The sequence below is a fragment of the Furipterus horrens genome, unplaced genomic scaffold (genome assembly GCF_987537825.1).
Source record: "Furipterus horrens unplaced genomic scaffold, mFurHor1.1.pri manual_scaffold_3, whole genome shotgun sequence".
Taxonomy (NCBI): domain Eukaryota; kingdom Metazoa; phylum Chordata; class Mammalia; order Chiroptera; family Furipteridae; genus Furipterus; species Furipterus horrens.
The window spans coordinates 45,558,939-45,703,117 of NW_028327173.1; the positions used below are offsets into that span (position 1 = coordinate 45,558,939).

The window sequence follows — 144,179 nt, forward strand, 5'->3', positions numbered from 1 at the left end:
CTACGTAGCAGGTAGAACAAGGAACTCTGTTTCCTATATAACTCAAGAAAAAAGTTAATTTGTTCAGCTAATGTAAGCAAAATAATATTTGGAAATATTTACACCTCCATGATTTTCTTGATTCTATTTTTTACTGTGCTCCACCTGATATGCTTTCCTCTGATGATTTTCATTGGCAAAACCTTCGGATAGCCTGAAGTTATACTTCAGGTCTCTAGAGAATCAGGCTATGAGTTGACTGGCTCACTCCCTTTCATATAATTAAAGCATCTCTATTAGTTTCCTATGGTGCTGCAAACAAAAAATACCACAAACTTGATTACTTAATTTGGTGGCTTAAATGTATTTTCCCACAACTCTGGAGACCAGAAATCCAAAATCAAATCACTGATATGCTTTATAGTAGGAGATTCCAAAAATGAATTCTAAGGTGCTGTCAGGGTTGTGCTCTCTGCAGAGGTTCCAGAGGATGATGCATTTCTTGCCTCTCCCAGGTTTTGGTTGCTACTGGCATTCCTTGGTTTGTGGCCGCATCACTCCAATCTCTGTCACTAAGGTCATATTGTCTATAGTCGAATTTCCTTCTGACCCCTTCTCACAAGGACACTTGTGATTGCATTTAGAGATCACCGGAATAATCCAGAATAAGCTCGCTTCTCGAGATCCTTATTTATATCTGCAAAGTCCCTTTTTTGCCATATAAAATGACATTCATAGGTTCTAGGGTTTAGGACATGGATATCTTTGGTGGAGCTATTATTTAGCATAATCAAGAACATTGATGAAATGGGATAACAGAAGACATTCATTATTTCTTTAAAAATGTCCTTCCTAATCTGTATATTAAAAAATCTTATCTTTTTTCTATTTAAAATATTAATATTTGCATATAAAATATTCATACAAATTAATTTAGACTGATAACCTTTACAGTAGATTCCGAAAATGAATTCTAAGAGAAAAGGCCCAACTTATCATATATCAATATTTTAAAATATAGCTTCATGAATAACCATTTGACACTGAAACATGAGTTCAGAAACTATTATTATTTTGGCACAGGAACAAACTTAATTTCAAAATGACAGACTCCAGATATCCATTAACTTTCATTCAAATAAAAGTTTTAAGCACCTGGATAACTTATGGATACAAATAGAATAGATATTAAATGGTTTCATATTGCTTCCATATGTAGAAACTAGTCATTTAAGCAAACTACAAATAGATCAAAATTTCACATAATGAGCTAAATCTGCAGCCTCAAAGAACCTATGATTTAGGTTTAACAAATGAACTAAAATGACACTTGCCGAATTATTCAGAATTGATGTGTATATGTTCATATGGAATCATCAATTAGTTATTTGCCAGCTACAAACAATTGAAAATTCTCATAGGAGATTATCTACAACTTCCCATTCCTTCAGAATTCTCTTATTTGAGAAACTGTGTTTCAGGCTTAGTAGAACTCTTGGGTAGCAGAAAGATTGGGGTGACCATTCTAGGCCTAAATCAAGAATACCTTAATATTCTTCAACATGGGTTGTTCCACCATCACTTATACCACCAGACAGAAATTTGAATGCACACAAATACAGGTATGTTTTTAACAATAATGTAATACATGCTTTTATTGTATGCCATATAGGTGCTTTATAAGGATTTGTCTACATGTTGTTATGAATTACTTTTCAGTATTTTTATTTTGATAATTGGTTTATGAGCCATATAATAACTGTTAGATGGCTCATGCCACTAGATCATCCACTTCACCATCCAGTGGTTCCAGGTAAATTCCATACCTATCTTTTTCATTATAAATTCCACATGCCTACCATTTGTTATTTGTTGTAGTCATCAAAGTTTGATATCCTACGGTAAACACATTTCTTGAAATCATTATGGTTGGAATGCAAATGATGCTTTGTGAAGAGTGAAGATAAAGTTGTCTTTAATGAACACTGTATTTGGAAATGGGATTTCACCAACTATTATACATTGATCTGGCCAGAATTTAATCTACATCCCAATTATACACATATGTATATTTAGGCAGAGCAATCATTCGAGACACCAAATTGCCAATTGCTTGTTCCTTGACCTAGATCAAATCTAACAAAATTCTGAATAATTTGGCTTGTAGGAAGGCTCCTTAGTGGCATATTAATAACTTGCTTAAGAAGTGAATCTGAGTCCTAGCTGCTGTGGCTCAGTGGATTGAGCATCGCCCTGCGAATCAAGTCTCGCTGCTTCGATTCCCAGTCAGGGCACATGACTAGGTTGCATGTCAGGTCTCCAGTTGGGGGTGCGAGTGAGAGGCAACCGCACAGTGATGTTTCTCTTCCTCTCTTTCTCCTTTCCCCTCTCTCTAAAAATAAATAAATAAATAAACAAATTAATTAATTTAAAAAAAAATGAATCTTTCTTGCCTTTGAGTGTAACCTATAGATTTAAACTTGGGTTTACAGAAGGCTGGGTGACATACAGAAGAAACATATCTAAATTTTTTTTGTGTGCTGGATTGATGTTTCTAAACAAATTCTCTCTCAAGGTAGAAAAGCCTAACTTTTTCACATTGTAGCTCCTGGACTTTAAATGTTGGGGCTTCTCAGAACTTGGTGTTAACTTTCCCCCCCTGTATTGTGTATGTTCCCACTAAGTGGGTGATCTCATTCACTTTCAGGTTTTCAAATGCTAGCTATATGCTAATGGATTATAAATCCATATGACCAGCTCTGTTTTTAAACTCTAGACTTCTATGTCTAACACCTCATTCTGTACCTCCACTTGGACGCATGCCAGGCACCTCAAACTTTACATGTCAAAAAACTCATGGCTCATATCGCACTACCCTCCATCTCCATACTTTTTACCATAGTTCCAGTCCCAGACTGCTAGGACACACAACTCCTTCTCACTCACCCTATACATGTAACCTATCGGCGAGTCTTGTTGACTCTGCTTTCTGAAAATATCTTGAGTCTGTTCACTTCTATGCATCTCCATTGACTTCAACCTACTACAACACCAGTTCTCTGCCTGCCTACCTGGTTTCACTTCATCCACTTTTCCCTCTTTTGTTTGTTCACACAGCAGCCAGAGGGATCTCTTAAAAATGCTATTATGATCACAGTAGTCCTCTGCTTAAAACACTTGTAGCGGGCTACAACAGGTCTGAAACTTAAAGACATGTATGCTAAGTGAAATAAGCCAGACACAAAAGGACGCATATTGTATGATTCCATTTATATGAGAATAGAATAGTCAAATTCATAAAGTGGAATGGTGGTTACCAGGGGCTGAGGAAGGGAGGGATGGGGGGGAGTTAGTGTTTAGTGGGTACAAAGTTTCAGTTCGTGATGATAAAAAAGTTCTGAAGATAGTGGTAAGGGTTGCACAACAATGTGAATGTACTTAATGCCACTGAATGTACCTTTGAAATGGTTGACATGGTAATTTTTATATTATATATATTTTACCACAATAAAAAAACCCGTTGGTTGTCCATTGCTGTTATGATAAAGATTGCAGTGCTTGACACCATCCAGAAGGCTTGACATGATCAGTTACACTGGCTGCCTTTTCAATCTTTGATGCCACTAAATTTCCCTCTTATTTCAAACTTTCCCTCCAGTGTTCCCTCCCCTGGAATGAAATGCTCTTGCTCCCTTTTCACTGGCCAGCTCCTCCACCACTTTCCAGTCCTTGGCTCATCTGTCACTTCCTCCACACTATTTCCCCTGACTCCCTCCAATGATAGCCCCTATTCACAGTCTTATAGCATCTACACTTCCTTGCATCACTGTCACAATTATGCCTTATTACTCATTACCTATCTCCTCCGACATATAGCAAGCTCTGTGAGGCCAAAGACCATTCTGACTTATTAATCTAACACTTTTTCTAAAAAGATTTGATTTATTTATTTTTCAGAGAGAGGGAAAGGGAGGGAGAAAGAAAGGGAGAGAAACACCAATTGGTTGCCTCTCATACGCCCTCAACTAGGGACCTGGCCACAACCCAGGCATGTGCCCTGACTAGAATCAAACCAGCGACCTTCTGGTTCACAGGCTGGTGCTCAATCCACTGAGCCACACCAGCCAGGGCTAATCTTTTTAAAAGAGCTGGTGCTTTGTAGAAGTTCAAAACATATCTGTAGAGTAAATGTGAATGAGTCAATACATGAATGCATGAATAGCATCTAAAAGATAAAGGATAACTTAATGAAATTAGAATTACCACTTAAAAGAAGTACTAAAAAGAAAAAATAATGCATTTTTATTTAATAGAAGAATACACACTCCCTATAGAAAACAGAAAAATCCAGAAAAAAACATAAAGGCAGAAATAAAAATTACCCTATTCCACAAACCAGAGGTGATCATTGTTATATATGTTGATCTCTTTCCTTCCAGTCCTTTGTGTGTGTGTGTTTCATAAAGAAATAAAACACTCAAATGGGGTAATACTATATATACAATTTTGGTGTTTTGTTTAGGTTATACTATTTAGTTAAGCCCATGTTATAAGTAATTCTAAGAGTATCTTTTGATAAATCTTTGACTGCATCTTGGATTTTTATTAGGATTAATTAAAGTAAACTATATGAACATGAAAAAAATATGAAATCAGGTAACAGATGAAAGGATTACACATTTTACCATAATTAACTGTGCATGAAATACAACTTACTCTGTTAATAACCACTTAATGTTTTGAGGGCCTACTATCTGCCCTGGCTGGTTTAGCTCAGTGGATTGAGCGTCGGCCTGCGAGCTAAGTGTCGCTGGTTCGATCTTCCAGTCAGGGTACATCAGAGAAGGAAAACTCTGACTCCAAAAAACCTCCACTGCCTTGCGGCATATCTCTTCAGGGGAAAGGCTAAGGGAGTAAACCCCGACAGAAAATCTGGAGCCGGAGTCCCTAAGGCGGTTTGACGTTGTAGTCAACACCGGCAACTCCTGTGGCGCACCTGAAGCCAAGCTGTATCGACTCCGTCTTTCCCTTGGATCCTTCAGCTGCGAAGAGAGGGGGGGTCTGCTGCATGGGCAACAGCAGACCCTCCATATCACCCTGCCCAGGCTCTGTAGCTTCAGCGTCATCGCAAGATGTCGATTCAACACAGGAGGAGACAGATACCATGTCACTCCCGAGTCGGACTGCACAGCCATTCTCGGCGGTGCAGATAGACTCTTGAGAAGCTACACCATCGTCTCTCGAGACGGACGGCTGCCGACGACGAATGTTTTCAAAATGCTCTTCTGCTTCGGTGGCAGAGACTTAGATTTCTATGAGCAGGTATACATCTCAGTCCACAGTTATATATTCAGGAAATAATATTTATTTTTCTAATATTCATCTTGATTTCTGTTTCATTTGGCTGAGATAGCCATGTGCGACTATCATTAGGTATAGTCAGTTGGTTCACATAGTGCCAAAGGATTGGAGAAAAAGAATGGAAGAATGGCCCTTGGTACGAAATGTCTAGGGAGGCACACAATCCTCCAGTCTTATTTTTCATCTATACTGTCAAGAATTCTCATTTCTCTTTCTAAGCGCTCTTCAGGTCCAGTGGCTTCTTTCCTACTTCAGTGTCACCCATGAGGCAACAGGACTCATTCTGCTGCTTTTTTTTGTTAACACTACAACTTGGAAATTTCTGAAGTCAATTTTAAGTGCAGGTAGAACCCGTGAATATGATGAGATCTCACTCCCATAATTGTTATATTACGTGGCAAAAGGGAAAGTTTCCGGCTCTGTCCAATCTAATTCCACAAGAGTTTTCTCTGTCTGATGGCCGAAAAGGGAGTCAGAGATTGCAGTCATAAGAAGGATTTGATGCAAGTGGCCTCTAAGAGCAGAGAGTGGATCCTAGTTGATAGCCAGCAAGGAAACAAGGACCTCTGACCTACAATGGCAAGGAAATGAATCCTGCCAACAAACTGGATGAGCTTAGGAGCAGATGGTTCCCAGAGCCCAGCTTAGCTGACACCTTGATTGCAGCTTTGTTATACACACACACACACACACACACACACTCAACCCAGCCAAACACACCCAGACTTCTGACTTACAGAACTGTAATAATGAGGGTGTTATTTTAAGCCACTGAGTCTGTGGTAATTTGTTACACAGCAAGATAAGTAATACAAGAAGATTGCATAAAGGTATGGTTGCCAAAAGGGGAGGATCAAGGGGACAGCTTGCCCAGCCAAGATCAGTAGTCTAGTTCAGATCAGCAGACCCGTCCAGTTAACTCATTAAATCATGAACAATAATAATAATAATAATGATAAATGGTGATTGCCTGAAGCTTCTAAATTTGAGCGGTTTATTATATAGTTAAAGCTAATTGTTACAACTTCTGAGGTGAGAGAAGAATGGAATAATTTCTCTTAAATGAAAAGCCCCATCCTAGTTCCAAGGGTAGAGAATAATATAGAAAAAGCATGGGATCTGAATTTGAGCCCACCACTCTATAATAATAAATTATTGCCCTGGCCCGTGTGGCTCAGTTGGTTGGAGTGTCATCTGATAGCCAAAGGGTTGTGTGTTCGATTTCCGCTCAGGACACATGCCCAGGTTGCAGTCCGATCCCCAAATCAGGTGTGTACAGGAAACAACCAATCAATGTTTCTCTCACATGGACGTTTCTTTTTCTTCTTCTCTCTCTTCCTCTCTCTCTAAAAGGGATGAAAAAAACGTCCTCAGGTAAAGATTAAAAGATAATGAGTTACCACTTAGTGAGTACTTACTAGTACTGTCTTAGGAGCTCTATATTCAGTAGCTAATTTCTAGGTATTTCTTAGAATCACTGAGTCTTAGGTATTCTAATAAATACCTAAGACTCAGTGATTCAATGCTATATTTTCATTTTGTCGAGTTAGGTAACTTGGATTACATTCACCATTTTATCAATTCTTGAGCCTATAAAATGGGGTGATTATAGTACTTAATTCACAGATGATACTCTATAAGCTCTGTGAATTTCTGTGTAAATATTGGAAACCCTTACCAGCAGTCCAGGATTCAGTTTTCACATGTTATCTGTCTTGGGACTCATCTATCATGACTATGTCAAAACATAACTATATTGACATAACACCTATATTGACATATATATCAACACTTGATTTCTGAGTCAGCGATAAGTTCTGGTTTTGGAACTGAGGTAGGGGAGTTAATATTTTTTGAGGGCCTCTGTGTTTCATGTACCATGCCAGCTGACTTACTTACATCAGCTGATAATGACTGAATCTCTTTGGAATGGAGTATGGGTAGTTTATAAAGTGTATCATGTGATTCTACCATGTATCCATGATTGAGAACCACTGACATACAGAAGCCCCATGATTCTTGCAGAAATCCTCTCCTCTCAGATAGGTTGTGTGTGCTTTTTATAGTAAAGAAGTGGATGCCCGCAGATATTAACTGGTCACACATCTTGTAAGTAGGAGGAAAGAGTCAGTTTTTTCCCCACTTCACCAAAATGACACACGTCTCCAGCAGAGAACAACCACTGTCACCAAATCAAGGGAGATGCTGAACTCAAGATTCCTACTAAACACTGGAGTCTCTTTCCTTGACACCATATCTCCTATGAATCCTTTCTGGCCGACTTTGTCCTCCCTGATCTCTTCACCAAATTTCTATTACATGAATAACTGGTGTGTTTCGATGGTAACAGTCATACTCAGCCTTACCTCATATTTGCACACACATTTATCAAGGCCTCCCTTGATAAATTAGTTCCTAGTTGTCAAATCTGATGACAACTGCAGGCAAATCATAGTAAGAGCCCTGGTTTTGGAGCCACACCCACGAGAGTTGGCCTCCTGCATGTACTTTTATCTCTAAGGCCTTGACAAGTCATTCTATTTTTTGAATCTCAGTTTTGCAAGCATAAAACGGGTGGAGAAACCCTGTATTTTTGCAAGGATTTGAAACATGATATCCAGTAAACTTTAGTTATTAGTATTCCCATCCTAACCAGTGGAAGAAAAGTGACATGGACGGTAGTAGGATGAATTAGACCTTTAGAACTGACTCATTTTTCTAACACAAATACTTGGAGAGAGAATGAAAAGAATGAGGAGTCAAAATCTAGCTTAGACTGGCACTTTTGTCTCTTAGGTTTCCAGAAAATTATTTACATATGATACTCTAGCCAAACCACAGGTTTGTGGTTTTGTCACTCTGCCTCAAGTTGTCCTATGACCTGTCCCTACTCCAAGCTCTGCCCTTCCATTTAGGGGATGAGTTGATTTCATTTTGTAGTGGTTTGGTTGGGGTGGAGTAGAGGTGTTAGGGTCAATCAGAGAGGCTCCACCCATCTCTAAAGAGGCCTGGAGGTGGGCGGGTGGCGGAGGGAGGGCCCTGTCCCCTGTCCCTTTAAGAAGGGCCGAGCGAGGCCAGGAGAGCCTGCGTTGCCCCGACCCCGCCCGCACTCTCACCCCAGAACAGCTGCAGCCAGTGTTCCAGCCGCCCCTGGGTTAGCAGAGTCCGTTCCGGCTCCAGGAAGCAAGTCGCCAACATGGTGAAGATCCTGACAGTTAAGACCCAGGCGTATCCGGACCAGAAACCGGGCACGAGCGGGCTGCGGAAGCGGGTGAAGGTGTTCCAGAGCAGCGCCAACTACGCGGAGAATTTCATCCAGAGTATCATCTCCACGGTGGAGCCGGCGCAGCGGCAGGAGGCCACCCTGGTGGTGGGCGGGGACGGCAGGTTCTACATGAAGGAGGCCGTCCAGCTCATCGTCCGCATCGCCGCAGCCAACGGGGTAAGGGACGCGCCGGCCCCTCCGCAGCGCGCCCCCGGGCGCGGAGCCGTGCGCTACGTGCGGCCGCTGCCTCCCGCCCGCCTCCTTGTGGGCTTCGTCCCGGCCTCTTCCGTGCGGCCGCCCGGGTTTCCACCCCTAGCACCTCGGCGCCCGCTCCTACGGGCCTGGAGGCCCCGACGGAGTCGCCGCGTGTGGGAAAGTGGCCACTGTCCCACCGAGCTGCTTTCCCGACACCCTGCGGGCAGGGAGGTGCCGGCTGGGGAGCAGGGCTCCACCGTGGGGAGCCCGCCTCCGCCTCGCGCCCCTCCCTTCTCTCCTCCTTCCCTCCACCTCCCCTCCTGGGGCCTCTGACATTTACATGAACCTTTCCCGGCTGAAGATACAGTTACAGAGCGGAGTGCAGGCGCCTTAAGCCCAGAAAGGTTAGAGGCCGCCGCCTTGCTCAGAACCCCCTCGCATGCATCCCAGGCTGCCTTCTATTCTGGTCTGGGACTGGCGCTTCGCTCTGGCTCCAAGCCCGACGCGGTGGGGCCGGGGTGACGGGAGTGTCCGCCCCTGGTGTGTCAGGCCAGCGGAGCGGAGGAGGTGGTTGCGACGCCTCATTCTCCACCCCTCAGTTTGCGTCGGGACAGAGCTCTTGCCCTTGTGAAGCCTGGTTGCTGGGCGCAGGGTTTTGAAAAGGGTAGTCTTTGCCCAGCGGGGCTTCTGGACCTGTTCCACCGAGGGGGCTGGAGCTGAATCTCATTGGACAGAACTGCGTAGCCCACGGCGCTCTTGGGCAAGCAGCGGTGGCAGGCCAGGAAATTAATGCAACACTTTGTGTCCCTTCTCCGCCTAAGGAACGGTAACTGACTTAATTGGGCAGATTCACTCGGATAGGCGAAACTTTAAAATAGATTTTGCAGTAAACCTAATATACGGAAAAAATACATTTATAAAATAGGCAAATCGGAGCTGATTAACTCACTTTTATAAAACGTTTTCTAACGAGTTTTTTTTCTAAAGAACAAGTTTTCTTTCTATATTTAAAATAAGATTTGACCTTTACCCAACTCTCACTCAAGAGCGCCATGGGCTATGTAGTTTCATTTCCAATGAAAATTCATTCCCTTAAAAAATATTTTTATTCATTCTGATAGTACTTTATTTATCTTATTAACATTGAGTGCCATCTTGCTAAGCACCCTGAGAAGCCCTTCACTTGTGGAATCTCACTTATCCTCCTGCGGCGCTGGGAGGTAGATGCTATTATGGGCATCTTCAAGTTGCCAAGAAGAATAGGAAGCTTAGGCAGAATAGGTAATTTGCAGGAACTGTCATGACAACACTAAGAATGCAGTACAGTACTTGAACAGCTTCTGGGAATGAAGAGACCCTTAAATCTAAAGATCTGTTTTCCAGTAGTTTCCAAAATCTAAACTGGACCTAATCTACGTTGCCTCCCTGCATCAAACATTGTTTGGATTTGTTTTCTTCTTGCTCCTGAGTGTTCAGACAGCCTCAAATTCTCTTGAAAGAACAAACTATCTATATCCCAGTAGATCCTTTCATTTCCTTATCACTTGCATTGAATTTGCATTTTATTCATTCGTTCAAGAAACATTGAGCCCTGCACTGGGACATGTATGGGACAAAAAGACAATTCAAACACAAGACTTGTCCTTAAGAAGCTTAGAACATAGTAAGAATTTTAGGATCCAAAGGAAAATTGTCTATTTGGCAGTAGTGTGGGGTGGGAAGGAAAGAGTAAAGACAATAAAATTTGTTCTTGAACCTGTTAGCTACTGTTCCATTGCTTTACCTGCTGTAGGCCAATCTTTGTAAAACTTGTCTGCGTTCGCCATCATTGATTTCTCACCTCCTGTTGTCTCCTGACCCCACCGCGCTCTGGCCTCTGCTTCCTCCACCACTCCACTAAAATTTGTCTCGCCACGGTTACCACTGATTTTCTGCTTGCTAAATCCATTGAACACTGTTTAGGGCTTATCCTCTTTGACCTTCCTGTTCCATTTGTCACTGCTGACCTTGTATGCTTATAACGTTCTCATTCCCTTTTCTTAATCACTGTCTCCTGATTGCCCTCACACTTTTTGAGTTTCTTCCTGGACTGCTTTCCCTACCTACACCCTAGCTATTATCTAGGTTTCTGTCCTCAGCTTGCTGCTCTCTCTCTGTCTGTCTCTCATCTCTCTTTCTCTATTCTTACCAGTGACTTAAATATGCGATTCCTTCTCTTCTGGTGTGATTAAATTCAGATAGCATCTTCAGAAACCCATTCCCCAACAACCCCTCTGTGCCCTCTCCTCCCATTAAATGATTTTTTCCCTTAGGCACATAACTAGAATAGACTAATCAAACCCAGTAACATTATCTGTTTGTGCGTGACACCACCCCCACCCCCCACTGAAGAGTAAGCTTCTTCAAGATAGATCTGTGTTTTTTCTGTATCTGCAGTACCTAGGACCATGTAGCATTCAATGAATCCTTGTACAGTTGCCTTGAATTGTGAAGTGTGTGGAACACACTTGAAATTAAGTGTGTTCCAGCACTTAAGTTTATTCTCATTAAATATTTATTATGTGCTGACTTCATATCAGACATTGTGCTAAGTACTTGGCATACAAAAATCTTCTCGCCCTCAGCAAATGCATAGTCTAGATGGGAAGGTAGACAAGAAAAAGCAGACTGCACAGTGTGTTCAGGATTACGATGGAGGTATGTGCCTGGTAGTGAAGGGGCAGGAGCATGGAGGGCTGTACCTGGGAGAGGATGGTCCAGTGAGGGAGGCTTCGCAGAAGGCTGGTAGCTGAACTGAGGCTTAGAGGGTTTATTGGAGCTCCCAAGGCAGAGAGATTCTAGGCAGAATAAAAATCAGGAGTTGAGGACTGTTCTCTTGGGCAAGGTTGGAAGTGTTAGTACATACCCAGAGAGGGTCTTGTCAGGATCAAATGAAACAGTACATTTAAAAGAACGTGGCAGCCCCTTCTCACTTGCAAGCTGTTTGATTAACACTTGTGAGGAAACCTCAGGTTGGGTGTCAAATACACAACCCAGAGAGTAAGGGTCTCAGGTTCTCAGACCAAACCAGTGGGGCTTTGAGAGCTTCCCTAAGTGGAAGAACTCCACTATGTCCCATGTGGGGTGAATCACTCTCTTCTGAACTTTCATGAGGCCCAGCTGCCAGCACAGGAGAAAAGATAGGTTGCTGGGTATAGTTCTGAGAAGGAAATGAAAGAACACTGAGCAGGAGGGAGAATGTTTTGGGACTCTGAGGTAATTGGTGTTAGATGGAAGCCCCTTGTTTTTTATACTTAAAGGCTGATATCCTTAGGGCAGGGATGACTTGGCAGAGAAACATCTTTGGATCCCTTTTTAATATGTTGTAACTCCCATGTTTGAAAAAAGAAAGTTATTTAATTATGATGGGCTTATGAATGGTTGTTCTCCCCTGTGTATACTTTCTGATTTTCATCAATAGCAGGATGAATAAGATACTGTCTTTTTCCATCCAGGAATGTGCAATCTTTTGGGGGAGATAAAACACAAGAAATGCATAAACATGTGAAGAGCAGAATTAGAAAAAGTGCAAATAAGGGAGAGAACATTCTGGACTGGAGAAAGAAGAGACAGATATTGACTTGTGTTTTGAAGAGTAGAAAGTGTGCTAACAGAAAAGAGTGGCTACCATACAGAAGGGGGAAATGGCAGGAAAGTAAAGTGGAAGAATGGACAAGGCTGTTATTTAGAGCTTGGCACTTAGCCACTAAACAATCTTTGTTATATGAAATATTTAAGTAAAATTGAAAGTTTCTCTTCCTTGGCTTCATTAATGCTCTTGCTAAAAAATTGGTTTTCTTTTCTTTATTTTTTAAACATTTAAAAAACTCCTCACCTGAGGACATTTTTCATTGCTTTGAGAGAGAGAGAGAGAGAGAGAGAGAAGAAACCATCCAAGTGAGAGAGAAGCATTGATTGGTTGCCTCTGGTGTGCGCACGGCCTGGGGATTGATCATATGCTCCAACCAATTGAGCCACACCGGCCAGAGCTCCTTTTCTTTCTTTCTTTCTTAACTAAATTTGATGGCCATTGATCATTAAAGACTAAAAAGAACATTCTCTCTTTTCACAGTAAAGCTTCTCTTGGTAAACAAGATTAGATAGGAAAGAGTGATTCATTCAGTAAATACTTATTGAGCACCTATTGTGTTCCAGGACCTGTTTTAGGAACTAGGGACACAGCAGTGAACTGAACAGTTTCTACTGTCACAGAGCCGTGGGGTTCTAATGGAAGGAGAGATGCTAAATAAATATATGTATCAGAAAATGGTAAGTGCTCTGAGGAAAAATAAAACATGGTAAAGGAGAGAACATTATAGTGTGGGCTGCTCTTTTTAGTGGGCTGATTGGGAAAACCTCTGATAAACCTCATGTGAGCAGACAGCTGAAGGAACTGAAGGAGTGAGCCATGCGGATGTCTCTCTGAAGACTTCCAGGTAAAGGAAGAGTTCAAAGTAAAGGATAAACACATTTAATCATTTTACATTGTAGTTATGTTCCAAATAAACAAGTGAACACAAATTTCCGTTGTACAAAGGGCCCCAGTAATACACACAGTTGATTATATGTTTTATATATAGTATATTACAAATGTATTATAAATTTATCTTGACACAATAAAAGGTTTTAAGCAACATTGATCAAATTTAAAAAATAAATTTGTTAGCTCTCTTGGATTTGAGGAGGAAAAACTTTTTCTCTAACCTTATCGTCGTCGTCGGCATCCGTCCGTCTCGAGAGACGATGGTGTAGCTTCTACTGAAGCTACAGAGCCTGGGCAGGGTGATATGGAGGGTCTGCTGTTGCCCATGCAGCAGACCCCCCCTCTCTTCGCAGCTGAAGGGTCCAAGGGAAAGACGGAGTCAATACAGCTTGGCTTCAGGTGCGCCGCAGGAGTTGCCGGTGTTGACTACAACGTCAAACCGCCTTAGGGACTCCGGCTCCGGATTTTCTGTCGGGGTTTACTCCCTTAGCCTTTCCCCTGAAGAGGTATGCCGCAAGGCAGCGGAGGTTTTTTGGAGTCAGAGTTTTCCTTCTCTAACCTTATGGAGCCTACTAATTAAACTGACAGGAGACAGGTCAATAACAAGAGATGCGTTTTTATCACCTACTTATGATATTTGTAGTTTACTGAAAACAGAGACTCAAGGAAGCAATTAGGATTTGGGGCTTATATATCATTTTAATACGTGGAGGGGAGGGAGAAAGGGGCACTTACGGAAAAACAAATGACTTTCAGGAAAAATAAGACCTTAAGAAAATGAATGAAGAAGATAGGATATTTTAGTGAAAAAACTTATTTAGGTGTGGTGCGGAAATCAGTCAATCTTCCCCGGTTTCTAGAAACTGTCTCCAGGAGGAGATTTATGACAACCGAGGAGACTGCTTTTAGGCAGATAAAGGAGTTCAGAAAAATGCTTTTTCTCAAATGCCTTCAGCTCAGAATAATTTTTATGCTGCAATGGCATATTCTGACTCCCTTCATATTTTCAAAGAGCTTTCAGGAGAATGATTTGAGTAGGCTACACCTTTAAGAAAGTTGAGTAGGAAAGTTTGAACTGATTAGTCATTTTCTGTTAAATTCCCTTGAAGTCCACACAGACATATCCAGTCATTTTGTTGCCTTTCAAGCTGTGCTCAGAGTTGAGAACCACCTTTTAAGGATGGCTACTGAGTGCCTTAAGTAACTGAAGACCCACCAAGGGCTTTAGTTGGAGACTTTTCTCCCTGGTATAAAGGTGAAAATCTCAAAGGGGCGGCCTAGGGGCATTGTTGGAGGTGGGTGAAAAGAATGTGCCTTTCTCTTGGGTTAGGAAGATGGATATAAATTTTTTCTTTAACTTTAATTATTGGATGTCCCCCTTCCCAGTGCTTCTCCCAGTCATTACCTATTGGAGTCCCTGAGGCATAAGATAGAAATGGTGAGTCAAGCCCTGAATAAGCATCGTGGGGACTGCCAATCAAGTCATACCAATAAAGATTTAATCATGAATGTTAAACACTTTGAACGTTACGTTTTCATAGTGAGAACATGTTCTTTTCTTTATCCGCTTCATGGGTACCCCAGTGTTTCTGGAAAGATGTAACGTGACAGACAAGTGGTAGGACAGAAAGACTGGTCGATTGGTCCAACCTGACTGTAAACGTGGAGTTGGAACTGGGGCCCCAGTCTTCTCATAGTTCATCCATTTGATCTTTTCCATAAATAAGTATATGCTAAAGCAGGTAGTTCTGGGGATTGTTATAATATGCAGGTTAAAAGTTTGGAAAAGTGTTAAGTTGGACTTTGGAGCTTTTAATATACAAATGAGTCTGGTAAGTTTGCCAGAGGACCCCCGCAATGATGTTGCAATCTTTCCTCTACAGCAAAGATTTCAGGTGTCACAGGTCACAGAGTCAGGGCAAGAGACTGGGAACTGCCCACTCTGTTCCTAGAGTGTGAGAGATGTGACAGTAGAAAACAGACACACTGGGACTGTGCTCCTAACACCATGTCCCCTCTGGGGGTGGCTGAGGACACTGCCAGGTGAGGGGAAGTCTTAAGTAAGTGAGCATTTGGCGAGGACGAGTGTGGAGAGCTTGCTACTTGGGTTGAAGCCACTTTCTCACTCTTAGATTGAATTGAAACCAGTTGATGGAGTCGCAAGGTAAAGGCAGAAGCAAAATCTACATCAAGACATGATTTTTTGATCCTTTGATCATTCATATAAAAAATAAAGACTGAACCAGTAGAATATAATTCTAGGACCAGCTGGCCTCCCTGGAATCAGTGGATGCAAATCATTAACTGTTGTCTAATTAATACCGCAAAGTCACATTTTCCCGTGGGATAGAGGGAGTCTCAAGTTAGAGCGGAAGGTGAAACTATAGTATAGTCAAAATGATCCTTAACATTTCTCAGGAAAGCACTACATTGGAAAACAAAGCATATAATACAATACGTCTTTAAATACCAGGGGCAACTAGAAATTTTTGCCATGGGCCACCTCTTTTGCTATGCAGTGAGGGAAGCTAGGAAATATCAGTGTTATTCTGGGTGCTATGTGTCAAGCTAAACATTGGGGGTATCAAGCTAAATGAAAGGGAGCCTTGATGTTGAAAAACACCCAACAGTCCTCACTCTCTTAAATATGTTTTCCAAATTTGGTGAAAACCACTCAGTCATTTTCAAGTGATACAGAGATAAAACAGAAACTTAATTTTCCATACATAAGTAGATTTTTGGAAGAGACCTTGACTATCATTTATTCTAACTTCCATTTTAGAAAGCACCCAAGGCACAAATATTCCCATTGTGGAGGACTTTAAAAATAAACTACTTAATTGAGATACATTTCACACAGCACAGACACTTCACCCATTTAAAGTGTACAATTCAATATTTTTTAGTATATTTGCAGTTTTATGCAACCATGAGCACAATCTAATTTTAGAATATTTCTATGACCCTAAAAGAAGCCCAGTGTCTTAGCAGTTTATCCCTCTTGCTCCCCTATGCCTTCAAACCTAAGTAAACAACCACTAATCTACCTTAGGTGTCTATAAATTCATGTGGATGGATTTTACATGGACTAAATGTTCAGTTCTGGTTGCCAGGCAGAGGAAGTTCACTTAGCAAGTGAAGCTCCCAGAAGCACAAGAAGCAAAGGCAGAAGGTTTGTGTCTAGAACAGGCTACTGAGCATGGTGTTCTGCACACTGGAGACACACAGTGGAAAATGACCCCATTCTCAAGACCAGTTGAATGGGAGAATGTTGACACACACATGAAGGCGGTCACCATTATCTATTATGAGAACTAAAACCTAAAGGAGAAGAGGTGGCTGTGGGAGTGCAGGGCAGGAGCACTTGCCCCAGCCTGTGGTGGGGTAGTGTGGCTGGTGAAGGCTTTCTGTGTGAGGTGAGTCTGTTTTTCTCAGCAGACTTACCTGTTCAAAGCAGACCAGGCTGTCAAGAAAAGGAGGAGAAATTTCTCCAGGAGAGTAGCTTCTTTTTCATGAGTGTAAGCAATCAGATTTCCTTTTTTTTTTTTTTTTTTTACAAACATATTTGAACTTATATATCCAAATTAGTATTGTATCCTGCCAAATCACCACTCTGGGAATGGTACACTTACTCCAGCGATGCGTCTCGGGCTCAGAGCATTTTGAAACTCCTCTATGGGAATTATTTCTCAGCCAGTCAGTTTATGGGTCACTTAGGAAAACCAGTCACATTATTTTATAGTCATGCCTCATTTTTCACCTAAAACGATGTAACAAGATTTGATCACCCACTTTATTCATTAGACATGACTCCAACCAATTTTTGTCTCTTTCCAAAGTTCAAATCTATTCTCAAAGGATGACATTTGTTATGACTGAAGTCTTTCAGAGAAAGTGCCACAGACTGTAAAGACAGTTGCCCAAAAAAGAGTTCAAGAAATGTTAGTGCGATATCAGCATTGTTTGAATAAGTGTGTTGCTTCCCCAGGTGATTGTTTTGAAGGAGGTAACATTAATTTAGATGAAAATACTCTGTATAACTTTAAAATGAATTATTGTATTTTATACTGTTCAAGCCCACTGCCCTGTCAAGAGGGTCTTAGAAGACAGTTCGTGCTGAGGGAGATTCTGGCCTCTGCTTTCCTCTGCGATCTCCCATGGTGGCCTGGGGACAGAGTGCTTTTCTATTCCGGTAAACATCTAAACATGCTCTGGTTAGGTATTTAGAAATTGTACACAATGGGGAGGTTTGCTGAAACACAAGTAGACAAAGTGGCCCTGACCCAAGATGAGAGTCCTGTCACCTCTAAGCCACAGAACCAGAAATGGAGAGGTTAAGCCTGCACCCACCTGATTCCATGAGATTGTCCCATGGTTGCAAAGAAGCTAGAAAATGGAGCTGGGATGGCATAACTGGGTGGAGATGGGGAAAGATCTTTTGCTTTGGTAGGAAAATTGTTGTTACACCACCTCTGCAGGACTTTGAGAAATGCATTCTGTGGAGCAAATTGAAATCCATTAAAAAAATCCCAAGACAGAAGGGAAATTAGTGTAGAAAGCTCAGGTGGAATTGGAGTAAGGTTGACACTTGTCATGAAAGACAAACTGTCCCTAAGCTGAGCTGCACAGTTGGTGCCAAGCCTTCTGTAGTTGAATCCATGAGAAAAACACTTACCACACAGTTTAGCCAGTTCCCCATGTGTAGATTTGGTATAAAAAGACTAATAATAATATCTACCTTGAAAGATTCATGTGAGGATGAATTAAACTTTGTGAGGCACTTATAGAGCCTGACATTGTGTTTAGTAAACAAAAGATTATGATGGTTCTAGCGATTATTATGATTACTCCAAATGCTGATGCTATCGGAGGGCAGAGGGAGGTCTTCTGTGTCTGCCACCACCCCCACCACCTACTCTGTCTTGGTTCATACAGTATCTCTAGAATTTGTCCAGGGAGCTAGAGATTCACAGTTGCTGTAAGTCTCAGTCACAGGCCCATTGATATCAGACCTTCACCTTGTTGAAGTCATGAGCTAGCAGTAGAAAGTTGAAGATGGATATTTTAGCATGAGCCCAGACCAATGTCATGTTCCAGATGGGAAGCTATAGGAAACGTCTGCTGGCATTGCTGGACTGCATGGATTTGTTCAGGCAAAAAGCATTGTTGAGCACTCTTTATGCACCAGGCATGTGTGAGATGGTTGGGGATGCGAAGATGAATAAGACAAAGTCTTAGGATGCTCATGCGAGTAGAGGAGCGTCTGTGGGTAGTTACAACAACATGGTATGAATACTGGAGTATTAGTTACTTCTGGCTGCTGACAAACGACTACCAACTGGGTGACTGAAAATCACAGAAATATATTTTCTTGCCATTCTGGAGACCAGAATCTAAAATGAAAATGTTTGCCTCTAAAGACTCTACAGGAGAAATCTTCCTTGCCCCTTCCAGCTTTGGTTGGCTCCAGGTGTTCTTGGCTTTGTGGCTGCCTAACTCCAATCTCTGCCTCCACCTTCACATGGCCTTCTCTGCGCGTCTTCTCTTCTGTCTCTTTTAAGGACACTTGTTATTGGATTCAGGGCCCTCTTCGTTACTGCATGTTGGTCTCATTGCAAGATCCTTAACTTAATTACATCTACGAAGACCCTTTTATCAAATAAGGTCACATTATCAAGTTCTAGGTGGAGATATCTGTGGGGATGTGGGTGGGAGTGGCTACTATTAAGCCTACTGACAACTGAATGAGAAGAGGTATTCAGCAAATCATGGGAACACAGAGGAGAGCCACCCAACCCCACCTTGATGGGGAAGAGAACAAGGATGTTTTCCCAGACCAGGTGATTTTTGAGGCAAATGCAGAATGATAAAGAGGAATCAGGGAAACTCTAGTGAAGAGAGAAGTGAGAGCGGAGGCAAGGCACAGTCACAGGTTTAGTGCATATAGCTAATACCTTTGTTGTCCTACTTAAAATTATACTAATGGCAATAATTGATGAGAAGATTCCAGAACTCCACGATCCACAGTGCTTCTGTAGACTCTTGACATAATGCCAGATGGAAGACATGCCACTTGGTGTCTCCCTGAATCTTACCAAATAACTTGAGTTCACAGTGATGCATTGGAATTGAAGGGTTCAAACTTCAGTCGTACAATTTACTGTGTAGTATCATGTATTCTGCTTAACTAATCTAAAACCCAGTTTTCTCACTTGTAAAATGGGATTAATTCTAATATCTGCCATACCCGAGAGTTTTATGAAAATTAAATAATGGGCGTGTGAAGGTTTTGGGAACTTGAAGGTACAACCCAAAGGTGAGTTGTTAGGGATGTTTTGAAATTGCTTCAGGAAAGTCACCCCACTGGACTAATGTCAGCCCCCTGCCAAAACAAATCTCAGCATGCAGTTTTATCTCGCATCTCTCAAAGTCCAAAGCACATATGGCTAAAGAATAACCAAAAAGTAAAGCTACCATGCCATTTTGAGGTTAGTGGGATGTCAAAATCACTTCTTTTACAATAGAATTTTATTGCAGTATAACTCTGGTGTCTGACAGACTTGAATTTGGTTACTGGATATGCTGTGTATTAGCTGTTTCATCTCAGGCAAACTTCTTGAACTCTTTTTCTTTTTCTTTATTACTGGTAAAATTAAAATAATATGTCATAGAGGTGTGTTTAGGAAATAATATGTCAGAGGTGTGTTTAGGAAGTAATAAGATAATGCATAGCCTAATGCCTCACACATAGCCATAGTGAGCGGCTGCTACACGGGACAGTGGGGAATTTGATGGGAAATACAGACACTTTAAACACCTCTTTGCTGATAGTCCCCCTGCCACCTAGCACCTTCTCAGTTTCACTTCTCTTCTCAGCTGTGTCATGGCCTGTCAGGATGCTCCACACCTGTTAGCCTCTAAAATTCAGGACAGAGATGTCTTTTGTATAGAGTGTTTCCTGCCCAGGGCCTGGGGTGGGGGACCTGTTCTGCATAACTTTAGGTTCTCAGTAGTATGTTATCAGCCCGATAGTTGTTTCCTCTCAAAAGAACATAGCGGCCAGCCCCCAAATCAGGAGAATTGCTCCTGAGTAGCTTAAGTACTAGTCAGAGTGCCTGGTGTTTACATACCATGTCTACCCATGAGGGTTTTAGGGTGAGGGTTGCTTGAGTCTGCTTGCTTCAGCAGCTTCTTCTGAACACTATTTGAGGGGGTACTTCCCATCCCTCAAACATGTACTGACCATTTTCTCAGTGCTCTGCATTTGGGGCGTACACAATGCATACAGTGGCCAGCTCCTGTGAAGCTCCCCGTTCAGCGGGCGTTGCAACCTAGTGTGACAGGTGCCACCTTGGGTGTTGTTGGGAGCCCCGGGTGGTCAGAGGAAGCTTTCAGGGGAGATGAATTCGAGCCTTGTCCTGAAGGATAATGAAAAGGAAGCCAGGAAGAGTGGAGACATTCTAGGTAAAGGAAGCTGCACAGGCAAAACAAAGAGGCCATTGTGGAAAGTAAGCCCACAAGCTGAGACTTTAAAACAGAGCTGTCCCAGCTCCTGCATGACAGGAAGGGAGGAGGGGGAAGGGCAGCCAGTAGGGAATTATCACCACACAGGTCCTTAACCCCTGAAGCTCTCTTTTATACAGAGGCCAACCTGAGACCCAGTCTGGCCCCAAGGGAAGGGAGACTAAGGTTAACAAGCCTAAAAAGCTATTTATAAGGGGAACTGGGTCATAATATTTGTCCAGTAACACAGTAAGGCTTTATCAGTGTGCTGAGACTTAAAAAAAAAAATTTTTTTTTAAAGATTTTATTTATTTACTTTTAAAGAGAGGGCAAGGGAGGGAGAATGACAGAGAGAAACAGCAATGCGAGAGGAATACATTGATTTGTTGCCTCTTGCATGCCCCCAGCTGGGGACCTGGCCCACAACCCAGGCATGTGTCCTGACTGGGAATCAAACCAGTGAGTGACCCTTTGGTTCACAGGTTGACGCTCAGTCCACTGAGCCACACCAGCCAGGGTGAGACTGTCTTTTTTTTTTTAAGTTTTTAAATTAAATATATTGAAATAACATTGGTTAATAACATTATATAAATTTCAGGTGTACAACTTTATAATGCGGCATCTATATACTCTATTGCGTGCTCACCACCAGAATTCTAATCTTCTGTCACCACACACTTGACCACCCCTACCCTCTTCGTCCCCCCACGCCCTTCCCCCCCGCTAACCACCACTCTTCTGGCTGTACCTGTGAGTTTGTCTGATAGAGGGCCAATGACTGTCTGCCACAAAACTCTAGGGAGCATGCTTTGCCTTGCATTCCAGGAGAATGGGGCCCCCCCTAGGGTGTTGCAATGCCGCTGGAGCCCGTTAGTGGGCCAGGCTGTGGGAACGCTTGCTTGTTTTTCTATTTTCTACCACAAGAGGGAAACATATAACCATGAATGCTCTGAAAATCAATTCCTTAGATAGACCCACTTTTTACCAGGGCATTTTAATACATAGTTCCTGGTATTAGCCAGAAGACAGAAAATATTCTGTTAGCTCCACATGAGTATTCTCATTTGGATTTAAATGAAAATTTGTTTGAGGTTCTTCCAAAAAGAAATAAGATAAAAGATGTATATATATATGAATTTTATATGAACAGTATCAATAGCTATTTTTATAGGTGAAAGTGGTTGAATATTGGTAATTTCTAATAAAACAGGAGTCCTCCTCACATGTGCATTATGTGTGAAAGAGATTAATAAGCCCTAATAGGATGATATATGTGGATTATTCTTTATTGTTAACAATAAGTTAGCGAGATTGTTTCTAGATTGAACCACACAAATCCAGAATGGCATTTATGGAGGTGGAGAGTACCTTCCATAACTTCTCTCTTCTGAGAACTCATAGGTCACTTGCAAGCTCACAGGTTAGCACCTTTTACACCATTTTTAAATGATTTGTTGGCTCACCTGACTCTTCTTTTAGATCAAAAGTTTCTTGACAACTTGAGTCTGTCAACTTCCCATGGTGCACAGCGCCTGGTGATATGTATGCAGTAACTGTTGGGTACTTGGATGGATAAACAGATGAACAACATACTGACGGATGCTGAAGGATGTAATACTCTGAGGCAGCTGTGTTGTTTTCAAGTTCAAAATATGCTTCAGTAGTCTTTTTGAACCTGGGTTTCTGTACAGCTCCAAGCCATCTGGCCCTTGTAATTCTTCTGGCCTCGTACCTTCCTTATAGTTTAATGTATTTTCTTCTCTAAAGAACATTTCTCAACTCTATTAAGATGCACATACCTGTAAATAGGTATGAAACACAGCTATACATTTTTCAGGTTGATTCAGGGCAATAATAAAAGCCAAGGCTTAACACAGGGACAGTGACAGAAACCCAATCAGACTCCAGTGAGCCACCAGGAGGACTGTATCATAAAGCTCAATGGGTGTCTCCTGAGAGCCAAGTGCGGGGTGCGTAATTGGGCCCCATCAGAGCCTGAGATCAGAGGAACCTGTCTCTCCTGTCTGTTTATTTCAGCACAACTACTTCATTTTCCTCTCTCTGCTGACATGCTTGTCAGTATAAGTTGGTGGTGGTCATGGTGTGTGTGTGAGAGAGAGAGATCTTGGTTACAAACCCATTTACTCAAACTCCAGTGATTATTTTGAGCTTATAAAGCAAATATGTTTATTTACTTTTTTAAGTTTTTTTGTCTAACAAGCAAAACTTTGAAAGTATTCTAGCTGTTCTCATACAGTCTAATAATGATAACAGTAGATACTTGTGTAGGGCATCCTATACCAGCCCTGGATTTAGAACTTTCTGAATATTACCTCATTCAATCATGACTGCACCAAGTGAGGCGGTGGGGTGGTGGTGGTGGTGGTACTGTTATTCCCCTCATTTTCCTAGATGAGGCATTAGAAGTACAGAAGGGTTAAATAACTTGTCAAGATCACACAGCTAGTGACTGGCTGAGCTGGGCTTCCATGCCTGTCACTCTGGTTTAGAGCCCATTCCCCAAAATATTACAACAAACTGTGTGCATCTGATGATTTAAACTTATAAATATAGTACATTCAAAGTTTTCTTGAATGTTCCAAAAATGTTTATAATTTTGATAAAATCCTCTTATCAGCTTAAACTTAAAATCATAAGTCAAAATAAGTTACTCAACTACACATTATAAATTGGATTCACAAGGCTGATCTGTCAAACTAATATTCCAGATATACCAAATATATTTAGATTTTCTTCTGAACTTATTGCAAAAATATTAATACTGTAAGTTTGAGTTATTTTTTCTATCTCCTATGAGTTTGATTTACTTTATCTGGTCTGTATTTATTCTAAATCTTTCTGTGTTTAAAAATGCCCACTTCAAAACCATTCTCTCACCCCAGCAATTAGGAGTTACCTTTCCAATTGGATTGGGGGTGACATTGTCAGCTGGCTGAGGTGCATGTTGGTGGGAGATTTGGATATGGAACGACCCGGGTCTAGAACGGCTGTGCCAATTTGGAGTCTTAAGTGGCTTGTGTTCAACCATGTTCCCTAATTCTTAATTCTTATGTCTCATGAATCTGCAAACCCTACCCTCTTGTGGAGATTCATCTAACCTATTTCCTGCTTGATCCTATTCTGAATTTTCTTCCAATTCTTCCCATCCAGGAGGCCCAGAACTCTTCAGAGGTGACTAAATGATCCAGAGTTGGATCCCGCACAGCTCACGTGTATTCTCATGTGCTGTCCGGCTGTCAGTCACAGTTCCGTAGAGATTCTCATGACATGACTGTCCCTGCCCCACAGCTCCTGGGTTTTCTTGTCTTCCTAATATAAGGACTAACTGAATCTGACTAGTTAGTAAACTTTTGTGTCCTAATTCTAGATTGCTAGGAGAGAAACCACGACTCATCCAGCTTTGGTTAGGCGCCCACCCCTGGTGATCAGGGTCTGGCAGCAGGATCCTGTAGTAGCAACGTGGGCCCAGGAATATACTCTTGTGAAGTGGGGTGGGAGCAGTTTTCAGAGAAGAGAAGGAGTGAGTGGAAGACATTATGTGGAGAAAGAGTCAGAAGAAGGAGAGATGTTTGGGTAGGGTCTTCATATTGGAGCAAAAGAAAGCCCAGCAGGGCTCAACTGGCCCCAAGACTCAAAGTTCAGGTCATGTGTAGGAGGCAAGCAGAGGAGCATCTCTGGGCAGGGTCACACTGGCCAGGTGAGGAAGGAATCCTTTTTGCAAGCTGTGGTTAATCTTTTCCTGTCTCTGCTTCTCCAGGCTATTCAGTGCACCACCAGAGCCACTCAACTTTCCAAAAAAGTGTATGAGTTTATATTCCTCTTGCTTAAAAATGTCCGTGGCTTCCGGTGCCTACAAATTAATCTTCAGTGTGGTTCATGAGACTCCATGACCTTAGCCCAGTCTCACTGCAACCTCTCAACAGCCAGAACTCCGTCCACGCACCTCTGGGACAGCACCACCCCTGTGCTATGATGGTTTCTCTGGTATGAGCTTGTTAAGAACAAAGGTCTGTCACCTTTTTTCCTATCCCTGCAAAATTTCTGTGAAAAGAATTTTCATATTATTACATCATTTTGTAGTTTGCAGAGGCTTTCATAGACATTCCGTGAGGTCATTTTTACAAAAACCTTGGGAGACAGGTATTATTATCCCACTTTAGAGGTGAGAATCGGTAACGTGAGGGCCCTCACACTTAATGACAATTTTCTACATGCCAGACATAGTACTGAGTGTTTTCACGTATGTTACCTGATTCAATTCTCAGAACAACCTTGAGAGCTATCCCCATGTTATAGATTCAGTGCAGTTGAATGACTTGCTCAAGATTGTACCTCTTATGCATTGTAGAATCAAAGAGTTGAGCCCTGGCTGTGTGACTCCTAAACCTTGTGGTTTTTGCACTATCCTGCAGTGCCTACCCTGGGGCTGGCATTTAACAGCACATACTTGTTTACTGGAGAAATGAATGACTGTTTCCCAGCTTGTCTGTCCTGCCCCAAGCAGTCAGGGGCAGGCACCTGCAGCCAGTCACAGGCTCAGGGCTCTGGCTGGGGGTCTGATGTCCCGGCTGTTTGTAGCTCAATTAGTAGCTTTGTTTCCAATGCTTGCACCTAGAGACAGGGTTAGCAATTCCATCCTCTATGCCCATTCCTATGGCATTTGCTAAAGGAGGACTCGGTATGAAGAGGTGAATCTATTTAGGCCCCGAGTCCAGCATTCACATGAGCCCTGGGACATAATAGTTAGCTGCCCAATAAATATTTATTGACAGAAAGAAAGATAGAATGAATGAATAGTCTTGGCAAGTCTACAGTTTCTGCTGTGTTCTACTAGGAAGGCATCATTGATAAGCAGAATAGGAACTTGAGTCTTTGCAAGGCCGGGAGAGAAGGGGTTCATAACTCTGCCATTGTGAAATTGATCGGACCCAAGACCAGTATGAAAGTTCCTTGTCTGAAGGGAGTAATCCTTAAATCCCCCATATGGTTTAAATGTAATTTGTGTCATTGTGAAGGAGTACTGGCAATGCAGGCGAATTCATTAGGCCAAATTGGGTTCGCTATGCTCGACAGTAACGTTCCTGAAGATGAAGTTCAACCTTTGCTGGAGAGCTAAAACAAATGAGTTTCTTAATAGCTGCCCCACTTAGGCTGGGAGTCTGAGGAAGCTTAATGTTTTTAATGCCTCTCCTTTTTTACCACACTTCACAGTCCATCTAACATTGCTGCTTCTGGTAATATTTTTATATGGGGTTGAGTACTTTAGTGTCCATAAAATTATGACTCAGGCCCATTTTTAGAATAGAAGCTTTTCTAGGGCAAGGATTATGTCTTTTTCGTCCTGGTTCTGCATATTGACAAACACCATGAAAGACATATGTAGTTGCTTGAAACCATTACTCTCTGTTTGGGGGTACAGAACTCTTTCCTTAGAATCTTAGATTTGGCGTGCACTTAAATCACTGGGTGCTCATCAACATGTGCAAGAACCACAAGAAATGGGAACCTTCCCCAGTCCGTGCCTGGCTGTAAAGCTGGCTTACCTGCAGGGAAGTAACAATGCACATGTGCCCGCACAGGCGTTCCCATCCAGCAGGCGGACGCTGGGTTTGCCTAGTGAGCTCCTTCTGTAGACAGGCAGGACCTCTCAGTGCTCGAACACTGCTCTCTATTTCCACTTGTGTTAAATAATTTTTTAAATATGAAGATGACCAACTGGGGAGGTTCATTTAAAAGTCTTGAAATGAAGAGGCAAACAAGTAATGATTCCGAGGTGGCGTATCAGTATTTGGAAAGTTAAGACTGCAATAGCACCAGCATTATTAAGCTTGCAATAACTACTTTAGAAATATTTTTGTAACCTTTAAAAATTAGAATAATTGCCTTTGGAAGACTTTCTGGATCAGCCACTTTAGTTAAAAACTGGCACTAGGTCCGAGAGGAGGCTTAATTCTAGAAAAGTGTAGCTTTCCAACAGTTACAATGTGAAAAAATATTTTTAGAAACAAGTTTTGGTTCAAATGAACTCACACTGATAAGCTGAGGTGTCCCAGTGTCTGATGAGGACACTATCTTCAAGAAAAAAAACACAATCATTTGCCATCCTTTGAAACAAGATCTATTGTTGGACCCCAGGCTGCTAATGAACCCACTTTTCTGCGTATATTTTTTGTGTTGAATATCTATTTGGAATTTGCATACTTATGCCTTGGTTCCTCATCATTTCTCATTTTATGAAACCAATTAACCACAAACTATAAATAAAATAAATAAATGTGTGGAAAAAGACCAACAAAACCTTATTCTTCTAGTTTCAGAAAGAGCTTCACCAGGACAGTGGCAGACCACCAGCAGAGAGCATGCGGGGAGTGTGTGGGCTGAAGGGCGCTGGTTGGTTGGTGTTGGAGCGCTCTTGTGACCAAGTAACCCTGAATCTACCCTGGGGTTTCAAGATCTCATTAAGAAAACTAGCAATTACGTGGTTGGTTGCTCTGTTATTCCCAATGAAAAGATTATTGGGTTGATATTTCATGAATCTGGATCTATTATTAAATATGTCAGGATGCATGTGCGGGGCTAATTTGCAAGCCTCTCTAAAACCAGAGGAAACCTGGCACCGAACTTAAAACGTATGAATTGAAAAAAATGCATCATAGGATATGTTGAAAACAGTGGGTATGTAAACTATTATTAATGAAGCAAGCTTACTTCGTAAATTAATTTTAAAGAATTTTTGTTTTAAAAAAAATAGGAAGCAAAAATAAGCTATAGAAAGTAATTGTCTTGTGGCCAACTGGTTTACTTTGTAAGCATCCCTAATAAGTCCACCAAAAGCTTGACAATGGAGCTTAATTAACAACTTCTGCTGAACCAGATAAAGAATACGCCTGTATGCATTTAAGTAGGTTTTTAATAAAATCTCAGAGATCAAATGGGGTTGCATATCAAATTTATTCAGGTAGTATGTTTTAAAACATTTTAGGTTCTTCAAATCAAAGGACTTAAACTGCTTCACTAAAAATGTTTTCTTAAAAGTTAATTCTATTTAAAACTCAGAAAATTAAAACACAAAATTTAATCTTATGTTCATAGTATTTTTCTAAATAATAAATTGGTTGAAACTAATGCACTCAGAAAAATATACTTACCCATCTTCTACTCCCCCCAGCCCCTGTCCCCTACTTCTCTGCTTACATTTTCAAGGTTTTGGTGCATCTTCATCCACACTTTTACATAAATTCAAGGGAATGACCAAGCTATTGGTTGTTCATGGCATATTTGTAGGTATCTATTCTTCTAGAACTGAATAATATTCTGTTAAACCCTTGGTGGTCAATGAATAAAATCTTTTCTGTTAAATGATTTTTTTTTTCCTTCTAACTAACTGGAATTGCATTGAGAAGTACGAAATCACTTGGGTATCAAAATGATGGTGATGTAAGAAAACCAGAGGTAACTGAGATCCCTCACTTCCATTTTAAGATTGACCTTTAACTTGCTTGATGGCATGGAATAGCTTTAGCTTCAGATGGCCTTCTCAGTGATGAATGCCCAGAGAGGCTCTAGTTTAAGGGGTGTCTGGAGCAGCGGGAGCCACACCGGGGTGTCTTATTCATGAACCTGCTTCTTGGGTCTGCACTTGCTCTGTCTTTGCCTGGGCTCTGAGAGCTGAATCTGGCAGTCGTCTGGTGTTTGTAACCGAAGTCTGCTGCATGCAGCACCTTCACAGCGCTCTCCACCCTAACGGGACATGAGACAAAAATAATTGAAGGGTGTTTGGCTTGGTTATGTGGGCAGAAGTGTCCTCATCAAAACAACTTTGAAGATCTGCTTTGTGTATGAGTGTGGGTGGGTGTGTGCCCTTAACTTTTTCACAAAGGAGGACGACAACAAGGAATTAACCCAGCTTCTGCCTTGAGAGTGATCGTGCAGACAAGACCTCTGTTTTAGTTACTCAGACGACACCGCTGCAGCTTAAGGTCGGACAGACTATTCTGGGGACTCTTGACTGCTTGCTGGATACCCTCGCTGAGCCGAGTGGTGGAAATGAAAGATGAGTGACTTTGATGAATGGATTTCTGGGAAATATAGAAAAATGGAAGAAGGTCCTGTCCCTCTGTTGACTTTTGCTACAGCTCCCTACTATGACCAGAAACCAGGAACTAGTGGATTACGGAAGAAAACCTATTGTTTTGAGGCAAAGCCATGCTACCTGGAAAATTTTATCCAGAGTATATTCTTTTCCATAGACCTAAAAGATCGCCAGGGATCCTCACTGGTGGTTGGTGGAGATGGGCGGTATTTTAATAAATCGGCAGTAGAAACAATAGTGCAGATGGCAGCTGCCAATGGGGTCGGTATATGATAAGTATTGCTATGTTTCTGGTTCTCCACATAACTTCTTAATTTTGTAGAAATATACGAAAGTACAAAGATTTGTTTGTGGTATACATCTCAATTTTACTAACATCCAGTTAAGCTTCGTTATGACTTCAGAGGTTGACTATTGTGAAATTACTGCTGAAATTACATGTCACATTGGGATATAGGAATGTTTTAAGTTCTGCTTATGTGTTGTCTTCTGGACCTATTGCTTGGACAAGTACCTGTTGCTTTTTAGACATTTAAAGCGCACCCTCAGCCTTAAGCTGTCTTATCTACATTTTAACTAGTTTTGAGGGGCACTCTATCCTTTATAAGACGGCTCTAATGAGTAGTGGAGAGGGGAGGATTTGGTTTTCCTTCAATGGCATCCTTGTTGAAGTTCAGTCACTTGTCAAACAGGAAAACAAAAGCCAGGGCTTGCTATTGTTTATGAATTAGTAATGCAGAAAGACTAGGAGGGACTTGGAAAATGTTAGGTGTGAGCCTCCCAAGAGGACCTGTTACAGGGGAACCTTCCTATAATGACCTTGGACACAAAGAAGTTCTGTGTGCGGTGAATTTGTGCACTGGGATAGAGATAATAACTGTGAGACTATAATATAAGGAGGCTCTGCTAACTCTGCATCGTGAAAAACTGTTGGCTGAATTAACCAAATTAGAAGGAGTCTTGCACCAGAAAGCATTGATCTTGATAATCTAACAATTTGCACAGTCTTGCTGATTTATAGGAAGGTGGGTATCAGGACATTGCTGTTTTTGCTCTGCAAATCCCTCTGTGAGACCAAAACATATATTTTTAGCGTTTTAGATTAGACCTAGCAATAATTTGGAGCACACAGTCTTTTAGTACTTATAAATTTTAAACATCTTTGTATTTCTTTTCTGGAAACGCTTCTGTTTCTAGGATCATAAAGCCTAGTATTGCCATCAAATGTGTTCATTTTCAATCTGTTTTAATCATATGCCAGCAGGTTTTAATCATATGATTGCAAAAGCCAAATTAAAAAAAAATACACTGCCAAATTAAATTTTAACATGTTTGTAGATCCTGTTGCCTATAATGTGAAGTTGCCTTTATATCTAGTTTCAGAATCTGAATGCCTTTCATGTAAAAATCGCTGATAAAGCACTCAAATATGAAATTATTATGACACATACACATTTTTAAGATAAAATGTGACATGCTGTAAATTTCACCTTTGAGGAGAGCTGCAAAGGGAATGGTATTAAGATGCTTTTAATCTTTTGAGAGAGAATGAATGGAACATTATTTCGGCGCATATATCTGGATTGTTGAGTGCATCTGGTACACTGTCCCCTTTGCTGTGATATATTTGGCTTCATTTCATTTTTGTGTGGAGCTGAAGGATGTGCAAGGGGTGGTAGGAATGTGTAATTCAGGCAGACCCTACAGACTTTCTCCATTTTACAATCCAAAGGTTTGCTAGATTACACATTTAAGTGATAATAATTGGTTAAATATGGTAACTGCCTATTTGTTAGAGTTGTTAAAGCTCAAGCAATATTTTTAATCTTTTAAAGGGCATTCTTTACTAAAAACAGTGTTGACTTTAAAGCAGTCATGCCACCAACTGCATTACTTAGAACATTTAGTGAACCAGGAAGGCACTTTCATCTGCTAAGACCTGTAAAAGCCTACATAGTTTGATTTCTTCTTTTTTCTAACATAGCCTAAACTCTGACTCTTTTACCATCTCTTGATGGTGGGCAGAACTCTAGGGAGGAAGATAATCTTCTGCCACAGATTTTGGTAGAAGTCAATGCTCCTTCCTCACCTTTGTCAATACCCACTCCACCCATGACCCAGTTCTTGGGAGGACTCTTCAGCCTAGTGAGCTAAATGGAGATCATTTCATTTTCTTCTCTGTAGTACACTTTTATCTGGTTCGTTTATTCAGTGTAGAATATGATTGACCTTTTTAGGAGTTTCCCTTTGTTTACATAGAGATGTATGCAGTTACAGGAAACTTTAATGTACGAAATAAAATATTGATGGAGCGCCGTTTATAGTGCTAATTTCTCCTACCCTCCTCAGAGCTGTAAACTTAGAGATACGTTTAGAAATGAGACTAAAACCCATGTATCTGACTAGCAGGGCAAAGGAAATGGATCTTGTTTTTTTTTTGGTGAAACATAAGAAAATACCAGGCCCTATTTTCAATTAAAAGGAAATTTAAGTTTCTCCCTGTCATATTTGACTATTAAATATTGAGCAAATAGTGAGGTATCCAGCTTGGTGGTGTGACGTGAGTGATGCAGAAGGGAGCAGCAGGAGGGGAGGGAGGGCAGGAAAGGCTGTTGGATGAGGGATTCTCAGTACCAGGCCAAGGGAGTTATCTCTAAGTTGGTAGACACTGGGGAGCCACAGAAAGATTCTTCTTTCTCCAAAAATTTTAATTTCTTGTGAGAAAGTTTACATAACAAAATTTAACATTTTAACCATTTTTAAGAGCACAGTTCAGTGGTATTATTTATATTCATGATGTTCTGCAACCAACATCATTACCCCTTTCCAGAACTGTTTTTTATCAATCCATGTAAAACTCTATACCCCCTGGACAATATCTCCCCATTCTCCCTTCCTTCAGCCCCTGGCAACCTCTGCTCTACTTTCTGTCTTTGAATTGGCCTATTCTTAGGTACCTCACATAAGTGGAATCATACAATAACTGTCCTTGTGTGTCTGGCTTACTTTACTTTATATAATATTTTCAAGGTTCATCCATGTTGGAGCATGTATCAGAATTTCATTCCTTAGGGCTGAGTACTATTTCATTGTGTGTATATACTGCATTTTGTTTATCCATCATCTGTTGCTAGACCTTTGGGTTGTTTCCACCTTTGGCTGTTGTATATAATGCTGTCGTGAACATGAGTGCATAAGTTATTTGTTTGAGTCTCTGCTTTCTTTCGTGTCTGTACCTAGAAGTGAATTTTTTTTGAGTAGCAGAAGGACACAGAATTATAGTTTAGAAAGATGAACTAGGTGGACCTGAAGAAGTAGGATCGATCGATTCAGACAGGGCAGGGCAACAGAGGTACAGGAGGGACAGAAGCAGGGGAGATTAGAGTCAGGAGCTGTTACAATGCTTCAGACGTCCATAAAGGAATAGGATAATATCTCCCCAGTATCGAGTTGAGGATTACTATTCCTGAGGGTGATTCATGGGAAAGAGTCTGCTCTGGGAGGGGATATTTTGGCCAGCTCTACCTCTTCTTGGGCCCAAGAGAAAGAAGCTGCTGAGGACTTTCCTTGCTTCTATCTCTCAACTTTCCTCTTTACTCTTACCCCCTGGTATATTCCCCTCAGTCTCGGACCGTTACCGACTACATATATCACCATAAGGATTGATAGAATTAAGGGGTGATTTGGGTGACATAGCTTAATATTCATTTATCAGTCTCCCCTCCCATACCAAATACATACAACATCTAAGTTAAAGTCAGTGTGTTTGATGTGCAAATCCAATGTCCAGAAGCTCCACTAGCCACTTTGGCAGATTAACTTGCCATTTCTAAGCCTCTTCTATTGAAGTTATGGAACTCCTCAACCATAGGCTTTTTTTTTTTTTTTTTTTTTTTTTATGGTATTGATTTGAGAGAGAGAGAGAGAGAGAGAGAGGGAAAGGGAAAGAGAGAAACATCAATGTGTTGTTCCATTTATTTATGCATTTACTGGTTGCTTCTTGTATGTGCCCTTACCAGAGATTCGATTGAACACGCTTTTATTCTCATCAGAACCGCACCTGGAAACTGCTGGAAGTGTCAGATGTTACCATTCCTACTGTATTGAGTCAGGAAGTTTCAGTGCTTTCCCAGCTATTGCCACTAGATGCCATGTGACCTTGTCATGTCATCTATCTCGATGTCGGCCTTAGCACCTTTCCATAACTGCTTGTTTTTACTGCTGTTAGATGGGTATAAGAATGAACTAATGGGCAGGATTGTGACGACTCTTGACCTCATCTTCTTCATCTACACAGTGGGAGGAGCAATGGGGAGAATGGCTTGAAAGTGCATGGGCTGTAGAAAGCACTCTGCACGCGATAATAATCAATGTTAATTTCATACCATCTGCAGGGTTCTCTGGTTTATAAAGGAGCCTATTTATAGCTCCTGCCTGGTCGTTACCAGTTCCCGAGGGAGGGAGGATATAACAAAAATATTAGTAGAGCACAGTTTGTTCAGAGTTAGACATAGGAGAGCCAAGAGGTGACTGAAATGGACTCAGCTGCTTCCTGGGAGGTGGTTGGTAGTACAGGGTTGGAATTATGGGAGGTGACCTACGGGAGAGTGACAACGGTAACAGTCCCAGAAAAGTCCAGGTATCTCATTGGCATGTTCACCATTAGAAACACATTTTCTACTATCAAGTCATTTCTTTAATTATATTTATCTCTGGTGGGACAAAAGGAAATAGAAAATGGAAAATTTAAGAACATTCCTATCCCTTTCTCTTCTCACAGGCAGGAATGGAGGGAGGGCGCAAACCCCTCACTTTATTTATTTTTTAATAATTTGTTTGTTTGTTTATTTATTTATTTTTAGAGAGAGGGGAAAGGAGAAAGAGAGGGAGAGAAACATCACTGTGTGGTTGCCTCTCACTCGCGCCCCCAACTGGGGACCTGACGTGCAACCTAGTCATGTGCCCTGACTGGGAATAGAACCAGCGACACTTGGCTCGCAGGCTGACGCTCAATCCACTGAGCGACACCAGCCAGGGTTTGCAAACCCCTCACTTTATAAATCTTTTTATGTAGCAGTCACAACTTCCCTAAGTATGTCAGAGAAACTGACAGAACTTTTTTTTTTGTCCAGTTTGGGTCATGTTGAAACTGGTATAAATTACTATAATTTTAGTAGAAGGAAGATTTAGGGGCTGTGCTGATACCATCTTTGAGAGTTATGGGAAGGTGAGGTAGGGTCGCAATAGAAGTACTACTTGTAGCCCTTTCCTGTGGGCAGTTGTGACTGGTTTACCCAGTAGTGACTCCCAGCATTCCATTGCCTTAGGCCTAGAGGTGACTCAGGTACACCCTAATATGCTACTATATTAAAATACAAGCTTGACTAGAAATGTAAATTGTGAGATACATTTTGCAATAGTCTTCGTATAAAGTTAGCCCTTTTTACTTTCCCAAATATTTTAATTTATAGTCTTTTCTTGGGTTAGAATTCCTTTAGCTGAATTTATATTCTTCCCCCAATGTGGATTGAAAGTATGATTGAACTGGATAAAAATGTGGGTTTTCTCATACTCTTTTCAGTGTATCCAAATTATGAACCTGGTCTGGAAAGACTTTGTTTTGAATATTCTTATGTTTTTTTTTTTTTGCCAGTCTTACAGTACCCCGAAATCATATACTATTCTAAAACTGCAAAGTCCCAAAAAACTTGCTGAAGGAATGACTTTGATTCTACTTCAATAACAACATTATTCAACAACAATAATAATACTCTACATCAAAATAATAATAACCACCCAAGCTGTACATATTCGTTAAAGGACATCTTGTCTGGTTCAATAGGATATTTCTTTGTTCATCTGCCTCTTGTACCAGTGTTTCAGTACTGTAGCTCTATAGTTATTGATGTTAAAGTGTGTGTTCTGCATTTCTTCTCCTAGATTGGTCGCTTGGTTATTGGACAGAATGGCATCCTCTCCACCCCTGCTGTATCCTGCATCATCAGAAAGATCAAAGCCATTGGTGGGATCATTCTGACAGCCAGCCACAACCCTGGAGGTCCCAATGGAGATTTTGGAATCAAATTCAATATTTCCAATGGAGGTGAGCTTGCTGTCATTTTGAGAATGGTCAGTTGTATGTTTGGTAGGATAAACCAATAATTAATGCCTTGGAAGGCTAGGGTTGGGTTCTGGTACTTAGCAAGGGGGTATTTTGTTTCCTTTTGGTGGAAATGAAATGCTTCTCATTTTGCTATACCTGAATGTGAGGAGCCATGCGTGAATGGTCATTAGCATGGTATTTTCTTTTAGAAAGCCCTGATACTTTGCTGCCTAAATGATGAAATGAGTGTGCTAGTGAAGAGGAATTGATGAATTTTGTGTTTTTTGTATTTATGTGTCAGCTGCACAAAATGACCCACTGTTTGCTGTTTTATTTCCAGGTCCTGCTCCCGAAGCAGTAACTGATAAGATTTTCCAAATCAGTAAGACAATCGAAGAATATGCAATTTGCCCTGACCTCAAAGTAGACCTTGGAGTTCTGGGAAAGCAGCAGTTTGATCTGGAAAACAAGTTTAAACCCTTCACAGGCACGTTTACCCCGCTCCCCTGCCCCACCCATTTCTAGTTCCAACTTGAGGGATTTACCTTTTAATAACATGGGTCTTCAGCTGCGGAAAGCTTGTGGTCACTAAGCTTTGCATGCATTAATTAGAAGGTCTGGAATTGGGTCTGGGAGTCTAAAGACCTGGGCTGTCTGGGCCCTGCCAGTGCCCAGCAGCGTGATCCTGGGTAAGTCATTTCCAAATCTCAGGACCCCAGTTTCCACACCTATAAAATGAATTTAGCACAAAGACCTGTAAGATTACTTTTATGGAGCTTTTATTATGTGTAAGTTCTTACCATTTATCATCCCATTTTATTCTTTTAGTAGCCCTGTGAGGGCAGTCATCAGAGAAGGAAAACTCTGACTCCAAAAAACCTCCGCTGCCTTGCGGCATACCTCTTCAGGGGAAAGGCTAGGGGAGTAAACCCCGACAGAAAATCCGGAGCCGGAGTCCCTAAGGCGGTTTGACGTTGTAGTCAACACCGGCAACTCCTGCGGCGCACCTGAAGCCAAGCTGTATTGACTCCGTCTTTCCCTTGGACCCTTCAGCTGCGAAGAGAGGGGGGGTCTGCTGCATGGGCAACAGCAGACCCTCCATATCACCCTGCCCAGGCTCTGTAGCTTCAGCTTCACTGGAGAGGACACTCCAGCGTCATCGCAAGATGTCGATTCAACACGGGAGGAGACAGATACCGTGTCACTCCCGAGTCGGACTGCACAACCATTCTCGGCGGTGCAGATAGACTCTTAAGAAGCTACACCATCGTCTCTCGAGATGGACGGCTGCCGATGACGATGAGAGCAGTACTGTTGGTATTCACTTTTTCCAGAGGAGGAAACAAAGGCTGAGAGAGCTTAAGTAACAGGCTGAAGGTCACACAGGGAATGAGTGGTAAACCAGGATTTAAGGTCAGGTGTGAATGATTCCAAAGCCTGGATTTTGATTTTTTTTTTTTCTCTAATATTCAATAAAATAAAATTAGGCTATTTGGGGGGCTAAGTTGAAACTCCCTGTGTAGGCAGTAGCAGTAAACATTTTGTTGTTAAATGCCAAGGTATTAGAATTATGGATGGAATAAATGTTTATGAAATTATTCATATTAGTCAGATGAGGATGAGATGGTTGGCAATGAGACTTGCATTTTGACTTTGCTTTCCATGTATTCTTTCCTCTGGATTGCAATTCATGGAATGAGTTTTTTATTTGAATCTCCCCATTGACAGCTGACAGTTGCATCCTAACAAAGAGAAGATGGTGCTTTGCTGCATCCTGAAGACATACTTAGGTTTTAGAAAACAAGTGGAGCATTTCTTAAATTCTTCATGTTTAGGAAATGTTCAGACCCCTGAAATGTAACAAAAAGAACAGCAATACTAAGTTCTTGTATTTTCTTTTTTCTTTAGCAGTGTATGTGAAAATTATTCATTCAAGTTTTTTTTCCTGCTTTTTACCATTAAGTCTTGACTGCAATGGGCCTGGAAGAAGGAAAGGGAAGTAGGTGTCACATCTTCTGTTGTTTATGGCACCAAGATACACTTCTCATAGAGACGGATAGGGAATCAATGTGGCAGCAAGGTACAATTTACCATCAGGCAGACCTCTGTCAACAATTCCCCATGTGCCCCATTCCAGCTGTGCCGACAAGTGACTTAACCTTACAGACCTTTAGTTTCCTTGTCTACAAAACGGGAAAATTGTTCGTATTGAATAAGAGATCACGTAACAGTGCCAGCATCTTGGGGCTGCTCAAAAATTGGCTTTTAAAAATAGCTATGGCATGTTTACAGCTATAATTTCAGAGGATAATATTTCTAAATATGCTTAGCTCCTTCATTTTTCAATATTGCCTTCTCCCACAGTGGAAATTGTGGATTCGGTGGAAGCCTACGCTACGATGCTGAGAAACATCTTTGATTTCAACGCACTGAAAGAACTGCTTTCTGGTCCAAACCGACTAAAGATCCGCATAGATGCCATGCATGGAGGTATGGAGCCACTCCTCTTTTACTTCCTTCTCTCAGAGATGAAGGTGCTTTCTGCTATGTGCGTCATGATGCTTTAACAAGCCTTTTCTTAAGACTCTCTGCTACCCACCCCCTACCATTTTTAATTTAAATTTGTTGGGATAAACTTAGTTAATAACAACATATATTTCAAGTGTACAACTTTATAATACATCACCTGTATATTGCATTAGGTGCTCATCATCCAAACAAAGTCTAGTCTCCTTCCGTCACCCTATGTTTGGCCCCCACCCTTCTTTCCCTTTGGTAACCACCATGTTGTTACCTATGTCTATGAGTTTGTTTGTTGCTTTTTGTTTTATATCCCACATATGAGTGAAATCTTATGGTTCTTGTCCTTTTCCCTCTCTGTCCTAAACAATTATTTTCCAGCCATTCCAGCAATATTCACGCAGATAAAAATCTAATTGTATGCAGAAAAAATAGTTGAGACAGTCCCCATGGTAAGGTAGCGTGCAGGGCAGTGTTTCCACATTAGGCATCAGATTTTGTTTCACATGCAGCTGTTTTTGTGAACTCTTCCTCCCCTCAGAAGATACCTTACATTCTTCCTAAACATCTCCTCTATTTCCAAGAGGGCGTTTTGTCATTTACTAGATGCGGTAAACGTGTTCCGGGCCCCACAGCCCCACTCGCCTGCCCCCACATGCTCCTTTTCTTAGAAGAGGACAAGAGCAAGCCCAGGATTAAATTCAGGAACAACAGGATGTGCGTCTGTCCCTCTTGTTCCTCTGTGGGTTGTGTGGCCAGGTCAGTAGAGACAGCAGCTGTCATTATGAGCCAGAACCCTGAGGTTTTCTTGCATGGAGGAAGATGGGAATTCCTGAGCACTTAGGTTGTTTATTTGTTTTGTAATAATTTAGAATTTTGGAATCTTTGAGTGGCAGGATTTTCCCTGGGGTTTGAATCCAGCTGCTTGCCTGGTTGGGAAAGACTTTTTAATTTGTGTTTGAACAGTTTTGATGATACTGTTCAGAGCCTTCTGTTAACACTGTATAACCGCGGTTAGAAAACCTTCTCCTGGAGGGCTGAAATCTCCCATCCCTGGACTCTTCCCCTTGGGTCCTAACTCAGCTCTGGAGTCCCACAGAATGGGTCTACTTTATTCAGACAAAAGCTGTCCTGTTTTTTCAAACCATGCAACAGACATGTATTGAGTACCTACTACATGTACGCTTGGTGGGTAGGCAGGGACTTGGCAGGTGACATCCTTCAGAGCCTGCAGTGCTTGGGGATATGAGGTGGGTAAAAAACTAACACTGCCAGGCCAACAAAATGAGTGTTAGAGAGGCTTTCAGGTGTTCTCTTTGGGCTGTAGAAGAAGGCATAGTTTGATGAGGGGGTATTAAGAAAGGTTTCTTGGAAGAAATGGCAACAAATTTAGCTTTTATGAAAGAAAGATCGAGGGTGGTGGAAAATCAAGTGATGGCCATTCTCAGCTGAGGCAATGGCTGTAGCAAATGCATGAAGTCTTAAAAATAGAAAACTAGGTGCCATGTGGGAGGAATGAGAAGAAGCCTGGGTTGACTCCGGAATGGGACCCATGGTGGAGTGTTTGCTAGGAGAAGCTGGTCACGAAGCAGACTTCTTTCTCCAGGCCTTTCAGTTGTCCCTCTAAAGCCTCAGTTTCTGTCTCCTTTACAGCCCTGGCTGCCTAGACCTCATTCTGTGTTGTGTTAATGGCCTCCTTAACATGTGACCCCTAATGGGAGACACATATTCTATTCTGTCCTGATCTCTGTGACTGTATTGGTGTCAGCACCTTCCATGATGAAAACACATTCTCAGTATCTTAGTGATGAATGTTCTTGGTAGTTGTACTAGATGTCACCATAAAGTATATGATGAATGAGTGTTTTTTCCGTTCTTTGTTGCTGTTACTGTTTTTTATTTGTTTGCATTTTAAAAATAAATCTGTCAGCTTGATAGAGTAGAAAGGTTAGGGTTCTGAATCGCAGCTCTCACTCCTACTAGCTCTGTAAATTTAGGCGAGTAGCTTCATCTCAGAACCTCAGTTTTCTTATCTATAAATTGAAGGTGATAATCGTAATGCAAAAATTTATAACATGTGCCAGTACTCTTTTCAGTGCTTCGTATTTATTGTCATTTAACCCTGTTAGGTAGCTACTATTATTATCCTAATTTTGCAGCTAGGGTAGACAAAAGACACAGAGAGATTAAATAACTTTTCCAGAATTGTATAGCCAGTGATTGGCAGAGCTGGGATTTGAACCCAGGCACTCTGATTCCAGAGTCCAAGGTCTTAAATGCTAAGCTGTACCACCATGTGGGCCTTTTTGAAGAACTGAGTGAGAAAATGGTTGAGAAGCATCCAGCACTGGTGTGTAGCAGGGCCTTCATAATGGTCAGCTCCCTTCCCTTTCTCCCACCCTTTCCTTCATCAGCTGTCCCCACCCTTTCCAACCTAATCTTCCATGACTCTTTTTATAGAACCTTCTACTCCAGTGAGGCTTCTCTCTCCTCTGGCCCTGAATACAGTTCTCATTGTTGTTCATGCCACTTTCCCTAGAATGCTTCCCCCTCCTCCCCCAATCTTCACAGACTTTAGTAAGTTCTATTTTCTGATTCTTCACTTCATGCTTTACCTAGTCGTGGGACCGTATGTAAAGAAGATCCTCTGCGAAGAACTTGGTTCTCCCGCAAACTCGGCTGTCAACTGCATTCCTCTGGAGGACTTTGGAGGCCACCACCCTGACCCCAACCTCACCTATGCAGCTGACCTGGTGGAGACCATGAAGACAGGAGAGCATGATTTTGGGGCTGCCTTTGACGGAGATGGGGTAGGGACAAGTGCATTTACATGAACTTGGATATAGGCCAGGCCTGACCCTGCAGAGAGGTAGCAGTGGGCTGCATCTGCCAGACCTGTGGGCCTAGTGAGTGAGAGTCAAGGATCTATCATGGCACCTGGGTTCAGGAATAAATTATTAGAAGACCCTCTCAAACAGAAATAAGAGTCCTTGAAATAAATCCATATTTTAAATTTTAGACATTCATGTTTGCTAAGAGTGGCAGAGTAATCAGAGCCTGGTTATGACCTAATGATCACTGATTCCTGAGCTGGTTGGGTCCTAGATACCCATCCTAAAGTATATTTCTACTCTTAACTAGAGTTAGCTTCTTCTTCAATCTCTGGAAAGGATTTTGGAAATATACCCATTCATTCATTCACATTAGCTGAATGATGGAACTCTAATGAGAGAACTAACTATTAATTCCTTCTCTATAATTAATTTTTTTTAATACATGCTGTTTTATTTACATTGGTTAACATATGCCAGACAAGGAGGAAATGTGTTTTAGCTTTGTATCCTTGGTGTCTCAGAAATAGTAGTCAGTACTCATGTTTACTTCATTGAAAATATACTTTTGTTGTTGCTATTTCCTAAAAAATAAATTTTCCCATATCAAACTTTGAGCAAATTAAAGGGGTTCATAACAAACACTATTTTGTAATGCATCTTTCTAAGGCAGTGCCTGAGGGGAATGTCTCTCATCTATACTTGAGTACTTGCTGTGTACCAGGCACCAAGGATGCAGGGGAGGTAGCAGCATCTTTTGTGTTGGGTCTGGCAACAAATGGACTGGCCATGATTTAGTAGCCCTTCCTCGAAGAAGTCTGCTACGTTCCTCAAAGGATGCACGATGGACCTACCAAACTGTATAACAGTCAACATTTCCATGTTTGTTTCTATCTCTCCTGTCCTCTGGGAGGGAGGTGATTGGTTTCAGATTTTGGAAAAGGTCTGGAAGGATAAAGTCAGCTGGCCTCTGGAGGGAGAACAGAGTATTTGGTTGAAAGGAGTTTGTGTTTGCACTTTAACCAAAAACAGTTTTTGGCCCAGTGGTGCTGTGCAGATCCATTAGAAACAAAATCAGTGTTTAGAACCCTCTATGAATAAAGGTATCCATTTTAAGTTTTATCATTTAAAATGTTATCCCCCCAACGCCCATGTAAGATAGAGTAGTTTGGTTTCTTCCATAGTTTGACTAAAAGATCTTCCTTTGAATCCTCCCCTTCTCAAAGGATCGAAACATGATTCTGGGCAAGCATGGGTTCTTTGTGAACCCTTCAGACTCCGTGGCTGTCATTGCTGCCAACATCTTCAGCATTCCGTATTTCCAGCAAACTGGGGTCCGCGGCTTTGCCCGCAGCATGCCCACCAGTGGAGCCCTGGACAGGTAGGCATCTCCATTCCTTTGGCCCTCAGTAGGCCCTTTTCTATGCTTGGAACACTCCTCCTCCCCTTTCAGCCAGGACACCTGATGCATAGTATGTGCTAAATAAGTGTTTATTTTAGGAAGGGATGGGTGGTTTTTTCTGGAATACAAGTCCCTTCACTGTGGCCGTTTAGCACCCTTCGCTTCTTCCGTCCCAGCATGTACCACACTGTGTTCTGATAGCCCATGTACGTGACTGTCTGCCCTGCTAGAGTATAAACGTCTACAGAGAAAAGACTGACTTATTCACCACCCTAAACTCTGCCTGACCATAGTGTGCCTAGCTCATAGATAACAGGGGACATACATGCACAGTTTAAAAAACAAATGATTGAATGTTCATAAAGAAATGAATGGATGGCACCTCCACTGTAGCCAAGGCATCATTCCTGAGAACCACTGTCCTGTAGCAGTGTGCAGAGTTTGGGTGAAAGAGCACTTTGAAGTGAGGTCAGTATGTCAAGAGAACTTTCAAAGAAACATCCCTTATCCATCCCTCATAGGATACTCATGAACTTACAAACACAGTCAATGTTCATTTATCCAAAAATCTAAATAAAATGAAAGCTCAAATAGTTAAAGAAAACCACATTTAGTTTTTATGAGAAAGAAAGGATCCAATGACAATAAAAAGTTGATATCTCTGATACGCTATTTGTTTATTTATTATATATAACCTCATTTACAAAGGCTTTAAGGTGGCTTATAAGTTCACATCTAAAACAATTGAAAAATATCAGTAATAACTAACAACCAGAGAGAACACTGTAGTTGTCCATTATATGTTTGCTGAATGAGTGAATAAAGAATAAGTGAAGACCAGGTAGGAAAGCAGAATGTACATATCTAGGCTCTTATAATAATAAGTAGACACTAAGTACTTGATATGTTTAAGTTATCAATTCTCAGACCAATTCAATGGGGTAAATGCTATATAAACCGTACTTTACAGATGGGAAAACAAGAGGATCAAAGAAATTAAGTATGTTGCCCAAGGTCATTCAGCTAGTAAGTGGGTGAGTCAGGATTTGAACCTGGAATCTTTGCTTCTAACACTGGGCCATGTAGTAGTTTTCTATTCCGTGTGCGTGTGTGTGTGTTACAGAATAGAGCTGACTTCAGCTAACAAGAAAATAATGTCCAATATTCATACAGTGGTTTGTAGTTTACACAGTGCTTTTTTACATTCACCACTGCAATGGGTCCTCACAGCAATCCTTATTTTCAAGAAGAGGACACCAAAAGCAAAGTTAGCCATCTTGTCTAGGACCCCGCAGCTAAATCAGAGCCAGAATCAGAACCCGGGGCTTCTGCCTCTGCGTCCTCCACCCAAAGCTGGTTTGTGGCCTCACTATCGTACATTAGACCTGTCAGGTCCTGAAACACCTTCTGTGTCATCCAACAATGGTTTAATTCCACCTTCTGGGAAAATTGATAATCCACATATAGAATCCCAGTGGAAATACCTCATTATCCAGATTAAAGTTTATTGTACTTTCACAATTTTCAAAATCGTAGATTTATTTTTCCTCAAATGTTAGAAACAAAGCATGACAGTGTTTTGCTAGTAATAAGGCAGGCATTCTGGAAAGCAGGTCTCACTAAAACAGTGAAGGAAATATAGAAACCTGTCCTGTTCAAAGGAAAAGACATCTAAAAACAGCCACTTAGAGAAGGTTTTAAACAATCTAAAGATATATAGGGAGAAGTAAGAGATGTGTTGCAGGAGCCAGGGGACCATGGTCAGTGTGGAGGAAGCTGGTGCAGATGGCAGAGCCCATGGGGCGGTGTCCTTGCTGGGCCTGCTGGTGAAACAAAAGAATATTAACGGGGCAGCTGAGTAGCAGGCAGCTGGCTGTGTGACCCTGGGCTGGTCACTAACATTCTGCGCCTTGTTTCCTTTTCTGTAAAATACTGACCTCCTAGGCCCCATGTTCTATTATTTTGTGATTGTAAGTACATCAAAACATCCTTCTTTTGTTCTTTATGGAATGGTTATTGATGCTGACTGTATCCAAAACACTTGGTTTAAATAGCCCCCCAAACAGCCTTGTACATTTTGTACTGTTGCTTCTTCTAAGATATTAAAGTCAGTGAGCTGAATTAATTCTTTCTTCTTCCTCTTCTGCCCCTTCTTCTGAGTCCCACATATAATGGCCCATTGTGCACTAGTTTTCTCTTACGATTTTCCACCAATCTTAGAATTGTCTATACCTCTGAGCAATGCTAAATGGGCCCCTTGATTACAATAATGGTTGCTATTTTCCATCCCTCACATGGCTGTGCTAACAGTCCTGCTGTGATGTAACTTTGATTTCATGCCTTTGAAGGGTGGCTAATGCTACAAAGATCGCTTTGTATGAGACCCCCACTGGTTGGAAGTTTTTTGGGAATTTGATGGATGCAGGCAAACTGTCCCTTTGTGGGGAGGAGAGCTTCGGCACCGGTAAGTGCACAGCAGCCCTGCGCTCCCATTTTTCCTGTAAACACTACCTGCAGTGAAAGCTTAGACTGCTGGGGCCGCCCTGAAATAGCAACGGTAGCTGATGTGCCCTAAATCAAGATACCATTTATTTATAACAACCCTGATGAAGTGTACACATTTGAAAAGCAGTGAGCCTGTTCAGCCAAGGAGGGCTAATTTTACTTTCAGGAGGATCACATCTACCGAGACAGGAAGTTCGGGGGCCTTCTCGGCAGCCAGGCTATTGAGTCTGTGGGGATTAAACAGAGTGATAAACATATTTTTCTCCTCTCAGTGGTCAAGGAAACCTTTATAAATGTTTTCATTTCTGGGAAGAAATATGGTGGAGCGAGTCAGTTTTTCATTTTTATTGAAGAGAAGGTTTCAACATGGCATTAAATCATTCTCTTTAATAGGTCTAGGTTTTCTATAGCAAAGCGTTGTGATTGATTGAGGTTAAATGAAGGGAGACCATTAGGGTAGAACTAAGTTGCTAGATGATCAAGAAATTAAAACTACGTTCTTGACCATGAAGATCTATGTGTAAATTGTGGCACAATGAAAGAGTACAACGCAATATGCTTGGGGAATGTCCCAACACCCTTAGACCCCACTTTCTGTGCTCTCCCTCCTGTTTGCCTGCCCATTATTGACCTAAATTCCCACCTCTATGGCCTTCCCTACCACCCCATCCTACCTACATCAATCTCTCTTTCTTTCCATTAGGCATGTGGCCCTTTCCCATGTGTTAGTTTCCAGCTGGGTTGCAAGGTACTTCAGTGGCTATATTTCTTCTCCTATTCTCTCTACCCAATATTTTGAAGTAAAAGGACCGATCTCCTTGGTCCTTCAGTACGCTACTTCCATTCTTTAGCACAAAAAAGGATCAAAATCTAGCATTCTGTGAGTGTTGCCATTGAGTTGATGTTTATGTGAGGTTAAACAGAATAGAATGCTGGTTTCATTTCTTTTCCTACAAGTCCTGAGGTAGGGTGGAAAGTTTGAGACATCTATTTTCAAAGTTCAAAGCAAACTAATATCCTTCAAGGAGTGACAATACTTCTTAGTAATGAATTGGCTTGATAGAATTAGAGCGTATTAAGAAAGATGAATGAGTTGTGGCACTGAACAGTGTCCACAAAGAAGGCTAGATGATTTCCCAAGATTCTAGGTCTTTGGTCAGAGAATACAAGGGCACTGCTTAGCCTTTCCTACCTCATGAAATATGGATGGTGCTACATCACTCCACAGGACACTAGATGAATACCCAACGAACCTGAGAGGAGGTCTTCTCCTGTGAAATTCCCCCTAGTGTTACCCAGTGCAAGCTTGGTGCCAGTCATTCTTCTTCATGCATGAAGCTGTCTTTGAAAGCAGACACCGTGTCTAAATCTTTGGTTTTCTAATCCCATGTACCTATTTCAAACGCTAAGGCTAGTGAAAGAGAAAAGTCTAGAACAAGGTTTCCCAGGGCATTTGGAAGGATACTAGTTAGAGAGGATTCTGAGTTCAGTGAAGATCGGGAAACTTGGATACACCTCTCTGTATTCGCATTTCACAATGATGTTAGCACTTGAAATTTCCAAAACATTCTACTGTAAGAAATCCTGTTTGTGCAGTTTTCTCTAAACACAGTTAACTGTTTATCTCTTTTTTGTGGTATATCAAGTAACATCTTGGTCCTATGTGGGAATTACTGGTCAAGGTAGGTCAGAGCCCTGGAGCCAACTAGGCATCCCTGTATTGACTGGCTGGGAATAGGCCTGAAGACATGACGGCACACGCTGCTCCTCTCCCGTGTGACATGCCTTCAAATGCTGGAAGGCAGCCCTCCGGTTCTCTCCGCTCCAGGCCACCTCACCTCACATTATTTATATACCCAGCACCAGTGTCTAGATGCTTCCAAGTTCACCAGTGCTCCTCTTAGAAAATCATGTCCAGAACCGAGCCCAAATCCTCCAGGGTTGACCTGACAGGTAATGAATAGAGTGGGATGATTGTTTCTAGAGAACTGGATTCTGTACTTTGCTTGATGTAACTTTCATTTACGTTAGCTTTTAGGACATTTTATAATACTCATTGGCCCATATAATGTTACAGATAATTAAACTCCTTTATGTTTTTATTCGGGAGCATTAGCCAACAAAATTCCCCCATCTTACATTTGTGGGTTGATTTCTTTAAACCCAAGTATTAGACTTTAAATTATTCCTTGTTAAAAATTTGTTCTTGTTCATTTATTTGTTAACACACTAAATAAATACTAAGTGCCAACCATCATTCTATCTTCCCTTAGATATCTTTTATTTTTATCCACAGAGTGAATGCATCATGAGAAGAATACACAAACACTTTTTCTCTCTTTTCGAAAAAAAGAAAATTGTCCTATAATACTTCTGAGATAAACAGTTTAGAAACCAGACTGGATAGCCACAGGTCTCCACTGCCATGAATGAGTGCAACTTGAATTTACTCAAATTTAACTTCTGACCTCCTAACTTAAGAGAGGTGTTAATTTCTACCTGCTAGGTCCCTTGATGGCAAATGTTTCTTTAAAAAAAAAAAAAAAAAAAAAATATATATATATATATATATATATATATATATTTATTTATTTATTTATTTATTTTCAGAGAGAGAGAAAAGGAGGATTTTCAGAGAGAAGGGAAGGAAAGGAGAAAGAGGAGAGGGACATTGATGAGTTGCCTTTCACACGCCCCTAAACTGGGGACTGCAGCCCAGGCATGTGCCCTGACCAGGAATTGAATTGGCGACCTTTCGGTTAGCAGGCCAGCACTCAATCCACTGAGCCACACCAGCCAGGACGTCTAGCAGTTCCTTTACAGAGTTTCTCAGGGTTGACATTGGTGATTGTACAAGCTTTGAAATATTTGAATTCTATAGTTTAATTGAGTATGGGGTCAGTTATTTCTGTAATTTTTCAAGTGAGAGTAGAGGCAATTTCTGAGGACAGCCTCCCTGACCTTCCAGAGTGGGTCAAATCCCCTGATTTTTGGCTCTTATGGCATCACACAATTCTTTTTTGTCGCATGTATCGCAGCTGTAATTTTACAATTGTTTATGACTAATTAATCTTTACTCCACTAAACTGTCATTTCCATGAGGGCAGGAGTCACGTGTGTCTTATTCTCCACCATATTCCCGGAGCTCCCTATAAAGCCCAACATATAATAGGCGCTCAGCAAACACTTGTTGAATGAATGAGAGAACACACTGTTTACTTGGCACCCTCCATTTAGACAAAGAGAATCCTGCCTGGTGTCAGAAAGGAAAGGACATAAAAAGTCACCCAATGTAATTTCCTCTGTGGTGCTAGAATCATAAGTGACCAACCAGTGCTCTTCTGCTTAAACACCGCCTCAGTGGAGAATCCCCACCTCACCTCTTGCAGCAGTTTGCAACTTCTATGGGGACTCACCATCACTCACACTCCGTAGTTCAAAGTTGGGGACCTAAGGCCTCTGTGAGAAGAGATGAGCTTTTATAAAAGAAAAAGGAAAGTTTACTTGCGAAGAGGTGCAAAAGAGTCAGTCTTTAGAAGAACTGACTCACCATATAAAACAAACCACTAGCATTTAAAAGCTCAAGGCACTATATTTCTAATGTTACCAACTATACACTAGTCTGTTTATGTTGGAGAAACAGAAACTATCTCACTTGATTATCATAGCCACAGAGGCTGGGACACTTCCTCTGACATCAGCGTTACAAACATGAGGCATGAAGGTGTGTTTTTGTTAAGGACTCAGAAATGTGCACTAGAACTAGACAGAGTGAACCTGTTATTTTTGGTTGATGTCATGGTACAAAGTTATTTTTTCTCTTAACTGTGGATGATGATGTCCATGTTTATACACAGTGGCAGAGGTCAGAGTGATCAGTTCTGTCTTACCTTGAACTTACAGGGAAATTGAGAAGGAAACAAAATGAAGTCATAGAATAGAATAGAATAGAATAGAATAGAATAGAATATCACTGCTTTTGAAACTCTTCTTCAGGAAAATGGGGCCTTGGGAAAAAAGGATAGGAAACTAGGTTGAAGATGAACTTGCTATCATACGGACATATACCAGTAAATTATGGTCTGGTCAGGCCTAGAGGTTAGACACATTTTTTTCCTTGCCCCATCTTTAAGAGGTTCCAGTGATGGTGCATAATACAGGAGCGGTAACTTGGAGAAGTACAGCATTCATGCTTTGCCAATTTCTTTTAATTTTAACTTCTATGAAAAGACCTTTGTGCTTGTACCTGTTTTCATCAATTCAGTGCTCAAATGTTTATTGAGCTTTGACTGTATTCTTGGTGCTGAGTTATTCTCTGGGGACACAAGGTTGCCTGGTGGAGGGCTCTGTAGAGTCCACATTTGGGGAGCGAAGTCAGATACTAGCCAGGTTATTACAAGTGGGCAAAGTACAGGGTGCTCGGGGAGCTTTATACTCAGGGCACCTAACTTGTTTCTGTGGATCAGATTTTCTGCCTAGTTCTCTGCCCATTCTAATTAGCATATCTCTTAAGTACATTTGGGTTAAGACACACTTCCTGCTCATCAGATGCGTACTACCTTTCTTCAAAGGAAACAAAGTTCCAGGGGCAGTTCGAGGCAGTGCAGGATTGCAGGATTCATTACTGAGTGGAAAGTCTGGGGGCCGCTGGGGTAGAGCTCCTGAGGGCCGGTATGATCTGGAAAGCGCTTCCTGAGGAGCTTACCTGGCCTTTCAGCGTGAAAAGTCCCTCATGCAGTGGAAACCAAGGACAGGACTGTGGGCCCAGCAGGTCTACGGAGTCTCCCGGCCAGTCAACTGGGATCTGAGCCTTCTTTGGGTAAAACCTTATTGAGAGCTGACTGTATGTCAGGCACCAGCCAGGGACACAATTCATGGTCTAGGGTGGGGTAAGGAGACCCAGGCTGTGATAGAACACGGGTAAGCACACAGGGCGAGAAGGAAGGCATCCTGCATTAAGAGTGAAGTTTAAAGTAATTGCGGAAAATGTTAGCCAGGTATATGCAGAGTGGAAATTTCCAGGCAGAGACAATGACACGTGTAGGAGACTGCAGGAGAGAGAAAAATGGACTGAGAAAGAGAGTGACAGAGAGAAAGACAGAAAGACACTACAGTTTTCAGAGAACTCCATGGAGCTCCTTTTCAGCTGCCACATCCCCTCCGCAGGCCTGTTGCCTGGAGGGGGCAAGGGCTGGGTCCCTCCTGAGATGCCCAGACTTGTCAATGGAACCTAATCCCCAAACCCTTAGGTCTTGGCTCCCTCAGCAAGGATTGACATTTTTCTTGGCTGGGACCCAGAGTATGCCCTGACTGAGCCGAGTTTATACTTATCACAAGGTGCTGATTAGGCCGAAGTAAAGTGACAGGTGGTTGAAGATGCTGAGAGAGCAGAATTCCCGTGTTCCCAGTTGGTCCCTGAGCTGGACCAAGCATGAAGAGAACGCTGTGAAACCTGCAGCCACCTTTGCGTCAGCTGGGACCAGCGGTGCCACTGGCGGTGCGCCCCCTTGTCCCCTGTTAAGTGAGCCTGGCCTGTTTACTTTTCTTTTAATTAAAAAAAAAAAGTGTATCAGTAATTCACTTACAATAGGAAAATTAGATAAGAGAGAAGAGAAAATCATTGTAATCCCACTGCCCAGAGAAAAGAGCATATTGGATTGTATTCTTTCATTTTCTTCCCCAATATGTACAGTTAAAGAACATATTTTTGAAAATTTAATAAGGTAGTGGAAAACTTAAAATTTTCCTAAAAGCATTTTTTATTTGTTCCCTTATTTATAATGGTATCTTGCATTTATGTAGTACTTAATAGTTACAAATATTTCCACTCTATCAGAGTAATGTCTTACAATTGTGTGAGAAAGGTGGCTTTATCCCTATTGTATAGTTGAAGAAACTGAGGCTCAGAGAAGTTAAGTGACTTGTTCAGATATCAACAGCTTCTAGAGAACAGCTTCTCAGATTTAGTTTTTCTGACTCTTAAGTATAAAGCATCTCCCATTGAGCCACAAATGCCACCTTTGTAAAAATAACAATAGCTTTAGAAACATACATCTCATTGCCTTTTTTTTCAGTAGTAACTTGTCATCATTCATGTGAACCCTAAAAAAAAGGAAATTTGCCCAGACTTCCTATTAGTCAGAGTTAGAATTTTGCTACATCCAAAGTGATTAGTGAGATTAATCAGAATTTCCAAGAAACTGAGGATTAGGCAAATGGATAGAATATTTGTTTATGTTATCCAAGGCAGATATTTTGTTTAGAATATTAGGTTTGTGATTGAATTGTCTTCAAGTAACTTGATCAGAGTTGGGTATGGTTTTTAGATTTTATTTTCATATTCACGTAAAAGAAAGCTAAATTCTTTATTTAGAGCAGGAAGTGTACAAAGGAATATTACCCCTATACTTTCAGACTAGCCTAAAACAAAACAAAGGGAAAAAAGAAGGAATGAAGGAAGAAAAAAAGCCTCCAGAGTGTACAGACAAATAATTTCAGCCTATATGCTTCTGTGGTGCATTCTCAGGGCGGTGGGGAATCTGCCAGAGTCTTGCTTCCCAGGATGAACTATTGCCAAAACATATCATCATTTTCAAAATCTTGAAGAGTCAGAGCTAACATTTTGTTCCTTAAAATAGCAAGAAAGGCAAATAAAAATCCATAGAAAAAATTAAACATTTCCAAAATATGTTATATAAATCATTACAAGTCTTGTCTAATATGACTAGTTTTGCCAGCATCCAGGTTTTAAGAACTGTTATTTCTAAAAGCAATAACTTATTAAAGAGAAAATCCTTTAAAAGAAAATGTGTATTTTTATGAAGCCAAAGAGAGAAAAAATGTTGAAGCAGATTAATTAATTGATTAGCTTATTCATGCACTTCTTCACAATTAGCTATTTATACCATATTCCACGTGCTATCTTAATCAGCAGACTTAGTTACAAGGATAAAAATAAGAGATGCTTCAAAGAAATATATGGTTGGTGGGGTGAAAGGCTCATAAAAAAATGCCTGACGCTCAAGGAGGATAGAGCTTTATCACATAGTTTTAGCAGGTCACAATAAGAGAAGAGAGAGAAAGTAGCTCATAACTGCCTAAGGAAGCTGGGAGATAGTCTCAGAGATGAGAGGATACCTGAGCTGGGTGTAAAAGGATGAAGAGTGGAAGGATGCCTACTACCTAGCCAGCATTGTGCTAAATACTTTGACAGTTCTAAGAGAAATAAGAGCCAGTGGGGAGTCAAGAAAGGCAGACTGACACATAAATAATTCAAGGCATGATAACATGCAAAGCGCTGTTAGAGAGAGATTGTATGGAGTCCTATTCAAAATCAGAAAGTAGAGCTCAACATTGTCTATTTCTTTAGATTAAGGAAGTTAAAGGCACAAAGTGAGAGTTCTGTTCCACATCAGGCTCTTGGTAAAGGGTCTCCATGCATACAGACACACCTAAAGGAGTCAATTGATTATTTTGGGTAAAGATTTTAGCAAGGAACTTAACAGGAGACAGCTGTGCCATAGCTTATTTGACAAAATTCCTATTGGTTGAATGAAGATGTCTTAAAATTGGAGTAGCTGGATCCACAAGTAGATCCATTTTTAAAAGGCTCTGATATTTTTGCCAAATTGCTCTCCCGAAGGACTGCACCCCTCCCAGCAGTGCGTGTGGGAATTCCATTTCCCGTACCCCTCTACTGATACTAGGAGTTCTCATTTTTAAATCTGTGGCCATTCGTCAAGCAAGTAGCAGTTTCTTACTGTGGTTTTAACTTTATCTTTCAAAAACGATGCCCACTTTTTATTATATTAATTGAGAACCCTGCATTTTTTCTTTAGTGAATTGCATATTTTTATCCTTGGCCTGTTTTTATGTTGAGGTTTCGGTATTTTCTATTTAATATTTAAGAATATTTTTCTGTACTGAGTATATTAAACATCTACTATGTATTGTAAATGTTTTTTTTTAAGTTTGCAAATGGCCTTTTAATTTTATCTATAGAGTTTTGCTGATAGAAATGCTAATTTTAAAGAAGAAAATTAAATTTTTTCTTTTATGAATTCTGAATTTACATGTATTAATCACACCCAAGATCTTAAAAAAGCATTTATATATATTTTTAGTATTTACAGGTTTCCAATTTTTACATTTGAATATGTCATCTATCTAAATTTTTTATGGTGGTTTATAGAGAAAAAAACCTGAATTTTTTTTCCAACTATTTAACTAGTTAACCAAATACTATTTAAAAAGTAATCCATTCTTTTCCTACAGCCTTGAAGTGGCATCTTTTTCATATATTCAAGTTTCATATAGGTTTAGGTCTCTTTATAGGTGCTTCTTTTATTCCATTATGCTACCAGATTATTTTAATTATTAAAATTTATAATGGTCATATTCTCTGCTGTTTGTTTATTTACGATTTATTTTTCCCCACTCATATTAATTCTTTATCATTGATATATCAAGTTGAACCAAATTATTTCACTGACATTAATTGGGATTTGCCTTAAAATTTTAAATTACTTTGGGAAGCATCAACTTTTTTTCAATATTATGTGCTTTATTCCATGTGTGATTCCGTCCGTGTACTCAAGTTCCTCAGTAAAGTGTTATGACTTTTTGGCTGGATCTACATGTTTACTGTTGAGTTTATTCCCAAGTAGTTTGGAGAAATCACATTTCTCACAGCTGCTTGCTCTTCCCCCACCAGGTTCTGATCACATTCGTGAGAAAGACGGGCTCTGGGCTGTCCTTGCTTGGCTCTCCATTCTAGCCACCCGCAAACAGAGTGTGGAGGACATTCTCAAAGATCACTGGCAAAAATATGGCCGGAATTTCTTTACCAGGTAAGCCCCAGCCTGGCTGGGGTATGAGGTGGGGTGGGGAAGTGGGCAGAGAGAATTCTCATGCATACAAATTCTTTCCTGTCTTAACTGACAATAAAACTAGTTCATCCAGCCTCTGCCAAGTGGGGATTTTTAAAATAATTGAGTCGGTGTCCACAGGAAGACAGCATTTATGTCATCCATAAAGAACGAAGAATGAGGCTTACAAAATTTAATGTTATTCAAAAGAATAAATTTTTTTAAGCCCTTTAAATGTACCTATCAGGTGGATATGATAACAGTGTTGGATTTAGATTTTTAAAAATGGATTCAAATTTTATTTCTGCCCCTTAGTAGATTGGGAAGTCATTTAACCTCTCCCTATACTCAGTTTTCTCATTTGTAGAAAAGGAAATAACAGTCCAGCTAGTGAGTGAATTGAGTGAAATATGAACCTGAAAATGTTTTATAAACTCTGGGGCACTAATATTATGGAAACTTTTTTTCTGAAATTATGGAAATGACTATGCTTAGTCCAAATTAACTTTTCTGATTCCTTAAAATAGGTCCCCAAAGGCTGTGTACTTGTCAATACTTCTTTCATTGATTCAACAAATATTGACTGTGTACCTGTTTTCCGCCAGGCACTGGGGATTCAGCAGTGAACAAAATACTCTGAATATTTAGTAATTCTTCTTTACCATGCATACTTCTATTTTTTTAAAGCATTCTCTTCCTTCCTTCCTTCCTTCCTTCCTTCCTTCCTTCCTTCCTTCCTTCCTTCCTTCCTTCCTTCCTTTCTTTCTTTCTTCCAGTAGTGGTTTTCATTAATTTCAATTTGCCTTTTCCCCAATAAGTGTAAAAATCTAACAAAATTTCTACTGGACCTTGGTATTCGAATTAAGGAAAAGAAATATGAGAAAAAAGATATTAGATAAATAATTTATCTGTAAAAACCGTGCCGTTGTAATTTCTCTCTAATTTCTGTAAAATAGGTGGGTTAAACTAGGGAATTGAAAAAATATGCCACAGATTTAATAGGCTGTGATCTCTGGATAGTCAAAAAAGAATTCAACCTTAAGTAGGTTGGCCTCCTTCATCAGAATTCTTTCTTTGACTTTGGACAAGTTCATTGTTCTCTTCCTCCTTCGAGTTATTCTTTTGTGGAAGGTATAAGTAATAACTGCCACATGGTAGCCCTGGGAACCAAGGCAAGAATCTCTACTCTCTAAGAACCAGAAAAACCTGGTAATTCAGAACAGCAGGCATGAGCTCTCTAGAGCATAGAATATCATGAAAGCAGAACTACTTCTGTTTTTGTGCTCAGTGGTATCACCAACACCTAACCCATAGCTGACACTGTAAATATGGTTTGAATAGACAAATGAATGAGCTAACAAGGAAACAGTAGCCAAGGTGGAGTAATGTTAGGAAAGGTTGTTCAGAGAAAGGGGTCACTCTTGAATGAGTTAAAAGTCTCCACCTGAAAACTATTTTACCATTTTTTATTAATTTCAAATAACTGCTAACTAAGTATTGCAATAAATGCCGCAAATAAATTCTTTGAACCTGTATTTATCGTTAGTTAAGACTCCATTGTACCCTCTGTTGAGTGAACAGAAGTGCAAGGCACGTTTGCACACATTGCTTCATGTCAGCCTCACAACAGTTATTAATAAGGCAACTGAAATTCTGAGAGATGAAGCAACTTGCCCATAGTCAGTCACACAGTTCATAACCGATAGAGGCTGGATTCATAGCTCGTTCTGTCTGATTCCAAAGCCCAGATTCTTTCCATTATACCCCTCTGTGCCTAGGATTTATAGAACATTTCCCCTGAACACCCAAAGGTCACAGATGTAAAGCACAAACACCTGGTTGTAATTTCTGGCTGTTTATCATTTTAACTGGAGGAAAGAACTGACTTCAAGATTAAGGGGACTGCTGTCCTTGATTCATAGAATCCTGGAGCCAGAAGGGGTTGGCCTCCATTCCCTGGTATTTCTCATGTCTCAGAGGTGTCATGTTGCACATATCATATTTGTTCCACTATTACAAATAAATACAGACTCTGCTATCCTGAGCCTCTACTAAAAACACCCAAAAAACCAACTCTCTCAAGAGGGTGTTTTCCACTAGGTCAAGAAAATCATCCTGGAAGAGTCTTTAACCTCCTGAGAAAGAAATCAAGAATAATTCTTGGAAGAATCGTAGTCATAGTTTCATTTCTGATGCACTTTTTTTTGTGTGTGTGTTCCTTTTGCAACTACACCAGGTCACTTCTGTCAGGGTGAACCCAAAGCAGTTTGGATTAAAATTGCCTGTCACCGAAAGGACAGAGGTATTTCAGATGTAAAGAGTTAGGTTTTGGCTCCTTCATCTGGTCAGTGACAACTTGGCCTTACTTTAAGAAGCTCCTGTGGAGACTGGGACTCTGCTCAGCCAAAAGCTCAGCCGCCTCAGGCCGGTCCCTGCCTGGGAGCGGTGCCAGCACTTAGCCCACAGAAGCTCCAGGAGTCTGAAAGAGAAGTTGCCCGAGTCATGTGCTCCTTTATGCAGAGTTCCCAAGAGATAAACACTGCTTTTAATTCTACCTCCTCAGGATGTGATGGTTAAATGTTAGATCGTATCTCTCAAAAGCCTTTGAAGCTTCTTAGAGCTTTATTCTGTAAAAAAGCCAAGATGGGATTTTTCTGCTAATTCAGAATCTCCTAACCTTTCCCTGAAATCCTCCAATCCCTTCCTTTCATCCCTGGCCTGCCCCATCCCCAGGGACTGACAGGCTCATCTTTTTGCCAGCTTCTTCTGAAGTTAGCTGGTTTTGGGAGAGGGCCAAACAAATGATGAAGGAAGTGCTGATATGCGTTGGTGGGATCTGAAGTCAGCCCGTGGGTCTCAGCTTCGTGACTTCTTCCAGGTATGATTATGAGGAGGTGGAGGCCGAGGGGGCAAACAAAATGATGAAAGACTTGGAGGCCCTGACATCTGACCGCTCCTTCGTGGGGAAACAGTTCTCAGTGGGTGACAAGGTTTACACCGTGGAGAAGGTTGATAACTTTGAATACAGTGATCCGGTGGACGGAAGCATTTCAAGAAATCAGGTAGGAACAGATTTATGTGTGTGCATGTGGGAGAGACTCCTCAGAGCTTCATCTCTAAGTTCATAAGGGAGAAAAAGAAAAAGGCCTTATGGCCATTTCTCACTTGCTGCCCTGTTTTTCTAGGGTAGCTGTTTTCAGCTGGCTTTCTGCCGAATCACACGTGACTTGCACATGTACTCGTAGGGAAAATGGTTTATGCCCTCGTTCTTTGCACTCCCCTGCACCCTCACTCAGTCTAGACTCCAGAGGGATTTTTATACCTTCAAGAATCATATGCAAAATGTTGTGTTTGAATGTGTTTCCATAAAGGAGCCCCAGAATCTAAAAAAAAAAAAAAAACCTGCTGCTTTATGTATCAACCTCCCTCTTTTCTCTCAAAAGATTGTAACAGAAGGCCAGTGTGAGAGTCATTATTATAGACTAATAGATTCTAATTTAAAAAAAAAAAAAAAAAGAAGGAAAGAAAAAATAGCCCTGGCCAGGTGGCTCACTTGGTTGGAGCACTGTCCCATACACTGAAAGGTTGTGGGTTCCGCTCCCAGTCAGGGCACACACTTAGGTTGCAGGTTCCATCCCCGCTCGGGGCGTGGACAGGAGGCAACCAGTCAGTGTTTCTCTGTCTCTCACTGTCTCTCTGTATCCCTCCTTCCCCCTCCCCTTACTCAGTAACTGTATCCTCAGGTGAGGATTGAAGAAAAAGAAGAAACAGAAATAGATAAGCCATCCACAGGAACATTAACTGTTATTATCTGCAGCACGTGACTTGCAGCCAACCCTAACATCAGGCTGAAGACCTGGACTGCGTCTGGATGGAGCTGCACTGTTAGGGTTTCCCTCACTGGGTGCCGGGTCCAAGGCTGCAGGCTGGGTTAGCCTTCCCCCAGCTTCTCACAGACATGCAGCACCCACGGTCCTCTCTCCTCTGGTTCTGTTGTTATCACAGAATAGACTCATCTGTAATAATTTAGAAACAGATAATAAAGAGGAAGTTGCAGATTCTGTTACAGATTTCCAGTTTGCTTTTTCCTGATAGACCCAGATTTTTGGACTGGTCCTTCTTAAGGCATCTGACAGGCTTTGGAGAAACTGGGATGCGGGGTTTACATATTTAAAATCTCTCTGAAGAGCAGGTAGTGGATGAAGCATTGTCACAATGGCCATCAGTGTTTCCCTTTCTCAAAATTATAACACAATGGCTTTTCTTCCTTATGCCTTTTCACCATCTGTGAGAACTTTGGGTCCAATATAGGCGATTGTAAATTATGTCTGAGATAATTAGAAAAAGAGAGGCCTTGGGTGAAGGAAGGGGGTGGTGGTAGAAAATGGGGGTGCAGGGGATGGCAGAGCAGAACAGAGCAGAATTTTCTGTAGTAAGGCCTACAGAGAGAGAGAGCAGACATTTAGGAAAAGGAACCTCCAACCCTGCCCTGCCTCCAGCAGCTGCTAGAAGGGAGGAGGGCAGTGGAGGGGTGCTGGAGCGGTTCACCATAAGCTTGGGCCAGTGTCTGCACTCTGTGAGGAGGAGGTCAGCAGCTCCATGTTCTATAATAAGAAAGTCTGAGTATTGTTTGATTGATTGATGGATTTTAGAGAGAGAAGGGAAGAGACAGAGAGAGAGAGAGGGAAACACTGATTTGTTGTTCCACTTATTTATGTATTCATCAGTTGATTCTTGTATGTGCCCTGACTGGGGATTGAACCCACAACCTTGGTGTTGGGATGATGCTCTAACCAACTGAGCTACCTGGCCAGGGCCAGAAAGTCCGAGTATCTAGATAGAAGACCAAGTAGGAGGGAAGATCTTCTGAAGTAGATTTAGCATCTGCTATCAAGTGCAAAGAATTTCAAAACTTCAAGTAGAAGCATGGGAGAAGAAGACCAGTCCTGGTGTGCTTCCAGAAAGCAGGACACGGTGGATGGGAATTAACTGTATCTTGCCACAATTACTCACTTGGGAAGGTCCTGCTTGTATTTCATCTGCTGCCTCCACTGCTGAACGGCAAACACTAGGTGGGGTTTGGTGACGAATAGCAGATGTGAACTGGTGTCTTCCCTTCTGGCTAGCCTTTGGCTTTGTACCAAACTTTTCTCTTCATGGAAGAATTTACAAAGACTGATGGGTCCTCAGATAACTGTCTACCCGGGAGTCCCCAACCTTTTCCTCTGAAGCAAGATTATTGCGGATGAGAGATGTGGCCAGGGAGGAAAAGGAGAGGGCTGCAGAGAGAGGGCTGGGCTTGGCATCGTGCCCAAATGGACCCACTTTTGGTCCTCAGGCACTGGTGGGGACTAGCTGGTCTCTGCCATTTGGGGCATGTGGCATCCTATTCTCTTTTGGAGGCTCTCTACCAGTGTTCTGCAAAGAGTTATTCCTCTTATCTGCCTGAAACCTCTTCTGCTCTGGTTTCAGCCCTTTCTCTCCATGTTTCCCTCCTGGTCTAGGGATTGAATGTCTGCATCTGATGTCTTATTTGTTTATTAACTTATTTATTTACTTTAGTAAGCTTTAAACTGGAATGGTTAGTCCATAAATCACAGTGAAGCAGGGCGTAAAGCGGGCCTAGTGTGACCCAGCCTCCCTAGGATCCAGTCTCCCTCCTGACCCTGCAAATGCGTCTTCCCCATGAGCTCAGCCCCCATTGCTTGGATGTGTTGACAGGTTGACTGAGGACAGACTTACAGGCTCAACTGCTGCCATTTGTCGAGGATCTAAGCTCCTGACTGATCAAGTATAGATGAAATTAGATCTCCAAATGGACCCCTTGTAATTTGCTAGCTTTCAATCTCCCTTCCAGCGTATGGGGGGAAAAAATCCCTGCTTATCTTTCCCAGGGCTTGCGGCTCATTTTTGCAGACGGTTCCCGCATCATCTTTCGACTGAGTGGCACTGGGAGCGCAGGGGCCACCATTCGGCTCTATATCGACAGCTATGAGAAGGACCTCGCCAAGATCTACCAGGACCCCCAGGTAATTCCCAGCCCTGTACCCTGACTCATTCTTTCTGTTGGAGGGAATGATAGTGGTTCCATCAAACCTGCGTGATTATGGCCCGTTTCTTAAATCATCAAGCAGGTGTGCTCACTTTCCTGCGTGTCTCCTTCACTACGTCATAACAACGCTAATAGCTAACAATTATCTGAGCATTTTCTCTTTGCCAAGTTCCGTTCTAAATCCATTATGTGGATATACTCATTTCGGTCACAAATGAAGTGGACTCTTTTATCCCTACTGCAGGTAAGGAAACTGAGGCACAGAAATGTTAAGCAGCTGTTAGATTCAGGATAGCTAATCTTTAAATCGGCCCCTCAGCTGGTGTTCAGGTCTGTCTCTGATCATTTGCCACTTTGCTTGGTCTGATTGCCTGCCCTGCAGAACACATGCTAGTTGTAGATTTGGTGGTGACAGAGTTTCATGACCCAGCAAGAAGTGCCTTTACGGAAAAGTCAGTGGATTTGTAGCCTTGTGGTTTGGGGTCCCAGTCCCACTGAAAGCGTCTCCAGTATGGAGGGGTTCTGGGAGCCAGGGACAGGGCAGAGACCTTGGCGGTGTCCCCAGCGGAGGAAGCTGTGACACACAGGGCTGAGTTTTCCCGTGTGTGCTCCTTGTCTTGGCGGGTGCGCCCCAACCAGAGCGCCATAGAAAAAATCTTCAGCAGGTGTTGTACATTAATTAGCCCCTTCTTGGCAACTCACAGCGCACACTGCATCTGAGAGGTTCCGGGGAGACTTGCAGTAGAGACACCCAGTTAAATAGCATTCACCATGCTTCTTTTTGCACACAGCTTTTTTTCTTCTAACACCTAATTCAAATCCTATGAAACTCGCTTGAAAACCCCAGGCACAGTGGTTTCGAGCATACATCTTGGAGTTAGAGAGATCTTGTTTTTAATTCAGTTTTTGCCACTTAGCTGTAGTCATTTCACTGTTCTGAGCCTGGTTTCCTGGCCTGTGAAATGCCAGAATACTACCTACGTCACAGAGTTTTACAGAGATTTCAGGGGACAATGGATGCTAAGTTCTAAACACTGAGCCTAGCGTATAGGATTAACTTTTGAGAAAGAGTGGCTCTTATAGTTGCTTTCATTACAAAAACAGAGAGGTGAGAGGATACTCCCTTTTACATTTTTCCAGGGGCCAGGCTCCAGCTTCAGTCATGGCCGGTCTCTGTTGTGCTGCAGGCATCGCTAAAACTTAAATGAAAGGCATAACAGAGAAAGAGAAGGAAGGAATTATGTTTCTTTGCCTTAATGCCTGGAACACGGCAGATACAAGGAATGAATGATTGATAAGTTTCTTCTGGACCATGGTCCTGAGGCGGTGGGAGGGCCCTGGAGGGTGCAGGGTGCCCAGAATGCCCAGGTGTGCCACTGTTCCGGCACCGGCAGGGGCGATGCCTCCTCTCACTCTGGAGCTGCTGGGCCGCAGCCTCAGCGCTTTGTTGGACTGTTGGAGCCCCGGGGGGAGATGGCAAGTGGTGTGGTCAGCACGTGGAGCTGGTTCTCTGGTTTTTACCTAGATATAATCAGTTGGTGGAGGTTTTGATGAGGGAAAGCAACAGCGAGCAGTAGAAAATGTACTACTCTTGGCTCAGCCCTTGAGTCACTTGGTCATATCACCTCTTTGGGTATCCGTTTCTTCATCTGTAAAATGGGCTGTTCAACTGGATAAATAGTTTTCATTTTTTTAAATATTAAAAACATTTATTTATTGAAGCAACAGGAGCATATTTTTTTCCCCTCAAGTGAGAGGGGGATGAGAGGGGGCTGTTGTTGCATTTTGAAAAGACCTCTTTGTGTTCAGTGTGGGAAAAAAATTGGAGGATGCAGAAGTGGATCTGGAAGCACCAGTTTTCCAGGTTAGAGAGAGAACATTGATTTAGCAAGAGCTATGGCACTGGGATGGAGAGAAATGGGAGCCATAGACAGACATTTAGAAAAAACCAAACCAAACCAAAACCAAAATGCTTGCCAGTAGATCGGAAAGTGGTGTGTGGGAGAGGAGAGATGAAGAATACTCTTAGTTGTTTCTTTGCTTTATGTGATAGATCATGGTGTTTATTCACTGCAATCGGGAATGCTGCTGGGGAAAGGACATACATGTCTTGTTTTTAGGCTGGGAGAGTTTGAGGAGCCTTTGGGATTTGGGGTAGGCAGTCAGGTAGGTCGGGAGCTCTGAGGCCAAGTTAAGACCTACTTTATATGTGTCCAGAGAAAGTGACGGAAAAGGTTCTTCTCTTTGTGTCTCTCTCAGGTCATGTTGGGCCCCCTTGTTTCCATTGCTCTGAAGGTCTCCCAACTCCAGGAAAGGACAGGACGCACTGCACCTACTGTTATCACCTAAGAAGACAGGCTGGAAGCAGTACGTCTTTCCATCTCAGGACCCTGGAAGTCATCTGATTGAAGAGCATGGATAGAAATAACATGTGTTCACCCAGGCTTTTTAGGACTTGGTTTTTCCACTAACCAGTTTTTGATGAATGGTACGTTTGCAAAGCACTGCCAGTTGAGATGCCCATGGGAGCCACGTGGGAAAGCGGAGGCTTATGCTAATGTCAGTGCCTTTTCGTGCCCTTTCCCACTGCTGCTGTGTGGGTGTTTGTCTCCTTAGTGCCAAGTTCTTTTTATACTGCAATGTAACCTGGAGGTTGAGCATCAGCTAATGCGGCCACTTTTCATCCTTAGGATGGGCCAGTGAAATGACAGTGCACCTTTTTTCCTCTTTGGTGACCCTTTTCCCCCTTTTATTGTTTACATGGAACCCAGCAAATGCAATTTCTGGTGCCTTCTCTCTGACCAGCTCTTTCCTCAGAGTGAGACGTACTTGTCTACAGATTCCTGCCTGTTTTGCAACATAGTCCCATTCACACAAATACTTTGGGTTATTAAAGCAAAATAAGCTACTATTTCCTGATGTCTTTTTTTCTTAACTATAAAATGCTCGTTTTATTTCAAGAAAAAATCAGCTTGGTTTTTGAGAGGGAGGAGGGTACTGTGTTTTGTTTGGATGTCCTAGCTAGAAAGAAAACCCAATCCTTACACTCAAGACTAGAACTGCAGATCTTAGCAGGGTCAACCAAGGCCTAGATCCTTCTGAGGAGAATAAAGTAAGCTTGACACCATTAACTTGGAATGAGGGAAAGGAAGATGGTTTTCAGGAGGTCTTAAATAGCAGGGCGCTGCCACGTGTCTCACGGGGCCGAGATGTCGTGATGACTATTACGAGGATGGAGACAGAACTCTCAGAATCCGAGAGCAGGGTTGCTGGCGTTTGTCTGGATGCCTTGAGCCTATTGGCATCTTATTCATCATAGAACATTCAATTCAAGAGTGTATTATAAGTGGTTAAAAGCGTAGGCTTTGGGTCCAACAGGCTTGAGTTTGAATCCCACTTGAGTCACCTTTGAATATCACCCTCCTCCTCGTTCAAATGGGAGTGAAAATAGTTCCAATTCTACAGGGTCATTGAGAACCTTAAGTGAGTGGACAGAGGGCTCAGGATCTAATTCAGGGTAGATTGTCAAATAAGTATCTAGTTCATAGTAGGTTGGAAAAACAAAAACTATAACACTGATTTTTGCAATGTATTTTATGGTTTCCGTATGAGCTATTCCAGAAAGACAGTTCAGCTCTGTACCCCTCTGCCACCCAAAGTGGAATCCTTGTTCTAGGTGACAGGGTCTTCATCTGGGGTGAGATTTCCAGCGTGGCCATGGAACAATGGCCCAGCGAACTCACCTGAGCTCCGCAATGATGAGATGAAGATGAATATGTACTGAGCATTCAACGCCAGGCATTGTTGTAAGGGCTTTCTCTGTGCTCTTCAAATGCTCCCAATTGCTCCGAGGTAGGTACTTTGAATACTTGACAGGTAAAGTATAATTTCTTGCCCAAGGCACGCCGCGGGAGCATGGCAGCCCTGCACAGCTTACCAGTTCTTTGCATTGCCTCTTCTACTGACTGGATATGAATACACCTGTAATTTTACTTATTAAAGGGTGATGCCGTATGCCTTGGGTGCCAGGGACTCTTAGTTTTATCATTCTTGTCTGTGCCCTCCCTAGGATCTTGGTATGTGGGTGTATCAGTCAGCCAGGAAACATGTACGGACCCACATTAAGTGTGAGATGCTGTGGGAGCAAAAGGATGCTGCCTGCAAGACTAGCTGGGGAATGAAGTCCAGCACAAGCCAGAGACTGCAGGGAAAGTGCCGCATAAGTTGTGTGGGTAATACCCGCAGTTGAAATCCAAATTTCCCGAACGTCTGTTCTGTTTCAGATATTGGGCTATGTGCTTTCCAGCAACCCGCTAAGCGAGGCATTATTGTTCTCATTTTAGAGTTGAGGCAACTGAAGCTGAACAGAATTAAGTAATTTGCTCTAGGTCCGCAGCTACCATGTGGTGGAAGGAGAATTTTGACGTGACTCTCACTCACTTTCCATGACCCTTCCCTGCCGCCCCATCTGCTGAATCAGCTGCAGACAGTCCCGGGTCTGTAGCCCCTGGAATGGCTTCACCAAGTTCCTTCTTGTCCCCGATCATAATTCAGCTGCTTTCCCTGATCTCACTTGGCTGCAGATTTGGGAGATAAAAGCTCAGGGGGAGGAAGAAGGAGGTGGCTGGAGCCATAGCAGAGTGGGGATGGGCATGACTAAGGGCCACCTCCCCTCCCTTTGCGGCCTCCGGAGAGATATCCCAACACGTGTGCCAGGAGACAGAGCCCTGAGAGGCTGGCCAGCGGCACGCAGCGTGCTTCCCCGCTCCCTGCCTCTGTGCGTCAGGCCTGATTCCTTCGGGGTGTGGTCAGGATTGCACTGAGAAAAGTGGTTTGGAATTATGTGGGGCCCAGCTCTGAAACTTCACTTTTCTCCTCCCTCTTGACATTCAGCTCTCATTCTGGAGAGGCAGACTCCTGTTCGGGGGTGTTGCCCACACCCAGAAAACGGCCAGGTTCCCAGGGGATGAGCCGTGCCTCAGAGGACCAAGCAAAGACCCAGTTCACTGCACAGCGAGGAGGCCGGCTTCTTCGGGGCCTGTGTCCTCTGTCCCCTCCGCCCCGAGTCCTTCCAAGCTGCTTTCTGCCGCACTTCTTGTTGACTCGTTAGACAGAAATTGGCCTTGCTGTTAGAAGTCGCCCAGAAAACATACTCCTGCGTGTAAGAGACACTGCCCTTGTGTTTTCACATTCCAACCCCCCAGCAGAAGAGGTCGGACGTGAGTGAGAGCAGCCGTCATGCACGGAGTCACTGCACCTCACCTGGGTTACAACAGAGTCTCCCTCAAGGCCTCTGGCCTTTGTCCTGTCCCCTTGATCCATTTCCCACATCGCTGGCTAAGTGCCGTTTCAAACGCCGAAGTCCAGATGCCTTTGTGTAGCCTGCAAGGTCATGCAAGCTGCCTGCTGCCTGCCCCCGCAACTCCTCTCCCTCTCTTTCTGCCTGTGGCCCGTGTTTCGGCCACGTGGACCCACCTGCAGTTCTCTGGAAATCCCATGCTCTTGTCTCCAGGCCTTCGTTCCTGCTCTTCCATCTGCCTGCCTCAGCTTCCCCCAGCAGCCCACCCTCCGCCCTGTTCCCCAGCTCCTACTCATTCCTCAGGTCTCAACTGAAACATCATCTTCTTCAAGGAGCTTTTCCTGGGCCTCCAATGTCTTCTTGGGAGCTTTTCTCAGGTATTCCTATAGCATCCTATTTATGGCCCTTACCACACTACATGAATAGCCTGTTTATTTTCCATCTCCCCTATTGCCCCGGGAACTCCGAGAAGGCAGGGATTGCCTTTTTCATTAACTTTTATCCGGCATCTAGCCTTGTGCCCAGCACATAGTGAAAGTTTAATAAACACTTTTAGGAAAAAGCGAATGAAATCTGGTTGCATGGCAGAGTGTTTTCTAATGCTGTGAACTCCCCAGGCAGCTGATGTATGATGATCTTCATGTTATAGGTGGTAAGTGAGCTGACCAGCTTCCACAGCTGGGGAATGCCTAACTCTGAACTCTCTCTCATCAAACTTTAGAGGCTGGAGGTGAGAAAGCACCCGGGAGAGTTGGGCTGGATCCTAGCGGCAGATGGGAAGTCACTTTGAATAAAACTTGATTTAAATATTAAAAAGTATTTTATCTCCCATTGCTACAAAAGTTAATTGGGTGTGTAGCCAGCTTGGGAAGGTTTCACAAATTAGCGTGAATACAGAAAGAAGTGATTTTTCTTTAGGAAATAGAGTCAACAAAACCACTAAGCCCTGAACTGCTCCCCACCCCCCACTGCCTGGCACTGAGCACATTCATAGAAGGGAAGCTGTGATGGGGCCTGGTGGGGAGCCTGGTCCTGGGCCTCACACGGGCAGGGCATAGAGCATATACTTCCAGAAAGCTCAGAGCTCTTCTGTGTCCCTATTATCAGAGCCTGGAGCATTCCCACAGAAGTGGTTTATTATTATACAGAAGAAATGAGGTCATTGCCAGCAAGAGCATGTCTCATGTCTGTCTCTGTGACCTATGGGAACTTTTCAATGTTTTGGTTTGGTTTCCATCAAATGTGAAAGCTCTACCTACAATTTGTGGGTGTGAGCTAATGACTGTCTTCCAAAAAGCATGTCTTCTGAGATACAGAGTGCTGCTCTCCAGGTGACGGAAAGGCTAGTTAAGAGGAGCAATCTACTTGCTTTTCATGACCACTGTTGCGTGAAAGCTTTGTCTCCACTGGTTTCTGACCACATTTTTATGCTGTGATAGGAGGGCTATTATTATCCCAGCTAAAGAAAGGGAAACTTAGAGGGTCTTGTGGCCCGTTAAGAGTCTCACAACCATGATGAAGGACAAAGCAGACCCACCAACTTCAACTGTTCTTGGTGTTTGTGTTTGAGATTCTTTTTCTGGTTTAGCATTACGGTATAAGAAAGCATCCCAAAATCTAGTAGTGCTGCACTTTTGCATGATTATAAGATTGTGCAAAATACTTGCAGATTCTTAGGTCAGGAAATCAGATGGGGCACAGAGCAGATAGCTTGTGTCTGCTCCACAGTGTCTGAGCCCTCACCTGAGAACACTGGAACAGTTGGGAATGACAAATGCCCAGGGGCTAGAATCCTCTGGAGGCCCCCGGACTCCAAGGCAGGGCTCGGCTGGGCCTGTCCACCGCTGTGCCTGCGCATGACGTCTCCATGGAGCTTGAGTTTCTCACAGCATGGTGCTAGCTTCCAAGAACAAGTGTGCCAAGAGAGCCAGACAGAGGTGTGTTTTTCTTTCCTATCTAGCTTCAAAAGTCATGTGGTACTGCTTCTGCCATATCTAATTGGTCATGGTCAACTCAGACCAGTCCACGTTCAAGGGAAGGGGTACTGCACTCTGCCTCTTCCTGGGGGGAGGGAGCAGCAAGGTAACATTGTAGAAGAGCATGCAAGATGGGAGCTCCTGTAGCCATCTTTGGAAAATACTATCTGTCACAATCCTCAAATTAATATTTTCCCCCAGTAAATGTACCATTCTGGGTCATGTGTGTATGAGAATGAATTTAATATAGAAATTCTTTTCACCAAGAGCATTCATTTGTTACTTATGTAAATATGGGCATGTGCTATCATCTCATAGTCCTGTGCCCACAACAGACAAAACCAATCAATTGTAGCTCCAAAGACCTCAAGATAATGCCCTGAACAAGGAATATTAATCAATGGTGGTGGGGTGTGAATGAAATCTTATTTGCTACATCTATGGAATATTTCTGCTATCTTACTTTCACAAATGTTTAACATTTGTGGGTGTGAAAGCCTATTTGAAAATATACGAGTTAATTTGTAAATTGATGAAAAATATGTGTCCAGTGATTTTACTGATATTTTTAAATTCAGAAGTGAATGAAAGGGTGACTTTACTATTTTAAGGTCATGACCCCAGCTTTTTTTCTTCACTTGGACCCTTTCCCGTCTCCCACTTTGCAGTCTCTGCTGTAATAGTCCCCCATATATGACTTCACAGTTCCTCAAGCCAATATAGCACTTTTCAAAGGACTTCAATTCTCATTCTTTTATTTAATCTTCTCAACTGTGTTATGAAATAGGTAAATTTGCAGGAAACATGACATTTAATAATCAGATTATTTGCCCCAAATCATACAAGTCACTAATGATGTATATTGATCACCTTTTAGGTACCTGACACCATTTAATCACTTTACCAGTTAATTTCACCCTTAACATCACTGTAAAGGGGGGTATTATTAGCGCCATCTTTCAGATGAGGAAATGAAGACTGTAAGAAATTAAGTAACTTGCCTAGCGTTGAAATTAACCAGTGGTGGAACTGAGATTTGAAACTGAGTTGATTGAACTATAAAAGCCAAGTAAAATCTAGAACTGGAATCAAGGCCTTAGTTACTGTCTTTGAAAAATAAAATTTTACTCATATCTCCTTTTTAATGTTGATTTTAGCAAGATGAACTAATAAAATATTTTGATGTAAATTTGATAATACGTTTTTGACTAATGGGTAGTGGTAGCAGGGAGACTATGTAACTGATACTTGGGGAGAGGTCAAGTCTAGTTTAAAATAGAAGCCCAAGCTCAGGGCTCCCAAGTGTCATCAGTAGATAACCCCTTGCAATGTGGCTGGTTTGTGGGAGGGAGGAGAGACTTGGGGGTCTGCCCCACATGCGCAGTTTTCCTGACCCAGTCGTCCTGCCTGTCCTGCTGGGGAAGTGCTTGGCGTCATAGGAGCAGGTCATCCCAGGACCCCCAAGTACATGTGTGTGTTTCCATCTCCTTGCTTAAGGGAGATTTTCTTCTCTGTCATGTATAATTTCCAGAGAATTACATTCAAAGTGTCTTTTTTGTGGGGTGAGTGGAAAGGGGACCTCTAACAACAATACCAGGGATCCCCATTTCAGCTCCTGTTCTGGTCCCTGACCCAGAGTGGGCCCATAATGAGCATTTGTGGGATAATGACTCTCTCATGTTTCTTCTGCCCTTATTTCATTCACATTTAATTTATCCACACCTTAGCTGAGAATTTCCTGCAGTGTGGTAATTCAAGCTACCAATGAGTATTTTCCTTGTGCCAGGTACTGTTCCAGGGACTGTGGAGAAAAAAATGATTAAATATAGTTGAGAATTATATATTTTGAAATATTAATTCAAGTTACTGTTAGTTCAAGAAAGGATTTGTTTTTGAAACTCAGATACTTCTCTCCTTTTGAAAAACTTAACTTTGGAGGGAAATTTTGCAGCCTGTCAAGTCAAGCCCTTACACACTTCCCATTGGAAGTTAGAGCTTAAGTCATAAAGTGGTATAAGTTCCATATAGCTGGGATATTTTCTGTAGATCATGTGAAGTGCGATGTGAAAAAGCTTGAATGGTATGTTTATGAAAGTGTTTTAAAGGGCTGTTACTCTTAACAGACTCTGTTTGGTAATTTGAAATTATTTTGTGATCCTGCAAATTAAAATCACACTGGTCAGGTCAGCCTGTTGAGTGAGTGAGCTGCTTTCCTCAGTGCTCCATGAGATGATTGTTGTTATCCCCACTTTATTGATGAGGAAACTGAGGCCCAGAGAGGCTGTAACCTATCCAAGGTTGCAGAGCTGTAAGTGGCAGGCAGTTAGATTCTAGAGTCTTTAAAAAAAATTTAGCTATAACTCACATACCAAGAAAGTCACCCTTTTGAAAGTGTACAAAACCCTAAAAACAACCCGGTACCCATTAACAGTCACTCCCCATTTCCCTTCCCTCCAGCCCCTGGCAACCACAGATCTGCCTTCTGTCTCTATGAATTTGTCTGATCTGGGTAGTTCATATAAATGGGATTGTAAGATGTGTGACCATTTGTGTCTGTGGATCTTATTTTAACACAGAGCTCATGCCCCTGGACTATGAGCTCCTCCGGCATGAAGTCTGTTCTGTTCATCTTTGCCGTCACAGTGCTCTGTGTCCACTGTGCTTATGAATGAATGTCTGAACGTGCAAGTGAATTATGAAGCCAAAACCCATAGAAACCAAATAAACTCAGAGGCTGACACCTCCTGAGCACCCACCCCAGGATGACATGGTGCTAAGTGCTTTGCCAAGGTGACCTGACTGCACCCTCATAACACCCGGCATGAGACGAGTACTGGAAGATGCCCACTTTATAGATGGGCAGCATGGTGAAGCGAAATAACTTGCTGCAAATCCTAGAGAGAAGTGGTGGAGCCGGACTTTGAACTCCTGTTCCTGGTCTCTGTGTCTAAATCATAGGCACCAGAAAGCCCTTTAGAAATAGGGTCTAATCTCTTCTGTCTGCAGCAGGAAAGTGGAGGTCTAGAATGCATTTGCAGTTATTTTTCGAGCCCATATTATGAGCCAGCCACAAAACTAGGGTGGAGGCCACCCTCTAGTCAAGAACAAAGACAATGAAACCACGGGTGGCAATTCCCTAGGACAGGCACTGGAGTGGAGGTAAGTTTGCATCAAGAGCTGTGGGAATGGTGGCTCCAAGGCACTTGCCCTGGGCACACAGCCAAGGGCCTGAGCCAACCGTTCTATCCTCCGCTGTTAGCAAAACACAGCTCCGTGAGTGAGCTCATGGGTCTCACTGTCACCCTCCTCAACCCTGAGGGGCTGCCTGGGAAGGATGCCTCCCCTTGGGGATTTTCCTGGCCTGTCAGGGCACAGGCTGTGAGGAAAGCAGGCTGGCCTCTCTTCCCTGCTGCAGGGCAGGGCGGAGCTGCCAACCGACTGCCTTAGTACTTCTGGCCTGCTAGTGGCTTTTCTCTTCTCACAAAGACTGCTGTGTTCGGTCTGTTTTTCCAAGTCACAGAGTTATTTGGTTTTCACCTCGATGCTGGCATTGCATGTTGCCAGCCTCACCACACAGGCTGTGGTGCGACGAGGGATTTGGGTGCCTGATGCCCGGTCAGAAACTGCACTCTATCCAGGTGGGTGGAGCCTGGACAGGTTTCTCGCACCCACTGCCTGGCCTGTGCCAGGCTTGGACTGGTCAGCAAGAAGACAAAGGGGCTCTGCTATGGGGAAGAGCCAGGCTCCACTGGGCCATACCACCATCACGAGATGCCACAGACCAGGATAAAAACCAACCTAGAGCTTCCCCTGGTCCCCTTCTTCCTTTTCCCCGTTCCCTCTGTCTTGGTCCAGCATTCATGGTCAAGGCAAACTGAAAGGGGCATCCTGCGTGTGGGGTCAGGCCTAAGAGGTGGAGAAAATTTGCCATGGGGGCAGCCAGGGGCCACATAACTAAAGGAAATCCCAAACTAAGTTGAAAGGGAGGGAGAAGTTCCAAGCCAGAGAAAATGATGCAAATATCAGAGCTATCACTGGCTCAGCTCTGACCGTGGGCAGGGAGAGGATTTGTGAGGACAGAAACCAGGAAGGTCAGAGACAGGTTTGGAAGAGTTAGGAATGCCCCGGTGGCCAGTGACCAGTTAAAGAGCTATGTGGCCATCACAAGAGATGGCTGAAAACCCCAGCATGGGATTGAGAACATATGCTCAGTGGATTTTTCTCTGGGTGCATCCCAGATGGAGGGGGTCTCCAGAAAAGTTTTGTGTTTGTTTCTCCCAGGCACACCAGGGTATTACTAGTCTGGAATGCTTTTTAAAATTGAAGATTTCAGGACCGTACAAGTGGAGTACATTTCAACCCCAAATGCATGAGAAAACTCATGTTTGTAAAGTCTCAAAGGAGAGGTTTTCTTCCACCCAGAGCCCGGGTCTAGACACAAATGTTTTCTTATTTTCTCTTCATGGAGATAGGCGCATAATTTTTTGTGTGTCCGTTATTTTATCATTCGCTGAAGTGCCCAGCTTTCTGTGTGGTGTGGGCAGGGAGAGAAAGGTTCTCAGCTCTAATACTTGTCTCATTTAGGCCTAAGATCTTCTCTCTTTTTTTTTTTCATGTAGCTGTTAAAATGTAAGTCTCTTGGTTATCTATGATTAGAAGAACTTTCCAAGCGTCAGCTACTCACTTGACTCTCTGGTTTTCAGTTTCCTATTTGACTTTGCTCCATGAGAATTTCTCATACTTTCTTGCAAGTTATACTGTGCATTTAAAAATATCTTCACAATGGTTTATTGAGCATTTCTAGATATTTTTTGGTAGTTGGGAGGTGTTTCAGCTTGCCCAGAATCTGAAGTCCTTTCTGCTTCCACTGTTTCCCCTTCCATTCCATTGTTAGAAGAGCCAGTGTGCTCTTTTTAAAAAAAGTAAACCACATCTTGTTTTCTCTTGCATCACAACCCTGTAGGGGTTTCACATAGCTCTCTGCTAATTATGATACTTTGTCAATGTTTTTCTGTATCTTATAAACTTTCCCATTTCTCTTTTATAATCAGCACCATTTTTCCTTGGGGGAAACTCCTCCCATATTCCACATTGTCCTATGGCTGTCAGTCACAGTGCCTCCCCTTCTCTTTTCTTCATACTCTACCCTCAATCTAGCTGTGGCATGAGGAACAAGGCCCGGGTTAGGCTAATCATTGTACCACATCCAGGTGGACATAGTGATTGGTTCATAGGATAGGCAGAGTCTTGCCCTGACTTTTTTTATTTTCCTAAATGGAGATAGAGGGGTATCTTTCTCTTACCTTCAGATTGTAGGTTCTAAAGCTATATGTCTAGTATAAGTCAGTTACTGTTTTCCTGCCAGATTGACAGAATCTGTTAGTGCAGGAGAAAACGAGGCCAACTAATAAGAAATGCAGAAACAAGCAGAAACAATTAATTAGTTGAAAAAAAAGTCTCTAAATTTTTTTTTATTAAGCCCTGGCTGGTGTGGCTCAGTGGACTGAGTGCTACCCTGTGAACCAAAGGGTTGCCGGTTCGATTCCCAGTCAGGGCACGTGCCTGGGTTTGGAGCCAGGTCCCTGGTTGGGGGCGTGCAAGAGGCAACAACACATTGCTGTTTCTCTTCCCTTCTTTCTCCCTCCCTTCCCCTCTCTAAAAATAAATAAATAAAATATTTTAAAAAATTGTTATTGAGTTTATTGGGGTGATATTGGTTGATAAAATTATATTACTTGTGTATTGTATTGTGTGTTCACCACCCAAAGCCAAGTCTCCTTCTGTTACTATTTATCCCCCATTCATCCTCTTCTCCCCCCGCTCCCCTTTCCCTCTTGTAATCACCATACCGTTGTCTGTGTCTACGAGTTTTATTTTTTCTTAGTCCCTGCAACTTTTTCACCCAGCTCCGCATCCCCTCTCCCCTTTGACAGCTGTCAGTGTGTATCCTCTGTATCTATGAGTCTGTTTCCGTTTTGCTTGTTAGTTTATTTTGTTCATTAGATTCCACATATAAGTGAAATCATATATTTGTCTTTCTCTGACTGACTTATTTCACTTAGCATTATACTCTCCAGGTCCATTCATGGTGTTGCAAAAGGTAGGATTTCCTTTTTTTTTTTTTTTACAGCTGAGTAGTACTCCATTGTGAAAATGTACCACAGCTTTTTCATCCACTCATCTACTGATGGGCACTTGGGCTGCTTCCAAATCTTGACAATGTAAATAACACTGCTAGGAACATAGGGGTGCTTATGCTCTTTCAAATCAGTGTTTTGAGTTTCTTTGAATATATTCCCAGAAGTGGAATTGCTGGGTCATAAGGGAATTTCATTTTTAATTTTTTTGAGAAAACTCCATATCGTTTTTCACAGTGGCTGCACCAATCTGCATTCCCACCAACAGTGCACAAGGGTTCCCTTTTCTCCACCTCCTTACCAACCCTTGTCTGTTGATTTATTGATGATACCCATTCTCACAGGTGTGAGGTGATATCTCATTTGCATTTCACTGATGATTAGTGATGCTGAGCATATCTTCATATGTCTGTTGGCCATCTGTATGTCCTCTTTGGAGAAGTGTCTATTCAGGCCCTTGTCCATTTTTTAATTGAATTGTTTGCTTTTTTTTTTTTTTCCCTGCAAAAGGCTTTACTGTTTCCATTTGGTCCCATGCATGGAAGAAGGCTCCAGGGTGGTTAAGAAGATGCCTAGTGGTTTCAGGGAGAAGCTCAGGCAGAAGCCAGATACCAGGGGAATGCAGAGGGGCCCTCAAAGGCCACTGGGCTCCAAAGACTCCTAGTGACACTTGAGGGTGAGGCTTTCAAAGAGATAGTTGCCCAGTCCAGTGTGGGGGCCAACCAGCCTCAGAAGTTAGTCAAATGGTCCCCATCTTCTTGATGAATTTCACCTCCTAATCCAGGAAGTGGTTCTCCAGAAAGTCGCAGAGATGAGGGTCTGTGCAGGTAGAACTCAGGACCTGCATATCCAAAAGGGCCTGCTTCAGGTTCTTCTCCAAGGCCATGGAGGCTTCCATGGCACTCTGGGTCCCACCCCATTCCTCATGGGAAGGCTTCTTCTTGTCCTGGAAGAGGACATGGCCACCGTGCTGGTTTGGCAGCTTTAAGAGATGTTCTGTGCCCTCAGGCTTCTACTCAGCCAGCTCCTGAAAAAAGTGGCCCACACCCTCCAAAGCCACATCATCCTGGTGGAAACAGAAGCCCAGAGAAAGGTAGGTGTAGGAGGCCTGCAGATGCAGGCTGACTAGGAATTTGACAGAGGCCTCCACCAGTGGAATAATTCTGACGAACTTGGGAGCTCATGGTTCTTCAGCAATAAGGAGTTCAGGTCAAAACCGAGTTAGCTGGTCTCATAGGCTGAGGAAGGCTGAGGCACTTCCAAAGGCAGTAATTGGAAGAGAGGTTGGAGGGTGGTCAGAGGTTGGAAGAAATGGTGTCCCTGGGTCTGTTCCATCCAGACACTGTTGAAGTGAGAGACAGATCTGGGGGACCACCAAGGGCACTGCTGATTGTTTGTTTTCTTCATGTTGAGTTGTATGAATTCTTTATAAATTTTGGATATTAACCGGTTATCAAGTGTATCATTGCTGAATGTGTTCTCCCACTCAGTGGGTTTTCTTTTTATTTTGTTGATGGTTTCCTTTGCTGGGAAAAACATTTTAGTTTGATGTAGTCACATTTGTTTATTTTTTCTTTTGTTTCCTTCATCCAAGGAGTTACTGGGTTGGCCAAAAAGTCCATTTAGTTTTTTCTGTAACATAAAAGACATGTTTTAGATTTTCACAAATAACTTTATTGACTTAGATATTTTGAATATGTGGGCTATCTCCCACTATTGGCTTCTAGTGGGTAGAGGCTGCGCTGCTGCTAAACATCTTCCAATGCATAAGACAACCCCACAGCAAAGAATTGTTTGGTAAAAATGTCAATAATTTTACCAAGAAATTTTGCAAGCCACTTTTGACATTTTTGGTGAGTCACAGCACCTTCTCTACACATTGCACAAATATTTCTTTGTGTGTTTCAGTTGTGTTTTTACCTTTCTTGAAATAATGAAGCATAATATGCCAAAATGTTACATATTTTCTTCCACCTTCAATATTAAAATGGCTGCACAAAAATTCACCAATTTTGATACTTTTTTTTAATGCATGCTTATATGACAGATGTCACAATACAATCTAAAAAAATTGTTTTGAATGAAATTAAAGACAACTAAGCACTACTAGAGCCATCATACAGAAAAATTATAATGGACTTTTTGACCAACCCAGTACATCAGAAAAAATATTGCTATGAGAGATGTCAGAGATTTTACTGCCTATGTTTTCTGCTGGAATTTTTATGGTTTTTAGTGCAATGTTTAAGTCTCTTGATTAAGTTTGAGTTTATTTTCTTCTTGTGTATGGTTTAAGAAGGTGTCTAGTTTTTTTTTTTTTGCACATATCTGTTCAATTTTCCCAACACCATTTATTGAATCAACTATTTTTACCCCATTGTATGCTTTTGCTTCCTTTGTTGAATATTAATTGGCCATAAAGGTGAGGATTTATTCCTGGGCTTTTTATTCTGTTCCATTAATCTATACTTGTATGTCTGTTTTATGCCTGTACCATGCTGTTTTGATATGAGGTGGCATGATTCCTACTACTTCATTTTTCTTTCTCAAGATTGCTGTGTCTGTTTTGGGTCTTTTGTGGTTCTGTCTAAATTTTTGAAATATTTGTTCTAGTTCTGTGAAATATGCCATTGGTATCTTGATAGGAATTGCATTCAATTTATAGACTGCTTTGCTTGATGATGATAATTCTTTCAACCCATGAACATGGTATATGCTTCCACTTATTTGTATCTTCTTTAATTTCTTTCTTCAGTGGCTTATAATTTTCTTAGTACAAGTCTTTCACATTCTTGGCTACATTTATTCCAACGCATTTTTTTGATGCAATTGTAAATGGGATTGTTTTCTTTGTTTCCCTTACCAGTAGTTCATTATTGGTACATAAAAATGCAACTGATTTCTGGCCCTGGCCTGGTAGCTCGGTTGGTTAGAGCATCATCCTGATATGGCAAGGTTGTGGGTTTGCTTCCCAGTCAGGGCATGTACAAGAATCAACTAATGACTGCAGTAAATATATAAAAATCAAATCAATATCTCTCTCTCTCTCTTCCTCTCTCTCTAAAAAATATCAATAAATAAAATTTAAAAATTAAAAAAAATTTTAAATGTGACTAATTTCTGGATATCTGTTCTGTATTCTGCCACTTTACTGATGTTATTTATCAGTTCTAGTAGTTTTTTGGTGGAATCTTTGGGGTTCTTTATATACAGTATCAGAAAAGAAAGTCTTGATGATACTATTTGAGATCCTAGATCCAGTCATACCTGAAGCTTTAACTCCAGATTTTCCAGTTACATGAACTAATAAATTGCTTTTTCACTTAAACTAGTTTGCATTAGGTCTTTGTCATATGTAACAAAAAAAAAAAAAGATGACTAAATATGGGGCCAAATCCTTAGCATGGCACTCTAATGCCTATGTGATCTGGTTGCTACCTATTTCTCCGCTCTCACCTCACACCTCTCTTTTTCCCTCTTGATGCTTTATTAATATAGAACTTATTTCATGTCTTCAAATATGCCAGGCTTTCCCTGACTGGTATGGCTCAGTGGGTAGAGCATTGTCCCACAGACTGAAAGGTTGCTGGTTCAATTCCCAGTCAGTGTTTGACTTGGGAGCCCATGCTTTCAATCTCCATGAGCTTTGTTAACTAAAAAACAAACACCGGCAGTCCTGATTCGTAATGTTAGTACAGAAGGCTCCCTGGGGGAAGCAGAGAACCTGTGTCATTTAGTCAGGTATTCTGAGCTAGATTTATGCCTGGCCAGAAGATGGCAGTGTTGTACAGTTTCTGACTTTCCAAGGCTCCCAACCTCATTTTCTGAGGCCCTGGAAGCTAGTAGGCTGGACCTTGACCCCTCTGCCCAGGAAGCCAAAATCCACACACTTTGAAAGAGCTGTGTGTTCAAAGCAGCTCAGAAGCAGAGCCGTTGTTTCAGAGACTGGCAGTCCCTCCATCCAAGATAAACAAACCCCAGATTGATAGATTGACTGATCTGGTTTGGTCCTCCGTTCAAGAATTTCATCTTTCTTAGGGTGACTCCAAGGCTGCCTGTCAGCCTTTATGCTCTGCAGTCTCCTAGGAGAGAAGACTCCTCAAGCCAGAGTCGGTACCTCCTGGGACTATGGAAGATTCTTCCTACTCATAATTTCTTTCAGATCCAGAGGCTGCTACTGAAGGTGCAAAATAGCACAGCCCTTAACACAGATCCACTGTTCAAATCCTGGCTCTACCACTTATTGGGTGACTAAGGATAAACACCTTACTTTCTCGCAATAAAAGAATAGTAGTATTTAGTTTTCGGTCTTGTGCTGAGTGATAGAGCCAACAGTTTGGGGGCCATCAGGTGTCAGGCCTAGAGCATAGTAGGTGCTTAGTAAACATCAGTCCCTTTCCCCTTCCCTCTCCCTCCCCTCCCCACCCCCCGCCACCCCCAGCACTGTGGGACCACATGTGCAGGGAGAAAACATGAGAAAGCCTGCTCAGTAGGTTTTTACTGGCAACTGTCTAAAAACAACAACCATCTTCACTTCCCCCAAGCACCTTTCTGTCCCTATTGTGACTATAAAGCCAGATTTAAAAGTGCCCATGGTCATTGGAACATGCCCCAGTCAGATCATCCACATCCCGGTCCCATCCCTGTGAGCCTTGCTCCTGCTGCTCCCCGCTGTGGGGAACCAGGTGCTCCTGGGAATCCTGAGATCTGCCCTGGCCCAGAGGCCTTGGCTCCTTTTCAGTTCGTTTCTTTCTTTTGTGGTGGAGCATCTGGGCTGTAGAGCTGGAAGTGTTTTGGCCCTGGTGCGGGGGCCCTTATCTCCGGGCTGTGTGAGCCCCATTCCTGCCATGTCAGAACCCATTAGAGGCCACTCTGCTGAGGCTTTTGAAGGAGTAATCGGTTTGTAGAGGGAAGGGGCCGTGCCAAGCCAGGCCAGATGGAGTAAGTAATGAAGGCCCCAGATTAATCTCACTTGTCTCTTTTTTCCAATATGAAGGCTCAACCCAAGGGCTTGGCAGTCTCAAGACAAATTATACTTGTCAGCTTCAAAGCACAAGTTCCCTTCCAAGTCAGCGTGTTTGTGCTTTCTCTTTCTCTCTCCCTGTCTCCTTCTCCTTCTCTCTTGAAATAAAAAACTGGAGTAAAGAATGGGGTGCATTTGAAATGTTGTGACATTTTTGCATCATCGTAATAATAAGGTCTTCCATCAGGCATTTACTATGTACCCGGCAACATACTGAGTCCTCTACATGCATTCAACTAATTTATTTCTCACCATAACACTACAACACAGGAATATTCCAGGATCCCCATTTCACAGATTAGGAAACCAAGGTTCAGAGAGGACGACTAACTCAAGGTCATGCAGTTAGTAAACAGCAGAGCAAGGGTTCAAACTCAGGTTTATGTTACTCCAACCACCACATTGTCCACATTCTTTAGTTTTCAGAGCTGTTGATCTCTCTGACTTGAGTTTTGGCCCGAAGGAAGAATCCAGCTCTGAAGCCAAGAACAGTTTCTTGCTTCTTCCCTTTAAAATTCCCCCTGGACTCTCAGGCTGAAAGTAAGGAAGGGGTAAGGATTGGGTTCCCAGAAAAGGGTTTCCCAGGGTGTACCTCATAAAATTCTAGTCTTTGAGATATAATGTGAACAAAGATCCTGTGGTTAAATAAAGTTTAGGAAGTGCTACATATAATGGATCCCTCTAGTGTCACGAGGCATGTGAACAGGCAAGAAGCCCTGAAGGTAAAAAACCAAACCAAACCCATGAGCTTAATTTTATCCACTGTTTCCCTAAATTTTGACCCCAGTTATGTTTGTCAAGGCACACCTAGAAACATCCATGGGACTGAGTCCTCAGAAACCAATTGGCTCCAGAGCCCTGCTGCTTAAAGTCCTGTGCTCAGACCAGCAAAGCAGCATACCTGCGTGCTCGCTGGACATGCAGAATCTCAGGCCATGCCCCAGACCCACAAACTCCCCGAGTATGTGAAGGTCCTAACATCTGGGAAGCTCTGCTCTGGATCAGAGTAGCCAAACCAAAGTCAATAGACTAGGTAGCCCACTAGGTAGATAGGTCTCATCTAGCCCCCCCAGTTTTTGAATGACATTGACATGAGTGTTGTACATTTGTAAAACTGAATTAGAAAGAACTAGTTTCCACCTTGTCCAAACAGCCCCAGCCCCACAACTAAACAGGGGAGGGACACAAAGTCAGTTTATAGCAGTTACCTTATTTGGACAAAGGACTTTGCAGACAGGATTAGATTAAGGATCTACAGATGGGGAGATTACTCTGGACTATCCAGTTGAGCCCTAAATGCAATTACAAGTGTCTTTAATGGGAGAGAGAAGGATATTTGACACAGAGGAGAAAGCAATGTGACCAAGAAGGCAGAGTTTAGAATGAGGCCACCACAAGCCGAGGAAAGCTGGCAGCCGCCAGAAGATGGAAGAGGCAAGAAAGGATTCTTCCCTGGAGCCTCTAAAGGGAGTGCGGCCCTAAAGACACCATGATTTCAGATTTCTTCTCTGTGACTATGAGGAAGTAGATTTTTGTTGTTTTAAGCCACCAAGTTTGTGATCATTTGTTACAGCAGCCACAGGAAACCAATACAAGGTATGATTCATTATCCACGGCTCTCCCCCAAGTAGGTCCCAGTCCTGTGCACATCTGCTCTGTTTTTTCACCCTTCTCTTCCTCTGGTATATCTTTTCTCCACCTCATAGCCTCTGTTTCTTCACAGTTTCTGCTCTGTCATAATATTGGCTTACACTTAGCCTGTCCACGTCCTGTCCCACTTCTTTCTGTAGCAGAACCTTTTAGCTTAGGTAGGTAGCCATTGCTTTTAATTGTTTGTATTTTGCCCCAGGCCACATCAGTTTGCTAGTCAGCATATAGGTTGGCTGCCTTTGTCAAGTGCCTATCTGTGGTCCAGTTGCCCCTGGCAGACTGAGATTTGAGGTTAAATGAGGACATACGGGTGAGGTCCTAATCAGACAGGATTGGTGGCCTTAGAAAAAGAAGAGAGAATGCTCTCCACAGGCATGCACTAAAAAAAACCCATGAAAGGACACAGAGAGAAGGCATCTGTCTGCAAGCAGAACTCTCATCAGGAATGAAGTCAACCAGCACCTTGATCTTGGACTCCCCAGCCTCTAGAACTGTGAGAAATAAATTTCTATTGTTTAAACCAGCCAGTTATGGCAGCCTGAGCTGACTAATACAGTAATGCTTTCAGGTCCTATTAGGATGGGATATCTTTGGGGGTCACTATCCAGCTCACTGCTTACCTCAAGTCCAGGATCCTTGCCTTAGATCTACAATGGCTTCTCAGTGTCTGCTCATGCTGGAGCCTGGGGTCAGCTCTTCTTGTTTTCTTTTCGTGTTCTCATTAGAGACTTGGAGCAAGTTTCTGTTCTTTGCAATCCAAAGTCCAGCTGACTCAAAACACTTCCACAAACTTACCCGATGTGTTGTAAGAGACCCATTGTCCTCAATCTCACCTCTCCTCTAAAGTAAAATTCCAGTGTTTCATTCCTCCATGATACACATTGCCCTCAGCCTATATTTTTCTTTGAAAATGAACATACCCCTGGGAAAGATAACAGGTTAAGCCTATGTTAGTCAGAGTCCAGTGAGAAAATAGAGATGATTTAATTCAGGGCATTTGTTACAGAGGTGTGTGAAGGGCAGGAAGTGCAACCAGAGGAAGGTGAGGTGACCCAGATATGAATTTAGAAGGATATGGTATTACCAGCATCGAGGACCAGAGCTGCCCTGTGGGAGCTGAAACCTTGGAGGAGGGGCTGCCTGAGGGGCCACATGGCCTGGGACATCAGGTAAGAGCCCACAGCAGGAGCTGCCTGATAAGAGCCAAGACCACAGAGAGGAGGGTGCTCAGTGGGATGTGAAACCACAAAGGAGATGCAGCTAGGGCTGGAGGTGCTGCCTGGAGCTGAGCAAAGGATGAAACACCCTTGCTTCTCCCCAGCCTGTGCCCTCCATTTCCCACTAGTGCCTCTCACTGTCTGGACCTGGCCAGGATCCTGTAGACCAAGAAGCCTAAGAGGCGTTTGCAAAGATGGCAATGAGATTCAGGATAGAGCAGGAGAGCAGTGGGAATGGATCATAGAGCCAGTATAAGTGTCCCCAGCATCTAGGAGAGTGACTGACATAGAGCAGGTGCATGAGAAATAATGTCAAATTGGAATAACCATTTGTATTCTCCCTATATCAATTATCTCTTTACTTCCCTATCCAATGATATTGGAGTTTACTTCCAATGTCATGAGCATGTGAAACTAAAATTGAAATAACTATGCTAGGATTTAGGCGGGAGACAGATTTATTGATCTTTCTTACCTTGTGCCAGGCACTGTGTTAAGCACTTTCTGTGGATAATTTCACTTAATCCTAAAAACAAGTATTAGGTTGAACCATATGGAATTGTTATTTCTATAGGTCAAAATGGTTAAATAGTGAAAACTTCATATGCTTCTAGCCTATACATAGGTTAGCTCTTATTATTGTTATTCTCATTATACATATGAAAAATCTGAGACTCAAGAAGGTAACTTAACCATGGTCTCACAGACCTGTGCTGCTCAAGCTGTAGTGTGCGGAGGAATCACTGGGGGCCTTGTGAAAGTGCAGGTGCAGACTCCGCACATCTGGGGAGGGGCCGAGACTCTGCATTTCTACATATTCCCAGGTGGTTCCTGCTGGCCTGTGGACCGCACACTCTGAGTAGCGAAAAATAGTAGGTGATTTGAGTTTACCTGACCCCTAAGGGACCCCTATAACTGAAATGGGGATCGGTTAAAAGACTACCAAACAAGTTTGTACAATATTAATATTTTAGAATGGGACTTTTTTGTTGTTTCATTCAGCGTGCCTACTATGCATTGAGCATATGCTAGGCACCCATTTGCTAAACAGAAGAAGACCCCTCCCCTTCCCTCTTCTTCTTTCCCCCTCCCTCTCTCCTCTCTCCATTCTTCCCTCCTCCTCATCCTCTTCCTTCTTCTCTTTCTTATTCTCTATCTCTCTGTCTCTCTCCCTCTCTTTTTTCTTTTCCCTTTGGTTGCTATTGTAGGAGTTAAATTTTTTCAGATGCAAGTAATAGACTCTGGTTTCATTGAGTCAGAAGAGGAACTGATCAGAAGATTATGCAGGCTCACAGAATTTCCAGAATGTCTGGAGGACCACATTTGAGACAGATGCTAGAACCAAGACAGCTTCAGAAGGCCAAGAAGCCAGAGCCCAACCCCTGTTGTCTAGAGGGATCTATGGTCAAGACACAGCCTCCCGATGCAGACTTGGCCACTCCAGCCAAAGATACCCCTTTGTTCCCCTCAATAGCTGCTAGTATAAAATAATTTTAATCACTGTTCACTTTTCCACCATCCCATAAGGAGACCAAGTCCAAGGCAAGAGGGTTCAACTGACTGATCTTGGGTTCTATGCCAGAACTGTGTCTGCCATGGGACGGGGAGGCAGGGCACTGCCATTGCCAGGCTGCACACAGCGGGCATGGCTCTAATAGAAAGGGGGGTTTATGCTGGGTAACCCAACCTGCGAATAACCACCATAGCTGTGCAGGGCTAGCCTCCTTTACTATGCCTTCTAGAATAGAGAAAATATCTCAGCTGCCCTGCAGTGACTGAGAACCTCAAGGGCAAAAAATGACAAGTACAGCCTGTGTGGCTGAGAGCCTAATGACCGCAATTTAAACAACACTGAGTTTTTTTAAATCTGCTCAGCTGTAGGAGAAAGGGAGGAAGGAAGAAAAGTTTTTGCCCTGATTTCAGAATCTGTTGATGAAAGTTTTGAAGCACTTGCTGATGACTAAATGGTTCTGTATACCAAATGTGGCTCTCTGTAGTCCATCACGAGCAGAGGGGCTCATAGAAACTGTCTGTACTGCTCTGGCTGGGTGGCTCCGTTGGTTGAAGTGTCATCCCATATCCCAAAGGGTTATGGGTTTGATTCTCAGTCAGGGCACATACCTAGATTGTAGGTTCCATCCTTGGTTGAGTATGAATGGGAGGCAACCAATTGATGTTTCTCACATTGATGTTTCTCTCTCTCTTTCTCTTCCTCTCTCTCTAAAACCAGTAAACATATTCTCTGCTGAAGATTAAAAAAAGAAAGAGAAAATGTATGTCCTTCCTTTCTCTGCTCTCCCTCCTTCTTTTACTTAATGCTTTCATTAATTTATGCATACATGTATTTAATCCCTGGCTGGTTTAGCTCAGTGGATTGAGCGTCGGCCTGCGAGCTGTGTCGCTGGTTCGATCTTCCAGTCAGGGCACATCAGAGAAGGAAAACTCTGACTCCAAAAAACCTCCGCTGCCTTGCGGCATACCTCTTCAGGGGAAAGGCTAAGGGAGTAAACCCCGACAGAAAATCCGGAGCCGGAGTCCCTAAGGCGGTTCGACGTTGTAGTCAACACCGGCAACTCCTGTGGCGCACCTGAAGCCAAGCTGTATCGACTCCGTCTTTCCCTTGGACCCTTCAGCTGCGAAGAGAGGGGGGGTCTTCTTCATGGGCAACAGCAGACCCTCCATATTACCCTGCCCAGGCTCTGTAGCTTCAGCGTCATCACAAGATGTCGATTCAACACGGGAGGAGACAGATACTGTCACTCCCGAGTCGGACTGCACAGCCATTCTCGGCGGTGCAGATAGACTCTTAAGAAGCTACACCATTGTCTCTCGAGACGGACGGCTGCCGACGACGACATGTATTTAACAAAATTTTATTTAGTACTTACTATTTCTCAAAACCTGTGCGAGGTGCAAAGTAAAGAGAGATGAACAGAACAGAATTCCTAAGGAGGAGCTCTGAGAGAATGAGATGGTAGGATATGATTGTGATTAAATGAAACTGTTACACAGTTAGTCCTGGAAGGTTCCTGGAAATAAGGGAATTTTTTATGTAGATGAGTAAAACATGTTTACCTCCGGTAGGCAGATTCACTATTGAAAACAAAGCATTCTTAGCTGCAAAGGTGTCAGGATGTTTTCAAGGCAAGAAGCTCCCAGCCTTAACCTTACAGAGCAAGTCACCTGTTATTTGTCACCAGTAGGGGACGACAGCACAATAGGTTAAACAGGTCCTTGGAGAAGAAAACCTACAGGAAACATTTAACCTCCTCGTGTAGGAGCTGGGAACATAAAGGCTGGCAGTAAAACATAATTATATCTTTTCTTGTAGAAAGCTGTTTCAAAACTTTACAGTCTGTTCTCGGGGAGTAGGCCCTTATGTTAGTGAGGGAGGAAATTCACATAAAGAAATCAGGTCCGGTATAAAATCAGTGGAATTTAGGTTCTAATTACAAGAGCCTGGGGGACCAAAAACCTAACAAAAATATTTCTCAGTGTTAAAATATAATCTGTCTTTATGGACCAATTGATTAGAAGTATTTACAGAGCAATTACTTGGTGGCAACCTACCTTCAAGAGAAACATAAATTTACTTTTTAAAAACTGAGCACATAACAATAAGATTAACGTTTTTGTTCTGGGGTCTACTTTATACTGTACTGAAAAGCAAATGGAGCGCTCAGTGTAACTTTGGGTTGCTGGCTTCCACAAACCTCTCTGTACTCAAGAAAATGTAAGAGTATCTCCACAGTTGTCTCATTAATCAATCAATTAATCAACAGTGCATGCGCACCCCTGTGTTGGAAAACAGAGAGATACTGAGGTCTCAAAGGCATATTGTCTGTCCAGAAGGTACTTGTAATCCAGTTAGAGAAGTAAAACATGGGAACAAACAAGCTATTTAATAACAAGGGAAAGGACCAGATGGTGGTTTGGATGGACAGTGGTGATGGGAGACTGGTACAGGGGATGAAGTGTTCACTTCCGATCAGCTGGCATTCTGACTGCCGGTGGTGGTGGTGGTGGTGGTGGTGTGTGTGTGTGTGTGTGTGTGTGTGTGTGTGTGTGTGTGTGGTGGGGCTGGGCAAGTCCTCACCTTCACCAGGAAGTCGTGGGGGCTCTAGGGACAGAATACTGGGTTTGATTCTGGAACCAGACCCTTATCTCTGGGAACCTGAGCAAGTTCACCTCTCTGAGCCTCAGTTTTCTTATCAGTCAAGGACCATTATAGGAAGAGGGCCACCTTGATGGAATGGTTGTGTGGATAATGCAGGTAACCCATGAAAAGTATTTAGTTCACTATCTGGTGCATTATTAGATTTTATTATATTGATGGTGCCTCAGTTTCCTCTTCTGTAAATGGGTGATAACAATGGTCTGTATTTCATATGGTCATTGCAAGGATTAAGTGTAATGAAGAATGTGTATTACTGAGCACAGTTCTTGGCACATAATAAATATTCAAGAACTCCTGTGAGTGAAAGAGAAAGTCACTTCATGCCAGGGGAGTCAGGGAAGGCTCCTGGAGGAAGAGTCCTGAGGATGGATGATTTTGGAAAGAACACAGAAGGAGAAATTCTAGGTAAGGACACACACATTGGGCAAGGCATGGTGATGGAAAGAAGGGCACGCTCCACGGAGGGCAGGGTGCCTGAATGGAGTACTTGATCAAAACAGTATCTTAGACAGGCTATTAGATCCAAGGATTAGATTCCATATTGGCAGCAGCCAAACTCGTTACTAGGTCATGAGGCAAATCACTTCAACAAGCCACTTCCCTCTCTGGGCCTCTGCTTCTGGGCTGGAAGGGCTGGACAGGAATGATTCCTCATCCGGGTCTCTTTCAGAGCTTACAGTCTCTACCTAGGTCCAAGATTGTTCCACAGTGGACTAAAATAAATATGTGAGCGTACATGTTTACACAGCTCCAGAGGACTTTGAAATTCACATGCAAATGTCTCAGTGCTTGTACCAGGGGGCAAAGTTTCCTTGAGGTTGTTCATTCGTATTTTTAATTCCTCCATCAAATGTTTACTGAGCACCCACTATGTGCAAAATACTGTCCTAGACGCTAAGGCTTTCTTGCTAAAACCAAGATCTGGCCATGTCACTGCCTTGCTTAGATGCTTTCAATGACTTCCCATTGCCAAGTGCAAACCCCAGGTCACACACCTCTATGTACGTGCCCACCTGTATGCTTTTGTTTATGCAGTTTCTCCTCTCTGGATCGTCTCTCCTAGTGATTCAGATGCTTTTGAAGTGTCCCTTCTTCTCCAGAGCTGTCAGCAAACCTGCCTCGGTTCCCATCCCTACCCCACACTTGTATAATGCTATCTTTTCTGTGCATATACCACACTCTATAGCACCTCTTACTGCTCTTGTAGCTTTTTATTTTAATTCATTATTTATGTATATTTTTCTTCTGCTAGATTTTGAATTCAATAATGCTAGATTTTAAATTCAATAAAGTTTTATTCATCTTAGTAACCTCAGCACCTAGCATCCTGCTTGGCACATGAGAGATAATTAAATATTTGATAAATTCACTTGTTGAAATTTTTGGAAGTAGATGAGAATGGTTAATATGAATAATGACAACAACAGTAAATACTTTATAGCATATATTTATTATATGCTGAACTCTGAGCCAAGAGCTTTACATCAGTGATCTGTTTAGTTTTCAACCTCATGTCACCTGTGAGGTGGGGGAAGAGGGATGCAGGGGGTCTCTGGAGTCAGAGAACCAGGATTTTAATTCAGAAGTATGTTGTATACTTCTGCTCTGTGCGCTTCATACGGGGGTGTAACTAAGAGGGCAAGTGGAGTTAAATGCCCCCTCTGCTTGCAAAGCCAATGAGGTGCATCTGCCTAGCAAAGGGGGCACCTTTTCAAAATGCAGTAGAAAAGCACCCTATGGGAGGCTCTTGCCTCATCTGGCCCCACCTGTGACCAGCTATGGCCTCGTGCAAGTTTCTCTACTCTGCTTTTTGCCTTGACTTCCTCAACTGCACAATGCAGTGCTAGCACCGCCGCCCTCCGAGGGTTCTTGTGAGGGTGAGGTGGGATTTCATGTGTGCTATGCTTGGACCCATCCAACATATGCATCCAATAAATGTGAATGTTATTGTTAGTGGTACGAGTGCTATTTGCCAAACGAGAGAATTTCAGGATAAAAGAGCTGGCAGAGGGCAGAACATGGCGGCATTCCTTCGTTCGGGAGCACGAGAAGGAGAGAGGAGGGCTGACAACAACATGGGGCAAGAGCGAGTTTGAGGAGAGGCTGGTTAGGTGTCTTGTGCTTCTGAGAGACTGAGCTGGAAGAGCCAGAGAAAAGTCCCCTGGACTTGACAGTTAGAGGTCATAATTACCTGTGAATGAAAAGTCTCAGGATAGCAGTGGGAGAGGATACCAGATTGCTGTGTGTCAAGAAATCAATGAGTGATAAGGTAGCAATAGTAGCTCTGGCCTATTCATCAGAAATGAGGTGGAGAATGATCAGAACCAAACAGGTTTGTTGCTGTAAAAGAATGCAGCACGGATAACAGCTCATTCCCACATACTTTATTTAGAGAGATAGTGTTCTTTTCCAAGGGCCAGATCAATGGAGCTCTTGGGGAACATTGACACTGCTTGCCCCACCTGGCCTTTAAAAGTGTTTAGAGAATCGGGCCATTTCTCCAGACTCCTGGGATGCCAGGGAAGATGCCTGGCCTCAACTACTCAGCTTCTAGATGGGACTCTTTAATTTAAAGAGAGGAGAGTTGAGTCTTTTATTTACTTTGGCAGAGGACAGTCAAGAGAACGGAAGTGGAAAATAGACATGGGAATGGGATTGAGAACCCAGGTGAATGGATTCATCCTGGGGCGGAGTGAAGGGTAAGGCAAAAACAGGGGAAGACACATAGGCAAGCCAAGGATGTAGCAGAAGGAAGCTGAAGGTCTTCTTGGAACAGAAAGAGGCAAGTTCTGCTGAGAATGTGATGAGTAAAAGGTGAAGGGCCTTTGAATGAAAATACAGTGTTCCCTCACTTATTGCGGGTATGTCATTCTAGACCCTCTGCAATAGGTGAAAATCCACGAAGTAGGAACCTTACATTTATTTTAGTATTTATATATATATTTAAGGCTTTATAAACCATTCTCAGTCCTTTATTAACCTTTCCCACTCCCTTATTAACCTCTTCCACACTTTCATAAACACTACTTATGTTCTTAAACATATTCTACACTCTTAAACCTACGTAACTTTAACAACATACGTATACAGTACCACAAAACCCCACAATAGAGCGAAAAATCCATGATAAATAATTAAATATAATATTTTAAAAAATCCTGTGATACGGTGAGGCCACGATAAGTGAACCGTGATATAGAGAGGGACCACTGTACTGTCTTGTCTGCACCTTTATCAGTCAGAATAGGTTAAATGCTGCAACAAACAACTCCTGAGTTTTAGTGGCTTAATACAATTTAGGTTTATTTTTCCTCACATGAAGTCTGGTTATCATGGGTTCACAGAGGTCTCTGTTCTGCACTGTTCTCAGAGACCCAGACTCTCTCCATTCTATGGCTCCTGTGGGATCTCAGAGTCCTGTCTGGACCTTCTGCACCTGCTGGCAAACACCGGACAAGAGGAAGACTGCGGAGGATTGTGTAGGAGCCTTTGTAGGCCACTCTTGGAAGTGCTGCATGTCACTTTTGCCCACATTCCACCGGCCAAACCGCAGTCACCTGGGCAATCCCAACTGCAAGAGAGTCTCAGAAACATCATCAAACAGTAGGTACTACATTGTCTTGTCTGCACCCTCCGTGCCTAGCACAGTGTCTGGAGGAGAGTGGATGCTGGGTAAGCATCTTTGTATGAATGCACAGATGCATATTACCTCATGCCTTTCTCCCCTCTCTTCTCTCTCCCTGTCCTCTGCTTGAGGTTCAGATATAACATAGACCTGATGTCCTGGATATCAGCTAAAGGTTGGACTTGTGCTTGGAGCTGTTCTTCCTGTGATGCTAATGAGCTGCAGGGACCCATCCATACCGACTTCACTTGTAGGCTTGCCACCGGGGTTGGCCTGCAGTCTGTGTTAGTAACGCTGGTGGAGTGTTGCTGACCTGCTCCCAGGGAGATAAAGATCAGGGTCTTTTTCCAATGCTCAGTGCTATAATGAGTTGAGCTTATTAGCCAGGAAAATACATTAACTGATACCTGAGCTACAATTTCCAGTTCAAATATGACCTAACCAGCCTATCATTTTGCTAACCAGCTCCCCCCTGAGCTATCCAGCCCTTTGCTAAACTAGCCAGTCCCAAGATGGAAAAACGAGCCACTGACTGAGCTAAACTCCCCTCAGTTAAGTTCACTAGTTCTGAATCAAACTGTTGGCCACAAGTTACCTCCCAGGACTGGGATTAATCTTCCCCATAACCTTTATAATGGCCCTTTTTTGGATAACATGAGCTATAGAAAGGGAAGGAACACTGGTGTTATGAGTCATAACTTCCCTAAAGGGCAAATAAAGGGCTCCTTATCGGGCTGGCAAAACTCGCCGGCAGGCAGAGCATGATGCAGAACCATGTCGCGCAGGGAATGCCAGCGATATTTTTATAAACAACTCCAGAGATATCAACAATGTGGGGCCGGTGCAGAGATTCCCATATTTGCAGATGATATTTCATGAACAAGGGTGCCCGCGAATGAGAGCGAGTGCCAACGAGCCCAAGAAGGAAGAAGGAAGCAGAGGCGGACGGTTATAAACACGTCACTGTTTCAGACTTGGGGAGACACAGAGGTCAGAGCCGACATCTCCAACTCGGCCAGCCCAGTGCGGGGCCGCCGAGGCAAGTCTGGGTGGCCTGCGCCAGAAGCCCTGCCCAGATCGAGGGGACCACAAAGATTAGGTCCCCAGTTGGTGAGGAGATGGACATCCCCTTTAAAGGGATAGATCCGTGGAGCCCTCAGGGAACATGATCCCCTCTCCCCCTCCTGAACCCCAGATCTGCCTGGGGAATTTAGCCATCTCCCCAGACTCCTGAGATGGCAAGAGGCTGACTTACTTCAACTACCCAACCCCAGTCGGGACTGTGTTGAACTGCTCATGATGGAGGAGCCCATTTCAAAGCAGCAGTCACGATGTCAGGGAAGGAGGCCAGGCACTGTTTAGTGAGTTTTAATCCCTCCAATTACCTCTTAGAGGTAGGTGGCCTCAAGAAATTTGTTCAGCCTCTTTGTGCCTCAGTTTCCTCTTCTTAAGAGCAGAATTTTGCAGGTTAGTGGGGATTTAATGAGACTATGCATGAAAAGAGCCTAACCCTCTGCCTAGAAAGCAGTACATGTTTCTTATAAATGAGGACAGACTTGTAGATGGAGAGCAGATGACAGATATTTGGGGCAGAGGGAGGTTAGGGGATGGAGGGACTGAGCAAAAAGGAAAAAGAACTCATGGATGTGGACAACAGTGTGGGGACTGCAGGGGTGGGGGGTATAAGGGGACTAAAAGGTAATGAAAAAAATACAATAAAGATTAAATTTTTTAAAAACTTGAAAAAATAATAATAAGTGTTCCCTTCCCTCCCCTACAAGCCCTACTCAGTGCTCTCCTGGCTAGGTTTAAGCCTTTCCTCACCTCGCATCATTTCTACAGTGACCACCCTGACCGGCCTGCCCTGGCCCGCAGGGGTCTGTGATGCCTGGCAGAACTTGCAACTATTCCCAGGATGTGATCAAGACCGAGGCCCAACATACTTATTCTCCTCAGATTCTGGGAAAGGACAGGTAGGCAAAGTACCGGCACGTAAGGAATCAATCGCAGAATGGAGGCTAGGAACCCGAGTCAGATCTCACATAAAGAACAACAGCCTGCCTCATGCTGGGCTGCCTATCCTTCATGCCTCTATCTAACAATGTCCAAATTAATGTTCAGTTCTGCAGATGAAATATTCTAAAACACAGTGACTTGACCCGAAAAGGGGGCTAAAATTCAGGCACATTTATACCATGTAATTGACACGAGCTGAGCTGGTATGAATGGTAGCTAGTTCATGGGCAACCAGGGAGCATTCTGCATTCTCGAGTCAGGTGGGGATGGTGTTGATTGTGGGTCTAGGAATCCTTTAGCACATGCAAAACCCCAAGCTACTGTTTCTTATGGAGGTGGCAGGGCGGGGAATCTCTGGACTACCTTTCTGGCACCTCCAGGGATGCTTATGCATGTTAGATGATCCCATCTCCTGTCCCTCTTCACTCTCTCACTCTGCTCCAGGCACCCTGTTCTTCCTATCTGAACTCTTTAGGCATCACCACTCTTTCTCCTGCCTGCTCTTCCCTCGCCTCCTTCAAGACTCGCCCTATCAACGTGCCTCTGATTGACTGCCTTTTATAAAACGGCAGCCCATTTCCATCGTCCTCTATTTCCTTATTATGATGTTTTTTCTTCTTAGAACTTAGCATCAGGCCTATTATTTATATCTTTTTTTTTTTTTTAGATCATTTGGCTGTCCTGACTAGAATACAAGCTCCACGAAGCTGGGATTTTATTTTGTTCATTTCTCTCTTCTCATTCCTATAACAGCCAGGCTCCTGGTGGGCCTTTCATAAATACTTGGTGGATAGATATTGGAATTGACTTTCAATTTGGTCTGTTGTTGATTTAGTGAATTAGGTAGAAAGTTATCATTAGTTGCATTATATAGATGAGAAAACTGAAGTTCACAGAGGTTCAGTGACCTGCTCAGGGTTACCAACTAGTTAGAGACAAGGTCAGAACCAGAACACAGGTACCCCGAGTCTCAATCTGGTGCATGTGCTGAGAGCCACTGTGTCTCTTTAATTCTTTAGCCCATTTCCCAATGGAGAGCATGTTGCATCGCCTTAAAGACCATCCTTAAATGGAGCATTGACTCCATTTTAGCTTGATTGATTTTGCTCATGGACTTGTCAGAAATTGGAGTCTAGAGGTAATAGGCAGACTAGGGCTTTTTAGTAAAAACCACTTTTCAGTTCACCCAGCCCCTACTCTGAACTCTGTTTATTTCAGGTCTCATGCAGAAAATATACGCACTAAAAAACAAATTTAAAATAAACAATAAGTGAGTTAGAAACTGCCCAGGGCTGTCATGAACTTATGTTCCATGCTATGTGGGTTTTGAGTAAATATTTGCTTTACAAGCCAAGAAGCAAAATGTATTTACTGAGGCAATCTCCAGCTGAAGGGCACATATGCTACTTCTGGGATTTGGCACGATTTCTCCAGAGCAGTGTGTCTAAGCACCATAGAGTTCTGAAAAGAGGAGGCAACTTGGCATCAGGAGACCTGGGTTCCCATTTGTGCTCTGCCCCTCTCTTGTTGAGAAAATTGTGGCAACTACTGCCCTCTGGATCCTTTCACCCTTAGCAGAATCCTATGAGGTCAAGAAAGAATGTCAATAGTTTCCTAATTAGCAAATGATTCAGATGATAGAGAAAGAGAAAGAGAGACAGAGAGAGAATTTTTCTCTTTCTTCTGTCTTTTCCCCTGAGTCAACTCTTTTTCTCTCTTCATTTTACTCAACTCAAGCATCTCTTTTCTCCAAGAGTTTGTAACCAATGCTAGGATCCTGTAAGAGTTTTTGCTCTGTTCTTCAACAAGAGCTAGCACCTGTGCCCAGGGTCTTCTGGGCTTGTGGGGTAAGTGGTTGAGTATGTGGCACCTCTGTCTAATAACGTAATCATCAGATCTCACAATGGAAAAATGCTCATCGAACACATTCATTCAGTGACCGTTTATTAACTGTCTGTCACAAGGTTACACTAGGGAACAAAACTCAGTCTCCACCCTCATGAAGCTTGAGGTCTGCTGATGGAGAGATAGTTAAGGGTCAGGTACATTTCATGCTCCCATGAAAAATCCGCAGGAAGCTACATCTACAGGAGGCTCAACAAACTTGTTTCTTGATCTTGAGGAGGAAGGTTCTGGCAAAACCTTTCCAAATTAAATGAGATGTAAGCCAATATGTGAAATTGGGAGGGTAGAAGTTATTCAGGTAAAAGTGAGCAGAAAGTGTTTGAGGATGAGGGTGTAAATGTGTGTAAATGCACAGGTCAGGCTGGGAGTGGAGTGAGGGGTTGTATTCAAACAAGGCAGAAAGCCCAGTATGGAGTAGGGGTGGGGTGGGGTGGGGGGGGCGGGCAGGAGATGTGGGCTGAGAGGAAATGGGTGGCGTGGGTCCTGACTCCAGCCCTGTGAGCCACTTGAAAGAGTTTGGGTTTTGTGCCCAGGGCAGTGGGGAGTTTCTGGAGCCAGGAAGTGTCACATGCAGATTTTAATTTTAAAAGGATCACAGCCACTGCAGTGTGGCACCCTCCCTGGAAGGACGCAAGGCTGGAGGACCAGAGACTGGGTGACTATGTAAGAGGCACAATTTGTGCAGGAGAATCTTTTGACTCTGAGAGCAGGTCCAGGCTTTGGAACTTCTAGAACAAGTTTTGGCCCCTACCCTTTCTCAGACCCCCATTGTTCCTTTTCTCTGTGAGCCACAGCATTCTCAGATTTGATTTCAGTAAGTTTTGGGACTTCCGTCACATTAGAACAATAGCATTTAACCCCTTTGAGCACGAGGACTGTTTGTTAATGTACAAGACTTCACCTCCACATCACAGTCACTGTGCTTTTAGTATTTGTTAATTTAGAAAATACCTAGAGAACAAGCCTCTAGTAGATGGAAGCACACTTGAAAATTATGCCTATGTATGGTATGTGGAAGCCAGTATTTAGCCAGTCTGTTGACATGGCTATTGTAACATATGGATCCCCAGAGCCCTCTGAAAGAACTCTGTATCCCCCCAAGGGGTTGGGAACCACTGCCGTGGAACATGTGTGTTAAGAAGCCACATAGACATCTGTCCCCAGAGTGCAGTGCATGGCTGCCTTCTCCATAAACGGTGGGGTGCATAAACTCAGCTGGTTCTAATTGCACAGGGCATGCCATATTGTTGCCCGATGTAATGTCAATTTTTATTTATTTGTGTTGTGAAAAGCAGGGCTGATTAGACCACTTAAAACTACACAGGCTAGTTAGAGCCAGGCTGGCGTTAGTGATTTCAGCTGCCCTCCCTAAAGTCATCAGCGCTCCCAGCTCTCGGCCTCCCTCTGAGAATGTAAACTTGGGGCCTGGTGCTATCATGATTTCTATTTCATCCTGACTCTTATAAACTACCATATAAAAAGCAGCCGCTGAAGGTTATTTTTTTCAATTTCATTTTGAGGCTTGGAAAATCACAAAATAAAAATAGCCCTGAGAGTGGAAAGTTTGGGGGAGTTTGTTTAGCTTTCTTTGAAATATACTTTGTGAAAGAATAAGTAAGTCATAAGATCTCTCTTTGTGGAGTGCTTTTACAGTTTAGTAATTTTCACATCCCTTTTCTCTTGTTTGATCCTCACGGAGTCTCTGTGAGGTGTGGATTATTACTATCCTCATTTTGCAAATGAGACAGAAGCTCCAGGAGATTGAAAGACTGGCATAGGCCAAGATCACATGACCAGGTAATAGCGGATTCAGTTCAGGGAAAATCTTTATCCCAAATCCTGGCCTCCTGCATTCCTCGGTCTCCTTGGGTCCCCTCAGCTAGGCCAACTCTTGCCTTCTTCCTTCCCCAGGGCCATTCTCATGAAGGGATGTACATACCTTGGACAACTCTGGACAAGCACAGGCTCCATGCTAGTCACCCAGCATCTCCTTCTCTATCAAGGGACATACTACTCGGTATAAAATTTACTGTCACAAGGATGCACACTACCTAAGTTCCCTCACAAGCTGCCAACTCCTGGAAGGGAGGGCCTTTTTGCCTTGTCATCTCTGTGTCTTAGGGTCGTAGTAGATGCTTCATAAATGGTTTCCAAATTGAAACATCATTGAATAGAGAGTTGATTTCTAAAAGCAATTCTTCCATTTCATTCCATTTCTGTCCTGATTTGTGGATTGGCCATTGGAAGACAGATGAGAGTCTTAAGGTTATTACTTGACTCATTGTTTCCCAAACTGTGTTGTTAGGAGTGTTCTGAGACATGTCAATAGATATTCTAGAAACATTAAAAGTCATATAACTTTGGGAAAGATTGATTCAATAAGTTCAACAGATTTTTAAATCACAAATTCTCTCCAAGCATAGATTCTCTTGTAGGTCTGTTTCCCTTCAAGACCTCCTCATTCGTGTGAGTTTCAGGCATAGCTCTCCATTCTCACGATTGTTTAATGAGTCACTTTTAAACACATACATCTGCACTCATACACAGAACTTTTTCCCTGAACAGTCTGGAGTTTTCAGGGCTGCTTCTCTCATGGTGTTGGCAGTTCTCAGTGAACGGAGGTGAGTACACCACCGTCTCCTTTTTAATCTTCCCCGCATTCTACCAATCTTCAGGTCAGAGGCTCCCATGATGGCTGAAAAACTCCCTTTCCTCCAGTTCCTTCCCTTTACCCTAAAAAGTGCTCATGTCACTTTCATTTAAAGAAATCTTTCTTTGACCATACCATATCCCCAAGCTGTGGTTCTATTTCTCTCTTTCTCTTTGACTTGAAACTCTGTGAACAGTCACTCTCATCCAAGGTCATACCCTCTTCCTGAGGGCAGTCCACATTCACGGAGTAGTGAATGCATAGGGATCAGGTCAGCTTCCTTGCCTCAGTTCAGCATTACTCTACAGGTCTACCCAAGCTCTGGTGCTCCATCAGGAATTAGCTGAGAACTTCATTGTGAGTGCTACAATCCCCCAGCTTCTTTCTCTGTTCAATGCTGTTTCTTCATGTTCCTTCAATATGTTGATTCTGAGAGTGTTCACCGATAAGTTTTCTATATGCTAATGTCTATCCCAGAAAATCTGACCTGCAGCAGTTGGTTCCTGGAGTATCCAAAAATGCATATGTTAATAGGAAATTTTTGAGCTGGCCACTAGTGATGATAAGAATGCCATCACTAGTAGTACATGGAACACGGATGGCACTGGGGACAATTTAAACATTGCAATTGTCAAAATTTCCCCTATGGTGAACTGGGGAGGTATACAAGTATATTTCTATACAGTGGTGTGACAGATGTTTGGGTAATATGGCGGAAATAAGCTATAAAGATAATGGAATTGGATGGGTATGGCTGAAACAATTGATGTTTTGGAGAAAGATAATGAAAATCTGAGTGTAAATATTCAGCAGCATATACAGAGACTCTCATTTCCTGAAGTCTGGAAAAGAAAGAACTGAGGATCAGGCCCAGGATTTAATTATAGGAGTAGCAGAGATTTCAAATCCAGACAAGATTATTCCATTGATGTTGAACCCTGATTATTAAGGAATGGGACCCTGAGATATGGCAGAAGAATATCTGGGTTGATGCACTTGAAAATATTGAGTCTGCAGATTGCCCTCAATTTCCTGAGTCTGCAGAAGTAGCCTACCACTCCCTGGTAAAGGCTAGTGCTTCCCCCTTGCTTGAAGACAATGCAGAGAACTTGGCCTTGCAAGATAAAAAATGACACCCCTATTGGCCACAAGACACCCTCCCCCCCAAAAAAATTAAATTACAATATAATCCAGTTAGGGAAGTGGCAGGCCTGAAAAAAGAAGAAAGGAGCTATATACTAGAGGAGCAGCAGAACCAAGCCAACATGTACCACTATAAGCTGGGAGAATATGTGGACTGGATTCTGAGAGTACTTGATCAAGGAGGGCCCAGACCATAAAAGGGGTAAGGGAAAGTCTATAGGTACAGCAGTACTCTCACTAGAACCCTGGGAGAAGATATTAACACACTTCCAGGATGACTCTTAAAAAGTTGAAGAACCCACAGTAAGTGATATTGAAATAAAATAGTTGGTACCGAAGACGTTGGAAGGAAGATCAAATAGCTCATAGAAGTATGCAAACTAGAATAAATAAACCCTGCAAGGCTGGGAAATCCACCAGAAGACTATGTTGCACAGGCAGGCCCGATGCAATAAGGAACACACTGACAAGAGTAAGACCAGCTTCACTGGAAAGCTCAGTGATGGCAGTTCTCTGTAGGCCACGGCTAAGGCTAATAACAATAGAGATCATATGATCTCAAAAACAGAGGCCAGATTTTAGCATTTAACTTTTAGAATCAAGGAAGTTACAATGATCATTAGCGGCAAGACAGAAGAGGCCAATCTGTAGAAAGATAAGGAGATGGTATGGTGTTCACAATAGGTTGAATCCATGGATCTGGAAACCAAGGGTTTTATGTAGGAGTAACCACCTTATCATCACTCTCAGTTACTCACTTGGGAGTTTGTGTTTCATTCCCATGACTCTGGGCTCTATAGGTTTAGAGGTCTTAGCTTGCAAAGGGGGAAATGCTTCTACCAGGAGATACAGCAAGAATCCCATTATATTTTCAGCTACACCTTATTCTCTCACCCTTTCAGGCTCCTGGCAGGGGTAATTGGTCCTGACCATCAGGAAGAGATAGAGCTGCTATTACACAATGGGGGCAGGGAAGAACAAATCAGGCACCCAGATGATTCATATGAGAGTTTCTTGGTACTTCTTTACTCAATTTAGATGGTAAATAGACAAGTGCAGCAGCTGCTGTCTGTGAACAGCAAGGTGCCTAAGAGTTTAGATCCCTCAGACATAAGAGCCTGGGTCATCCACTGGGTAAGCCAGCTGAACCTGCAGAAGTGCTAGATGAGGATGATGGGTCTGGAGAGTAGAGAAAAGAGATGATGAGTATCTGCTTTGTCCTCGGCACCAGGTGCAATTGTCAGTGCTATAGTGTCTCCAGAAATAGAAGTCCACTAGAATTCTGAAAGATCTGCTTCTGGGACATATACCAACAAATGGATCTGAGCAACATGAGGGAAGGTGTGTAGTGGATGCTGGGGCATAGCAGCCAAATCACTCATCCCCCCAGCTGCTGTGAGTGTTGGCAATTGACAGAGTGCAACTCTCAATCCCCAGAGATCGCCAGAGACTGTCCTTGCCTAAAGGGAATGGCTTTGCCCAATGTCAAACATTTTTCTTGAGGATAGCCCTGTCCAATGAGTCATTGCTGTGGGGTTATAAAGGCTCAGTCCCATTACTCCAATTTGGGACAATGCTTTAGGGCCAGCCAAGTGCCAGAGTTCACCATGGGATGGGCTGAGGCTATTTTTGTGACTATTTCACAACCTAACTTCACCCTGTGCCCAATCCTTTTCCTTTACTTCCTCTACATATCTTGATCCTGAGAGCTCTCCCCAACAAACTTTCCACATGCTATTCTTTACTTAGTCTGTTTTCCAGAGAACAAGGCATATATATAAGAAAACAGAAAGTTTTATAGTTAAAGGCTAGAAAAAAAATCAAGAAAATAGTAACAAAAAAGGAAGCAGATAGAATTAAATCAATGCAAAACAAAATCAATTTTGAGGGGGAAAAGCTTTTTAAAAATATTCCTCACCTGATGATATGTTTTTATTGATTTTAGAGAGAGAGGAAGGAAGAGAAAGAAACATTGATCAATTGCCTCCTGTATCTGCCCCAACCAGGGATTGAACCTGCAACTGTTTGGTGAGCAGGGTGACTCTCCCCATCTGAGCCACCCAGTCAGGGCAAGGAAAAAAAGCTTTTTTAAAAAGATAAAGACAATTTCTGCATCATGCCAAGAGTTTCAATTTATCAGGTAGATAACAATTAAAAACTTAAATTCACCTAATATAATAGCATAGCTCCTTGTTAGATCTACAAAGAGTTATTAAACACTTCACCACTTTAATACAGCTTTCTTGGTTATTGATAGATCAAGTAGAGAACATTGGCAAGGATATTTGGGATTTGAGCAGCTTTGGGGGAAGTACCTTGGTTCACTGTGGCCCTCTCTGTGCTCCACAGTTCTTCCCTTCACTTCACATGGACTCCCATTGTTCTTGTTCCTGATGTTTTCACTTGCACACCTCACATAAGCTCTTGGTTTGTGTTGTGTGCCTCAGTTTTGTAATTTGCCTCTGGGTTGAGGTTCTCCCAGCTTCTTCCACAAGATATCTCTCTTAGAGTATCTTAGCCAAGAAAAACCCCTGAAGGCAGGGTAAGATTTTAACCCCTCACCTTCTTCACTTTGCAAAGTGAATAGGGAGATTGGCTCAGACACCACATTAGTATCAGTGGTTGGCACATGTTAGGTAAGTGCTCATACATGTACATATAATAAAAACAATAAATATTAACTTATTCAAGTGAGGGTTTTCTCCCAGCATGTTTAACTCCAGACCAAAGTGCTTAATCATACCATATTCTAATCCCAAAATGCAGAGAGCATTACCAACCTTCGTTCTCCCAACCCTGCACCCCTACACATCCCAGGTCTCTCTCTTTCTTCTCTCTTTAGTCCCTGTTTCCCACTACTTAGTGCCAACTGTGGGATGAGAATCTGGGAATGGTTTCCCCAGTAGGGCTTGTGACAGGAACAGCAGTGGCAGATGGAAACCGCCCATAATATCTACCACATATGTAGGGATTTCCCAGCTGACAGTCTTCTTAGAAAATGAGAATCCATCTGGCAATAAATAACAAGGGCTACAAAGCTGTTCCTACTTTTTGACTCAGTAACTCTACTTCTGGGAATTAACTCCAAGGAAATAACTTGAGGGGGCTGGGAAGTCATCTGTCTAAAGATGTTCATACCAGTCCAATTAATAAGAAAGAAAAACAAAATAATCAAGATTCGCAACATTGGGGAAACAGCAGAGCAAACCATGACATCATCACAGTGGAGTTCTCTACAGCTATTACAAATGGCAGATGCACACACTAGGCAAGTCTTGGAACCATACTTGCAAAGTAGCGTTCAGTGGGAGGCAGCAGACCAGGAACCATTTACTGATTCTCTATGGCATGTAACACCTTTCAAATCCTGAAAGGTGATGGGATCGTCTTGTTCTAAGGATGAAGAAACTGAGGCTCAAGGATTTAGTGACTTACCTACAGAGGAACTGGAATTCAAGCCTGGACCACTCTTATCCCAAAGTCTACCATCTTCCTATAAATGCAGCTCCCATCTGTGTCTGTTTTTCTAGCAACATCTAAAGGGAAGATAAATAAAGTGATCCAAAGAGATTAGAATTTATTCTTAATTGTCTTATTAAATTTAAGTTAGAAAAAAAAGAAGGGTATAAAATGAGATCTGTCCCATGAAGGCCAGGCCTGACCATAGCTTGACTGGCAGCTCCCTGTCTGTCTCCCCATTACCTACCCAGATCACTCGATGGGCTTTTCAGTCCACACATGCCTTCTGCCCTCTGCTGATACCATGTTTTGAAATTCTGTGATATGCTATAGTGAGTTACTGCTCCAGGTAGAAGCATGAATATTGATTTTTGGTTTATTTGGAGCCAAAAAGAAAGACTAAAAAATCACTGGTAAAAGCACTACCTTCAAAAGGTTCCTATGAAATCCCAGGAGCTGTCGGGTAGGAAGAACAAGCATTGTCTTATTTTAAATGTATCACCCATGTTGGTGACATTGTATCGGATACATGGTATTTGTGTGGATCTTGGATTAAGGGTGATTTGGGTTCAAGTTTTGGCCCCACTGTCAGTGAAGTTAAAGCCTATTTCACACACACACACACACACACACACACACACACACACACACACACACACTCTCACTCCCTTGGCTTGTCCTTAGAAACTCTTAGAATGGCATGTTTATGCCCTTTTGTTTTTTTCATTTCATTATTATTTTTTTTCTTTTATTTTTCGGTTTTTCAATTATAGTTGTCCCATTTTTCCCCCATTGCTCCCCCCACCCAGCCCATCCCTTCTCCCACAATCATATCCCTCCCCATTGTCCATGTCCATAAGTCATTCATACACATTCCTTGACTAGACCCTTCCCTTACTTATCCCCCTGCTCTCCCTCCCCCCTCCCCCCTACTGACTACTATTCTAGTCTTTGCCTATTTAGTTCGTTTGCTTGTGTTGCTCTTTAGTTTCCTGTATTAGGTGATATCATATGGTATTTTGCTTTCTTTGCCTGGCTTATTTCACTAAGCATAATTCTTTCTAGTTCCATATGCCCTTTATTCTATGCAATAAAGTTGAATTTTGTAACCAAGAAAACGTCCTGGCTCTTGGACTAACAATGTGTGTCAGTAAAAGATAAGGGCTAGAAATATATATATTTTTTATTTAATAAAGTTTTATTTTTCAAAATGTACAGCTTGTGGGACCTGTTATTCATGCATCTTCACCAACAGCCGGGGCATCCCCCACCTTTGATGTTTCTGGTGTAAATTACTTGAGCTCTGGCTAGTTTAGTAAGTCCTTTACTAAGGAGCTTCTGAAGGGCTGCCCTGGCCAAGGAACCGCAGATCTTCAGTCGCTCAGAGACAACAGCCGGGGTTATAAGCTTGTAGTTGGGAACTTCCTTACAGAGTTTGTCATATGTTGCTTTGTCAAACAAGACTGGGTTATTGAGTTTGTCCCAAACTTTGCCTTTCGACCACTTCTTCTTTTTGGCCTTGCCCCCAGATTTGTTCACTGGGTCTTTGTCTTTCTTGGCTGACTTTCCAGCATCTTTCTTCTTCTTGTCGTCCTTGGGCGGCATAGCGAAAGTCCTGGAGCAGCTGCTACCACCGTTTCCTGAGAAGATGTCGGACAAAAAGTAGAAATATTTTTTGTTCCTAAAGATCATCCCTTCCTTGGCTGCTGAGGACTGAATATTGGTGTCCCCTCAATATTTGTATGTTGAAACCTACTCCCCAATGAGATGGTATTTGGAGATGGGGCTTTTGGGGGATGATTAGGTCATGAGGATTCTGAATGGGATTAATGCCCTTACAAAAGAGACTCCAGAGAGCTCCTTCCTTTCCTTCAGTCATATGAGGACACAGTGAGAAGACAGTCATAGTGAACCAAGAAGTGGGCTTTCATCAGACACTAAATCTGCCAGCACCTTGATCCTGGACTTCCAGCCTCCAGAACTCTGGGAAATAAAATATATTGCCATAAGCTACCCAGTCTGTGGTACTGCTATAGCAGCCTGAATGAACTGAGACATTGGCTCACACTTGTGTTTTTACTCCTTGTTTTCCTCTAATGCACCCTCCACCCAAAGCTGCATTGGCAGTGGTTATCCTGATTTTTCCTGAGGCACCCCCTGTGCCCGCTGTCTTGCTGGCTGACTTCACCACCTCCTTACTTGCTCCTGACTGGAGAGGCAATTGGATCACATGCTTGAATTGACCAATGCATAAAGGGTAAGGGGTCATTTTGAAATGGCAGCCTTCTGGTTTTATAGAAACTATTTCACCAATCCAGGTAGAAAAGTGATAGAGGTCACCAGGCTCAAGGGCAATAGGCCCAGAAGACACCTTACCATTAGGGCATTGGCTTCTGAATTGTCTTTCCTGGGTATCCTTCAGAGCCAGAGGCTATTCCTTTAATGACTTCGCTGAAGCAACTAGATGAGTTTGGTAGGAGAAGACAAGGGACATGGGCTTGCTTCCTGCTGCCATAACCACACCCTTTTACTTAAAAGTATTGTTTTTTTTCCTAAGTGACAGTTTGTTGGATTTTTTGTTTGTTTGTTTTTTTTGTTTGTTTGTTTTTTTGTTTTGTTTTTTTACTTGCTATTGCAAATCCATAGAAAGGAGCAGGCAGAATAGCTCAGATATTAAATTCAGGAACTTGGCCATAGGGCAGGAATTATAAGAGGAAGCCCATATCGTATAGACCTCTAAGAGCCATGAGCAATACAATGACTTGCTTGCAGTGGGACTTTGGGCCAGGTGCTGTGACTCTGAGAAAGAATATACCTGCCATAAAGGATTCCTTGTGGGTAACTGGGCCCAAATTTATAATCAGAGTCTAGCAGCCATTATTTACAGAGGCCTCTGCACTGCGTTCCTGCTGTCTGAGCCAAATCTTATAAGGAGTTTCTGGAATTGTATTTCAATCAATGGGCTAAGACCTGCACCAACCAATCAGAGTGGCTCCATAAGGACAAATTAGAACATGCAATTTTGATCCAGTGCTATTTGGATTGAATTGTGCAAATTTGGATTCCTTATTTGCATAAAAATGAACCAATTAGGGACTAATTTTATATAAGTGAGCTTCCCCTTAGTGTCAGGGGAGAGCACTTCTGGTTTCCGCTGGAGGCTGAGTTTCCCAGGTTTGCAAACCGTTCACCTGAATAAAATTTCTCCTTTTACTGTATCCCCAACTGGAGACCTCTGTTAGCATTGGTGACCTTTTGTTGACATTACTTAACTTCTCTGGTCTTGCCCTCCCAGGGAAACCATTCCCAAACTCTCATCCCACAATTGGCACTAACTGGTAGGAAAGAGACTAAATAGAGAAGTAAATTAAAGACCTGGAAGGTATAGGAATGCAGGGCTGGGAGAGTGGAGGTTGACAAAGCCCACTCTAATCTTGAGGTTCCTTATGTGTAGAATGGGCTAATTCTTCCCAGTTGCAGAGTTGTTACAAAGATTGGAGACTTTTATGTTCTTTGCGGTATTATTTACAGTGGCCAAGACACAGAGACAACCAAAGTGCCCTTTGATACAGGGTTGGATAAGGAAGATATGGTACACATACACAATAGAATACTACTCAGTCATAAGAAAAGATGAAATACTGCCTGCCATTTGTGACAGCATGGATGGACCTACTGTCATTTGCAACAACGTGGATGGACCTTGAGAATATCATGCTAACTGAAATAAATCAGTCAGAAAAAGCTAAGAACCATATAATTTCACACATATGTGGGATATAAAACTGAAGCTCATGGACACAAAAAGCAATGTGGTGGTTGCCAGAGGGAAGGGAGTGAGGGATAGCGGGTGGAGGAGGCCCTAATACATGGTGACAGAAGATAGTTTACTTAAGGTGGAGGGTACACAGTGTAATATACAGATCCAGTATCATAGAAACATACACTTGAAACATATATGATCCTATTAACCAAGGTCACCCCAATAAATTTAATAATATAAAAGAGATTAGAGAGAATACGTCTAACGTACCTGGATATCAGTAACCACTAAGTGAATGAAATACTTCATTGTTGTTGTACATTGGTCTATTGGACTCTCTTCCTCTCTTCCTTGCTTCCAAAGGTGAACTGGCTATGAATCAATGGAAAAGTGGACAGGACAAATATCACCAGTTGAGATGGTTAATTTTATGTATCAATTTGATAGGATCACAGGGTACCCAGACATTTGGTCAAATGTTATTCTTGGGTGTTTCTAGAAGATGATTAACATTTGAATTGGTAGAATGGGCAAAGCAGATCATCCTCCCTTTTGTGGGTGGACCTCAACCAATAGAACAAAAATGCTGAGTAAGAGGGAACACCTTCTGGGCTAACTTGAGCTGGGACATTGGTCTTTTCTTGCCTTCAGATTTGAACTGAAGGATTTGCTCTTCTTGGATCTCAAGCTTGCTGGATTTCAGACTGGAACTGATATTTTTGTCTCTCCTGATTTTTAGGCCTTTGGACTTGAACTAGATCTATACGTTGGCAATTTTGAGTCTCCAACATTTTTTTGGGGGGGTGATATTGGGTACTTCACATGATTTGAGGATATCCAGTTTAAATTGTAGAGAATATTCTTGGGATTTTGAAGAGAGAAATTTCTTTGACATATTTTTAAAATAGTTTTTCTATTACAATTATCCCACTTTTTCCCTCATTGCTAACCCCCACCCAGCCCACCCCTTCTCCCACAGTCCATCCCAACCCCATTGTCCATGTTCATGGGTTATTTATATTAGTTCCTTTGCTAAACCTTTCCCCTACTTACCCCCTTCCCTCCCTCACCCCTCCCCTCCAACTTTTTGACTGCAGATGTTGGGACTTCTCAGCCTCCATAATGTGAGCCAATTCCAATCAATCCATCCATCAATCAATCAGTAAATAAATAAATAAATAACAGTATGGACCCAGGGGAGGACTTGCAGAAGCAGGGGAGGCCTTTCACTCTGAAGAAGAGGATCCAGCTATAGGGGCCAAGGGTAGGGGTGATAATTAAGGAAAGGCAACTTTGCTCCCTTTCCTTGATTGCCAGTTTTAACTGCCAGAGACAGTCTGACCAAGTCTGGCTCCTGTCAATGTTCTAGAAGTGGCCCTTGTTAGGCTGAGCGGAGAGTGACCTTAATATGGAAAACAGGCAGAATGAAGTGTTCTACTTCCTGTGTGCCCTGAGCACTTTGTTCATCCTGAAACTATGACCTAGCAGTATCCCATTGTATTTTAATTACATGCCCGTCTCTCTCACTGGTCTGTGAACTCTATACAGGGAAGGACTGAGTCAGATCCCTCCCTATTTCCTCAGTTCCTAGCTCGGGACCTGGCACCATGCCTAGTTCAGAGTGGACCTTATTGTACTTTGAAATTGTAGAATTGTATTTGAGTGATGGAAACACTTCATTCTTTTCTTCTTTCCTGCACATTTTCCTCATCTATTTTCAGATGCAAAGAAATTTAAACCAAGTAGGCTTTTTTTTTAATCAGGTCGGGCTAGGTTGTGTTGCACATACAGCCCACTCTAAAATCTCAGTGACTTAATGCAAGTTTATTTCTGAGTCATGCAAAGTCCCCTGTGGTTATGGGCGCCCCTCCAGGGCAGCTGTTCTCCATACAGTGGCTCAGCAATCCCAGACTCCTTTGATTTGGTAGCTCCATTATCTCAGTTTAGGCAGGGCAAGAGCTTGTGGCAAAACATGCCCTCTCGGCTGTGCTTCAGCCCGGAAGTGTCAGCTGTCATTGTCCCTCAGAGCCCAAGATCTACACACGTGGTCACACCTCACTGCAAGATTGCTGGGATGAGTAGTTTTCCATGTACCCAAGAAGGAAGGGAGGACTGGATATTCATGTGTACTAATCATGCCACTGCAAGGATCCAAGCTGAAATGTAGGATAGCCCAGATGAAAAGTAGAAAAGCTACCAAAATTTGTTGTTCTTGTCATAATACATATATTTATTTATTTTGTCATCCAACAAATAGTTATTGAGTACCTACCAAGTAGCAAGCATTATTCTAGGTACTAGGATACAGCAATGAGTAAAACAAAGTCTCTGACATCATGAGCTTACATTGCATTAGGGAGAGACATACAATAAATAGGTATATAATCTCATATATGCTATGAGGGAAAGTAGAAGGGGGTATAAGGGTAGAGAGGAATAAAGGAAGTTGCTGTTTTGGTGGTAGAGGAGGTTCTTGCTGATAAGAGATTTGGTGAATTGAGGGAGTCATGCCCATATACAGGGGATGGAGGAGGCAGTATTGCAGGTGGAGGGAAGACTCAGTGCAACGGTCAATTCATTCACTTCCATTCAGCAAACACTTAATGAGCCCTCACCTCTGTGCCAGGCCCGCTATATAGAGCTTTTGAAATAAGTGTGAATGAAATCCAGACAGCAGCCTCCAGCAGTCCATATTTCAATAGGAGAGACTGATGCTTAAACAAATATGTACAATGAGAAGCAAGGGGTCCGAGAAGACACAAAAAAGAGAATTGCAGTTTTCATTTGGGTATAGATGGTTAAAGAAGATGTTATACAAGAGGTGACTTGATGGTCTCAAGTGAAGATTAGAAAAATCAGCTGTTAAAATAGAAGTGTTGCCCTGACCAGTGTGGCTCAGTTGGATGGGCATCATCTGACCAAATGGAAGGCCACTGGTTCTATTCCTGTTCAGGGCACATGCCTGGGTTGCAGGTTTGGTCCCCAGTCAGGGTGTGTACGAGAGGCAACCAATTGATGTATCTCTCTCACATCGATGTTTCTCTCACTATTACTCCCTCCCTTCCCCTCTCTCTACAAATAAAATAAAAGTGTTACATGCATTATGTACTGCTATGTAACAAAATACCCCAAAATTGTGGTTTAAAAATCACAACATTTTATTATGTCTTATGATTCTGTGGATTGACTGGGCTGTGTTGTAAAGTTCTTCTGGTGCATGTGGTACCAACCAGATCACTCACGTGGATGCATTCCACTGGGAAGCCTGGCGTGGGCTATGTATCCATGATGGCTTCATTCTCATGGCTGGTGCTTCACTGAGGTGGCTGGGACATCCCAGTTGACTGAGTCTGTCTGTCTGTCTGTCTCTCTGTCCAGGATCCCTCATCTAGTCTAACCTGAACTTCTTTCCATGGTAGCTGGATCCCAAGAAGGTGAACAGAGGCTGCAGGGCCAATTAAGGACTGGAAGTTACAATGTCATTTCCACTGCATTTGGTCAAAACAGCTCAACAAGCCAGCCCAGATTCAAAGGGAGGAGAAACAGACTTGAGCTGCATGCCTGTCCAGGGCTGAGAGGAATTGGCAGAGGCCATATTTTCAGACAATCTGCCACAAGTATTAACAGATATGTCTGTGTGCTCCCACGCTGCCCCCTCTCCAGGACATAAGCCCGTGACAAAGCACTAATTGCTCCCAGCACACTTACCTGCCGAGCCTAGGCTCCTTTCAAGCCAGCATCCCAAGTAGATTGGCCAGAGTCAGGGCAAGAGATGTGACCCATTTCTCAACCGAGCCATTAAGGAATATAGCAACTGCTAAAATTGTGTCTGAGATATGATTACACTAACTTTATAGCTATTGTGTCTGCAAATGAACTAAGAATGGGGACAAGTGTTAGGATTGTGGATGATGATTTCTGTCATGTTTTTGTGATAAATACTCAGTTTTAAATGTCCAGAGAAAGGAAAAATTAAGAGAGAATTTTACTACAGGACAAAGATTTTTGAAAAAGAAGAGAAAAAACCTCTGGAGTAAAGAGCAGGCATGGCTGGCCTAAAGAGTGGGGAGTTCAGAGGCATTCAGGAAAGGAAGCAGCTGACAAGCATTTACAGGGGTTCTAGAGAGAACAATTTTGATTTGAACTCAGGAGACCATACTTGGTTTCCAGCCAGAACAAGCTTGGCACTCCCCAGCTCTGGGGCTTGTGGAAATTGTCTAGCTGAGTGTAGATGTCTATCAGCTTGGAATGCAAAGGCACCTTTATGTATCTAACGCTGCTAGCTGAATTCTACAGCAAAGCTGGGTACATGCATTTGACCTGCTACCACAGGGTTTGAATTGATCCCTAAAATGCACCATAATGTGTTAAAATCAGTTTTGTGTTCTAAGATGCTGAGACTGTTATATTTTAGGCACCACTTTGTAAAAGGTTACTGAACAATAGTTGGGTCTACTTCCATAAAGACAGAGGCAAAAGAGGAGAAATCTTTGTTATTGCCTTTGGTGGTGATGGCAACTGAACTCACTAGGCACCAAAGTTAAGGGCCAAGGGATTTTCTAAGAGATCAAGTATTTATGGTGTCTTCTGACCTTTTAAATTATAGATATTCTTCACCTTATCCTTCCCTTAAAGCTAAATCCTGAGGTGTGGGCATTGTGTGTAATTTAAAGCAAGAATGTTTTTCCTTTTCCCCCATGCAGTGGTGATGTGGTGGGACGCATGTTGAATCTGGAGTCAGGAGACGTACTCCCTGAGGGGCATTTGTAGCGCACAGTGGGTTTGGGCATCAGCTATACATGGACTTGAAGGCAGACCCTGCCATTTCCCAGCTGGATGGCTGGCATGGCTCAGCTGATGAGTTTGTAAGATGGTAGTAATGGTGCCTGTCTTTCAGAGTTGTTACAAAGATATAAATATCTTCAAAATGCCCATGGCAAAATACCCATGGCAAAGGACTAACATCTGCAGAGCGCTTGCCATCTACCAGCTCTCATCATTTTATTAGTGTTTATCAGCCCACAGACCTTCAAATGAATGAATTTCATTCTTAGCCAAAGAATTTGAATTCTGCTGCAACTTAGTTAGAGGGAGCCAGTCCAGTTGCTAAGTAGTCCCAGATGTAGTGGCCCCGGACCCCCTCCCTAACAAGTATAAAGAGATCCTTTTGTGTTGAGGCTTCAAATGGACTATCTATGAGGCCAAATCACTACAGTTTCTGGAATTCAGGGAAAGAATTTTCCCCAGGTAAAATAGAAAATTGCCTTTCCTGACATCTAAGCCACCATCTGGGTTTCCTTCTACGTCAAGTATCATATTTTGGCTACTGTACCCTGTTAAAACACTTACCATAAGCTCTATGCTAGGGTATTTCAGGCCCTCCCCATAAAACTTCCTAAGCAGACATATCCTTTGGGAATATAAGGGATGGTCATGGATTAGGAGACAGATTGAAACACTTCAATTCATCACATAGGAAACCTTCATGAAAGTATTTTATTGAAGGGTTTCTTCTTTTGTTTTATTGTAAATGTAATGTTATTTAAGTCCAAAGTATTTCTGTATTGTCCTCTGCTGTAATGTTCATTGGGTCTGTCTGGCGGAGAGAAGCTCAAGGCTTTGTACAAATTCTCTCCTGGGCATTTTAGAAATACTCCTGTTGTTGGTGGTTTCAAGGTATTTGCCACTAAGTTTCTGTCTTGTGTTCATTCACTGTGTTCTAATGGCAAGTAGGAGCTGGGAAGTGTCTATTCATCAAACACATATTGAGTGTATACTGTGTGCCAGGCCCTTTACTAGACATGGGATACAGGGGGTAGTAAGACCAGGTCTCAGCCCTCAAAGTGCTCACAATATGGAGAAGGCCAACCTCTGACCAAGGCCTTTTCTTGTCCTCAGAAAGATTGATTCACCTATATGTACCTTATTGATTTATTGACTATGTGCAAGGTAGAGTGAGTGATTTTTCCCAACAACTCAGAGCCTGGCACCTTAGCACCATCTTCCATATTTAGATAAAGTAATGCTAAATGCTGTAACAAATACTGCTTCCCCCAAAATGTATAATGGACCAATAGGATAGAAGTTTGTTTCTTGTTCATATCAATCAGGTTCCAGGTTATCTTCACAGCATCCATATCTTCCATGTGGGTTCCAGTTTGTCTTTTCTTTCTATCACTTCATGTCTAGCTTTCCTTCCTGACTTCTGGTTCAACTGAGCTGTATCAGCTTTTGACACAACAATCAGCACAGACACTTCTACAGCAGCTCACATAGGGCAGAAGTTCTAATTTCCATAATAAATCCTTTATTCTGCATCAACCATAGTGAATCCACTTCTCTGCTCAAATCCTAACAAACACAGTGGGGATAGAAGCAGCCACCTCACAAGGCTTTAAGGATCAAAAGAGATAATGGATGAGGAATTGCTTTAAAGAATACAATGTATGTTTGTGCATGTGTGTCTTTAAAAAAAAGCACAATGGAAAAATTTCTTAATAAAACTCACAAGTATAATTCTTTCAAATATATACATTTTTAAAGCAGGACTCCTAGTCTCCCTAAGACCTGCTCTACTGTCTTTTTCCACTTGTTCAGGCCAAAATCTTGGCTCATCCCTGACATCACTCTCTCCCACACATTCTTTTTTATATCCAGAGCCCAGTCACTTCTCATCACCTCCACCACTAACTCCCTGGTCCAAGACCCCATGCCTCTTGTTGGGATTATGGTCTCTTCACCGGCCTCCCGGCTTTCACTCGTGCTCTGAAATGATCCAGTCAGTGTGCGTTAGATCGTATCATTCTCTGCACCCGGCCCACCCGTGGCTTCCCCTCTTGATGACGGCTCAGAAGTCCTTGTCGCTGACTGCTCATTTCTTCCTGCCTTTTCTCTCGCTCACTCTACTCTAGCCACACTGGCTTCCTTGTCACTCTTCAAACATGCCACATGTGTGCCAGTTCTCAAAACAAGGTAAAGTTTTTCAGAGAGAAGGAATCAGACTCTGGAATCATGGCACATCTGGGGATGTCTCTCGCCACCTGTGCACAAGTACAGAAGAGTAAACTCTATGACCACAGACTGAAGCTGGATGCCATTCTGGAAAGTGCTTTTTTACCAGCTATGAAATACAAATTGGGTTTACTGTTAGTATTATGGTTAACAATGAGAACTTAAATTTAGTTGTTATAATGCACAATAACATCTGTGTTTCTGTGGCTATCCAGGGTTTTCAAAGTCCTTTCATGTCAATGATTTTACTTAGTTCTCACATTAGCACTAGAGTTGGGTATTATTTTCCTCCTTTTTACAGATAGAAAAACTGAGGCCCAGAGGAATCTATTGACTTGAAGTCAAAGAGCTAGCAGTTGACAAAGGCAGAGTCTGCTGATGCCAGGCTCTGTTGTCCACTCTTTGTATGACAATTAGAAACTACTTGGAAGACCAAATTGATTTATTAGGAGAGTCAGATGGGAGTGAAAAAAGTTGTTTTTTTTTTCCATTGCCACTATCCTCAATTCAAAATGTATAATATAACTCAAAGCACTCAAAACAGCTAGCTGGCATGGAACAAAACCCTCACATCATTTTTCCCTTGGAATTTGGTTAAATGTTGCTAGATTCTTTTCTAACATACCATGTGCCCAACTTGCTGAACTTCTGTAGCAAAGTTGTGAGGAGGGGGCTACAAAGAAGTTTAGTTCTCATAAAAAATGAGAAAAGGCGCACATTTCTCAGCACTGCAAGTATGCCCCTTAAAAGCAACCAAAGGTTTCAAAAAACACACAATTTTCTGTCACTGAAGCAAGCACCTTGTTTACATCACTAGGACATTACCACGGACCCAGAAGTGCATATTCCTGGCACAGCGGAAAAGGCTCTGGTATTTGGAGCCAAGAAGCCCTTAGTGTGCTCTGTGGTTCTGATACTTGCCATTTGTTACTAATAAGCATCGCCATTCACTCAACGTTGATGCTAGATATTGTGCTTTACCTGCGTTATCTCACTTAGTTACCCCATTCCACCCACCAGTCCCATTAAGGAGGTTTTATGTATTTCCAGTTTATGTTTGAAAAAAGTAAGGCTCAAGATTACAAAGTTGCTATGTGAAAGAGGTGGGATTCCAACACAGGCCTACCTCACTCTAAAATCCATGATCCTGGCAATATGGCACATTAAGGCAGAGAGGAAAGGGCACAAGATCAGAGATGATGGCCTTAATTGACTTTAAAAGACTGTAGACAAAATCCATTTGGATCCAGGTTACCTACTACTTTGAGATACAGTCTCCCTCACAGGGTTGATTTGGAATTAGAGAAACCCATATAAAGGCCCCAGGACAATCCCTGGAACATAATAGCTATGAGTAAATGGCATTGGAGTTTGTGTAGAGCAATGGTTAGGAATGCTACTCTGGAGTGAGATTGCCTGGGTTCACATCCCGCTTCCTTCACTTAGTAGCTGTATGTCCTTGGACAAGTCACATAACCTCTCAAAGCCTAAACTTCCTCATGTATAAAATGGGGATAATAACTAACATATTATTGTAAAGATTAAATAAGATGATCCATACAAAGTACTTAGTACAAATAAGTGACTTGGCTCATTGTCATCACTGAGAAATTTTGACTTATCAATATGGTTACTTTTCAGTCCTCCTATGTGCTGCTTTTGCTCCAAGAACAAGGACTGTGACAGGAATTGTGGTGAGAAACAAATGGGGAAGGAGGGAAATCCTCCCATGTCCTCACGCCCCTCACATTCAGTAAGCCCTTCTGCATTGTGAGGAGACCCCCAAGGAGTCTGCTGGACCCAATGTCTCCCCTTATTCTAGCAGTTCAAGTTTCTGCATGTGATTTAGGGGGGTGAGCCGAGGCTGAGGCTTCGTGGCAAGAGTCTCCTAGGGCCCTGAAGTGAGGAAGCGGAGAGGGAGAGGAGGGCGGCAGGGGAGAGTGCAGGGTTCTTGCGAAGTGCGCTGGAGTCGGAGGCACTGTGTGCTGCTGTTGGATCCCAAGAAGATCGGTGGCTTCTGTGTTTACATTCCAGCATGGAAGGCACAGGGGGCCAGGGACTTGGAAAGAGTGAAGCTTCAGGCTGACTGTCACGGAGGGCAAGAGGGGGAAGTTGGGGCTGCTCTCTGGTTCCTTCTGGGGGCCCCGGGGGCAGCAGAGACTGTCTAGAGGTTTTGTGCTCTTTCCTTGGGACAAAATGTCTGAAGCATCCAGATTGCACAAGTCTCAGCTTAGCAGAGGTGAGAAGGTGTGCGAGGTGTGGCGTGAAAAGGCCTGCTCCTCTCAGGGGGTACATTTCTCCTCTGTCCAGGGCCCGGGGCCCACGTGTGACAGGAGCTGATGGGCCTGCCTAGAGTTAAGTGCTCTCTGAGTAGCTATGGTAGCTTTCCCTTCTGGAAACAAATGTGTGAGAAACCACTAGATTTCAGACCCTGAGTTACTTTCTGCCCTGAGGCTATCCTAGGATACTCCTGGGACTTCACCTTGGGCTTGAAGGATAGAATTTAATTATGAGGGTTTTTATGTTGCCTTTTTCTTTTCTGAGCTAAAAATATAAATAGAAGCCGTGTATACTATTCAGTGAAAACGAGGGAAAAGATAGTTTTACCAGAAAGACTACAACAATGGAGAAGAACACAGGGTCCGACACATAGTTGCTCAATGAATATTTGTTGAACAAATGAATGAGAAGCTCATACAGACAGAAAAAGGCTTGGAGGAAAAATAAAACCAAACCTCTAAAATGTTGGTATTGGTTGGTGATAGGATTAGTGGCTATTCTAATATTTTCTCAGTCCTCTAGAGTTTTGTGTTGTGGTAATAAGATTATTATAATAACAGGTAATTATGACCAAAGGGAAATTTGAGCCAAAATTAAGGGGTCATTCTTATATGAGGCAGAAGCCTGCTTCTAGAACCTGTCATTCAGCTGTGGAAACCATGGCCTGTCGTGGAAGGACATGTTTATATATCATTTTCACCTTTGCTCTTTCTGTTCAAAAAGAACTAAATCTCTTCCTACTTCAAGTGAAGGCATGCCAATCCTCTTTTCCCCCCAATTAATTAGTGACCAGTCTAACATCCTGTGAGGTTCTAAAGAGGGAGATGTTTGTAGAGGTTGATTAAGACATGGACAGATCATTTTATTGCCTTAAAATGTACTATTAATTCTGGGGGGAAAAATGTCCTTATAGTATATATATCTTTTCAGAAACCATATTTCCTGATTTTAACATTGGGTTGAGAACTAAAGTTTAGAGTAAACAGTTAACTTTTTACTACAAACTGGCATGGCCCTAAAGACTGACTCTTGTCCAACCAGGGATAGATTAGATGTGGGGAAAATCCTCTCCCAGACCTCCCTGTTCTTTTATGAGGAGTGGGTCTTAAAATATTTACCCATTATCTTCTAATCCTATAACCCTCCAGGCTAAAATAAAGCCTGCCAGGGGAACTGCAGCCATTTAGGATTAGTCCAGGGGAGCCTGGCTCCTGTGCTATCTGGTGACAAGATGGCATCATCTTCTTCATCTCCTAAGTCCTGGTCACAAATTCCATGCACTATGGGGAGGCACGGTTGCTATGGTAATAGGCTGACATAAGCACACCATGAACAAAAGTGGCATTTAAAAGGAACTTCACCTTTCCTTTCAACTACGCAGAAGCCCTCTTAGTCACAGAGTCAGGTTGAGGTATTTGAACTTCTGAGTAAAGGACAGGTCTGAGGCCCTGGCTGGGTAGGTCAGTTGGTTAGAGCATCATCCCAATATGTCAAGGTTGTGGGTTTGATCCCCAGTCAGGGCACATACAAGAATCAATCAATGAGGCCTACCCAGTGTGGCTCAGTTGGTTGGGAGTCCTCTCACAAAGTGAAAGGTCATGGATTTGATTCCTGCCTGGTCAGAGCACATGCCTGGGTTGTGGGTTCGATCGTTGAGTACGAGAAGCAACTGATCAATGTTTCTCTTTTACATCCATGTTTCTCTCCTCTTTCTCTCTCCCTTCCCCTCTCTCTGAAAATAAATAAATAAAATCTTTAAAAAAGTCAATCAATGAATGCATAAATAAGTGGAACAACAAACCCATGTTTCTCTCTCTTCCTCTTTCTAAAATAAAAAAAAATTAAAATATTAAAAAACAAAAACAGGTCTACAAAGTCCTAATATTGGAAGTTCCTGGAAAGCATCTTCCATATCAGGGACTCCCATTCCATTCTCATTGGGAAGTTGCCATGGGGATCTTGGTTTTATTCCTGGCTCTGCCAAGAACTGATGGGGTGACATGTTGCTTCTTTAGGCTTCAGTTTCCTTGTGTAAAGTGGGAACAATAACCCTCACCTCACAGGGGTGTTGTCCAGATGAAATGAGATAAGGCAGGTGAGAGTGCCTGACCGGTGGGCACTGCTCAATCATTTGACACTCTCTCCTCCTTTTACTACAAAGAATCAGGACAGTGCCTAGCACACTCAAGTCTGTCAACTGCTACACCAAGCTAGGCTAAGTCATTCCACATATCCCACCTGAGTCAGAGCTTTCAACTAACGCCCAGCGAACTGTGGCTCAGCTTCGTGACCAGTCATCCAGGAGCTCCGGGTCAAATTTCCTCAAAGATTTATTGGGTAGGACTCGTGCTGCTCTGGGTGAGTGGGCCCACACCCTGGTGTCTGAGAGCTGGTGGTGGTGGTTGCATTTTGTTGTTGGTTTGTTTATTTTAAATATCCACATCCTGTCCCATAGCTGGGGCATAAAATCAAGCTTTAGTTGTGGGATTTGTGTTTGCTTTATTCACTAGCTGAGTCGGTCAGGAGTTTAACCAAGGTCAATGCCTTTATGTTCCTTGGATCCTGCAAAGGGACTCTAGCAGTTGCTGGCTACTAAATCTACTGGTGTACAAAAAAAGGAACTTAAAACAATTTGACCCACACAGTCTGGTTGCTCTTAGGATAAATTCATTTTTGTTTTGCTTAGAAAACAATAACAACAAACTTCTAAATGTTTCTGTTTTTATTTTGCACAGGCAGCTTTGGCAATGGGGATTTTTGTTTAAAAATAAAGAAATAAATGTGGCAGCTCTCACAGCTGCAAATCATTGATTCAGCTCCACTTACAGAGAGAGAGAGAGAGAGAGAGAGAGAAGGAAAAAGAAAAAGAAAAAGAAAAAGGAAAAGGAAAAGGGAAAGAAGAGAAATAGAAAAAAAGCGGTTAGCCTTATTGCCAGAGGATGGCTTCTTGTCAGTTCCCATAAAGTCTTCCTCACGTCCATTCTCTCAGAACATTTCAGAAGTCTGGAAAGTACTTGATTTGTAAAGGCAGCGAGTAGACAAAATAGAGCTTCTCAAAATTATTTTTCAAACTGTAATAACAGTGTGTACTGTTTTGTGATAAACATAATACATGTTCATAGAAGAAAAATGAGAAACTGTTGAAAAACAGAAAGGGGAAGAATTTCTGGCCATCCAAACACAACTATTACTGATGTTTTTGTGTACTTTCTAGCAGTCTTTTTTTTTTTTTTACATGTGTTTCCTCATTTGTTTCTCATAGATATAATGATGGGGTGTGTGTGCTTTCTGTACTCTGCATCTCTCACATAACAGATAATATCATTTACGGAAACCTTGCAATGTGCCAAGTACTGTCTGCCATTACTCAGTATCTTAAGCCAGCTTGACACTCTCTTGTGTCCATTATCATCATCAGCTACATAAACCTGATTCAGTTCCTGTATGTTTCTCTGGCATCACATTGTGTGAAAATAGCTGGATGGAGTTTCCCCCAGTTTGAAGGGTATTTGAGGGTGGCGTTACTTCAGATTTCAGCGACATGACATGAAATTTTTACCATGGGAAGCCTTAGGTGGAAGGGGGTCTCATCTTTTTTTATTTCTACCAATAAGGAAGTATCGTGACACTTTATTCTGAAGTTTTTGCTGAGTTGAGTTCAGACATTTATACTTTTAGAATTTTGCTGTAACTTTATGGTTTGGTTCAATACATTTTAAAACAATCATAATTTTTCCCAATGGGGACATATAAGAAATTATACCTGACCTAATGCCCTCTAAAGGAAATAATTCACTGTTAGGAAGATTTTTTTTTTAAGGGAATTTTAAAAGAGTCTAATGTATCAGTCAGGATGGGATCAATGTATGAAACCCAAAGAGGGGACATGTAATGAGACTTTTCTTCTTGGCAGTTGGCCAAGAGAGACACACTTTCCAAGGGCATCTGGGGCAGATGTTCAACCTGAGAATGTTGTGATAGCCAAGTCTATAGGGGCACATCCTTCAGAGCAATGTAACTGAGGTACAAAGAGAGGCATCTGTGATGTCAATTGGGAGAGACAGGCCATTGGATTAAGTTGTCATGGATGCATAAAGCCAACAGTGGTTTCAAATATGAGTCTTAACCCAAAGTCCCTGTGGACAGATACTTCAAAACTTAACAGTGAAGTGCGGCATTGTTATGTATATATTTGATGATTTGGAGTGAGACAGAAAGATGTACTTACATATATATCTGAATCTGTCAGCCAACAAAAGTGTATATAGAACATTTTTAAACCAAGTTAAAACTATTAGAGGTTTGTTTGAATTATTACAACTCTAAACATTAATTTTTAAATAGGTTCTATTAAACTTAACGATTCCCCTGAGCAATTTCATATAATGCAGCTAGAAATAATAATGACAACACTTATTAAGTTAAAACACTCACTAATACTTAAGAAATATGCTAGATGGCATGCTTAGTATTGCATTTCAATAATCCCTACAACAATCTCATGAGAAATAAACCATTATTACCCCTATTTTATAGATCTGGGTCAGGTCTAGGGTGAGACCACTCAGTTTCCCAGCGTGCAAAACTTAAGGAGGCGCTCACTCTCAGGCTCTTGAATCTTTGCCAACTTTACGAGCGAGTACTTCCTTAAATTTTGCATCCCGTCTGCCTCCCTTGCCTCAGTCCTCGCTTTTATAGACGAAGGAACTGAGGGCTGAGAGGTCAAGAAATTGTCTGAAATCCTCCACTAATAAGTGGCAGGATGAGAACTTGAGCCTGGTCTTGATCAGCCCCAGATGATCTAAATATTGACTGATGATCTTCTCTGTTGGGCACTGAAGGAACACAACCTCTACACTCAAGAAATTGACAGACACCAGGGTGGGGACAGACAAATGTGCAGTAAGAAAATGTGTGTTATCTTAACAGTAGATATCAATTGGCATTCTTTTAGGGGATGAACATTCTTTGTTTGCAAAAATGTCTTGATCAATTATGGAGAAGGTGAAACTGTGGTGGTAAAAAAATAAAGGACAAATAAAATGGTTAAGCTGTTTAATGGGAAAAATAGAAAAAGGAGGAGAAAGAGGAAGGGGAGAAAAGAAAGGGGGGGGACACTCGGAAGGGGAGAGAAGGAATGGGGAGGGAAGAGGAGTAGAGTGGAGATGAGAGATGAGAAGATCTGATGAGCGAGTAGGAGGTGAGGAATTATGTAGGAAGAAGTGGCACTAAAATTTCCCTGGTGGAGAGGAAGCTAAACAATATTTTAAGACGGGCTACCACTTGCATCTCCCTTGGCTCCCACACACACCCTGGGGTTGAATTAGTTTTCCATGTCACAAAAGCTTGCTAGAGGAGGGATTTGTATTGGAAATTTAGGAGGAGCGCAGCCACTGCTAGTGGATGTTGTACCTTTGTGCAAATTAGTACAAGAAGCCCCTTCTGTGTCTGGGCGAATACAGGAGGTGGGTGGGGCATAGGCTGGTGTTCAGACCTCCTTGCCCCCTTAGCTTGGTGCCTTTGATCAGGGTACAATCTACATAGCCCCACAAGATGGCCCTGGTCACACCTGGGTCAAATTGTGCAGACTAGAGGCAACATGAGTAGAAACAGGAGCTACAGGTGGGGGTCAAAGGAAATGCAGATGCCTGGGAATTTTCAGAAGTCAGAAGAAAGGCTTTGGACTTCACAGGGCATAGGTTTGAAATTCAGTGGACCTTATCCAGCTCCATGCGACTAAAATATGGATTGCCTATATAGACACATTACTATAATATGGTGAGTATGCTGACAGAAATAGGTACAAAGTGCTGTGAAATCCAACAATAGCTTAGGAGAGCTGGGGAGGCTTCCTGGAGGAGGAAGCTATTCAAAGACTGAGCTTGCTGAGAAGAGAAGTGGGGAGGACACCTTTTATGAAAAGGTCATGGTGCATTAGGGGCATGGGGAGGGGTATAGTCTGGCTACTGCAAAGCTTGTAAATGGGGAAATAGCATGGCATGGGAATGGAAGAAAGTCACAGCTAAACTTTTAAGGGTCAAGTGCAAGGTTTTGACTATCTTGTAGGGGCTGGGGAACCACTGGCTAAGTAATTAGCAAGCTTTCTCTGAAGTCAAGGAAGAGGATAAAGCTGGGAAAGAACGTTTGCCATGTTCCAGGTGACTCAGAGTGAGACCAGAATTCAGGTAACAGCGACAGAGACTGGGGAGAACGTACTACTCTGAGCAACTATCAATTACTTAGGGTCGTCAGGGATTGGTAGGGGGATCTATAAGGAATGAGTCACAGCTAAATTGAACTTTCTAATTTGGACAGCTGGGCACCTTATTACTACCCAGGCCTCAAGTCAAAGTGCACTTTGCTATGTTTTGGGGGCCTTACCCTGCTCCATGCCTGGCCCTGAGGACACAGCAGAGTCCTTTGTCAGTCTCCCCGGGCCCAGTCAAAGAAAGAGGGGTATTGAGAGGGAAGGGCTCCCAGGGCAGGAAAGCCATGCACAGCATGGCTGTTTATTACATATTCAAAAGCAGAGCAGCTGCAGGTCACTTGGGGTAGATGTCCTGTCTTTCCCATTGGTGGCTGGTGGAGCAGGGAGTGGGTAGAGAGAGAGGAAGCCCTCTGTGCATGTCCATCAGCCTCCCTAAAGCAGAGCAAATGTGCTGAGCTAGCACCTAGCACTGAATCCATGAGATGGATGATAAAATAACAAAACTAGTAGAAAATTGACTGAATCCTTCTCTCCCCTTTCAAGTGCTCAAATTTGGGGGGTCAGCCTGAGCCAAGACTTGGTTCTAAGGGTCTCTCTGAGGCAGGAAAGCCCATCTGAGGTCTGAAGTTGAAGGATCCAGTAAAGTGAGAGCTGTAGGTTTGACAGGTAATGGTACTCCCGTTTTATAGATGATGACATTCAGGCCCAAAGTGGTTAATTAACTTGCTTGAGGTCCTCCAGGCAGCAAGGGTTAGAGCCAATAATTATAGGTGATACTCTGCTGTGCAGGCATCATTCTCAGCATCTCCTCCCCCCACCCTGTTTTACAGAAAAATAATTGACATAACATTGTATTTGTCTAATGTGTACAACATAATGATTTGATATTTGTATATATTGAGAAATGATTGCCACAATAAGCTCAGTGAACATCCACCACCTTACATAGTTACACTTTCTTTTCTTGCAATAAGAACCTTTAAGATCTACTCTCTTAGCAACTTGCAAATATAGCAATACAATATAACATTATTAATTATGGTCACCATGCTGTACATTAGGTCCCCAGGACTTATTTGCCTTATAACTGGAAGTTTGTACCTTTTGGTTAACTTCATCTGCTTCTCCCACTTTGTCCCCTGCTTTTGGCAACCACCAATCTGTTCTCTGTATCTGTGAGTTCTGTTTTTTTAGATTCCACCTATAAGTAGGATCATACAGCATTTGTATTTCTCTGTCTGATTACCACACTTAGTACAATGCCCTCAAGGTCCACCCATGTTTTTACAAATGGCAGAACTTCCTTTTGTATGGCTCAATTACATTTCATTATATATACACAAACCACATTTTCTTTATCCACTCACCCCTCAGTGGACACTTAGGTTGTTTCTATATCTTGCCAAAGGACCATAGGGGTGCATATATCTTTTCAAAATAGTGATGTTGTTTCCTTATTTTCAGCTTATTTGAGTTTTGTCATCCTTGTGTTAGTCCCATGTTATAGGCAGAGAAACTGAGATACAGAGAGCTTAAGTAACCAGCCCAAGTTTATAAAGCTTGTATCATGGAGCTGGAATTCAACTCTAGGCAGACTGAAATCAGAGTGGGTGCCTGTCCGTGACGCTCCTTTGACTTCAGTGCTGGCCAAGTCTCCTGATTCCAAGCCCACTGCCTTTTCCAATACATCATAACAGTCAGTTCTTGGCATACAAATGTCAAATATCTGCAAATAGTTTCATATGTAAGGGATTTCAAAGGTATACCTCCAGGGAGCCTATGATCTCAACCACATTGTAAGAAATAAATTGTTGGAGTTTACTATCTTAAATTCAGATCACAAACACAGTATTAGCAGCAGGGTAGAAGTATTAGTAAAAATTCATTTTATTAAATAAACATCTGCTTTCTGGAATTTAACACCATTCCCATACACATATGGCTAGGCTGGGATGGCTCACTGAGAAAGTTTAAGTACACTCTGTATTGCAACTTTCTTAGTTATAAAAACTAGGAAGATGAAGTCAGGGGGTAAGAAGTCTGAATTTTAGTACCCCTAAAAAAAGAAGACATTCTTTTTAAAATGTATATGTTCATTGATTTTACAGAAAGAGAGAGAAACTTCGATGTGAGACAAACATTGCTTGGTTGCCTCCTATATGTGCCCTGACTGGGGATCAAACCCGCAACCTACGTATGTGCCCTGACTGGGGATTGATCCCCCAGCCCTTTGGTGAACAGGATGGCCCTCCAATCAACTGAACCACGCTGGCCAGCGAAGAAGGCATTCTTTTATCTACCCAAATCTGGAGTCATTGCATCTCTGTCTCCCCAGTCTAGTGCTAAGAAGACACTGAAAGACTGGGCAAGGAAGTGACATTTAGTGGACAAAGGGTAGGGAAGTAGGCATGGTCCAGAATCTACTTTGGGGATTGAATTCTGTGGTAGACTGACTGCAAAATGTGTCTATAATTCTTCAAGTACTTTGCAGTGTGACTCTGCCGACCATCAGGAGGTAGTCTATGTCCCGACCGCTTGAATCTGGGCTGTGTTGTGATGCATTTGCCAGTAGAATGTGGCAGAAGAGATGAGGTGTCTAAGGTGTAGAACACGTCTACTCTTCCTTGTTCCTCCGCCTTCACCATGAGAGAAGTCTTGAACTAGCTTGCTGAGAACTGAGACACTATGTGGAGCAGAGCTGTCATCCCACCTGAGGCCATCATAGATCAGTCAGCCTCCACAGACCTTCTAGCTGGTGGCAGACACATGAGCAAACCCGACTCACGTAACTGATCCTATTCCGGATCAGCACTGTTGCCCGGCTGGCCCACAGGTGCATGAGAATAATAAATACTGGGATGGTTTGTTATGCACATTATTATGGAAATAGGTAACTGATAAAAGCATCAAAGGCAAATCTCATCAGTGACAGGAAGTTTGTTCCCCTCTATCATGCCCTCTTTTTCAATGGCCCTGCTTGCTTCTTTGGTATTACTTCCAATAGTGGCTGCAGCTCCACTGTCTTCTGCCCCATAGAAACCCTGAAGTCCAGCCATGGGTTGCGTACTTGGTAAAAGTGGCCAACTCTTACATTACAAATGTAGAAAGGGAACTACGCTCATGCTCTCCCAGCCTTAGAAAAAAAAAGTCACTGACATGGAAGACATCCGGACCGTCCTTCCTTGTTCCCATCATGTTTCTACTTTAATCTATTTCCATTTAAACCCCAACCATGACTCCACTTCCCATTCTGAGAGGGGTAAACTGGAGAGCTTAGAGTCAAGACATCTGGAGTAACACAAATTTGGTTTCAAACTCTGGCTCTGCCACATACTAGCTGTGTGCCCTGGTAAAGTTCCTCAACTCATTGAGCCTCAGTTTCTTTGTACATACAGTGGGGATGATTATCTGTGGAGTAATTGTGAGGATTAAGTGAAGTGTGCACTTAGGGCATATTAAGTGCTCAATAAATAGTAGTTATGACTAATTTGTTGAATACCCATCCCCCTTCTTTCCAGTTCCAAACTCTGGGGCTCCCTTTCAGAACTCTGGTTTCAATTCAGACTGCTGGCCCCACCCTCGGCAGTACTCCTGTGGAACCTGGTTTCTTAGGACCTGAGTCCAATCTCTAGTGCCTGTGAGTGCCCAGACCGATGTACTAGCGTATCCGGTGCAGATTCACTCTGGAACAGCACAGAACAGAATCAGAGTCCTTTCATAAGTAGGTCAGTGGGCAAGCCCGCCTCCCCAAACTCTCAAGTTCTGCTGACCGCTTGCGATTATTTTCACATGATGCAATGCTCCCTCTCCCCTTTGGAGCAGTATTAAGTTTCCTCCTGTTCCCATACACTTCAGAGACTGCTGCCCCTCTCACATTTCAGACGCTGACCCGCTCCTTTACACTTTTCCCCTCTGCTTGTCTGGAGCCCCGCGTAATGAAATTCAGACAGTGGTGACTGCTGTGCTCTGTCTCACTGCCCCTCGGAACGGGTGGCGAGAACCGGGCAGCTCAGCTGTGCAGGGAGCATGCTTCTCCCATGGCTTGGACCTAAAATTGGGCGAGAGCAAGTCTGGTGACTTCATTTCTGTTTGTCAGATCAGCGGTTCCTCACTCTGAAAAGAAAGGCAAACACGTTTGATCTGACTATGGGGAGGTGGGGGGAGAGGGTGGGGTGGAGAATACATGTGATATATAAAATGAAGCAAGCTTTCCAAGAACAACAAAGCTGAATCATAATAACTTACATTTGTGGAACACTGTAGTTTTTTCACACGCATGGCCTCATTTGCTTCTCACAGCAGACAGGACAAGGATTAACATCCCTGTTTGACCAGGAGGTCACACAGCAAGTAGGTGACAGAGTCTCAGCCCACACGCAAGTCACGGGACCCCACACCCAGTCCTCCATCCTCTGTATTACTCTGTCTTCTTTCTTGCATTTCATCTCATAGAAACATCCCTTACAGCAGAGGGTGAAATGAACATCCTGGAAAAGCAAAATTACTACCAGATCCTCTGTTTTATACAAAAAATTCATTCATACTATGAGTCCTGATTCATTAATTATGTCACATTTATATTAAATATACAGTGGACCCTTGAACGATATGGGCATTATGGGCACCTACCTGCATGGTGGAAAAATATATAAGTTTTGACCCTAAATTCAGCCCTTTGCATCTGCAGATTCAACCAACAGTATTTTCAAATCTTGGTTAGGAACCCATGGTTGGAAACACCAAAATACTATTTTTGATCTGCAGTTGATTGACTTTGTGGATGTGAAACTCATGGATAGAAAGGGCTGACTGTATTTATTGAAAAAAAAATCAGCGTATAAGGGGACCTGTGCAGGTCAAACCCCCATTTTCAAGGGTCAACATTTTATATTCTTAATATAAAAGTAAGGTTTTGTTTAAGTTTCCTTCACATATAATACATGACTCAGGAAGATGGCTTTGTCTAGCCCCTGGTAGCTTTAGGGGTTTGTGGCACCGGGTTCTAGATGCTTCCAGCCAGTGTGCAAGATGAGTGTGCAACATACAAGCACCTATAGAAATGTTTTATTTTAGCTCCTCTCTCAGTAAGAATATTATTTTTTAATTGGCACTGTTGACTGGGGCTTTTCTTTAAACCATCTGCCCCAAACTTTGTATCCTGCATTTTTTTGACAATGGAAATACACATGTTGGTAAGATATGCATTGTGTCTGAGAGGCTAAAGGAATGAGCTCTTGGGCATTCCCAGATGCACTGAGTGCATTTGCAGAGCAGAAAACATGTGCTGTATGCAGGAATCAAAAATGGGGAGCAAGAAGAGGAGCCAAAGGACCAACTGTGGTGGTGGGGGGCTTAGTCAGAGGGGTGGAACAGAAGATTTGGGTCCCTGGAGTTATTGTAACTATGCAGCACCTTACCTCACCCTCCGACTGCTCTCTCTTGATGGAGCCTTGAAGATGAGCACTCTCACTGGGAACAATCCTCTCTCCACTCCCTGCAGGAGGCGAAGGATCTCTAATCCATAACTCTGACTCCAAAAGGCCCTTCTGGCTTAGGTTAACCCTGCTAACCTTTGCTGTCCATCCCAGAGCCCTTGCTGGTAGACTTTTTGCTCCAGAAAGGTTTGCCGGTGCTGGCAATCTGCACAGGTGTTTGGGACAATTGCAGCACGTTCTTCAGAACAGATGGGATCTGAACCCGAACAGAGATGGGGAGATCATCATGAGAGCTGCCTCCTTTAGTGTGGGTTTCCAACAAAAGGGAATATGTTCCAAAGTGGTCTGGCAATTGGTTGCAACCATGGAGTAGAGATTTGCTGAAAGAAAGGAAAAAGGATGATCTCAATAGCTAGCATGCATGAGAGCTTCTTACGTGCCAAGCACCGATCTAAGCATGTTAAATGCATTAGCTTATTTTTACAAGGTAAATGCTACTATGATCATCTCCTTACACAAATAAAAACACTAGAGCATGAGAGGGTAAGCAATTTGCTCAAGGAAAACAACACGTATATGGCAGAGCTGGGATTTGAACCCAGGGCCTCCACGCTTTCAGCCACCATGTTGTGCTGCCTCTTGCTGCCTGCATAACTCACCCAAGAGCAATTAATAGTAACTCACCCTCCTTTTGCCTTACTTATGCCAGGCACTGTGTGAAATGCTTGATATGCAGTGTTTCCCACAGTCCTCACAACAATCCTGGAAGGAAAGTACTCTCACTACTTTCATTTCCTCAATGAGGAAACTGAGGCTCAGGGCTGTTAACTTGCCTGAGGTTACATAGCTAATAAATGACTCAGAAAACCTACACTCTTAATCATTCTGTTTTGTAAACTTTTATGGAAGCTACATGAACTGTAGACACTAAATAAGTGCAAATTTATTTCCAAGAAAATTTTACAGGATTGGAGACCTGACAGTATGGTGAAAAGCAAAGATCCCTGAGCTTGTGGTCAGAAGATCTAGGTTCAGGGCCCATCTTTGGCACTTACGTTCCAGCCTCGGTTTCCTCATGTGTAAAATGAAGCCTGCTTGTGGGAATTGAATGATAAGACATACGTGGGGCTTTTATTTAACACATGTAGGGTGGGTACTTTTGTTTTGATTTTTACATTAGCATTTTCTCTTGGTGGTGTACATTCTAAGGATTTTGACAAATATATAATGACATGTACCTGTTATTATAGTATCATACAGAATAGCGTTACTGCCCTGAAAATCCTCCCTGCTCTGACTGTTCATCCCTCTTTTCCCCTTAACTCCTGGTAACCAAATAAATTTTTTTTTTACAGTTTACATAGTTTTGCCTTTTGCAAAATGTCCTATAATTGGAATCATACAATACATAGGCTTTTCAGACTGGCTTCTTTTACTTTGTCATATGCGTTTAATTTTCCTCCATGTCTTTTCACAGCTTGTTAGCTTATTTCTTTTCAGTGCTAAATAATATTCTGTTGTCTGAATGGACCAGAAATTTTTAAGGAGTTATTTATTTATTTTTTTAGCCCGTTCTCTTCATTTTATAAACAAAGAAACCTGAATGCTATAGACATTAAAAAAGCTTGCTCAAGTCCCACAGCTAGTTCATGGCAGTCAGAAAGTAACTCTTCAACCTCTAGTCTTAGCACTTTTGCTACTTTCCTGGGCTGATTTTCAATATTCTGTAGAGCTGGTGTTTGCTGATCCTCCTCTCATTACCTGCACCCATTTGTTAAGCTACTGCTTCCTTTGCGTCTGTGGAATTAAAGGGCCAGAAAGCTTTGGATGAAGTCATGCATGTGCATTCTCTACCATCGAGTGGGTTAACTGTTTTCACTTTTTTCCTCATGTGAAAGCTTAAAAGAGCAACTTGGGCAGGTGGATTTCGATCTCCTTCATCTCCTCCTCATCTTTGTAGGATATACCCCCAGATGATGATGTGAACCAGGGGACAAGGAAGGCATAGTAAGGTACTTCAGGGACTTTTCGTCTGTTGTAAAGGCAGGTGTGGTGTAGCTTGGAAAGAGGAAATTACTATGGAAGAAATCTAACACATGTCAATGCAAGTCCTACATTTAGGTTCAAAAAGTCAATTGTACCCAATGCAGGGTATGGTAGGGTAGTGCACACAAAAGTGACCTTGGGGTTTTAGCAGTAGACGCTCAGTAAGAAACAATATTGCTCTGGGGTTGCCTAAAAAGTGATTGTACTCTTAGAGTGTGTTACCAGAGCTGCTCTCTTACCCTGATCCTGTGATAAACTGACTGAGAAGACTCCAACACGTTTCTAAATGTCTCAGAGAGAGGAATCCCTCTGTATTTTGTATTTCAGTACAGATGCTTAGGAAGGCCCATTTGTGGACGTCATATCTAAACCTTGTATTGACAAGCTAGAGCACAGCCAGAGGCTGCAGACTGGGCGCTGGGAAGGAACTCACCTTTGTGGGCGCCTTCCATGTACCAGGCACTTGGCTCGGACTTTACCTACAGTTACCTAACGCCTCAGCGAATCCTCCCACCAACCCAGACACGCAGTTTTTAATTAATCTCATATACATTCCTTAGGGGAAGAAGCTTATCCAGGATCACGCCCCTTGAAAGCGGCACGGCTAGCTGCTACACCCATGTTTTTCCTACTCCCAGGACAGCGGAAGATCTAAAAGATGGATAATAAGAGGATAACTGGAAACCAGCCACACACAGATACCCAGAAATACTCAAAGGACTGTCAAGTGGAACAGGGAATTAGATTTATTCCTCTTTGGTCCCTCCACCCCCTGCTCCCTCCTAAAAACCTAGAGGGACAGAAGGAGTATTACAGGGAAGCACATAGGATGTTCGTGTCAGGAAAAATTGTAGAGGGTGGTTCAACAAGCAGTCCAGCTGCCTTAACTCATCCTGGGTGCCTCCTCACTGAAGGAGAAGCAGATTGGCCACTGGTCAGTATTGTTATTCATTCATCTCACCAATATTTAATAAGTGGCTATGATGTGTCATCAGGGTTTCAGGCCTTGAGGATTTGGCAATGAACAAAACAGACCCAAAACTTCTTGTCTCAATGGGGTTTATGTTGCAATGGAATGTAGTGGTACATTAGACTAGTGGGCCCCCAGGGTAGCAGTCAGAGGTGCTGTTTGTGCCTGCTGGTGTCCCCTCGGCTTATCCCACTGTTGGGCATGCTAGCTCAATTTCCAATGATCAGGGCATTCTCTGGTCACTGGAGCCCATTCTCCCTGAGAGTTGAAAGTGATCGGGGAATTAACACTCCTCCCAGCAGCTGTTGCCAGTGACTGATTGGATAAATACCCCTGCCTTCCTGTCCTTTAGGTAGAATAGCTCTAAGGTGAGTGATCTATGCTGTTTCCCAGAGTTCCCCAGAAGAATGACACTCCAGTTGTCCATGGTAGAAATTTCCTTGATCAGTTCCTTCTGTTCTCTATCTCACTTTCCACCACCCAGCTAGTGGTCCCTGGAATCACTGCCCAAATAAACCACTTGCACTTGAATCCTTGCCTTGGGGTCTGTTTCTGAGGAATCTTAAAGTAAGGCCACCCCTGTGATTCATGAGCTGAGCACTGGCTGAATGTCAAGGAATTTGAATTTTCATCATATCTCTTGCATGTATGCTCTTGGGCAAGTTGTTCATCCTCTCTGGCTCCTAATATTCTCAAAATAAGAGCATTGGACTAGATAAAATATATCGGTGCCATTTATATTCATATCCATAAGCATACCTAGCACTTTGTAGACTCCTTTACCTGCTTTTGAAAGATCATTCACATTCATGTCTCTTCGATCCTCAAAAGTACCTCTGTGGATTAGACTGGGTATAGGTAACTTTGCCCATTTTAGGGATTAGACAATTATGTACCATAAAGATTTAGTTTCCTTTTTTCTCTTCTAAACCTTATAATTAATTTACCAAATTTGACTGATTCCCATCCATGTTCTCCTAATCTCTACCTTCAGTCTTGATGTATAGAATGAATTTCCTGTTCCTTGATTCTCTCTTATGACCAGGAAACAGCTGAAATTATGGCTAAAAGAAGAGCCTCTAGGATATAAAATCATACCTTCAATAGTCCATACAAGTTAGGTGCTGTGTGTGACAAGACTGGCCCAGGCCGGGGCAGGGCGTGGGGCGGTGGGAAGGGCAGGAAGACACAGACCCTGGGCTAGGTCCAGATGACTTTGTGAATCTGATAAAGGCAGTATGGGACACATTTTTATGTTTCTCTATGGTTTATAGAAGCACTTTCATATCTTGGATCTCACTTGATTCCCACTAACCATGTGAGATGTGACTTTTATTATTCCAGTTTTGATGGGAAAACAGAAGCTGAGAGAGGTTGAGTGGATGTGATAAGTGTGAAGTCTCCTTTAAAATGTTCAGGCAGATGCAAACGGAGGTGGTCACACCCAGGCCTGTTCGTTGGAAAAATGGTTGTTACAAGTTCTGTGGTAGCTGTGTAGACTCAGTCAGAGGGTGTTTTCTGGCAGAAACCAGGGGTAAAGAAGGGAAGAATTAAAGACAGTGGTACCAGAGATCCTTGCGTTATTATTAGAGAGATGACTCCATGTCACTCTGCAGAGAGAGAGAGAAAGGTTCATGCCAGTGAACCTTAGAGATCATTATGGTCCAGACAGGCTTTCTTTAAAATTACACAGTTTGTAGGGTCAGCGACTGTCCCAGTTTGCAATGAAATTCCTGTCTCCCAAGAAACTCTTAACTCTCAAGCAAACTAGGGCAGTTTGTCACTCTACAACTAGTAGATGTTTTTGAGACTCCCAAGTCTGTCTGATTCCCAAAGATGACCTGTTTAACCCCAGTAGCATTAAATGGAATCATGAGTGGGTTATTTTTCCTTTCTGAATTTCATTTTTCTCATCTGTAAAATGGAAGCAATAGTATCTAACTCAAAGAGTTGTTGTGGGATAAATTGGAAAATACATATAAAGTATTCACTAAATGGTTGATACTATGAGTATTATTATTACTTTCCAAGACTAGAAACAGGTTTTTCTGGCTTTCTACCTACCTCTTTTTTTATTACTTTTGGTTGCCCCCAGCAGGACTGACAAATCACCATTACGGGTATTTTTTTATGCATGTGAAATAAAGTCTCCGTGTTATAGCTAAAAATTTTGGTAAACTTAGATTCCCAGGAAGCATAGACCTTCTTAGTGAGCAAAAAGCTTTTGCTATCTGTATTAAATGTCACATCTTCCAAGAGGAATTTCATATATGGTTCAGCTGTGCCCAAAATATTTCTTTTTTATATTATGAGAAAAAGCTACTACCAAATATACAACAGAATGGAAGAATTTAGATGCATTTGGCACCAAGGGTTTAGCTAATGTTTGTGGCAGGAGAGAATGACCGTATTTCTTAAACCACACCCAATTGTGCAGAATAAGACTATATTGGCTATAACTACCATTTGATCACATTTCTCTGTTGTTGCTCTTTCTGCCCATGCAAATATGCTCTGGTGCGTGATATAAAGAGCATAACAAAATCCAGCATTTTGTGCCAGATTTAGAAAGCTGTCTTGTTCTCCTGTTGTAGCGTTCTGCGTGGGCGTTTGAACTCTGAAACCCTAAGTCCGAGCCCCTCAAGCAAACTCTTTCTGTGTCTCAGTGGGAAGCTCTTTGCTTTTCTTCTTCAGTTTCTTCAGCTGTAAAACAGGAATCCAAATAATTCCCTCAAGACCAGGGATTTTTCTGAGCTGGTCTGTAAAATTACACAAAGATGAAAAACCCAATAGTGACAATATGCACCTAGCATGGTTCTGCGTCTAGAGATCTATGTGATTTTTTTTTTTTTAAAAGGACCTATCACCCAAGAGGAAAAACCCAAAGTGCTCTCTGCTCAGATGGGGGTATGTTGTGATTAACTTTTGGGGATCAATTTCTGTGCACCTTCCTGGGGTGACCTTGCATATGTTTTTCTAGTCCTTTCCCTAAAGTAAGCCCAATCTGTCATAATTTTATAGGATTACCACCACATTCTCCTTCTCCTTCTTCTCGCTCCTCCTTCTTTTTCCTTCTTCTTTCTTCCCTTTTAACTGTACTAAAGAAAAAATGAACGTAGCTTCCTGGCTGATTGTGGAGAACAAATCTGTATCTCTTTGAAAGCTTGTTGATCAAAAGATTCATGTCATCTGTATGTAGGCCATTTCTCTGAGGGAAAAAGGCAGAGTAATCAAGAATGCTTGCTTGCTGCTCCTCTGAGAGGAAAACAGATGCACTGTGTGCGTAATGGGACTGTGTTTAAAAAACAAAGTCAAGAGCCTGGAAGAATTATACTGGTGCTCTCCCTGCAAATGTGTGGAGATAATGACGGCTCAAAAAGAGACCCCACATTCCAGAGCTTTCGGTGTCTATGGCAAGAAGCAGATGAAATGTGTCAATAAAATCTGGCATTTATTAGAGATAAGGAAGTCTGGAGTAAATGGTATAATCTGATTAAGGCAAGAAAAGGGAAACAGACACATTTCTGTACCATGATACCAACTTTTCTTGGGTCTGGTGGTACCGAGGTTTAAAATTTAGAATTTTTGACACATTTCTTTAAAATGAGCTCTGACCAGTATGGCTTAGTGGGTTGGGCATCGTCCTCCTTAAAATGATTGTTAGTTTTTGGAGTTTTCTCTTCTTGGCTTGATAGGGTTCACAAATCACGCCAGATCTTTAACTGTAGTATTAAAAAATGAAAATAGAAGATGGGTTGTGTGCAGTGCATTTTTTTCTAGGGGAATGAAATCCACAAAAACATTAATCATAACCATTTCACTGTTTGAAAGAGCAAAACAAAACAAACCATAGACATAGAGAGTCAGCTACTTGTCCTCCCATGGGTGGCTCTTCCATAACTGTATCTAACTGTCGAAGGCAGTTACCCTTGTAGTGACCTCTGTTGCACAGTGACAAAACCCCCTATAGTCAGAATACTTAAAACTTCACGTTATTCTCTGTATTTCGTAGTTATGAGGAGAGACAAATGAGAAGATGTATCTGTTTCTAGAATGGTTTTCAAAAATGTTTTTAAATTGGCTAGTACTATATTGTTCATTCCAGTCTTCCTGATTCAGTGTTTAGGTTGAAAGAGAAAAAATATTTTGTATTGACAGAAGATCAAGAGCAGATGTATGTGAAGGTCTCAAGCATACGTTTTAACTTACATCGTGTGCTGTGAGGAACTATCTCAGAGCCAAAAAGTGATTTGTATTCACTAATTGTAGGCAGTTTGGTAGTTTTTCCACATAAAAATAACCTTTTAATCTGATATCTGTTAGTTTCATGTTTTGTGTTTTTACTTCACAGGCTGATTTAAGGTTTAATGTGGATCTCAATGTTGTTAAGCACTGGGTTTTTACACCCAAAAGTTTCCTTAGGAAATTTAAAGTGGTTTTGAAATCACTAAAAATTGTGCTATTAGAGCACAGGTCTATGGAACCGGGCAGTCGCCAGGTGGAATGTCAGGTTGGATCATTTGAGAATCAGAACCCCCAAAATATATCAACTTTGGTGTCCAAAATAATCCAGATTGAATATCAACACTGCTTAAATATGCTGGAAGGTTGCCAGATCTGTGCTTCAGTGGGTGTGTGTGGAAACTGCTCACACATGCAGCCTCAAGGGAGTCAATTCTGTTGAATGGCTGTCCGGATGTCAACATTGCTCATCATCATTTCTAGGGTGACAATTCATAAATGTGGTTGGCCCTCCAGCATTGATGGACAACGTGAGTGGCACATACATATGCCCGCAGGGCTCATATACCCGGCTTCTCTGATGACCAGTGAGGCAGGAATGGTGTCAGGGTGTGAGAAACGGTGGGGACTGTGAGGAGGTGAAGGGCCCACCGATTCCTCACCTCCCAGCTCCCCACTGCTTTTCTTCCATGCAGGCTTGTGTTGCCAGATCTGCTCACTGTTTTTTCAAAACAAGCAGGAAATTCCTATTTTTATGTGAAATCTCTCAAATTTGATATGTCGACTTAAATTTTTAAAAACACTATGCACTCAGGATCTAAACACTTCAGAAGGTCAAATATAGCTGCCTTTTTGAGACCTCAAAAAGGAATTAAGTGTCTCTGGGAAGAAATTCTCCCTGCTCCCTACCTAGAGACCGCTTTTCCAGTAACCTCAGAGGGTTATTTTCATTTGTTTTGTTTGGTTTTTTAGAACACTGGATTTGGAGCTGGGACCCTGGCTAAACCAACTGTACCTCTCCTAACTGCATGAGCAAGGGCATACCCTTAACTTCATTCATCCACAGCTTTCGAGTATATCAATTTATAATACATGTCCAACCCATCTATCTCACAAATTAAATTCACCCAAGTAATTTTTTAAAATTTTATTTATTCTTGAGAGAGAGGGAGGGAGAGAAACATTGATTTATTGTTCCACTGATTTATGCATCTCATATGTGTTCTGACCAGGGACTGAACCCACAGCCTTGGCATATCAGGATGATGTTCTAACCAAGTGAGCTACCCAACCAGGGCACAATTAGTATTTATTGAAAACTTACTTGAGCATATCCTATTTTATTTAATCCTCAAGAAGGCCTTGTGAAGTAGATATTCTTAATGTATATATATAGATGAAGAAACAAATTCTGCAAATTTTAAGGAAACTGCTCAAGGTCACAGAGCTAACTAGTGATGGAATGGAAATTCAGACTAGATCTTCTGATTTTAAACTTTGCTTTTTTTTTTTTTTTTAGAGGAAGAGAGAGAGGGGAAGGGAGGGAGAGAGGGAGCGAATCATCAATGTGTGGTTGCCTCTTGCACACTCCCAACTGGGGACCTGGCCCACAACCCATGCCTATGCCCTGACTGGGAATTGAACTGGCAATCCTTTGGTTCATAGGCTGGTCCACTGAGCCACATCAGCCAGGGCTAAACTTTGCTTTTTACTGTGAAAGCAATTCTTAAAATAGATAAGGAGATATAATCCATCTAAATCATCATCCTTGTCAACAACATCTAGCCCCTAGATACAGAATTTACAAAAAGAATTTTACCTGAACAAGTTACTGTATCTCTCTAGGTCTCAGTGTTCTCTCTTAAATGGGAGGAGTGAGACTTGAGCAGAGGCGGCAAATTGGCATTTCAAGGACTGTATTTAGCTAGATGTCTTTGCTTGGGCCTAAGTAAGTTTTTTCTGTTTGTAAAAAGACAAGTTATTGCCCTGACCGGTGCAGCTCCTTTAGTTTGGCACTGTCCCACAAAGCAAAAGGTTGCCGGTTCAATTCCTGGCCAGAGCATATGCCTGGGTTGCAGGCGCGGTCCCAGGCAAGGTGCGTGTGAGAGGCAGCAGATCAATGTTTGTCTCTCACGTCGAGGTTTCTCTCCTCTTTCTTCCTCCCTTTCCCACTTCCTAAAAATAAATACAGTCTTCAAAAAGTGATTGAAGTGTAGCTGACATAAAGTGCACATATTTTAAGCATACAATTTGATAAAATTTGACATACAAACACACCCATGAAAACCATCACCACAATTATGATAGTGAACTTACCCATCACTCTCAAAAGTTTCCCCATGCCCCTTTGTAATCCATCCGTTGTCTCTTTGCTCCTTGTCCCAGGTAACAACTGATCTTCTTTTTATACTTTTGTTTGTATTCCCTAGAATTTTATATAAATGGAATCATACCAGGTGGACTTTCCTTGGTCTGGCTTCTTTCAGTCAGCTTAACTCTTTTGATATCTATCCACGTTGTGGTGCCTATCATTAGTACATTCCTTCTGCTAGCTGAGTAGTCCTCCATGCTATGGATGTACCATAGTTTATTTATTGACTCAACTCCTGATGGACATTTGGGTTGTTCCAGGTTGCAGTTATTACAGATTTGGCTGCCATGACCAGTCATGTATAAGGCTTTGTGTGGACATATGCTTTCATCTCTCTGAGTTGCAAGCATAGGAGGGGTATGGTTGAGTCATGTGGATGGTGCATGTTTACCTCTTTAAGGAACTGCCAAATTGTTTTTCAAAGTTGTACCATTTTATGTTCTCACCAGTGTGTGAAAAATGTCAGTTTCTCCTTATTTTTCGTCAACACTTCAATAAGCAAACTTTTAATTTCCCATTCTAATATGTAGGTAGTGGTATCCTAATGTGGTTTTAATGTGACATTCCTTAATGACTAATGATGTTGAGCATCTTGTCATGTGCTTATTTGCCATCTGTATATCTTCTTTGGTGTTGGGTCTGAGTCTTCTGCTCATTTATATCAAATTGCCTGTTTTCTTATTATTGAGTTTTGAATGTCATTTATATATTTTGTATACAAGTCCTTTATCTGATATACTACTAGCAGATACTCTCTCTCAGTCTGTGGCCTGTTTTTTCATTCTCTTAGCAGTAGTCCTATGAGAGCAGGAGTTTCTAATTTTGCAGAAGTCAAATTTATCCATTTATTTTTATGCATTGTGCTTCTAATTGTTCATTAAAAATATTTGCCTACTCCAAGATCACAAAGGTTTGCTCCTATATTGTCTACATGATTTTTGTACACAGTTGTATATAATTTAAAAAGTACTTGCCAAGCTTTAAAAGTTGGAAGATTTTATATAAGAAATTTGAATTTCCAGTTTCTCTTAGAAATGGAAGAGTTGAGTACACTGGCCTGCATTCCCACAGGATGGTGCTCCACTGGCCCTAAAGGGTGTTCCTGCCTACCAAGATCTCACTGGGTTGGCCTTACTTATTTACATTCCCAACCTTGCTACTGTGTGTACACAGATCTACCACCCCACTGCTAGCTGCCCTCTATAACCTTTGCAGTTTGAAGCTTTGGTAATGCTGTAAATTTTCTATTTATTATAATGTATAAGCCTTCCTCAAGAATTTAAGTGAGTTAATCTGCAGTGGGCCTGGAATCAACCTGGAGATTCTAGAAGATTCACTGCAGTTAGTATCTTCACTTCTATCATAAGGGTGAGGTTTCACAATCAGGAAATTTTTGAAGTAGTTTAAATCTGAAAGTGATGATTCGACCTAGCTCTAGGCACCTATCTACCTGGTACGTCTTTCTCATTTGCTTTCTACTAGAAATTAAAATTTTTTGAAGTATAAATACAGACTGTAAAATGTATATATCTTAATATGTAGTTTGATGAGTTTTAAAAAATATAACTATCGCCTCAGTTATGATATATAGCATTCCCATCACTAGAGAAATTTCCCTCCTGTACCTCATAAGAAATATTGGTTTGAATATTTCCTTCCTTGAAATATCTTTTATCATGTTTTGTTAAGGCCATAGTAGGTTATAATTCTGCAATGACCCTTTGAAGCCCCCAATGCACTTTACCTCATCCCTAGTTCAGAATATCTTATATACCTCCATTCCCCTTTTGATCTTGGAACCTCTCCTTCTTGTAGGGTCTCTGACTCTCATTTTTGTGAGTTCTCATACATGTGTATATATTAAATTTGGTTATTTTCTCTTGCAAAATAAAAATAAAATAAAATGAGTTAAAAAGTGTTCTCTCCTCCTATATTTCGTAAAGAAGAAGAAGAAGAAGAAGAAGAAGAAGAAGAGGAAGAAGGAGAAGAAGAAGAAGAAGAAGAAGAAGAAGAAGAAGAAGAAGAAGAAGAAGAAGAAGAAGAAGAAGTTGTTTGTGTAGTATTGTTATTGTTTCTTCCCTAAATGTTTAATAGACTTCACCTGGTAAGTCATTCCAGCTAGGGGTTGTCTTTGTGGAGAGATTTTAAATTAAGAAGAATTCAATTTTCTTTCATAGGTGCACAGCCATTGAAGCCTTCTATCAGTTGTGTTTTTCAAGGAACTTGTCCATTTCATCTGCATTGTTTAATGTGTTGGCATGAAGCCATTTATAAGAGCCCTTATTATTCTGTACTGTCTGTTGGACCTCTGGTTATAGTCTTCCTTTGATTATTGATGTTGGTAATTAGTAGGTTTTATTTCTTATTTTTATTGCTCAATATTACCAGGGATTTATAAATTGTATTAATATTTTCAAAGAACTAACTTTGGGCTTTATTGATTTTTCCCTATTATTTGTCTTCTATTTAATTACATCTTCTTCTTACTTTGAGCCTGCTTTACTCTTCCTTTATTAGCTTCCTAATGTAGAAGCTTAGATCATGATATTAGATCTTGTTTTTTAATATGGATATTTTAAGGTATAAATCTGTTTTTTTTATAATACTTGAGGTGTACCTATCAAATTTTAATGTGTTTTTGTTATTATTTAGTTCACCATATTTTTAAATTTTAACTTACTTTATGAATTGTTCTTTGATACCAGGATTATATTAAAATGTTGATTAATTCTCACATTTTCATGGATTTTCTGCATAGACTTTTATTATTGACTTCTAGTTTACTTGATTTGTGGTCAGAGAATATACTCTATTATTTCAACCTTCTGAAATTTATTGAGACTTATTTTATTTGCTCAGCATTATGGCCTTTCTTAATGAGATGAATGTTCTCTAAGTGCTTGAAAAGACTGTGTGTTCTTCAGTTGTTGGACATAGTGTTCCATAAACATTTACTAAATCAAGTTGGTTGATAGTGTTCAAATTTTTATATCCTTACTGATTATTTGTATTCTTTTTCTAGAAATTACTAAGAGAGAAATATATTCAAGTCTCCAACTATGATTGTTTATTTTCTATTCTCCCTTTAGTTTTGTCCATTTTTGCTTTCCATATGCTTGTAAGTTCTATATTATTAGGAACATACACATTTAGAAACATAATATGCATAAACATATAAAAATTTAGGATTTTTATGTGTTCTTGATGTATTGACTCTTATCATTATGAAATATTTCTTTTTATCTACAGCGATACTCTTTGTTTTAAAGACTTTTTTTTTTTTTCCCTGAAGATCTCATTGTCTTTATTAAGCAATTCATGGATTGGGCAGCATCCCATCTAGCAACTAGAAGGGCATGCCCTGAAGACTATTTTGTCTGATGGCAGTAAAGCCACATTAGTTTTCTTATAATTATTATATGTGTGGTATACCTTTTTATGTACTTGCTTTCAGTTTGTGTTTTTACCTTTCAGCTGTCTGAATCTCTTGAATAAAGCAAACAGGGAATTTGTGCTTTCCCTTCCCATAACCTTGGACTTCGCCCCCCTAGAAAGAACTGTTTCACACTAGGCTCACAATAAGAGTCCCATTAAAATTTAAGCTGCTATCCAGTTATCATCCTGTCCTTGCAAGAGTAAATTGGCCCTGATCATTAGGAAGAGGATGCTATTTTTTGAAAAGTGTGTAAATCTTTACTATACATGGCATGGTTACACAGAACCCTAGAGGCCTATACTGTGATTCTCCTACTGAAGGTTGACATTAATTAACTCCCCATACAGCATTTTTCCCCACCACGAACACCCTCCAATAACATATGGTCTCCTGGGTCATATGGGCCCAAGCAGCAGAGCCACTTGCACCCCATACTTGTAAGGACCTTCTTACTGAGATCTAGCCTCTCCTTTAGTCAGTTGTGCTCTGGTCAGAAAACTGATCCTGGCCTGCTAGCTGGGTAAGGTACCATGAATTTTTACAGGGAGAGGTGCTCTCCACCTCCTGATCATCCATCCTTGATATCTTTTGGCTAAATTATTTGAATAATTCCCTTGTTGGCTGTCTATATATCTCGCCCTTAGGGATATTGTGTTCTATTAATCATAACTCTGTGAGCCAGGCTTCCCTCCAACCTCGCTGCTCATCACAGTAATTGTGTCCATGTTGCATCTTCAGTTAAGCACTTCCACCTGGTCTCTATTTGGGGCTATTATCATCCCTATTACTATCAACAATCCCAGTTTTTATAACAGCATCTCTTACCATCAGCTCTGGCCTGCAGAGGAGGGCCACTACTGAGCATCTTGGTGATGCCTGTGTTCTCCTATCATTCATCCCACATCCTCACACCTGTTCCTTGATTTCCAGTCTTTCAACTCTTTCTTTCAGTATTTATCTTCATAATCTTAAATAGCATATAGCCACATCTTGATATTTCACTTTTAGTCATTATTTATTGACTTTCCACTATGAAATAAATATGAGCTCTCTTTCACAATCACCACTATCACCACCATATATGTCCCATTGTTCTGCTCTCCTATCATAATTGATCATAATTTTTTTGAGTTCAGTGTTTGCAATATTATGTCTGTGCAATCTCTAGCTATAGCTAAATTGTATAACATACTATGCTTAGCACAACTTTTTTGTATTCAATGCAGTTACTAATTATGTTTGTTTATTTTTCTATGTGCTTATCACCAATTCATCCCTCAAAAAGCAATTCTTCCTCAAAAGCAAAAGTCTCTTTCAGGACTAAATCCACCTTAGAGTCTATCAGATGATGATTTTTCTCCCAGAGTCTTCAGATCTGTTTCAGTCTTGACTAATTCTCTCTAATCAGTTACTGAGTTTTCTTCCTGGAACATGCTTTCATTATCATTTTGGAAATTCCTTTCTTTGTTTTCTTTTTTGTTGGTTTACTTTCTGAATAACTGGTGTGTATCCTCTAATAGCTTCCTTATAGAAGGTGTGGTAGGCTGAGTAATGGCTGTCCGAAGTGCTCCAAGTCCTAATCCCCAGAACCTGTGAATATGTTCCATTACATAGCAAAAGGAGCTTTGTAGATATGATTTTTGTCAAGATTTTATGATGACATTATCCTGGATTATCCAAGTGGGTCTTGAGTAATCACAGGAGTCCTTATATGGGAAAAGGAAATGTGAAGATAGAAGCAGAGGGAGATTTGAAGATGGAACTCTACTAGGTTTGAAAATGGAAGAAGGGACCTGAGCCAAGGAATGCAAGAAATGCAGCTCTAGAAGCTGGATAAAACATAGTCTCCCCGAGAGCCTCCAGAAGGACCAGCCCTGCTAACACCTTGACCTTAGCCCAGTGAAACTAAGTTTGGACTCCTCCCCTACCAGACTAAGAGAATAAATCTGTATTCTAAAACCACCAAGTTTTGGTAATTTGTTACAGAGGCTATAGGAAACTAACACAGGGTACATGAGAGATACTTCTGAGACTCTGCATGTCAGAAAATTTTCTTCTTAGTTTAACTGAGAATTATAAGTAGAAAATAAATGTCCTTCAGAATTTTGAAAGCATTTCTCCAAGGCTTTTCATTTTAACCATAATAATTATTTCTAATTTCCAGGATTATTGTTGTTCCTTGCATTTTCTTCACCTTCCCCATGCCCCCCGACATCCTGTCTTTATTTCATAAAAACAATATCTTCATTTATCTCTCTGAATGTATTAATGATCGAATGTGTGTGTGTAAGTTTTCTTTTACCTAAATAGTCTATTCCTTTCAAGCTGCTTTATTATTATTATTTTTTATTTTTTTAAATCCTCACCTGAGGATATAGTTATTGATTCCAGAGAGAGAGAGAGGGAGGGAGGTAGGGATGGAATGAGAGAGTGAGAGAGAGAAACATCAGTGTGAGAGAAACATCAACAGGTTGCCTCAAGTACATGCCCTGACTGGGGATCAAACCCACAACCTAGGTATGTGCCCTGACCAGGAATTGAATCCATGATTCTTTGGTCTACAGGAGGATGCTCTATCCAATTGAGCCACAACAGCCAGGGAATTTATTGTTTATTTTTATCTCTGTCTTTTATGTTTAGAACCTTTCCTCAAATGCTGTCCTTTGGCCATCTGGATGTACAATATTACATTGAAAATTGATTGAAGTATAACTGATGTACACTAAACTTGAAATAGTTAAAGTGTATAACTGGACGGGCATGTCAGTTATTAGCTTATTGCTCTCAGTTCTGATTGTACCCTTCAATATATGCTCTTTGATAAACAATGGCATTTCTTCCAGCATTTCTCCCTTAAAGTAAGCTTTTACCATATCAGGCTCTGGAGCATCACTGCAGGAGAAGGAGGCTACTCGTTGTGCCTAGCAGGACTAAGTGGCGTGAACATCACCGGAGTGTGTGAACATCAGTGGAGGCTGCCCCAGCACAGGTCTCGAACCCGATCTCTCTGCCACCTTCTATCCTTGGCCTGATGAGAATGCTTTCCGCAGCTTTCTCAACATGAAAACCGAAGCCCCAGTATGGCTTGCCTGCAGTCTGCTGTAGCTCAGAGGGTCACACACTGGGTGGCTGCTCCTTCTGTAAGTCCCTACAGCTCAACTTTGACTCCACATATTGGAGGGATAAGCACAGAATTGCCGCTTCCTCTCTAAGCTCGACACTGTTCATATATTCTGAGGGCCTCTTGTCCACACCAGCCTCCAGACTCCCACTGCAGGCCATGACATTAGTTGCTCTGCCCTGCTTGCACTCCAGATTTCTCTGCCATCCAGTGGGCTGAACCATACCTTCACCAATGAGGTCTGAACTCCTCCTAAATTTGTCCTTCTTAGAGTACTCTTCCTTAGTCCTAGGGTACCATATGTATTTCCTTTATCTTATAGTTACTCATTTATCATTGTTAATAATTATTTCTATTAAACATCTCCTGTTTAGCCTACTGTGTGATTTCTATCTCTTGACTGAATCCAAACTGCTACATGAGTTTTTAATATATACATTTTTTTTTATTGATTTGAGAGAGAGAGAGAAAAAAAAAAAAAAACAGAGAGAAATAGTGATTTGCCATTCCATCCATTCGTGCATTCACTGGTTGACTTTTATATGTGCCCTGACTGGGGATCGAACCCACAACCTTGGTGTACAAGCAACTGAGCTCTCTGGTCAGGGCCTGCTATAATGAGTTTCGACATATGTATACAACTGAGAAACTATTGCCACAATCAATAAAATAAACCTATCTATTACTTCCATAAGGTCCTTATGCCTGTTTGTTATCGATTCTTCCATTTTTCTACCCCCAGGTGAACAATAATATGCTCTTTGCCACTATAGATCAGTCTGTATTTTCTAGAATTTTATATAAATCGAATCATGTAGTATTTGTTCTTTTAAAAATTCTAGCTTATGCCACTCACCATAGTTTCATATTCATCTGTGTTATTATATATATTAAATAATTTATTCTCTTTTATTGATGAGTAGTACATCACGGTATAGATGGACCAGAGTTTATCCATTCACCTGCTGGTAGACATTTGGGTTGTTTCCAATTTTTACCCTTTACAAATGAAGTTGCTATAAATTGTCATGTGGGAGTCTTTGTATAGACATAATGTTTTCACTTGTCTTGGGTAAACACTAGGAAATGGAAAGGCTGGATCACATGGGAGATGTAGGTTTAGCTTTCAATTGCAAAGCTATTTTCCAAAGTGACTGTACCATTTTACATTCCCATCAGCAACACTGAAGGTTCTAGTTGCTCCACATCCTTGCCAACACTTGGTATGGTTCATCTTTTTAATTTTAACGACTCTAAAGAGAGTGGCTCCTCCTGGATTCTGTAATCCATTTATATCAATGACTGGTTTGGTTAAAGGGGAGGCAGAGCCATAAGAGCCTTGCAAGAAGATTATTTCAATTGCTTGTAGCTTTTCACAGCTCCCACCACTTGTTGTGAGGCAGGAGTGTTATAGTGTAGAAAGAGATTTGACTTGGACTTGAGTTCTATCTTTTGACCTTAATTTTGTGACTTTGGGCATGTTTCTAACCTCATTTCACTTTAGTTTCTTTGTCTGTAAAAAATGAAGACAAGGCTGTCCTAAGTAAGCTCATGTATGAATATAGTCAAGTACAGAGATAGTATATTAAGTGCCTACTCTGTGTTAGATACTTATAAAAGCACTTTATATAAGTTAACTCATTTAACATTCACAACTCTATCAATAGGTACTATTACTGTCATCATCATTTTACAGATGAGAGACTGAAGCACAGAGGGACTAAGATATTTGTCCATGGTCACTTAGCAGAGACCAGAGAAGCTGGATTACAAACCCAAGCAGCCTGATTCCAAGACTGTGCTTCGAAGCACTGACATTTACTGAACTTCCTTAAATATTTCCTTTGTCATTTTTAATAAATAGAAAGAGCCTTTTTAAATCTGTCATTTAGGAATTAGTATACTATAGCATCTGGGACAACTGTGGGAGTGCTTACCCAGGGCTCGACTGGTTAATGTAGGTTCCAGTTCTGGCTCTGGTTAGCTGTGTGATCTTGGGCAAGGAATTTTCACCTCTCTGAGTCTTGTATTTCCCCTCTATCAAATGTTGGGGGGGTATTCTAGTTAATTTCCAAGGCCCTTACCAGCTGTCACATTCCTCACATCTATGATTCTGTGATTAAATTTCTGGAAGGTTTAAGTACTGATAAAAGTGCCATTAAGTTCTGTATACTCAGCTTTGGTGGCCACTGTTACCTAAGATACCTGGGGTGGGGGGTGGGTCTAGGGTGGGTGGAAGGGAAAGCCTTGTGTCTGGCAACTGTGTGTTGTACTGTAGATGATGGAAGACTGCTCAGCAATGTGCAGTGTAACTGAGTTTTGTTTAATTTCTAGACCACGGGATATTGCAGCCGACCATCAAAGACAGTTTTCCAACAAGAGAACCTTGTGCAGTAAGTTCCTCAGGCAAGAAACTGGAGATAATTTAGACAGGGCTAAACGGGCCTCAGGCAGAGAAATTTGGAGGACAGACCTATTTGGGTGATGAACTGGTTGACCCAAGGCTTCTTTGTCTATCATTCCTTGACCTCAGGTCAGAGTGATAGAAAGAGGGGAAGCTGCCAAGGCAGTTACGGATGTTCTTGCCCTGAAGTCTGGGAGAAGAATAAATGACTGTTTGTCCCACATGCTTTTAGTCATTCACCTGCCTGAAGGCAGAGGGCTGTGAGTCTATGACCTGCTGGGACATACTTTGGGCTACAAAGTCCTTGCTTTCAATGAGGTGACTGCTCACTATAAAATCCTAAAGCTGGGTTATTAGAGGCTATTGCTGCAGCAGGGACAGCTACTGCCAATGAGTGCTTGTTACATGTAGGGCTCTAAGCCAAGAACTTTTAGCTCCATCATGGTAAAGAGACCGAGTCTTGGCTTGGCCACCCGTTGTCTGCATGATGGCAGGCAAGTCACTTATTTTCTTTTTGCATTTCAATCTCTAAAACTGTAATAAGGGGATAACCTATGTAAAAGTACAAGGTAGTATACAATATTAAGGACTTAAAAAATGTCAGTGGAAGATTTATGAGCGAATGCACACAAAGCACTAGGTAAATAGAAAGTTTTCAATAAGTGATCCATAGACTGTGGGCTTCTCAGTATTCCTTAGGGCAAGACTGACTGGTGTCTCTATTAGTCTTGCATCCTCAGAGTCTAGTGCGGGGCCTGGAACACAGCAGGTACTCACCACTTTACATGATCAAGGGCCCTCTCTATAGGAAAAGTCAAACTATCATGAATATTTATGCATCACAAAATTTGTAAAGGTAAATCAGGAGAAACCGACAAAAACATACTGTGAGTAGGAGACTTCAATGTCCCCCTTGATCCATGGCAAAGCAGCTGGACAAATACACACACACACACACATATGTATGCAAAGATATAGAAGGCCTAAATAACATAATAAACATAAAGAGGATTAAATTGAATTAGTCATCTATCTTCACATTCTGAATACAGAAAAATACCTTCTTTCTGGAGACTATGGAACATTGACAAAAACTGACCACAGAGAAAATCCTCGATGAATCTCCAAAGGGAAGCAATACAGATGACATTGATTTCAAGGCAATGAAACTAGAAATTAAAGACAGAATGGGAAAATATAAATCACTTGGGTCAAGGAGGAAATCAAAAGGGAAATTATATGATATCAATAAATATTCAATTACTTACAGCTAACAGTGGCAGAGCTGACATTACTGGAATCTGGGCCTCTTAACTAAGCCATTCAGCCACGATCTGGTTTGCAACCCAGGACCAGTCTTCCTGAGCCTCAGTTTCTCCTTCGGTCAAAAGGCCTCG

The 144,179-nt window shown here is 42.1% G+C and overlaps 1 protein-coding gene, 1 long non-coding RNA gene and 1 pseudogene across 3 annotated transcripts; 1 reads left to right on the forward strand and 2 right to left on the reverse strand.

Moving 5' to 3' along the window:
* Nucleotides 1-6,303: 6,303 nt before the first annotated feature.
* Nucleotides 6,304-9,445, reverse strand: LOC150015021 (uncharacterized). Its single transcript, XR_016509708.1, has 2 exons — nucleotides 8,457-9,445; nucleotides 6,304-6,686 (listed from the first exon to the last, which is right to left on the reverse strand). It is a non-coding gene; the product is annotated as an uncharacterized LOC150015021 (long non-coding RNA).
* On the forward strand, nucleotides 8,477-62,129 carry PGM1 (phosphoglucomutase 1). 2 transcript variants are annotated; one of them, XM_090269561.1, is made up of 11 exons: nucleotides 8,477-8,782; nucleotides 34,879-35,041; nucleotides 35,382-35,528; nucleotides 37,406-37,531; nucleotides 40,181-40,371; nucleotides 41,619-41,773; nucleotides 44,143-44,258; nucleotides 53,013-53,148; nucleotides 56,045-56,228; nucleotides 59,061-59,195; nucleotides 61,478-62,129. In XM_090269561.1, the coding sequence occupies exons 1-11, from the start codon at nucleotides 8,537-8,539 to the stop codon at nucleotides 61,565-61,567; spliced, it is 1,689 nt and encodes a 562-aa protein (XP_090125687.1). In that variant the 5' UTR covers nucleotides 8,477-8,536; the 3' UTR covers nucleotides 61,568-62,129. The 2 variants fall into 2 exon arrangements, with proteins under 2 accessions (XP_090125687.1, XP_090125686.1); XM_090269560.1 differs by lacking the exon at nucleotides 8,477-8,782 and adding an exon at nucleotides 28,718-29,199.
* Nucleotides 62,130-100,730: 38,601 nt separating this feature from the next.
* On the reverse strand, nucleotides 100,731-101,101 carry LOC150015023 (small ribosomal subunit protein eS25 pseudogene; annotated as a pseudogene).
* Between the last annotated feature and the right edge of the window lie 43,078 nt (nucleotides 101,102-144,179).

What these genes read in the sequence shown, in the direction of transcription:
- PGM1 (XM_090269560.1), top strand. Translation starts at nt 28,900, where the DNA reads ATGAGTGACTTTGATGAATGGATTTCTGGGAAATATAGAAAAATGGAA. An exon ending in CATAGATGCCATGCATGGAG is followed by an intron (nt 37,532 to 40,180) that starts GTATGGAGCCAC and finishes TGCTTTACCTAG; the next exon opens with TCGTGGGACCGTATGTAAAG. An exon ending in AGATCTACCAGGACCCCCAG is followed by an intron (nt 59,196 to 61,477) that starts GTAATTCCCAGC and finishes TGTCTCTCTCAG; the next exon opens with GTCATGTTGGGCCCCCTTGT.